This window comes from Neurospora tetraspora (assembly GCF_033439725.1).
Source record: "Neurospora tetraspora strain CBS 560.94 chromosome Unknown B0H65scaffold_2, whole genome shotgun sequence".
In the NCBI taxonomy this organism is placed as follows: domain Eukaryota; kingdom Fungi; phylum Ascomycota; class Sordariomycetes; order Sordariales; family Sordariaceae; genus Neurospora; species Neurospora tetraspora.
The window spans coordinates 1,388,103-1,493,808 of record NW_026944384.1 but is presented as its reverse complement, the minus strand read 5'-3'; the positions used below and the strand labels follow the sequence as shown (position 1 = coordinate 1,493,808).

Sequence of the window (105,706 nt, the reverse complement as noted above, 5' to 3'; positions counted from 1 at the left end):
AAAACAAACCGAAAGTCCCCGCCCAGAACATCCAATCCCGACCGCAGCTCCCGTCCCGACCGATATTCGCGGACAGCGGGCAATTCATCAACCGCCGTGCCCGCCGTACATGAATTCTTCAATCTTTGCTCACATCCCTTCTCTCCTTACGTAGCTATGTATCACTTTGTAGATATATGCCTGTAATACCCCGATCCGATCCGACCCGCGTTTCCATCTCACACCGAGAGACATGGCATGGCATGGCATGGCATGGCATCAGGCATGGTCACCCCGACGACGGGACCTGCCATGCTAATGCCTGGAGGTTGCCTAGCGCTCAGCCTTATACAGCCAAGCTTACAGGATCCTGCGGGTTTCCATTGGTCAGAAACAGTTGAGGTGTCGGCAATGTCGGCATCTGTTGTCATCCTGGATGTTTTGTCTGAACGGTTCGGTGTTTTTGCATAACACCGATTCACGACCACAGGTCTTTCTTTGGTTTCTAGTATTTTTGATGATAAAAGATATCATCTGTTCCAAGCGAAGGCACGATGAGGTCACAAAGGCTTCGATGGATAGCCAAACCTGTTGGAACTTTCTCGGTTATCGCCAAGGCATGTCTTGAGTTGTAAACGAGCATTGGCACAGCAACAAAATGGAACGTTGAAAGTAGGAAACAATGTCCAATCATTCCAAGCATGCCTGATAACATTTTTTTTGTAATTCTCCATTACTGTTCCCTAAACGTATGAATAACTATATCGGCTTTTTGTAAGGTCCCATGATCCACGACCCAATCTGATGTAAATACGTAAAAGTCTATCCCTCAATGAACAAATGCGCTGCCTCTTCAAAGCCCCAGTGTCCACTGCGGTCCAACCCCTAAACACAGAGAGAAAACGAGATTGTTTTCCATTGCAACCGGAGACCCTATAACCAATCAAGCGAAAACCCATCAAAACCCCACTATGTCTGCTATTGCAGTACTATCTGCCTCCCGACTGCTGCTTCAACATCTCACTCTGGTACCGAAGCTTAAAGCCGTTACAGAGGGCCCTAACATCTGGGTACTGGCTCTTCATAAGCTCGAACGCATGAGGGATGACGCGCACCGGCCAGGCGTTGACTCGCGAGTTTCGGCTGGCCTTGAAGCAGAGGAAGAAGTAACCGGGGTGCTTGGTGTCGATGCAGAAGGCGTATGTTGACCGGTTGGGGTTGGCGTCCATGTAGGTGGTGAGCCATTTCTCTGTTGTTGTTGTTGGTTAGCATCTGGGTCATGAATAGGATCAATGGGTAGGTGAACTTACCAGTCTCATTACGGGAGCCCTTCTGGAACTTGTCGCACTGCATGATCTCATCCACCTTCTTGGCCATGGCCTTGACGTGGTCCACGATCAACTCGTCCAGATCCTGGTATGTGTACTTGCCCACGCGGAGAACACGGCCGACAGCGAACTCGTTCTCCTTCTGCAACTCGAACACGTCGACATGCTGGAACACACCATCCGCCACCTTCCAGGTAATGGCGAGGTGATCGTTACCTTTACTAGAAGGTCGGATTACAACCTCGCCAGACGGCTGACTGCCCAGATACTCCTCGGCCTGGGTGCTGTTGAAGGGCTTGAACAGAGGATGGTTGACCACTCTCTGCGCACGGCCCGTGGTCTTGTCCTTCTCGCGGAGCTCCTCCCTGTCCTCATCCTCCTTCCTGTAATCCCACTGGTCGCGACCGTGGTCAAAGTGCCTTCGGAATGGTCGCCTCATTTCCTCATCCCTCATCGATAGCTTGCTCACAAATTCCTTGCGGTTGAGATCAATGAGCTTGGCCTGAACGACCTGTCCGACATGAAGCACATCCTTAATCGAGTGGCGGTACGAAACATCGTGAGACTCAACGCGTCCCTCAATGCCGCAGTCCAGCTTGACAATAGCAAAGTCATCCTTCACTACCCGCACATTGGCCGCCACAATCATGCCCTCGCAGAGCGAGTCGCGGTTCTCACCCGTGAGCATGGTGAAGACCTGATCCACGCTAAGGCTCTCAAACTTCTTGCGCAGCTCCTCATATGGCACCTGCAACTCAGCCCGGATGGTCTCCAGCGTAGCACGCTTGCGCTGTTGGTACTCGCGTTCTAGCTGCTCGGCATATTCCTCCAAGATGAGCTCGTTGACCTTGTCCTGCTCATCGTCCTTGAAGAGCTTGCGAACAATCGCACCAGCGCCGTTCTCGTCAGTTTCGGCCTTGACGTCCTCCTCGTCCAAGCCCAGTGCATCGGCTGCCACCTTCCGGGCAAGGTCGTAGTCCTCAGGATGGATACGAGTGTTGTCCAGCGGGTCGGATTCAGGGTTCGTAGGCTCGTACTCGATGAAAAGGAAGCTGGCGCAGTTGTTCCACACGCGAGGACCAAGGACGGGGAGCTTGTGTCGTTCGGGGTCACCGACAAGCTCGTCACGCGAGGTGACGACGCCGCCGTTCTTGTTGATACCCTTGATGAGCAGTTGTGCTTTACGAGGACCAAGACCAGCGACGTAGGGAAGAAGATGCGCGGTATTGGCGTCCTGCATCGCCACGTTGATATCGACACCGACGAGGTTGACCATGTCGACCATGGCCGTCTCAAGGTGCTTGAGCAGCTTTGCTTGAGGAAGGTACTGCTGGTAGGGATGGATTTGAAGAGAGGTGACATCCTTGCCAAGGGCCGCATACTCCTTCATGGGGTTCTGCATATATCTAGCCAGAGCAATGCAGTACCGGGTCATCGGATTGAGGCTCGGGTGATCTGCAACCGCGCGAGGGCTGTCCTTGTACAACCGGGCGACCTCATCGTTGATGACAATCACCTCGAGCAGGTCAGAGCGATACTCGTTTGTCTCCGGGTCATCGTATTCGGGGCCGACCAGTCCCTTTTCACTGACGAGACCCTCGACATCCTTGATGAGACGGTGCGTATCGGCTGAGAAACCGGAGATGCCAATAACATCAGGTTGCCGACGCCTGACTAGCTCAGCCAAGGCCTCACGCTGACTCTCATCGCGAGCTAGGTTGGTAAAGGTACCGTGTTCGAGAATCCTTCCATCCTCGTCCATCGAGACCCAGGATACAGGTTCACGGTTGGGGTCGCCCATGCCATTTGATAGAGTGAGCACGCGGGGACTCGTGCCAATAATCATACCTTTAGGCTTGTAAGGGGCTTGATCCAGTCTCTTGAAGTAGAGCTCACGGCAGGTCTTCAGCAGCTCATCCTGGCACGCCGTACGCAAGGAGTCTTTCACACCCTTGACAATAACCTTTACAAGCTTGTCAAAGGCCAAATCGATCACCTTTTGGCGTTCCGCATTCCACTTGTCGGCAAGCTCGCTAAAGTTCTCCGAGGCAAAGTCACTAAAAAGTTGTTGCCTGAATTCGCGATCGTTCTCCAGCGAAACCTTGATTTCGATGAGCCCCTCTTCCTCTGCCTTCATCATCTTCAGGAAGAGCTCCGGCCGAACCGCAAGATCGGCGATGGACATGTTTTTGAGATACTTGACCTCGTAGTAAGGATTTGCTTCGTCGATCTTGCGTAGACCCTTATCAGTACGACGACAGCTCACAATGCCCATGCCGTAGAAGTTTTTCCTGAAGTGTTTGCGCATCCGAGGACTGGCAAACATCTCTTCAGCAAGCATTTGGCGAGCGGCATTGATAACCTGCTCGCCCGTCGGGAAATCGGCGTCTACCAATGTGTCGGCGAGATCATCTGGTAGCCTTGAATCGTCATCTGAGGTCACCTTCTTGCTTTCGCGCAGAATGTTCTTGGCAAGACGATCAGGCGTTATTCCGAGTGCCTGAACAAACTTGTAGGCATTGGATCGCCGGATGCGTTCAAACTGAGCTGTCCTGCCACCGGCCCTCTTGATCTCACGCTGTGCGCTATTATCGTTAGCAGCAAGGTCCTTGAGCTCCGCCGAGTACTGAAAGTTTAGGTAATCTTGGAGATCCTGGAGCTCCTCAATGGACTGGGCTTGGCGTATCATCTCTTCAAGGATATCGTCCCGGGTCTTCTCCTTGAGCTTGTCGTAGGTTTGTTCTAACGCGTTACGCTTCTCCAGGAAAGACCGGAACCTGATGTCGAGATCCAGGACCTTCCACAGGTCATCTTGGGTGAGGAGTTTCTCGGCGTCAACAGTATACTCGGGAGCGTCGGGATCATCGCGGCGGTTCGGGTTGCGCATCTTCTTGGCGTGGATGAGGTAGTCTCTTCGGTGCTGGAAAACATAGGGAACTTCGACGCCGTCGATAACGAAGAATTCGAGGACCTTGCCCACGGCCTTGTTGAACGGGCCGTGAAGCTCACTGGAAAGATTCTTGCTTGGCAGCATCAGGTTGCTGATCCACCGAGCCTCCTCCTTGAACTGGTCAGACGTCATCTGGAGATTCTTGAAAGCCTTGCGATCGAGCTGGAAGCGCTCAGGCTCGTCGTTGAACCGAATCCTGTTATCCTCGTCGGTAAGAAGCTTCTCCTTGAGCTGCGAAGGTTCGAAGACATCTTGCAACTCGATATCTTCCTTTGTTCGCTCCGCGTGCTCCTGCTCTTCCTCCAGCTGCAACGCCCATTCGTAGTCTTCACCATTACCGAAAATGGCATCCATGTCATCAAGAGCATCCTTGTCGAGCCCGGTTGTATCGATGTTAAGGCCCCTATCCTTGGGACGAGCGACCTCCTCATCTTCTTCGCGGTGTCGGCGTTCTTCGTCATCCTCGGGGTAATCATCTTCGATGAAGTCGTCAAACTCGTCCGCTTGAGCGCGGCCGCTGGGACGGCCGTAGCCTCGATCATCGTGCTCTTCGTCCTCGTCGGAGAAGATCTCGGCAAGACCGCGACGTTCAGTGGGGCGGTGGTCATCCCTATGACCCCGTTTCAGGCGCTTGAACTTGGTTTGCTTGGAAAAAGTGAGCCGACTGGATGATGTCACCGGTACGGTAGAACACATACCTGGGGTTGTGGCTTCCGCTCCCACTCAGGAATTGCTTCGCCAATAAGGTCGAGATCTTCTTCGTCGAGCTGCTCCTCTTCTTCGCGCTCACGGCGGCGCTTCTTTCTCCTACGGCGTTCGCGCGCGTCGGAATCCTCAGCCTCGTCCTCTTCATCTTCGTCTACGATGAAACCTTCGCGGATCTGTAAGTGATGGATGTGTCAGTCGATTGGAGGTATGTTGCAGCATTGGACCAGAGGCGGCGTACCTTTCTGGCCTCTTCCTCATCTTCGTCGTCTTCCTCCTCTTCGCTGGAATCATCAATGTTGGGTCTTCTTCTCGGGCGGTCGCCGGCCTCCTCATCGAAGGACTCATCATCCTCCTCGTCATCGAGCTCGGCCTCGCCGTCAATCAAGTCGCGCATGCTGTTGCTCATGGTTGCGGTTGGCTGGGGTGGCGCAAACTGGTGTGTAAATAAGTGTGTTTTCGGACAACTCTCGACCGCCTAAGAGGGTCGGAATTGGAAATGAAGCGCGTTTCGATGGAAGCAACAGTCTCTGCTAAGCTGCCGATGGAAAAGAAAAGAAGAATACAGGAGAAAGTTGGGTGCAGAGCGAGCTGGTTTGGTGGAAAAGAAAGTGATTTGCAGTTGAGAGGTGTTTGAGTTGACCGTGACTGCCCTGAACCTCTCTGGCCGAAAGGCTGCTGCCGTGCTGCGTGCTGCTCGCTCCTGGTCGCCTGCCGCCAGGTCACGTCGGTGGTGCACGCACGTCAATGGACCCGAATTTTTGGAGCAGGCCCGGCCACCCGCCCCTGTACGTGTACGCTCCAACTTTTTACGCCACGCGCCACACAGCGCGTTCAGCCTCGCCAAGACCCAGGCTTTTGTGAACTTCACTGCTGTTTGGAAACTCTCACGGCGACTCAACACATGGCATGGCCCGTGCACATCATTAACATCGAACATCGAGAAGCTTATCACCAACTTACCTACAGCCCTTTTAGCTTGATGAGCCGCTTAATTGTCTTACCGCATTATCATTGAGATGTCCTGATGTGAAATGGAGACGTTTGGAAGCTCATCGCCGAGTGAGCTGGGTCATGTCAGTCTTGGACCTTCATACCTAGATACAGCCAAGCAGTCCGGAGTTCACCTGTCAGGAGTGCAAAAAACAACATCGCAACCGGTCCTGAGATGGATATGGAAGAGGAAGTTTCATGGTTGAGAGTAACAACATGAATATCGGAGCATATGATGCCGTACGGACACAACATAATCCACGTCCACGAGGGGAGATACCAAGGGCGCTTTGGCTATGATGTTAGCCCACTGGGCATCTTCATGCGAAGCCATCACGCCAGCCTACGAACACCTCATCCGTCCTTGGACTCTGGGGTCCGCATGGCTCATATACCTGAGCCGAGTATCTTTGGTTTCAGATGTTCGGGGCCATGATCCCCAGCCATCCGCGCTTAGAACCACCATTTGGCAACCATATCTTGAGCGAATCCCTGGCTTCATCTGGACAACAGCCGACTGTTGGTTCTGGTCATGCCCAATCACAGCAGTGTTTTGCTTTATTTGGCATCTCATGGCGCGCTTCTTGAGAGCTCTGGGGTTGTACGAACTTGGCGTGCACTGTGCTTGCTGTGTTGCGGTTGGGCTTTAAGTTGAAATATGTCCCGTCATTGGCATGTTGTTGCTCTTTGTATCTCGCTGGTGAGTGACATATGCGATATCAAGGGAGCCTATCCATCCCGTGTAAGGGAATCACAAGAGCTACATAGGACCTACTGGAGATAGATTGTGCTCAGGATGGCAATACTCCTACTAGTATGGCTACATGGGAATAGCTTCGTCAGGTCTCTTTCAAAGTCCGCACTGTATCAGGGGGTGCTCTTTCGGCGACAGGTACCCCCCACTACGGTGTGCTCACAGACATGATGGCGCCATTGTTCGGACTACAGTTGAAAAAAAGGAAGAGAACACTCAGCGTTCTGAGAAAGCCATGTCTTGTTTATATTGAAATACGAGTGTCTAACCTCTGGGTCGCCCCTCCTTTGTCCCCTGAGACCTAGTTCTCCTCCAGTTGATCCCTGCACTGGACTGTTGTGGGTTGCAGTGACGGCGTTAGGTGAGCACCGCTACACACCACTGCGCCAGTGCTAAGCACTATCACCGGCCGTGCTCACTCTCCTCCTCTTTCCATCCTCTCATCACAACCCCACTTTGGGACTGTGACCAGAACAACCTAACGGCGAGACCTGACGGGACCCAGCGTTATTACCACCTCCCTCTACCGGCCTGTACACTTTCAACCTCTTTCCACCCTACATTCGACTTGTCTGTTTTTTTTCACCGCCTGGGCTAACACTTCCCCTCTCCGAATATATCCCCGCCAAAAGCGATTTGTCTTTGCGATCTAGCGTCTAGTCTTGTCCGTCCTTCCTTCTCCTTCAGCTGACGACGGCATCAGAGGGTTATCATCACCAACCAACCGCAGACCCTCGGCCCCCTTTTTACATCGCTTCTGGTTTTACGACAGTTTCGCTCGTCTGCTTCTTCTACCCCCAGCCCTTGGATTGACATCAACAATAACAGAAGCCCGATCCCCAACACTGACATTCCGGCCTGACGGTTGTCAACCTCGGAATCCACATCTCATCTCCGTACGAGTGGCGTATCGCATCGCATTGGGCTTCCATAACCACGATCAGTCCTCGACTTGTCTTGGCTATTCTCAAGACATCCAATACAGAAACGACTCTCTCCAGACAAAACCGCAACAGAAGAAGCGTGCCCGACTACGCTTAAACAGACATCATGGCCGACCCATTTGCCCCGCGCTCCATGAAGCGCAAGAACGTCAAAGGTCTTGCCTTGGCTCCTGCCGCTCCCAAGCCCCCGCCGACTGCCGAGACCTTTTATAAGGATAAAGACGACGACAACAATGCCCAGCTAGAGATTGGCATCGAGTTCAACCTGGATCTCAGGCCCGACGATCTGGAGCTCATCAAAGAGTTGGGAGCTGGAAACGGAGGCACAGTCAGCAAAGTCAGGCATATCCCGACAAATACAGTTATGGCTCGCAAGGTATGTTGGATAGGCCAAGGTTTCCCAGCTTTGCCGCTAACAATCATGGGCAGGTTATCCATGTTGAGGCCAAGAAGGAGATGCGCAAGCGTATCGTCCGCGAGCTTCAGATCATGCACGGCTGCCATTCCGAGTACATTGTCACCTTCTATGGCGCCTTCCTTAACGAGCATAACGATGTAATTATGTGCATGGAGTACATGGATGTTGGGTATGTTGCCTCTCTAGGACTCTTTGCGCATGGATACTGACCTTGGATATGTAGCTCGCTCGACCGTATCTCCCGTGTGTTCGGTCCAGTTCGCGTTGATGTCCTCGGAAAGATTGCCGAAGCTACACTCGGCGGCCTCACGTACCTCTACTCCAAGCACCACATCATGCACAGAGACATCAAGCCCTCCAACATCCTCGTCAACTCCAAGGGCCACATCAAGCTTTGCGATTTTGGTGTTTCCGGAGAGCTGGTTAACTCTGTCGCCGACACCTTTGTGGGTACATCCACCTACATGGCTCCCGAAAGAATTCAGGGCGACAAGTACACAGTCAAGTCTGATGTGTGGAGTTTCGGCTTGACTGTCATGGAATTGGCGATTGGCAAGTTCCCGTTCGCCAGTGATCAGCTTGGGGATGATGCTGAAAATGCCCCCGCCGGTATTCTCGACCTTCTCCAACAAATTGTTCACGAGCCAGCACCCAAGCTACCCAAGAGCGACGCTTTCCCACAAATTCTTGAGGACATGATCCAGAAGTGTCTTTACAAGGAACCTGAGAGGCGACCGACGCCTCAAGAGCTCTTTGTAAGTTGTTCTTTCCACTCTACTGCGGCGATAGAGTTACTAATACAAGCTTCAGGACCGCGATCCCTTTGTACAAGCGGCGAAGAGAACTCCAGTCGACCTGAGAGAGTGGGCTTGCAGCTTGATGGACCGGGACAACCGCAAGTCTCATCTCCAACCCCAACTCTCTCCGTCGACGCAAGAACATCTAAGGTCCAGCGATGAACCTACACCCACTTCAGGTGAGATTCCCATTCTGGGGACCATGGTGTCGCCTCGTGACCAACATAGCAGCGTACCAACCCGACCCCCGCCATGCAGCCGAACAGACAGCGCTGGCCGCACAGGTGGACCGTCTGTACATCCGGGACTAGGAGCGCGAGTAGCTACGACTGGCTCTCAGCCCAGGTACCCGCAGCAGGCTCCTCCTCCGCCTCCGTCCGAAAAGCGGCCATCCATGTCGACCAGCCATTCGTATACTAGTTCCTCGTCCTCAAGCCGATCGGGCTTCGCCCTACCCATCCGACCGGGGCCTCCGGGCCAGCCGATGCCGCCGCCGCTCCCGCGAAGACAGTTGACGGCGGAGGAATTGCAGAGGGAAAGTCGCCGGCAAGCCGCAATGCAGCCTCCAACCGGCCGATTTTGAGATGAGCGTTGCCTGTGGTGGATCAGTTGTCGTACTCGTATGAGAGGGTGTTTCTTTGCATACATAATACTCAAATCCCCTTTTCTTTTGCAGCTGTGCTTTGCCCCTTTACCGTCCTTTGTTTTGCCCATACGTTGACCATCCCAGAATGAGTTTGATGTCTTTGATACACGCGCCTCAAGACCACCGATCTGGTGGAGATAATCATTCAAAAAATCAGCGGGTCTACCTTGACTGTGCTGGCTCACCTCAATGGTACGACAATGGCATATTGTTGAGCAGAACGTGGGTCTTGGCCAAATGGGCAGCTATGGTTATGGCCATGAGTGGGAATTGGGTTGACTGAGTACAAGGAAAGGGGGAGATGGTGTATTGATGGTCCTTGATCTGAAGGGAAAGCGTATGTGTGAGAGATTCCCAGTTTGTATCTAAAATCGGATGTTTCTCAGGAAGATGTCTTTCTTGTCCGTTTTGCATTTGTTCAGGAGAATGGGTACTGTCTATGATGGGTATCTGGGTATATCATGGGCGCGAGAAGTCATCTATTGAGAGACATCCAAGCAAAACAATACCAACAAGTCTTGTTTCGTCTGGATATCATCCATCACCTCCTCCCAACCTTTGTTCTCGCTAGTGAAACTCAATTCTCCCCGTTCATCCCTACAACAAGCCCTCCTCCAAAACGTCAACCAACTGATCCAACCTCTCAATAACCAAATCCGTATGCTCATGATCCACCAGATGCCTATTCACATCATTAACCAACAAGACCGTCTTGGCCCCCGCCCTCCGTCCAGCCGTCATATCATCAATACTATCCCCCACCATAATCAGTCCACTCGCATCCGCCACCAACTCCCCTTCCTCCGTCTTTTTCAAGTCCCGGTCTTCTTTCCCTTCTTCCCCATTCCCATTCCCATAATTCGCATCCCCATGCTCCTCCTCCTCTTTTGTCTCAGTAGGAACACCCACCTCCCCCTTCCCCGCCCGTCTCACCAAGCCCCAAGCCTTGGCAATATGCAAAATCCCCGCCGGATCCGGTTTCGGCGGCCGGAACTCGCGCGTGACAATCGGGTGGAAGACCGACCCAGCCAAGAATTTTTGCAGGAGGTTGTTCACGGGCGCGTCGAAGTTGCGGGTGCAGATACCCTTGCGGATTTGGCGGGAGTCCAAGTAGGACATTAAGGAAGTAAGGCCCGGTTGGGCGACCTGGGAGGCCATGGCTTCCTGCTCGATGGCGCGAATACTTTCCATGGCGGCCGTCTGGGCGGAGGCGGTGGGGAGGGAGTAGATGTGTTCGAGGATGTCAGTGGTTTTGGGGATGGAGAGGGTGCGGCGCATGAGGGTGAACATGTAGGTTTGGGGTTCGCTTTGAGGAGAGGGGATGTTAGTTAGCTGGTTGTAATCTGTGTCGCGTGGTCAAGGGGGGAGGGAGGGGGGAGGGGGGAGGAAATTCGAGGGGACTGGCTGGGGCTGATGAGGTGAGAGGAGAGGAGGCAGGCAGTAAGAAGGTGGGTAGGTAGGTGAGGGATGAGAAGCATGACGGAAATATGTAGTGAGGTTATTATGAGATAAGGTGGGTGAGTAGTAGTAATATGTTCTTGAAAGGCTCGCTTCAAATCTGCCTTTGCATCTCGGGCCTCTCTCTGGATGAGCATCCTCTTGGTGATGGTGGATGAATGGATGAACAACATACCATAATGTCCCATCCATATCAAAGACCACGCCCTCCAGCTTGCGCAGCTGTGAGCCCGCGGTGAAGGGCTCTTTCAGCGGCGCAAAGCACCGTTTCGAAGTGTTGTTGGTAATGTTGCTGCTCATCATGAGAAGTGTCCGACGCATAAAGGTAGGTGGTTGAGATTGTTGGTGGTTTCAGTGATGGGGAAAATCCCAAAGCCAAGCGATCGGTCCAGTATCTGTTTCTCTGAGCTCTTCTCGTTGCTTTTGTGGTTGAGGCGCCAAGACTGGAGGTCGTGATATCGGGGGGCAGGCACCAGTGATGTTTCTCAACTCCGGGGGTGTTGACGATGACTTATCGCCGCTACGTTATCATTACAGCGTATTACCGCCTATAACAATTGTTAACAGCTCGATGTTTACCACCCCCACTTCACTACCAAGAACCCCGCTGTTTACTCGCGAAAGTACCTATCTCGGTTAGGTTCAAACTTTATTTACTTTCAGGGCTGTAACGTAGGACGTCATGAGAAGCTTCAATTTGAATGAGGGACAGAGACTAGACATATCACGATCTAAGAAATGATGGACAAACTCCGAGTCCGGACTCCAGATCATCAGGGTCCAAGACATGGAGCAAGTGCTGTCTTGCTTCACCCCTACATTATATAGTACACAGCATGGCAAGTGCGAGTGAGCAGCGGGACGACCCAACCGCTGGCGCCGGAACGGGTCATGAGCTTCTTCACTCTTCTTAACCAATCAACTTCATCACCTCATGGTCACCGAACCTGCTCGTCATTCGACATTCATCTTTTCATCTATAAATCACTTTTGCCTACAAACCATACCTATCCGCCCTATAGTCTAGACTCTATTGGGCCGTCGCGAATCGCACCCGAGTACCTCTAATTGTATCTGTTCCCCTCCTTCGGTGGGATCAACCGAACAAAGACAGCGCCGCTATGCGCCTCAAGAAGCTGAACCGGGAGCGCAAACCAACTTGAGAGTGCCATCATCACCATCATGAGCTCTCCTTCTCCGTCAAGCAACATAGCACCTTACCCTCAAGGTCCTCCGGCCGGTCGCAGGGCCTCTAAGAGAAGCGTTTGTCCCACCTTTTTTTCCCGCATGCTTCTCATGTTTTATCCCGTCTGCGGCTCTGACAGGTCTCGGAAACACAGAAACTGCGCGTTGGTACCTTTATCGAGCCCTCCACAGGCGAGCGATCTCGGCGCACTTTTACCCTTCGTCTGCCACTCCGGAGGAGAAGCGTCCAGGCCGCTCTCAACGGAAATGGCACTTCCGCGAACACGGCCATACTACCCGTCTTCTCGGATCAACAGTCCGTCTCAGAACGCTCCCATGCCGCGGCGCATAACCTGCGAGCCGGTGTGGTCCGAGGCTTCCAATGGCTGAACTCCCCCACCGGCCGCGGAGTGCTCAAGTGTACTCTGGCCTACACGATCGCAAGTCTAGCCACCTTCTTGGCCCCGATTTCCGACTTCCTCGGCAAACCGGACGGCAAGCATGTAGTCGCGACCATCACGGTCTATTTCCACCCGGCGAGGTCCGCTGGCTCCATGATAGAGGCTATTCTCATCGCTATCGTTGCCGTGGCTTACGCGCAGGTGGTGTCCATCCTCTCCATGTGCACCTCGGTTCTCTTTGGCAGTGTCTGGGGCAATCCCGCTCTGGCCCACACCCTGGTTCTGGTCGTCTTTATTGGTGGCGGGTTTGGCTTCATCGGTTGGCTTAAGCAGAGAATCAACAACCCGCTGGTCAATGTGGGCTCTACCTTGGCCTCGCTTGCCATCATTGGTGTTGTCACCAAGGAGACGGCTGTGCTTACCAGCGTCTTCTCCAACCAAAAGATTATACAACTCCTAAAGATGCTCGCCATGGGCATCACCATAACTACCGTGGTCAATCTGCTTGTGTGGCGCGTTTCTGCCCTTCACTTACTCCGACAGTCCATGACCAAGACCTCCACTGCCTTGGGAGATATGCTTGCTATGATCACTCATGGCTTCCTCAGCGGAGCCCAAGATGAGCTTCTTTCCAAAGAGTTCAATGCCGCATCAGCTGCGTACAAGTCGGCTTATCCGCAACTGACTAAGAATCTGCGTGAGGCTAAGTTTGAGCGGTACTTCCTAGGCCAGGAAAAGATATACCAGCTTGATAGAGCGGTAGTCAAGTCTATGGAGACCCTCGCCCAGTCCATTGGTGGACTCAGAAGTGCAGCTAATACACAGTTTGCCCTACTGAAGGAGTCTTTCGAACAGGCTGATCAGCCCCCGCTATCACCCAGAATGCAGCGGACGGCATCGACCATTCTCAAGAGTGGCAAAGACCGATCACTGGTTCTGCAAGCCATCCGGGAGGCATCTGACGAAGGTGATGATGATAATGTCCTACCTGGAAGCAACAGACGCCGCTCTGATGTGTCCATTGCACCCTCATTTCGCAACTCTGGCGATATTTTCGAGCTCTTTATTGCGCTCTTGGGACCTTCAATGAAGTCACTGGCTTACACGCTTTCTGAAGTGCTTCGTGACCCGCCTTTTGGGTCCGCCCCGAAGTACGAGATCTTGATTAATGACCAGTTCCGCCAGAGTCTGACTGATGCTTTGGGTCTGTTTAACGATGCGAGAGCTAAGGCCCTCCATGAGTTGTACAAGTACCTCGAGATGGATCGGACGAGATCGGAACAGATACAAGCTGACTTCGAGGAAGTTGCGGCGGCGTGCGGCCACTTCAGTTTTAGCCTGCAGTCCTTTGCGGAGGAGATGCAAAAGTATCTGGACGTGCTGGATGACCTGAAGCATGAAAGCCAACTCAAGAGGCGTAGCTGGCACTGGCTTGTCTGGTGGAGGAGCAAGGATCACCATAGTCGGTTCTTTCCTGCCCTGCCGTATAACCAGGTGCCGGAGGAGCAAGAGGGCTTGATCAAGCCGATCAAGAAGACAGCCATCCCCAAGGGCATTCCTGATTCCATGGTCCAACGAAGGGATACGTATAACTGGGAGGCAGCTAAAGACCAGTCGAGTAGGGTCGTGGCGACGCTGTCCCAAAACTTGCTTCGGTTGATGAGGAGGCTTGCGAGAGACGATGTTCGCTTCGGTCTCAAGGTCGGTATCGGCGCCATCTTATGGGCCATGCTCGCCTTCATTCCCCAGACGAGAGATGTCTACCAGCACTGGCGAGGAGAATGGGGCTTCCTCTCCTTCATGATCGTCTGTTCCATGACCGTGGGTGCAGCCAACACTACTGGTTGGGCTAGGTTCCTCGGGACTATGATTGGCGCAGGAGCAGCCTACGTGAACTGGAACGTCACCCAGGGCAACGCTCTGGAGCTGATTGTCCTCGGCTGGCTGATGGCCTTTTGGAGTTTCTGGATGATGATAGCACGTGGCCAGGCTCCCCTAGGACGCATCACCTTACTCGCCTACAACGTCGTAGCCCTCTACGCGTACTCCCTCTCCCAAAAGGTCGATGACGACGACGACGACGAAGGGGGTATGCACCCCATCATCGGCGAAATCGTCTGGCACCGGTTCATCGCCGTTACCGCCGGCATCCTCTGGGGCCTGATCGTCTGCCGTCTGATATGGCCCATCTCGGCCCGCAAGAAATTCCAGCAAGGTCTCAGCATGCTCTACCTCCAAATGGGTCTGATCTGGAAGCGCGGCCCGCTCGCCATCTTGCTCCGCAGCGACTGCAGCCGCTCCTACCTCAAATCCGGCGAGATGACCGCCCTCAAGAAATACGCCGCCCGCCTCGACGCCCTCCGCGCCAGCGCCGCCTCCGAGTTCGAGCTGCGCGGCCCCTTCCCCGCCGCCCAGGCCGGCAGGCTGATGCACTGCGCCAACCGCCTGCTCGACGCCTTCTACGCGATGTCCCTCGTTACGCAACGCAGGGGCCATCTGACCGAGGGCGAGCGAGCTTTGTTGTTGTACACGGCCGAAGAGAGGAAAGCCCTCTGCGACCGCATCTGCCACGTCTTCCAGGTCTTGGCCTCCTCTCTAATGCTAGAGTACCCCCTCACGGACGCCATCCCGTCTGTCTTGGGCCAGCGCGACAAACTCCTGGCCAAAATCTTTCGGTTCAGAAAGGAACATATGCCCTCCCGTACCCTACAAAACATCGACCGAGACCCGCAGTCGCTGGCGGCTGAACGAGCTAATAGCTATGTCACCGCCGCTACCAGTTTCGGTCCCAGTTTCGGTCAGACAGGGAATGGAAGCTGGAATAATAGCTTGAGGGGGAGCATTGATAGCTTGGAGAGCAACATCATCAACAACAACAATCCGTTGGCGCATGTGACGGTGGAGGAACGCGATTATGCCCTGCTTTATGCTTATGCGCTGGTGACGGGGCAGGTGGCGGAGGAGTTGAGCGAGGTGGCCAGGGAGATTGAGGGGCTGTTTGGAGTTTTGGATAAGGAGTCTATTCTCTTGCAGTGAGCTTGTTTAGGCCTGGGAGGGGTGGTGTAAGTGTGTAGATAGTTTTGTCTATACATAAACATTGCGCGGAATGACGGTGGAGTGTGGAAGGGTCGGAAAGCAATAAAAGACCGAACTGGCTGACGGGCAGCTAGTCTAGGTACTTGGCTGCGGTTCACCCAAGTCTGGCGTATACTGCTTGCTGTCTTTCTATGGTACCTAAAAGAAGCTACGTACGTAATTAATGATTTTTTTATCATCACATTTTGTCATATGTACAAAAACGTCCAGTCCGACTGCCCCTTTGCCATTTTTTCCATCCAGATTTCAGGTCCCCCCTTTTGTCTTAGGTACTTATACAAACAACCCTTTGCCCTTCCTTAGACTTGCCTTCACTCATGCTTCCTTCCTCTCTGGCCAACCAACCTCAACATCAAAACATTGTAAACACTAAGCATTAAACATGGAAAAAAGTATGGCACGGGCGACCATCCTTCCAGCGGCGTGACCTACTGTTTGGGACCATATAAGCACCAAACTAAGTGTGCACCTTCCACCACGGTCCAGTAGTGTAGCCTACGTGGTAAGGCGCTGTGCTGGGTCCAGAAATGCGTGTGGTATTTTCGTAGGTCTTCTTTCTGTCTGGTCGGTTGAGTCCGTCCTCCTTAGTTGCGAGTTCGATTCCCGATTAGCTAGCAATGGAGGAGGGCGAACAAGCAGGCAGGCAAGCAAGCAAAGCAACTTACCAAGCAAGCAAGCAGGTACAAGAACATAAGAGCCAGCCAGGTAGGGAGGGCACTGATAAAGTGCGCGATGCGATCGATCCATCTACCAAACAAAAAAGACGTGAAGAAAACGCATTTCGAACACTGATGAACAAGAAATAACTCAAACTCCAGCAAAGAGACCAAAAAAAAACAAAAAGCTCAGCGGCCAGAGCAGGGTTGAACCCGTCCACTCAAGACAACGCCTACGAAAACTGTACCACCGTTACCACGCAACGAGCAATGTTTATCTGGCTCCGCCACATACCGCTTGACCACGAGGGAACCTTTATTAGCGAGGGAACTTGAAGTTACTGAGGGGTGCTGAAGCGGGACCTTATAAGGCCCAAGTGGAAGGTGCTTGGGCACTTGGGCAGGCACTTGCACTTGAAGAGAGTGTACACTCACTCAACCTTACATATCAAGCGAAGAGGATGCGGATCGCGCACTTTATCAGTGCCCTCCCTACCTAGGTGGCTTCTTATGTTCTTGCACCTGCTTTGCTTGCTTGCTTGCTTGCTTGCTTGCCTGCTTGTTCGCGCTCCTCCATTGATAGCTAGCTGCCTGCCATCCTGTACGTACGAACGATGGATGGGTTTGTGGGTAGTGACTGTCTGTCTGTCTATGTCTAGAGGCAAGCAACCTTGGCTATAGTATAGTATAGGTATTCAAGATATTTATCTACCCACTTACCTATCTACGTACCTCTAGATAGAAAATGGCGTTCTCCTGCGCAAGGGATTGATCAATTACTTGGGGGGTAATGCATCCTCGAAGGCGTTGACAGTAAGTAAACTTGACTGAAGGTCGTAAATCTCTTTGAATGCACCCACCGACTGGGCCGGCAGGTCAGAAAGCGCGCCGCGGTTGAACCGGCGTCCGTCCGGGCCAAAAAAAAAAAAAAAAAAAAAAAAAAAAAAAAAAAACTCAGTCCGATCAGATCGGGATGAATCGAACTCGCAAGGAAGGAGGACTCAACCGACCAGACAGAAGACCTACGAAAAATACCAACGCATTTTCTGGACCCAGCCAGCGCCTTACCGCGTAGGCTTGTACGGGACCGTGGTGGAAGGTCTACACTTTGGTGCTTATATAGGTTCATGATTCTCATTCGCCTACGTACTTCACACAAGTCCAAGTCCCATAGCGTATAGTGTCTTGGACCCGACTCTGACGATTTCGCCTTCATGACGAACGAGTTCAAGGTAGGACAACTAACTGGCTTTGAGGAAGCTGTAGGTAAGGTGTTGTGTAACGAACGGGTTATCGTAACATCCGTTCTTAGATCACGAAAAACATATCAGTCTCAAAAAGACCAGAAAAGTATGTCACAGCAGCAGCAGCCCATCACGACAGTGAATCACGGCGAATATGTATACGAACGCACAAGTCGGTGGATAAGGTAGGTAGCTTCCTATATCGTTCTTTCTTTTGTTTCCCATCAAAATTACCATTCTATCATTACATCCCATCCCACGGGTATATACTAGTGTTTGTAGTTGTGTGTGTGTGCGCGCTCATATCACGTCCCCGTATATTGTATGTACATTCCTTGTTGTGTTTCCTCCTCTAATGAAGCTCAACTCACTTGACGACCAATGCCCGGCTGGCTAGAACCGGGCTCGCAGCAACGTCAAAACCCGTTCCCTTCCTTCTTCCGTGCTTGATATCCATCCATCCCGCCGAAAAGGAAAGAGGAAGGAAGAAAGCTTCAAACTTTTGTTATCCTCTCGTTCGTGAAGACCACACAGCAGGCAAGCAAAGGAGAAACCGATGGCTAAAAGAGTATGAAGGAAAGCCGCACTAAAAATTGCAGCAAGAAAATGGTAGGGTATTATAACCAGGTAATGAAACAACAGCCTCAAGAAGCTTGAGTGAAATAGCAAAAGAAACATAACGCCAAAACTCGCCGAACCATGTTTATCGTTCGAGAAACCCAAAAGACCCCAAACGCCTCGCCATGCTGATACTTTCGCTCGTTTATACATACCCGTTCGCTCGCTTTCCGTGTTTTAATACCCCGTCCAAAGCGTAATTCCCGAAATTTGACACAACGCAGAGAACCCCGAAAGGAATTATTCGGGGTTGAAACAAAGACTCTCTAGAAAGAGCCGCAGCGTAAAGTCGACACAGATCTCTGCCGGTGCCGATTACCTCCCACCCTTGAGATAATCCCCATTACTCTTCGGCGTACTCTTCGGCGATGGTTCATCAGAGTACATGTCCATCGGCTTCGGTCTCGTCGGCGCCCCATTCATCATCGTAGTCCCACTCGTCGTCGTCGAGCCATTCGCCGTCGCAGCAACAGTAGTACTGCTAGCCGTCTTTGGCGTCGTCGTTCCATTGACCAGCGTTCCATCGCCCTTTCCATCCTTCAACCCCTTCCACTCCCTCCCTTCTTTTTTATCTTTCTTATCACCCTTCCCCTCCCCTTTCTTTTCTTTCTCAGCATCCCCCTTCAAACTCCCCGTCGTAACCGACGGGACCGTCTCCGTCTCGCCCTGCTCCTCATAAATCGTCGCAAACTTTTTCAGCACCTGTTTCAGCGCCGGCCTTCTAATCGGTTTACTCAAAAACTCGTCCATGCCGCTCTCCATGCACTCCTTGACATTTGATTCCTCCGAAAAGGCCGTCAACGCCACGATCGGGGCGCTGTACCCCATTTTTCTGATAAGTCTCGTCGATTGCAACCCATCCAGGTTCGGCATCTGTATGTCCATGAAAATCACGTCAAACTGCAGGTTGTGCTCCATGTTGGCTTTGACGAGATCGTAGGCTTCTTGGCCGTCTTTGGCGATGGTCACGTCGTAGACGTCTTCTAACTTCAAAAGGCGGGAGACGACTTCCACGTTGGTGCTGTTGTCGTCGGCTACGAGGACGCGGAGCTTGCCGGGGCCGGAGGAGGAGGAGGAACGGGATTGCTGGAGTTGCTTGGCGGCCATGGCGCGGTCGAGGGCGGCCATTTTGTCGTCGACGTCGCCCGAGGCGGTGGTGGTCGTTGTGGGGGGTGGGCATTTGGGGGTCGTGGCGAAAAAGGGTTGGGAGAGCCCGACGAGACGGGGTTGTGTGTCGAGGACGGAGGTGGCGGCTGGTGGGGCGGTTGGGTGTTGGTTGTGACCGTGTGAGTGGCTGTGGCTGTGGGAGTGGGAGTGAGAGTGACCGTGGTGGATGTCGACGGTGGATTGTTTGGGGAGAGGGTTGCGGATGGTTTCGCCGTCGAGGGAGCTGACGGAGTGCGGGCGGGAGGCTAGGGAGCTGGAGGCGGTACTCGAAGCCCTTGGTTCTTCGTTAGCATACGGTTACCAGTCAGATATAAAGGACGACTTACCGATCCCGAACATATTTCAACGGTATCCTCATCGTAAACGTCGTTCCCACACCAACAGTACTCTTGAGCCCAATCGTCCCTCCCATTATGGTGGCCAACTGGGAGCAGATACTGAGACCCAAACCGGTACCACCAAACTTCTTGCTCAGACCCAGATCGCCCTGAACAAAAGGCTCGAAGATCTTTTGCTGCATATGCTCAGCAATACCCGGACCAGTATCCTCAACCTCAAACTCGAACATGAACGACTTGGCATTCGGCGGCGGAGGTGTTGGTGACCGTTCTCTGATCTGCACATGGGGCGTAGACTTGGGATCCATGGGGTTGATAGACAGCGCGGTACCACTACTCTGGTTCTGATTTGGCGAGTGCGGCGCGCCCCTTGAGCTCTGCGAGTCCCTTGATCCCGATCCTACCCTATGACGAGACCGACCTGGACGGTGCGAGTTCTTGGAGAAGGACGATGTCCTACTTTCGTCTTGTGGTTGCTCAATCTCGCCGACGCAGCGTATCCTCAACTCGACCCTGCCTCCCGCTGGAGTGAACTTCAGACTGTTACTGACCAGGTTGATGATGACTTGGAGGATACGGTGCTGGTCACCCCAGAGACACATGTCCTTGAGACGGCCGACACCGGGGGGTCCGAGTGCGGGAAGTCTCTTCTCGATGCTGGTGCGTCGCTCGGGGCTGCTGCCGTCGAGGAGGTCGGTGCCGACAAAGCTGACGGTAAAGGTGATCTTGTTCTCGCGGACCTGCTTGTCAAAGATGGCCAGCATTTGGGATCTTATCTCACCAAGTCTGAACTCTCTTTCTTCCAGGCTAACTTGTTGGCCGATTTGGTTCTTGGAGAAACTGAGGAGATCCTCGAGCAAATGCAACAGAAGGTCACCTATTGTGGTTAGCATAAGAAAGCCAGGAATAAAAGGGGGGAAATGCTTACCTGACTTGTAAATCGTCTTGAGCGACTGCTTGATGCGAAGAACATCGTCTTCCTCCATCAATACCGTACACATGCCCATGATGCCGTTCAGGGGTGTCTTCAACTCGTGAGAAATGTTGGCGATAAACAGCGTCTTGCTCTCGTTAGCAGCTTCGGCGGCCTTCTTGCTGATTTCGAGTTCTCTCGTTCGCTCGGCCACCTTCTCGTCCAACGAAGTGTACTGCTTCAACAACTCATCCGTCATCTCGTTGAACGTTTGCGTAAGCTCAGTCAACTCGTCGGTAATGAAATGCTTTCTATCCTCAACCTTGGCGGGAATCTTAAAGGCATGGCGATGCGCATCCTGTGCAGCGGCAGCTCTCATTCTCGCCCTCTTTGACTTGCGCATCCTTCGCTTCAACGTCTTGAACCAACTCTTCTCGGACCTTCCCGATGTGGTGCCGCCCGAACTAGGGTTCTCCTCATCAAAGTCGGAATCGAACAGTTCTTCGTAACCCGGTGGTGCAATCGAGTTCTCGGTGGCCTCCTTCAACCGGCGAATCGGCATGACGCTCAGATGGGCACAGGGGATGGTGAGCAGTAGGACAAGCCCCGCGGTACCAAACACGCACCCCAAGAGTATGTTCCTCAGCGTACGGATCGGTTCCGTCGCCTCTCGATAGTCCTGTTCCACAAGCACCGCCCAGGAGACCAGGGAGGTCTGTGGCCGGGCGGCACCAATCGCCACCCTTTTGCCCTGCTCGTTGTGGGTCGAGATCTTGCTCATGGCGTTATTGGTCTGGTTGCTCCTCTCCACAAAAAGATCCAGCACCGCCTCGTACGTTTCCAGATCGAAGGGAGCATCATAAGCACCCGACTCGAAGCTGTGGTTGCTGTGGCGGTCTTCTTGGCCGGGTTGGGGGGCGGGCGGGAACAGGAAGTGAACCTGGTTCGTCCTCGCAAACTTATCACGGGGCGGGTTCCAGGTTTGGTTGCTGGCAGGCATATTGGAGTTGAAGTGGTTCCAGGGGTTGACTGGGCCGATGAACAGAGCAATGCCAGTCTCGCCCAGGCCCTCGCTGGACTTTTGGACCTCGACGAGCTGTCTCGCGCTGGCGACCACAGTCATGTAACCAAGAATGAATTTGCTAGATTGATTCTCTCGAACAGGGACCGTGATGGAGACAAGCGCGTACGACTCGTTGACCACAAGCGGTCCCAGGAGAATGCCGTTGCCCTCGCTGCCATTGCCCAACGAGACGCCAGGGAATATGTTGGCAGAGAATTGGCTGGTGTTGTTTCTGTAAGGGCTCGGCAGGTTCTTGTTCTCGTATGTGACATTTGGGTAAAGCATGGAGGGGAAGCCATAGTCGGGATCGCCGAGTTTGATGTCGGCACCAGTTGGGGATTTGTAAGGAAGATAGACAGGCTCGTCCAGGGCAGCTGGGCCGGTAATGTTGAGAAGGCCACTTGAATCACCGGTAGAATTGCGAGAATACAATCTGGCTTGCAACAGACCCGACACGTTGCTGGTGGAAAGCGCGCTTGCCAGATCCTCGAGAGCCTGCTTCCAGACGTCCGAAGTTTGGTTGCGGTAATATTCATTGGTGTAGAAGTTCTCGAAGGCCTGCTGAAGCAGGAGTCGTGTAGAGATGGTGAGGCATGCTGTCTGGATCAGATCGATTTCGGAAGAGATGCGAGAGGCCTTGAGAGAGGCGGACAAGGCCAGGCCATCCGTCTTGACGCCAATGACAAAGTTGTTAACAAAGATCCATACGGGGATTGAGACGATGGCGAGGGAGAGGAGCACGGCAAAGATGACGAGGGCCGCGAGCTGCTCTCTAATTGCGATCCTCATTTTGAAGTCGCGTGGGGGGGAAGAGGACGAGGGACTACCGAGGGGAAATCGGACGGAGCCGAGGCGATGCCTGCATTATTCTCGATCTAGTCTGGGGAAAGGGTCTGAATGCGCTCGTGCTGGTTGTGTCGTAACAAGTTGTTGTGGGATCAAGATTCTAGAAAGACCGAGTAGACAATGGCAGGCTGGCTTTGTTTGACGCGAGGTACTCTAACTGGAGAAGGAAATGACCAGCTGGCTGATGGATCCGGGTCTCAGATATGGGTCGGGGACGGGGACGGACGAGACAAGCAGCTGTTGTAGGATCCAGATGGCGCCGAGAATTCGTCGTGATACCCAGATGGATGGATAGTCGTCGAAGTTGTCGTCGTCTTGGTAGAGAGAGGTGAATGGGTAGTGGTAATGGTAGTGGTAGGTAGTCGGGCCTAGACTCCCAAGGGACGCTGCACCGCCGTTGTTGATGGTGGCAAGTGGAGGCTGGTAAACTTCAAGTGAAGTCGGTGTGTGGCTCACCTCGTCCAATCCAACAACAAATTACTAAACTGGGAGAGAGGAGGGAAAGGGAAAATCAGGAAAAGAGGATGGAAGGATTCGGGAGAGTCGGCGTGGTCGGGACGGGTGTGTGAGATTGTGAGATGAGATGGAAGGAATGGATGATGTGAACCGGAAACCGAAATGCCACGGAGGTTGGCTTTGGGCCAACGAATGGTAAGCAGCCCGGGAGTTATGAGTGGCTGTAGCAGCAAATCTGATCGAGATTTCCAAGCCGGGAGCCCAGAGAAGCTCAGCTTTGTTTGTGTAACCTCGAGTTGTGGTGACAGTGGCTGCTTTGGGACAGGTACTCTCTACAGCTACTTCTTTTGTCTATGTATTCAGGTATTGTACATCTCGTCTTCTCTGTATAAGTGAAAGTTACCGAGTCCACGGTTGCCGTGTGTTCTATTGCTTGGTAAGATGCCGTGGAGTGTGGAAGAGTGGATAACTTGTCCGTACAAAAGAACACCCGAAAAGACGAAACGAAACCATCGGAAACCACTCGACACCGACCGAGAAAACAGAAAGTTGAGATGACTGGTGCAGTGCTCGTCTGATCGATGGCCTTGGCAGATACCTTGGCAGATACACTCATGGCACTGTGACAATATTGACCCCGTTCTCGACTGTTATGGATTAGCGGGGTCCACTCCCAACTGTTAGTGCAATGCTAGTGTCGAATAGCCTGGTACTACAGCACCTGGACCGGACCTGGAGCTTCCCGACAGCAAAGCAGATTTGACACGATGGCACATCATCAACCATGGTCGCGGTCTGGATTCACTGCATTCATGTCGTAATGGGAAAGGAGCTGTTGTCATGATGTGTGTTTCTTGGTTTCTCGATTCATGACGTTATCCCCGAAAATCCGTGGTGCAGTTCCATTCGAGCTGGAGACCTAGGAGTATTCATATAGCGGATGTTAACACTCACTATGGAGCACATAACAAACCGGGCAGTCAACTCTTTCCTTCCCCAGACCCCAGCTCCCCCAGACAAATCGAAAAAGAGCGACCTCATTCTTGCCCAAAACGGGAGCGTTAACCGATGCATCCACTCGGTCTAGGCCCTAGCCTTTTCACGGTTAGGTCGCAGTCTCGTGCACCATATCCCGCCCGGCCCCCACTCACACCTTTAGTTGTTTCTTGGCGACTCTTCTGTTTCTATGCCGTCGGTCAGTGATTACCAACCTAATGCGTCGATGCAATGTCTCCGACCTGCGTTTACCCTAACCCTGAACCACAGGTCGATCCGGAACATGACGACTTCAAAGATCGGCAATCTCCATCAATGTTTCGCCTTCACCTCACTTCACATGTTGTTGTCACTGCCAGCGAAAAACACCACAACACATCGTGACTTCCTTGTCTCTGTAATATGAGCTAGCAGAGATTACCATCTATCAACCCATATCATCATGACATTCGTTGAAGCCCGTCTCCGAAAGAAGAAAAAGATTTTCTAAAGAGATATCAGTCCTCTTGATTTTCCAGAGTTAGAGGATGAACTCGATATCCTGAATATCAAAAGCCACCGAGTTGTCATGTTGCCATGCGCTCTGTCGATGGCTTAGAGGGTCGCGTCCTCGGTGAGGTAGCTATCAGTCAACCTTTTCTATTTATCGTGTGTGTCATGTCATGTTTTTGGAATTTTCTCTCCCTCTGAGTTACTGTAGGTTTCAGTCTCTCATCTGAGCAGGTCCAAAATCGTGTATGGGCCAAAAACAAATTCACATATCAGTCAGGAACGTAGTGAGGTACGAAAACTTGAAATTCACAACTACTCGTGTGGGATCGAAACGCCTGTCACAGTCTGAAGGGCGATTCTAGCCCAGACGAGTACTACTTAACCATCTTTTTCTTCCCTCATTCTTGGTTTACCACCACTTTCCCCCCTTTCCCGATACAATTTTGAGTACTCCTTTTGCCCACCCACCTCCCAGTTACATTACACTGCGGTAGATATCTACCACAGGTACATAACCACCTTTTTCTTCCCCTCATTAATGTCGACGCTGTTTTTGTTTTCTTGGTTTACCATCACTTTCCCCTTTCAAATTCCCGAAATGTCAATTTTCAGTTACTCCTTTTGCCCATCCACCTCCCAGTTACACTGCGGTACTAACGTATCTACCACAGGTACATTCCCACAACACCCATCACCACTCCCATACCCATGGTCTTCCACAACCTACCCCCATTCACGCTGGCACCGCCAGTCACAATCGGAGCATCCGCCACCGGCACATTCGCCGTATTCGGCGTCTGAGCCGTCGCCTGCTGGTTAGAGCTCGCCTGCTGGTTAGAGCTCGCCTGCGGGTTAGGCCCCGCCTGCTGGTTAGGCCTCGCCTGCTGGTTAGAGCTCGCCTGCTGGTTAGAGGTCTTGTCGTTGTTGGCGCCCATCACCCCAGTCAGAGCATCATGACCCGACGCATACTTCGCCAAATTCGCCTTCCACTCCTCCCAAGACGCCTTCGGGATGCCCCACTTCTCGGCCATGGCCTCCAAGTCGGGCATCTTGTTGGTCGCCTTGCCGTTGGCATCGGCGGCCACGAAGGGCATGTTGGTGGGACCGAAGGAGGCGGATGGGTTGAAGTCCGTGTTGAGAACCGCGAGGCCCTTGACCTTCTCGGCCATAGCCTTCAAGTCGGGCATCTTGTTGGTCGGCTGGCCGTTGGCATCGGCGGCTACCATGGGCATGTTGTTGAGACTGGCCGGGGCGGATGGGTTGAAGCTCGGGTTGAAAACCGCGAGGGGCACGACCGACTGTCCGTTGGCGGTTTGGGCTTTGGCAGCATCTTGGGCACCCTGGGCTTTGGCAGCATCTTGAGCACCCTGGGCTTTGGCGGCATCCTGGCCACCCTGGGCTTTGGCATCTTGGGCAGCCTGGGCTTTCAAGGCATCTTGGCCAACCTGGGCTTTGGCAGCATCTTGGCCAACCTGGGCTTTGGCAGCATCTAGGCCAACCTGGGCTTTGGCAGCATCTAGGCTACCATGGACTTTGGCGGCATCTTGGGCACCCTGGGCTTTGGCGGCATCTTGGCCAGCCTGGGCTTTGGCATCCTGGCCACCCTGGGCTTTGGCATCTTGGGCAGCCTGGGCTTTCAAGGCATCTTGGGCGTCCTTCCACTTGTTCCACAGGGCGTCCTTCCACTTGTTCCAGTCATTGTTCGCCCAGGAGTCCTTGTTCTCCCAGGAGGCCGTGTTCTGCTGGGCGGCGTCCTTGTTCGCCTGGGCGTCCTTGTTCTGCTGGGCGGCGTCCTTGCTCGCCTGAGCGGCGTCCTTGTTCGCGGCGGCGTCCTTGTTCTGCTGGGCGGCGTCCTTGTTCTGCTGGGCGGCGTCCTTGCTCGCCTGGGCGTCCTTGTTCTGCTGGGCGGCGTCCTTGTTCTGCTGGGCGGCGTCCTTGCTCGCCTGGGCGTCCTTGCTCGCCTGAGCGGCGTCCTTGTTCTGCTGGGCGGCGTCCTTGCCCGCCTGAGCGGCGTCCTTGTTCGCGGCGGCGTCCTTGTTCGCCTGGGCGCCGTTGTTCACCTGGGCGGCGTCCTTGTTCTGCTGGGCGGCGTCCTTGTTCTGCTGGGCGGCGTCCTTGCTCGCCTGGGCGTCCTTGCTCGCCTGAGCGGCGTCCTTGTTCTGCTGAGCGGCGTCCTTGTTCTGCTGGGCGGCGTCCTTGTTCGCGGCGGCGTCCTTGTTCTGCTGGGCGGCGTCCTTGCCCGCCTGAGCGGCGTCCTTGTTCGCGGCGGCGTCCTTGTTCGCCTGGGCGCCGTTGTTCACCTGGGCGGCGTCCTTGTTCTGCTGGGCGGCGTCCTTGTTCTGCTGGGCGGCGTCCTTGCTCGCCTGGGCGTCCTTGCTCGCCTGAGCGGCGTCCTTGTTCTGCTGGGCGGCGTCCTTGTTCGCGGCGGCGTCCTTGTTCGCCTGGGCGCCGTTGTTCTGGCCGCCAAAGCCAAAGCCAGCACCGCCAGCGTTGTTGTTGGCTGCCAAGTCGTCAGTCTTTCTCGCGTTCTTCTGGCTCTTGAGAGAAGGGTTTAGAGGTACTCACCTTGAGCGTTTCCACCAAACCGGCCATCCACAGAGGCATCAACGCCGCCAAAAAGCTGCTGCTGGCCACCCTGACCAGCTTGACCAGCCTGCTGACCAGCCTGACGACCAGCCTGACCCGCCTGCTGACCAGCCTGACTAGCCTGACCAGCCTGACCGCCACCAAACGCCTCACCAGGAGTAGCATACTCATTCCCAAGCCCATCACCACCATCCCTACGCCGCATCTTGCTCGGAGCGTCCTCCACGACGGTGATGTTACCCAAGTTGTCGCCGTTGAACTCCTTCACGACGGTGATGCTATCCAACTTCCCGTCGTTCTGGGCCTGGATGAGCCTTTTCTGGAATTCCAAGTACGCCTGATACAACATATCAATGACGTTCTGGGGCACGCCACGGTCCTTGAGCGCATAGTCGAAGGCGTCCTTGACCTTAGCCTGATCCTCGTCGGACAGCTTCATATTGTAGGACATGCCATTCGTTTGTTTCTGCTGACGAAACTCGACGAACGTCTTGTAGGCCTGCGCCGCTTCTCCCGGGGTAAAAACGGCACCGACGACTTTGATAAAGGCCGTCTGTTCGTCGCCAGAGGGAGTAGCAGCGGGAGTGGCAGAGGGAGCAGCAGAGGAGGAAGTAGTAGCAGCAGGAGTGGCAGTAAAGGTAGAGAGAGTAGTAGAGGGAGCACCCGCAGCAGGAGTAGTAGTAGAGGAACTAGTGGCGGGAGCAGCAGCAGGAACAGTAGAGGTAGTAACAGAGGTAGTAGTATGGGTAGTAGTAGAGGTAGTAGTAGAGGTGGTAGTAGAGGGAGCAGCAGCGGGAGTAGTAGTAGAGGGAGCAGCTTCGGGAGTAGTAGTGGGAGAAGCTGGAGCAACAGAGGAAGCACTAGAGGAAGCAGCAGAGGAAGCAGCAGCATTGCTATTGCTCTGGGTAGTGGTAGTGGTAGTGGTAGTGGTAGTAGAGGTAGTCGAGCCAGCAGAGGGAGCAGCTGGGGAAGTAGCAGGGGAAGCAGTAGTGGTAGTGGTAGAGGGAGCAGCATTGCTCACGGTAGCGGTAGTGGTAGTGGTAGCGTTGGAGGACGACACCTGCTTCTTCTCTAAATGGTAACGAGGAACGGCAGTCCAGGAGTTCTTCACGGCGGCGGCATCTTTGGTATTGACAACAGGAAGGCCGACGGCGGTGGTTTCGGGGACGGGAACGACCTCATCGGGAGAGAGGATGACGAAGGGGTCGACGGCCGCAGCGGGGAGAGTAGTCTCCGCGAGGTGAGCGAGGTGAGAAACAGTACTAGCAGTACCGGCGGCGACGCGACCGACGAGGCGGTTGTGGGCAGAGCCGTCGTTGTTGGGTCCGCGGTTGCTGTTGTTGTTGGTTGGGGCAGCTCGGGAGAGCTGGGAGACAGCCGTAACTGCTCCGATGATGAAGGTGGTTGAGTACTTCATGGCTGTTTGTTGGACGAGGTAGGTTAGCAATGAGAAGAAACAGATAGACAGAAAGGTAGGCGGTATGAACCCTTCAAGGGAGTCTACCAAGATAGACTTGGATACGTACTTTGAAGTGTGCTTTGCAGTGTGTGGGTACCTAGCACTGTCAAGAGAAGCCTGGATGTCTGGTTTGCTCTTTGCTGTGGAGGTGAGGAAAGAAAAGAAAACATACAATCAGTTGAGAGGAATGGGGGTTTATATCTAGGTGGCCGGACTGGAGAGGGGCCTTGGACTAAGAGCACATGTTTCTTTCCTCATGCCGGACGGGCCTATAGTTGGGGTAGTGTTCATCATCGATCGATGGCGAATCTTGGGTACAGCATGGTTGAGGCGGTTCATACTTCTCTGACGTGCGGTAGAAACTGGAATGTGGAACTTAGAATCGCAATGCAGAGGTGAAGACGTCTGGGCAGACATGCTTTTGCCTACTGACGACTGCAAAGCGACCAACATAACTCCGGGCAAAGTCTTTAACCATGCAGAGCCATCCTGAGTTTTACAAGTTGATACAGTAGAATCCAGGCTGGGCGTGAGTATAGACTTGTGGACTGAATGCAAGCTGTACTCGAGCATAAACCTGTCAAGAAAGGGGCGAGTGTCTGTTCGGAAACCCTAGTACATTGATGTGCCTGATAATGCAACTAATCCGGGCAAGCCATCCAGTTAACTTGCAATAAGTGGGAACTTTGTACGTATTAATAGCCTCATACCATACAAATCTGGGAAGTCTCGCTCCCAGAAGGCTTGCAATATAGTGGGCATTTGCATTAAGAGGGCCTCGCAGTATCAGGGCACCTCACTGTACCCGAGCATAGAACTGGCCAGAACGGGGGCGGCCATTCTTTTCGGACTTGAAACCTAGGTAGTTGCATGTGTTATGTATACTCCACGACGAGAGCGAACAGATTCCCCGCGCCGGCAAGAACGTGTAAAGACTTGCATGTGGCCTCCTCACTGACTCCCAAGCCTAGTGGTTCCCAGGAGGATGATTACAAGCGAACAAGATGACGAGATGCATGCACTCTGAGAGCTGCTCCTCGAAAGTGATGAATCCTCACTTAGCTGCCCTGGAGTCTTCTGTTTACGGCTGGCACAGGTTTCTACACTGACAGGACCGAGAAAAGCCAGCATCTCCCGTAACTGCGGAGTGTCCTTGCAAGATTTCGAGTGGCTTCTAGGAGCACAGCACATGCTCGTCTAACACTGTAAAGCGAGGAGTGCTTCCAATGACGATAAAACATCCACAGGTTGATGACGCTGTTATTTCCTGATCATCAACCCTCGCGTCAGGTCAAAGTGAGGTGTCGTCAAGAGGTGAGGTGTCGTCAAACTGTGAGCACCTCCAAGGAAAAAAGAAAAAACATCTAAGAATACGTCGTTACATGAAGCCTAGGCGCGTCTTGCAGGACCTGTCTGTAGGCTTCAAGGCAGAACTCGTGAAACATAACAAGGCAAAAATTTTCAATTTTTTTTTCAACTGCACACAACAAGATTTTGAACAACCCCCTCGGACCTAATCGATGCACCAGAGCTGTCAAACTTGCATCGGAGCCTGTTATATGTCGGGTATAGGCATGCATAACGTACCACAGCAATGGGATAACCGGAGGTTCTTCCGGGAGACGTCAGCTAAAATCCGGATTCCGCGAGGGCGTTTATCCAGTATCATGAAGTTCTAAAGCTAGAAAAAGAACACCATCGCCACCTCACGCCCTTCTGCCCTCGCCTTGATTGTTGACTGCACGAGCAACGCCGACCTACCTCGCATCCAAGCACCAAGCACCAGGGAACGGACATACAATGCCGTCTTTGATCTGTATCTCTAATGCATTCCATGACTTCCGCCACCAGCTGCGGGCGGCTACCTGTTTTCATGGTGGGAGCTTCCCACGGCCACGAGTACAAGATCCCCTTGTTGCCCCATCCCTCACCCACAGCACTCGCTCGCAAACCAGGAGTGCTTTACAAAAGTCAAGTCGGACGCAAGCAGGCCAAATCTCACCAAGTGGGAAAGTTGGCCAAGTCAACAAGTCAAGTTTCAACTCAGACGTGACTTGCCAACTTTGTTTCGTCGGTCCATGTAAAATTTGCCCGCCTGCAAAACAGGAAGGATCCGTCTCATCCGGGAAACCGTTTTGCTGTGGTGGTTCCCGTCCTGACCAGATTATCTGCGCTCCGAACAAGTCAAGTAAACAGACCAATCAATTCAGATCTGTGTAGAAACAAGTCGAAATCTGACTGGGTCGTTACAGAAGTAAACCAACGAAAAGGTCGTAAAAAAACAACCGAACACATAGCAACAGTGACAAAGTAGGTGGTGGGCTTTGCTTCAATTTTTGTCCCATCATATCAACAACTATAATGTAGGATTCTGGGTTCATAAGAACCCTGATTGTCTTCTCTTTTCTTCCATGCAGGTTTGGTGATTTGAGCTTGTGTATTGCTGTTATTACGGCTTAAGGTCTGAGCTGGATCCTGTATCGTCAATTTTTATGTCCGGTTGATATTTACGACCCCCTTCGGCCAAGTAAAATTTCGGACTTGATTTGGCGGCTTGACTCGACTTGACTGTTGACTTGTGTGAAGTACTTCAAGCCACAGCAAGAGAAAAGCAGCAAGCAACACGCAGAGAAAGACAGTGTAAAACCATGCTTTTAAGTGACGCTGATGATCCTATACATTTAACCCTAGACTTGAAAACGGAAAAAAGCACAAACACTTCACATGTTTTTCCTTCGTTCCTCGACCATGCTCTTGACCATGCTTGACCATGCTCGAACCTTCCTCCGACGAGATTGAACCAACCCTCTTTCTCTACCCTACCCTACCCTAGCATGACCTAACCTGACCCATGTGTGTTGTGTGTTATATCTCCTAAACCCGACCCAAGGGGTCCCTATCCTGTCCCGACCGGAGGTGGTTCTCAACATATGCCTTGAAGCCTGTGCTGGTGAAGTACTTCCCTCTGCTAACCCACACACGTGCCGTGCCACCTCCTTAGGTAGAGCTTTGCCGCCAATCAATGATGACGACGGAGAAAGCAAACGCTATGGGGCAGCTTGACTGGAGTGGATCCTCCTCCTCTATGACCCTAAGGGGCGCCCTATTTTTTTTAATCCTCCGATGTCCGCAACGCCTAAACCACAGCCCGGTTCTTTTTTGTGTTTGTTTTGCCAAATGGAGGCCCTAGGGTTGTGGTTCCAGAAGGCGAGATAGTATGTTTTTGACTACTTCCCGGTACGATTTCCCAATCTTTATCTTCGTATTCGTCGGGGTGATTCTATTCCTCTGGGATGTCAGAGAAGAGGCCGACACGCATACGATGGCTCTGTAGAAGTGGAACATAGTAGTTAGCAACATGTTCTAGCTGCACAAACAAGCCCGGTAGAAGAGGCAACTCACGTAAGGCAACTTGGGAATGATGACCGCCATGACCGCCAAAAAGTTGATGATGAAGTACGTCAAGTCGTAGTGCGTGTAATGCGTGCTCAGCAGGAACAAGACAATGGGCACGCTCAGCAAAAACTTCTTGGCGGGCGTGTACTGGGCTCCGTCGTCGATCTGCTCCCACATGTTCAGGTTGTCGTAGGCGCCGCCGTTGAACTCAAAGGGCACGCCCCGGACGTGGTGGAACATGATGTACGAGCCGATCATGTACGTGATGTTGGTCAGCGTCCATGACGTTTCTTGTGAGACACCGGGGACAATGTCGTATATGATCTTGAGGGCGAGGATCAGGACGAAGTGGATTGTCCATGCGCCTGTTTGGGGAGAGGAGAGGTTAGCATAAGCTTTACACTTTGGAAGCTATGTAGAAGCTTGGTTGCACCCCGCGGCGGATAGGGCAGGGATTACGGCAAGCTTGGAGGGGAGGGATGGGGACGGGAGGATCATTACCCTTTGCGTTTACCCAGTTGGCATTCAAGTTGGGGAGGGCAGCCTGATCGCTCAGCTGCTCAACGGGCTCAAGAGGCTCATGGTAGACCTGGAGAATGCTACTAGATCTCCTCCTGCGGCCACCCTTGTCTTCCATTGTGTTCTGATATGTCAAGGAGTCCCGACGCGGGGCTAAGTTTGTGTTGGCGGGCATGTCGTAAGAGACGGTGCGTGGGAGGACGATTGGGGAAGCCAATTTGGCGGTATTGAGACCGACGGAGGTGGTCGTCGGTGTGGTTAACGTCTATGTAGAGATTTCGGAGGGTGTGTTTGCGCGGAGAGGCGAAGATCACGGACTAGTTGGTCTGTCGTGTTCGTCGCTGCCCGTCGTCGTTCGGAGGTGTGGGTAAAATACGAAACTGAATCTCGTGGGGATTCAGGAGCGCAAATCGACTTTGGTTCCGGGCCGGTCGATGTTAATACTCGTCTCTTGACTTGATCTCAGGACAGTGAGTGATGCGAGGATGGTGCAACTTGTCGGTCGAGGTGGGATGATGTCACTTGGCTTTTTGGCTTTCCCCAAAAACAGCCAGTCACCAAAATAGAAGTTGAAAAGGGGGGAACAAAGTTGGAAATGTTCGCTAATCTGGTATTGGCGGCGTAATCGATGCTGGCGCCGTTGGTAGATTTCGGTTGTCGAGATGAACGAATGCTGCCTGTCGGTATGAATCTAGAATGTCGGGGTGCAAGAGGTTGAGAGGGGACGTGCTAAGGTATAAGGTAGGCCTGTACGCCAAGGGCCGAGTGGGTTGGAGTTCCCCGTTTGTCCCAAAAGGCGGATGTTGTTAACTTTGGAGAAGGAATCCACAGACCGGCGAATCAGCAGCGGGGAATGGCATTCAGGAGTGGAGAAGTCTCTCTTGTCCACCTGTACCTGTGGACTCCCGTCTTTTTTCTCTTTAAGCTTTCAACTTCAACGGATCACCAGCTAAACTCCGAAACGAAGTGTTTACGGTATAGATAGCATCCGGTATGTCTAGCTACCATGAATAATCAGTGAAATACGAACCCCAACAACAGGAAATCAATGGCAAGGAATAGTTCATGAAGAGGCCACGCATACCCAAAGAGAGACGGGGGTACCTCAATGATGGACCACGCCGTCCCGCATCCCGCGGACACCCTTCTGGTGCGGACCCAAGGGACCTCGAAACCCGCATCCTGGAATCCTGACCTTGCAGCTTGGGGGGGTGGTGCCTTGTCGTGGCAGGCATCATTCCACTTGTGACAGATGAAAGGGGTCTCTCCCCACGTGAGGCTTGAGGCTGCGGCAGGCATTGGTGGAGGCTGAGCATTTCGCAAGTGGATCGCGTATCATTGGTATCATATTCCCCAAAATTACCAGACGGGGCTCTAGACCGCCCCGGCCACAAGGGTCCCCTTGGTGCTCTTTGTTAGCGTCACACACTGCGAACAAGACAGCGCGGTACCAGATCTCGTCTCCGGCGTGTAAGGTTGCGAAATTGTAAAATTTCGGCTTGCACTGCGCATAGTGAGATTTCGCTCTCCGTAGTAAACCTGCTCCTAACGGCTGAGGTCCAAAACAGCATAGGACCTTCACGCCTAACCCTGACACCATTGTTAATGTCCCCAGCGCCAAGGTCCGTTGCACGCCACAGCATACTCCTTGCCATATAATACTAACCCCTATGCTGTAATGAAGTGTTTTGCGGCCAAATTTACCAAGTACCTAGCTACTCTGGCTGGCCTCCTCTACTCTACCTCCTGAGGGTAGCGGCGTATTTGTTTTCTTGTGTGGTAGCATTCCCTTCTTCCTTGCCATATTCCTTATTATCTTTCTTAAATAGACCTCATTGACTGTTTTATTATTCAAGAAGCAGCTCTGGTATTATACATTCTAAACTATTTATTATTTTGGCGTATATAGACGTTAATATGTCTTATTATTGCGGCGAGTTTAACTACCGCCCTCCTAAACCGCCTGAATTACAATTCAAAGTTAATTGCCAACCCCAATCCAGGTAAGTACCTAATTAATATGTAAGAGAAGTAGTTTTTTTGAGTTAACCCTAAGTTTAGGCATAATTTCGAGTAAGATGAGAAATTCGATGAGCTTATTTAAATGGCTTGTAATAGGAATAAAATAATTATATATATATTTTATTATTTTTAAAAAGTAATGAATAAAGTAAGTAGTAGCTAAAATGAAATTTATAGATTAGAAAGTGAAATCGATAATTTACTTTCTACGATCGAAGAAATCTATAAATTTTTAATAAGTAATAAAGTAAAAGTAAGTATATAATTTATAAATAAGAAGGGAAGTAGTTTTTATTATTGGTAGAAGATTAATCCGAATTGTAGAATATAGAAAGATTTCGAATTCGAAATAATTTGAAGGGGAGGAAGGAAAAATATAAGTTATTTATAGAGAAGAAGAAGTAGGAAGAATTAAAATTGCAAGCTAAAATCGGATATTAATAGTAGATATTATAGACGGCTACGATTGACCTTTAGTTTTTTATTGAAGTTATTGAAAAGTAGGAGGTAAAAGAGAATATTTTAAAGGAAAAGGAAACGAAAAAGAGGGAGGAAAATTAGAAGTTATATATATTAAAAAGTAAGAAATAGATTTAATAGTTTTTTATTATAAATAGTTTACTAATAAAGAATAGCCGTAAGAAGTATAAAGTTAATGAAGAGTAATATAGATATTGTATTTGAAGGTATTTCTCCTAACTTTATAAGAAAATTTTTAATTTAGGGTTTTCGGGTTCGTCGATTTACTTAACCTTATTTATTTATTTAATTTTCTATCTTCTTTCTAATTATTTAATAAATATATATTACGATTAGAATATCCTATAATTAGGTTTATTTATTATTTATATTAGTTTTAGGCCGGTGATTTAGGTATTTATGAAAGAAAAATATAAATAGGGAATTCCCTCTTTGAACGAGCCTTTAATTATTTTTCCCGCTGTTTTAATATATATATATTGCTTTAATTTCTCTTCTTTCTTATGTATCTTTGCTAATTCTTTATTTTAGTTTTGAAAGTACTTCTCTTTATAAAGGTTTTTGTAATTTACTAGTTGGGTTGCGATTAAAGGTATATATATTTGAAGCTTTCGTACGTATACTATACTTAATTTTATACCTTTTTTTTATTCCTACTATATTTTTAATTTATTTTTAATTAAAAAATAGAGAAGATAATAGTTAATACTAGGTATAAAATTATACGTTACCTCTATCTAAATCGGATAAAGAATAATAATATTATTATTTCTATTGCAAAAAACGGGTAAAACGTCTATTTAAATAAATAAAATACGCTAAATTATAATCTAATTAAATTATTAGGCGTAAATTAGAGAGAATGTTTTTTTTCATATAATTTATAAATACCCTCTTTTAATAATATATGCAATACAATACAATCTTTTAGAAGCTGCTATAAGAAATTAATTAATCCCTAACAAAATCGTACTATATAAAAATTGTTTACTATTTTTCTATATGAATAAAGTATTTTAATTATTTTAGTTTAGTAATTAGAATATATAATAACTTAATTACAAATAAATAAAATGCTCGTAATTAAATTTAAATAATCTGAATAAGGAGGCCGGGAGCTTATTAATTTATCCTAATATTGAAATAAATTAAGTAAGATTAAAGAGTTATAGTAATATAATATTTCCTATAAAACCTCTTCTCTTTTTTCTATATCCGCTTTTTTCTTTAATTATTAAAATTTATAGGTTACTACCCCTTCATAATAGTTGAAGAACCTAATTGATTAATTTTTATTTATTTTTTATTTAAAGTACGGTAATCTCTCGTTTTTTGGTAATTTTATATGTCTAAACCCTTTGTTCGAAAATTATTTAATTAAATAAATTTATTTATTATAATGGTCCGTATTCTATTAAATAACGTAAGAATTAATCTTCTTCGAATTATTATTCTACTTATTCCTATTATGGTTATATTTTTGACGGATAATAGGTTTAATATTTATTATATTTAATATTAGAATTCTTATTATAATTAATTAAAAGTCTTTATTAATAATAAATATAGAATCGTAGTCTTAAAAGAAGAAGAAGATTCTTATTACTATAGGTTATTTCTAATTAATAATTTTATTAATTTCATTTTTCAATTAAAGTTAATAATTATTAATACGAGCGTTACCGTAGATGTAAAATTAAATATAATAGTAATTTGGGTTAAGGCTAACCCTATACGAACTATAAAAATATAAAGGTAGAGTTATATTTCTTCCTCCAGGTGAATATAAATTATTATTACTTCTTCCGATCTATTTATATTATTATTATTAACCCTTAAGTTATATTATAGGTTTCGTCTTATAATATCCTCTTTAAACTTAATATTATTTCTACTATTAATTATTCTATTAATAATACCCGATATGCTAACGGAATTATTATTTCCTATAGTTAATACCCTATGGCTATTAATATTAGCGGCCTCCCCGGTTCTATAGAAAATTCTCTCCTAGCCTAATACTATCGTAATTATATTTATAATTACTATTAAGCTCCGCTACTGACTAATTATAAATAGTACTTTCCTATTATAATTATTTACGCGTCGGCTCCTAACCCCTACGGCGATTCTACTATTATTAATATAAATAATTAAATTATTAATTATGCAGTAGCGGGGTACCCGCCGGTATATATTATAGTTTATAAAATTATAGGTATAATTCTTAGTTAGAATTTTAGAAAAACTATTCCTTATAGTAGTATATATATATAGATTTAGCTCTAGAATTTTACGGGGGATATAGCAATTCGAGCCTCGTCTATTGCCCGGCACCTTATAGTAGTGCCTATTATAGCTACGGAACTCCTACTACAACCGAATCCCAGTCCCCTAGCTTTTCCTTCTCCGGTACTACGTCCCTACCTACTACTAGTACTGGCGCCGATCGCTTATTGCCAAACCCCACAGCCGGAACCGGTACCTCCCGCTCCTCCCTCCCTTATGCCGGCGGCACAGCCATGAAGACCTCTTCCCAACCAGGAGTATCGAGCCCCCCGCCAATGTCGCTGCTTCTGCAACTGCCTACGGCGGCTTTGATGGTCTTCCCGCGTTTTACGGATCAGTTAGCACCGTCAGTGCCGGACATACCTTATTGGTCCGCCCCCACTCTACTTCTATGAATACCTACTATTCGTCTGTTTCGGAAACAAGCACAGGCGCCGGGGAACCTTAAAGCACCTTTGGCAAAGAGGGAGGTCACTGACCATTATTTGCATTCGTATCTGATAAGTGCAGACGATGCGCATTCGCGAGGAGGGAGGATGGGGGTGGTAGGAGGTAGGATGGCCGGAAGGGGACAGTTCGGGCGGGTAATTGGCCCAACTCGTGACCTTAATTCGAGTGCCCTCAATAAGTTTTGGCGGCATCAATGGTCGGTCTCCAGTTACAAACCTTTTTATTAGCCCGTTGCTTGACTATCTTTGGCGTTTCTTGTCCCGCCTCTCGGTCATCTTGGTGAGAAATTTTGTGTTGAGAGGAAGGTCGAAATAAGAGTCGGATAACAGCATGACAGGAAGGCGCCCGTCTCTTGATAATCTCGGCGTCAGCGCAGGAAGGCGCTGTCATCTATATGTCTCTAGGATTGTGGAAGGAACAATGGTCAGGAACAAACTGTTTAAATGATATCGAACAATCCTATTCTTTCCGCTGAACCAAAGCCAAGTGTCCTTGTTCACCCTTCCTGGTCCATCGTATATATCATGTTGAGCCGTCGGTTTTTGCAAGCCCTGTTTCGCAAGACGAGAGTCCGCCGGACCAGCCAAAAACTTGGCTGGTAAGAGGGTTGGTTAGTCAGACTGGCATTCCTGCAATGTTGCTGAAGAGACCCTGAAGGAGTTCACCATTGGCTTTACTCAAGGAAAGGCAACCTTTGACTTTATCGATGTTGGCCACGGAAAGGAGCGCGCGGATAACAAGATTAAAGGTAGGTCGGCCGGTCCCAATGTCTCACTCGGTGGATACTGACCCGGAGCAGAAACGGCGAAATGGAATTTGCGCAACTATAACTGCAAGCAGCTTCTTCTCGGCATCTCGCATGACGCCGGCTATGCCCCATTCCTTGACGAGCTCTTCCAGGACGAGACCAAGAAGCGCCGCGTTACCGTTGTCGAAGGTGTTCCGACTGTTCGCGAACTCGTTTCCACTGGCGTCAACATTTTGGACTTCAATGACGCGCACTGCGCACCAACACTTCTCCCTTGACTGCCACGGCACCTGTCACCACTCCTACTGTCAGCAACGGCAATATCCCGACTCCGCCGAACCAGGCAATAAGAAGAGGCCGACTGGGGGAACGCAAGCGGATTCATTAGAAAGAAGCTGAGTAGAGATGGAGAGCGCATTGCAGGAATAAAAGCGAGAAAGTTAGAGGCGTGATATTGACGAGACTAGCTATCGTAGGGCAGTATCCCCATTCCCACCACTATTAATTTCTAATTGAACCCAAATCATTCGCCTTTCCCAACCACGGCTCATAGAAAAGGCAAATACGAGCCCGGGCCAGCCAGAGACTTGCCTAGGTATAATACTCTCCTAATCATTACCAAAACCCAAGTCGCTTATCTTCGATACAGGAATCGAACCCGCTCCTCAGAGGCTTCACCCCTGCGCGCTACCATAGCGCCTATCGAAACGCAAACTCAGGTCAAATCTCACCAGTGGAATCAGCAGCCTCCGCCATAGACGTATCAGTAGCCTCCGCCTGAGCCTCGGAAAGCGCCTCTACTTTGCCCTGCAGGACACGGAGGGCAGCGGCCATCTCAGACATCTCCTTCTTAACATCTAAGGTCAAGTCCCGAATAAACGCAACCACGTTCGTGAAGAACGCTGCCTGATCCTGGGAAAAGGAGGTGATGGTAGTATTCATCTCGCCAATCTGATTCTCGATACCAGCAAGGCGAGCAGCGAGGAGGTTACGGAAAATGAGGGTATTAATGTCGGCAACGCCCGAAACCGGGGCGGGGGCATCAGGGGCGTCGGGAGTACCGGGAGCATCGTCAGCAGCGGGGCCGAATGAGGGCATCAAGGCCGCCTTGTCCAAGCGGGCAAGGTGCGCAAGGACGCGCCAACCCTCAGTGGTAAGCTTGCCGGTAGTCCAAATCAGGACAGCCTTGGGCGTAGGATTGTCCGAAAGATCATTGTGCTCAATGTGGTATTCGGAATACGCCTCCCAAAGGTCGGCAGCGGCAGTAATGAGAGCCTGCTTCCGGGCGGCCGTCTCCTCTGCGTCGCAGTCATCAAACTCGGCTAACTCCCAGGACGCAAAGCTGTCCTACAGCCTAGTTCCGAAGGGTGCCAGGTCAGGGGGGAGATCGCAGATACGAGCCTTGCGGGTTTACTCGCAGGAGGCGGTAGCACGGAAAGCATCGCCTAGGAAACGGATGTTAGTAAGTGAAAGAACACTGAATTAGGGTATACTCACGCTTCACGAAGCAGGAAAAGACGCTAGCAATCTTCCGGAGGACCCCAGGAGACGAGGACCATCTCTACGAGCCTATCATAGCAGCTTACGATGAGGTCATCGGCAAGCCGTAGAGATTAGAAAGGTGATAGAAAGGGTGGTTGATTTTGTTATTCTAGTTGTAGAAGGGAAGAAGGAAACAAAGTTTAGGGCAGGCTAGAAATATGTAGCAGTTAATGCACAGGCTACAACTTTGATACATTAGTTCCATACCTAGAAATTCACATTTAGATAAAGCCTGTTACGAGCTACGAAGTCACGAGAGACAAGCTTAACATGTTGATTCCAGGTCTATACTAAAATCACAAGATAAAAACCTCTCGAGAACTGGGTCTGGACTGGGCCACTGTAAGGGTGCTCATACGGCGTGCCTCCCCTTCTTTTGATGAACGTCGAAGTGGTATCCTCCTAATATGTAATATTACCATTTATGTTGGGATAAATTATTCTGGGGCTAAACATACTAAATCCTTAGCTACTCTAACCCCATCCCCTTCTTTGGCTGCTAGCTTTTCTCACTTGCAGGCCCTATCAATGTTTAAGATATAGAAGTATAGTTATCAAGCCCGGCATGCTTGTTTTGTGGGGTAACATCCTTTGGGTTAGGGTTCTGACCGCTATATCTAGAAATATAGCTCCCCACAATTACTATCGGCTACATTTCCGCACCTCTCGAAGGATTGATTGATTAAAGAGATGCGAGAAAAGAACGAGCAAACGCTATTTCTCAGCCCGGAACGGGAACCTGTCCCAACTTTTCTCTTGTGTCTACGTATGAAACGAGTTAGAAGGGGAATATTCAATACCTTATGGAGCACCCGACACTTTAATAAACGGACTATCAGCTTCCGAAGCGAAAAGAGTGAAGCAAAGAATTTAGCAACAAGGGTGCCAAGCCTTTTTGTCGGTCCGGACTGATAAAAAGGCTAGCTGCATATGGGGAAGCTGGTTAGAGCTGCGAAACAGGGAGATGCCTACAGAGTGGGCGGCGTTCGACGAGCTAACTACAACTCTAAGGATCCGAAGCCGGCAGCCTGCAACTCCACTTAGAGTATGCACGTGCCCAACTTTTCACTTGTCTGCCTTAATTTACTTCCTATATCTTCCTGCCGTAATCTGCCTGTATTAGCCTGCTTCCTAGAAGGTCGGCTGAGCCTATTCCAAGTTTAAAAAACGGGCCTAAAAGTTTAGCGCTTAGAATAGAGTTTTATTGTAGCCGGGATTCTTTCGCGCAATTACGTAATCCGCCATACCCTTTATCTAGGTATAGGTCTTTATTTACTTATTTTGTAATTGTTTATAACAATTTGTATTTATTTACTATCTTCTTTACCTATTTATTTTCTATATAATTAGTAATTCTTAATACGCCCTCTCTTAAAATAATTCTTTTAGAAGAATAGAAAAAAGTTATTATAGAATATTTATTCGGTAATATATTTGATTACGTTTGAAATAAATTGCGCGATTCTAATAAAGTTGATAATATATACCGGGAATCTATTATATCCTTTTTACTAGCGCTTATTAGATTTCTTGTAATATGTATTATTTGTTTTCTTAATAGAAATGGTAATATAGTAATTAGATTATTCGGCTTATAATAGGATATTCTAGGCGGGAAGATAGTAAACTTCGATTTATTTCGCCCTTTTGTCCGTTATATTGTTAATAATTCTAATAATAATATTATTTAGGCTACCATTTTTAGCCTTTTTAATACTTTAATTCCCTATATTCCCGGTATTTCCCCTCTTCGTCCTACCGTCCTACTTACGTTTAGAAGAATGTTTATTAAAATTAATTTAATTTAGTTTGTTAATAGTATAAAGTATTAGATTGTAGAAAGGGAATTATTTTTGGAGATTAGAGATTGTATTTTTTGTAAGGTGGAGGGTTTTTTAGATAAATTCTTTAATTCTGAGAGTTAGCCTAATAAATATAAAGCGATATTGGATGAGATTCTAATAGCGTATAATAGAAATAAATGAACAGATTTTTTTTTTTAAATATTTTTATTAAAATATTAATTTTAAATTAGCTTCGCTCTTTAGGAAAACGTTTTTTAATTAATACCCCGAATAAATTCTATATTATTATATTTATTTATTAATTTAAAGAAGGGAAAGTTTAAATTCATTTTTTTTCAACCGTTAATTACGGAAGTGAGCGATATTTATAAATTTAAGGATATTCTCGTTATTGAGGAGCTAAAGAAGTTATACGATCGATGTAGGTTTAAAGCGGATTTTTTGTAATTTACCCGCTATCTACGGAGTGTTTTTAATAATTAGCCGACCTGTCAATTCGTTTATACCTTCTTTTTTTATACTTTTTAAATAGAGTTTTAAATTTTCGATTGGGTTAAGGCGTATAGTTTAAAGCCTTTCGATATTTATAATAAGCCAGAGGAGTTTGCGTGCGCTTTAGTCGGCTATTTTATAATAGATTTTAGTACGATAGGGTTGAATACTTTTATTGAGCGAAGTGTCGAGGGAGGAGATTAATGTTACGTTACGTTAAATAATATAAACAGTAAAGAAAAAAAATTCAAATTATATACAGTAATAATTAAATAGAATATTATTATATATTGCGGAATTATTTATTTTATAATCTATAATAATGAAATTATTAAATTCGTTTAGGTATTAGGTAAACGGATATTAGAAGTAGAACACTTAATGTAAATAAAGAAAAAGGACGTTAAAGGGGTAGTTATAATAGTAGTATATTATTGAATTATTATTATTGTAGAAATATAGAAGGGATTGTAATTTTTAGCGGCTTATAAGTTTTGGAACGAAATTAATCGCTTTAACGGCCTTTTATCGATTATAATAATTATTAATATATCAGGATATAAGCGTAAGTCGCTATCTGACGCTATTATTAATATTATATCTGGATTTAATAAAAAATAGCGATCCGATTTCTAAAGTATCTTTAAAAAGCTGAGCATCCCGCCGCCGTCGTCGATAAGCAAGACCAAACCGAGTATATAATTGTCGTCGTTAATAAATAAGATTAAGGCGACTTTACCTACGCTTAGCGAGAACCTGTAGGAAGATAGAATCTATTTTTGCCTCGTTATTTTATTAGTTGGGTATACTATTAGTAAATTTATAGCGATTAAGTAACTATTAGAATCGATACGAAATATAATTAAAACGTACCGATCTCTCTATATTATTAATAATATTTTCTACTATAATATTTTTTTAAATAATAATATTATTATAGACTCCGAAAATGAAATAGTAAATAATTTTAAAAGTATATTAATCGATTTTAATATAGTTAAAGAACGAGATAGCGAACCGAACGGAGTATAATAAATAATTAGTATAATTTAGTTTATAGCGATTGAAATATTATGTAATATTGGTTATATATATTATTATAATTTCGAATCGTTTTTCTACGTCCTACTTTGGCTATATGCACGCTAATTATAGTATAATAAACTTTCCGGCTGGGGCGAGGAAGTACTTAGGGTAAGCTTTTTAAAATGATGGGAGGAAGGTAGTTTTAGTTAAATTGTTTAGAATAAGTAAAATAATATATCCGGCGGGTTTAAAGAGATTTTAAAAGAGTTTGTAAAATTATTAAATATTATTACACTATTTTATTAGAGGATTAAGAAAATTCTTTTTCTTTTCGGCGAAGATGAAAATATAAATATTAGAACCTTGGTAAGAGATTTAGATTAATTCTATATATTTATTATAGTAATTTATAATAAAGTTATTAGTAAATTATAAAAATTATATAGTAGGGGAAGAAAAGCGATAGAATAGGTAGTTAATTTTATTATTCTAATTATAGAAGGGAGAAGAAAATAGAAAGAAAGGTACTTTAAAAAATAATTGTAGTATAGAAATAAATAAGTTTCAATTAAATAGAAAAAAAATTTACAATTAATCGGCGCGCTATTATTATAATTAGGGGTTTATAGGGCAATTTAACGTTAAATATAGGTAAAGAATTATATAATTGTATAAAGAGGGAGGAAAGGAAGTGTACGCTAGCTAGGTTTAATATAAGGGTTTGGAACGTATAGAGCGCGTAGCTACGTAACTACTACTTATTAAAATTTAGCGGTCGGGATTAATAGTATCCTAATTAGTTATACCTAAAAAGGTATTATTTGTAATTATTAATTATAGGTTAATTTTGTAATATAATTATTATATTTATTTAATTCTCCGAGTTCGTCCTTTCGACTTTCTTAAAGGGCTTTAATACCCTTATTTATATTTTTGATCTTGCTAAATAATATAAATTTTCCTAAAGCCTCTCCGTAGACGCCGAATACCCTAACGCCCGCTTTATCGGTAATATAAAACCCTTTGTATTTTAAATTTAAAATATTATAAACGAATATTAAATATATACTTGCCTGTTTCTAGGAGTAAGAGTTTTAATTATAGGAGAATAAGGGAAATAACGATTGCGAAATTGAGGGAGAGAATTACAAAGGCGTAAAAACTTTTGGAGGAGGCGGATATTAAAGTTATTAATAGTATTGTTAAGTAGCTTGTTAATTTATAAGTACCTTAGTCCGTTGCGATTGCTATCTTATTGCGGTTGTATATTGGATTTTAGTTATACGTTATTAGTAAATAAATCTAATTTAAAGGTTGTAAAAGTATTACTTCCTACCTTTTCTATACGTTTACGCTTTTAGCCTAGTTATATTAATTTTAGTATTAGGTATAGTCTATATTAATTATAAGAGACGAAGATTGGCTGTAAATAAGATTGCGCTTTTGTGTTTCCTTGAGATAAGAAAGTCGAATTTGGATAGGAAGTAATAGTCGTAAGGAATGTTTTGATGCTAATTTGTTGAAGCCTTATTATTTTCTTTAATGAGAATTTATTACTCCGTTTAAAGGGTAGAAAATAAAAAAGTTTATTGTATCCTTCTATAATCTTTATAATATTCTTAGTATGGTGTATTTTTTCTTTTAGTTTCTTTTATATTTTGGTTGTGACTATAGGTCTTTCAATCTATTGTAACGGCCTGTCTTGCTAGTAGTGTAGACCTTATGTATTCCTACTAAGCCGTCTAAGGTCTCGGTAGTGAAGAAATGACCGTAGCCTAAAACTATAATGGGGGTTTCATTAAGATCGATCTCTTCGCAAGTCTTGAATTCCAGTAGGTCGACCCGGTCGTCTTTGCGGGAGCAGCACACCTGGCAATAATCCTGCGGACACTCTTCCCCACACAGACTTGGACACTGGTGGCCACATGTAAGACGACGGGTACAACGTTCATCACACGGCAGCCGATCGCAAGGCGCTGCACAAGGCATTGTGCATGACCCTTGATGTTGGCATGAGTGAAAATGGCATCATTTTCATCGTTTTCCTTTACCATTCAATATCCTCTCTCCGCTTCATATCCCCATGCCTCCGGCTCTCCAAATTCCCATTCTCTTAATTCTTCCTCAATCCAACCTGGTTAAACCCAGCCTCCACCGCCGACCTCCCCTCGCTTCCCAACCTCTACCGCATCACTGGCAACGCTCACTACCAGAGGGGAGTCTCTGTATATCGGGCGTGCTGGGAATTGCTGATTGTGTGGAAAATAGATGGGCAAAGAAGACGGTAAACAACAAATGCTGGTTATTGAAAGAAGAGTTAGAGAGAGTAAACAAAGACCCACTATTTATGGACCCAGACATTGGCGCGATAGACCACGTGATCACGCGGAAGACTACTGTTCTAAGCGCCAAGCTTTTCAGCCCTTTTTTTGAAACCGGAGTGGGCTCGAAACCGAACAGGCCTTAAGCACTATCTGCCGCCCTATCTTCAGTCATTAATGGATTCGACTACCTTGCAATGAGCGTTTGGGCTAGAACGTTCATTGGCGGGCATTAGATTTTACCGAGCGACGAATAGTCATTTCAACTTCAGCTCATCATCTACGAGCGCTCAGCTTTTGAATGACAAGGTGAGCCACCCAAGACTTTGAGGCGTCTTGTCTCAGACCCTCTGCGCCATTCAACAAACACCATCGCGCATTCCGTCCTTCACTTTGATCCTTGAATATCGATTGTATATCGAGCTTTGGCCTTGATCTCATCACTGGGAACCAAGCTAACAACCATGGAAACCAGGGGTCGAATCCGGCCATTCTTGGTCTAGGAATTTGCTTTTGTGGCGCTGTTGCCCCACTAAAATTTCAACACTGGCATTTGCAGTGTTCGGCCACTTCACTTTGACTTACCCAGACACTCACTCTGTCTCTAGTTTCAAACATCATATATCGATCCCCCAACCCAGAATGAGCGCTCCGGGTTCGCCGTCCAGCCGCAAAAGGCCTGCCGATGATGAATCGGATGCCTCGGGTGTCAAAAAGGCCCGGGTGGAAAATCCCGAGGCTGCCTCCAACACGCCGGCTGATGAGTTCGAGGAGGGTGAGATAGGAGATTCTCCTTCTGGATCTGAAGCGGCGTCGACCAAGGACAACGAGGCTGAGAGTACGCCAGCGCATGGTGGTTGGAACCGCGGCGTTAGCAACGGCCTGCGGACATCCTTCATATCACTGAGTACATCAAGCCTGCGCAAAAAGTCGCAAAAGAAGGAAGCCGACCCAGAGCCCACACCAGAGACGGCGTCGGCATCGCCTGTCAAGAAGACCAAAGGCGGAAAGCGTTCAAAGAGTTCATCGCCGACGGACCAAAAGGTCCTGGATGGCTGGCTCGCCCTTCCTCCCCATCAGCCCTTCGATTTCAGGTCACGACCGAGATACCCAGAGTCGTGGCAGATGCGTTTTGTGGATTTCTGTGAGACTCTTATCAGGCACAATATCCGGTGGCCCGAGACAAAGATGGACGAGGCTCAGGTCAACAAGATGAACAATCCCGATCTCTTGTACAGGGCTTGGGTGCAGTGGCTGCAGGACCACGCGGACCAGAAAGGCTGCTCTATAGATCAGGTGGCTGCGGGATCCAAGCTGGCTTCAGCGCAAAAGCTGTCCAGAGAAAGCCTCGGACAGATAATCTCTGAAGCACTCAACGGCGAGCCTGAGGGACCAAAGACACGGGCTAAAAATAAAGAGCCAAAGAAGACAAACTGGACCCAATTCACTCTCCAACGTACCAGATTCGAGAATCTGACAATGCCACCGTTGGTCCCCAAGTCGGACTTGGATGAGTTGAAGAGGGACAAAGACCTTTGGAAGACCAGATTCCTTCAGTGGTCTCAGGATTTCATCAACCTGAATCGAGACCTTCTGACCGCCGATACCCCGGAGCTCCTGGGCGTTATCTGGACGTCCTGGTGTACCTGGTTCAAACAGATTGTGACAAAGAACAAAACTCCCGTTGGGAAGGACGTTGCTCGGAATTTCTTCCTCGAGAACAACGAGGATGTTGAAGCCGTTTACCGTGGTATCATGGCAGCCAGTCCAAGGCCAGCTTTAGATGAGGCAGAGGAGCCACCAAAATACGAAGAGACAGAAGCTGCCGATGAACCGAGCGAGCGCCCACAAGTGGCAGCCAGAAACGAGGAGCAACAACTATCACAACCCACAACGCCCAGAAACGAAGACGTCGACCTCCACATCCGCCACAAATACTTCTGCGGTCTTGAACACAACCAGCTCTTCTGCATCGAATGCGCCTCCTACTCGCACGACTCCTCGCAATGCCCCCTCCTCACCTGCCGTTGGTGCAACGCCGTCGCCGAGCACCCATCCTACGCCTGCCCGACCCGTCGCCGCTGCACCAAATGCCGCCAGCTCGGGCACGAAGCCGAGTCCTGCACCGAGAAGCTCGCCCTCCCGCGCGACCAGATGGAGTGCGCCATCTGCGGCTCTCGCGACGGACACCTCGAAGAGACCTGCGTCGAGCTCTGGCGCACCTTCAAGCCCGACCCTCTCACTTCCTCCAAGGTCAAAGCGCTACCCATCTACTGCTACTGCTGCGGCAACGCGGGCCACTACGGCGCCGACTGCGGCATGAACATGGCGCGCCCGGAAACGATTACGGTGTGGGAGACGTGGAGCAAGAGCAACGTCGAGCAGCTTTACGTCGATCCGGAATCCGAAAAGATTGCCATTGCGCTGAAACCGATGCCCAAGGGCTCGGTTTTGGCGGCGTACAACGAGGAGGATCCTTATGCGGACTGGGATGCAAACAGCAACGGCGGCAGACCAGATTTCGGACATGGTATTGCGCCGCAGAGACATGTCTTCTTTGAGGACGATGACGAGGATGAGGAAGATGAGGGGTTTATTAGGCCGCCGGTGCAGAAGAATCAGGGTGGACCAGCGCAAGGGAAGATTAACTTTGGTGGCGCTGGTGGTGGTAACCGTGGCGGACGAGGCAAGAATGGAGGAGGTGGTGGTGGTTCCTTCAACCCGCCGCTTCCGCCTGGTCCGCCGCCTGGAAGACTGAGGGAGTTCCAGAGCTACAACCATGGCAGGGGAGGCGATTCTTTTAAGAATGGCGGCGGCGGCGGGGGCGGACGTGGTGGTGGTGGTGGTCGCGGTGGATATGGCGGCGGCCGGAGGGGTAGAGGTGGGAAGCAGTGGGCAAGGGGACATCACTGAACAGGCACGTGGTGTTTCTTGGATGCGGTGATCTTGTCTCATCCTACGAGGCCCAGAATCATCCAGATTTTCATGATGGTTTGGTCAGAGTCGAGCACCGTGGAGTAGCTTGGACGCGGTGATCTTGTTTCACCTCCTAGGTTACGAGGAGTCGGGTTTTCTCGTGGCTTCGGCAGGCCATACGTAAACCCGATAACTTCACTTCCTTGCTCGTACAGCACAGCCATCAGTGTACAATCTTGTCATCAGCGTTTGGAGATACTGTTACAAGCGCATTGGTATCCAGCAAAAATAGATCGGAATAACTCATGTACACGGCAGCTCATGAAGCGAGAGGTTCTATCAAGAGTTTCTCCAAGTCATTATCGTGTGTGAGTCACTGGAAGAAATATCGAAAGAATGTTCGTACCTTCCCGATACGGCGATATCAGTGTCGCGAGCACGGGAGGTGAGACCGAGGTGTGTGTGGAAACGCGGCTGAGTTCCGTGCTCCCGAATTCCTCATCCTCCTAGCAGCCTGGCTTTGATGAACTGTATATATAAAGACACTCCGCCCGCCCACCTTGTCTGCCGGCGCAGCCGTCGGTGAACTTGCACTCTCCCCATAGATGAAACCACCAAAGTCCAACGCACTGAAAGAGCTGTCTAGATTTTCAAGCTTTCCATCACCGCTTTGGTTTGACACTTCCAGCTGTCAGTTAGTTAGCTAACACATGTCTTGGCCGTTTGACATTTCTCTCCCAGGTCCCCTGGGTCCATAGTAGGGGTGACAACTCAGCAAGCCAGCTGGAGAGTGCTAGAGTGCTAGAGTCTCATCATGGAGAGATGTCCGAGGCGGTCCGAGTCCCGATCCGAGCAACCGGCCTCACTTTTGCCTTGTAACGTCTCTTCCTCTGTGCTCTTTCCATTTTCGAATGCCTACAGCTAAAAGCAAGGCGTGCCATACCCTTCTTTATACCTGCCACCACCCACAGCCCTACACAACAATCATGAAAATCTGACATGTGCCTAATCGTGAACGTTTTGGGCGCCAACGTGTACCTGACAACCCTTGCCCTACGACCAGGGACAACCGCGGAGGGAGCGGGGCCGCAAGAAGGGTCCAGTCCCGGACCATCCCGTTTCACGAAACACGCGCCGGAGCGGAACGAAGTCATGAGTCCATTCGACCCCTGGCGCGATGTGATCCTGTCGATCCACGTCAGTTGTCTGGCCCGGACGGAAAATGACCCGCAATCGACGGCTTGGATGTGGAAGGAGGGGAGAGACGGTGGTCTGGATTTGGAAATGTGGAGCTGTCATTGGTTGATGAGGGGTGCTTATCGATAACAGTTTGCACCTTCTTCCAAACAAGAGATGATGGCTGACTATCGCGTAGCTAACAAGAGAAGGTTCGACCACAATAGTGATGTATATTGATTGCTCTTTTCTCGAATAAACGCGAGCACCATAGAGGTAGCCTCTGCAACGTTTCATCCTCATTGATAATAATCACAAATTTCTTTCCTCCACACCATCTTCATGATCGACCGTGATACTTTGAACCCGTTAAGCATCTGCTAAGCATCCAGCTCCTCTTGGCCACGGCAGTCACCGCATCGGCATCCTCCATCGACGTTCGTTTCATTGTTTCAACTTTCCTCTCTTTTCCCCACCACCGACTGCCACCACACCTTTCGCATCTTTTTCGGGCCCCTTTGGATCGAATCGGTTGCCCCTGGTTGCAGCACCATCCCGTTTCTTGGTGAGGTCGACTGGCTGAGAAGTCTCGAGAGGTCAGACAGGCTGCATTGGTGTCATGCGGGGGGCGCGACCTTTATTTAAAAATCCGGTCTGACCACTCACAGTCTTCGGCGCGGCTCGAGAGAAAGACAACGACCAACCAGCAACGACACACCTCACCATCAACCAACGACCATCGTCGAGATCCAGTCCGGTCCAAAGGTCGCGCTCGCAATGGAGTCTACGGAGTCTACGGAGCAAAAGACTGCAAAGCCACAGTCGTCTCAAGTCTTTCTCGAAGCCTCTCACATTCCGTCCCCATCCGTTTTTTTCCCACCCACTTGTTCCTGTCCCGACCGACATTGCATGGTGCAGCCGTCCGAGATGCCGCCCCAGAATTCTTGCAACCATCATCTGTAACCATCTGCAAATGCACGAGAGACGGCACTTTGATTGCAACTGAAAATGAGTCACTGACAGCCATACGATATCCAAGTCGAGACACCAGTCTGCCTTCCTTTGATGCTTGGCATATGCTCAGTATGCGTTTCTGAAGGTATACACAACCTATGGTCTGCCATGTTCTGGATGCAGTAGTTCAAAGGGGGAGACATACCGAGTGGTAGGTCCATGTATGTCGGTCGGTGATGAGGTGTCACCAGTGGGGTATATCTGCTTGTTCGAGTCCTCCTCCACTCTTCTTGGGGGAACAGAAAGTCCTTCTTGTTTCTTCTCTCGCTTTTCGTTGGCTTCATATCCCTTTCTGCTGTACAAGGTTTAGAACCGAAAACGACGTTCACCTCTTCTGACGACATTGGATTCTGAGAGAACCATCGTCGCCAAAGACGAAAACGGATAGAGAGGACTTACACCGGTGGACCACCACCAGCATCTGAGATACCCAAAGCCTCTCTTCCCCTACCCACCTTATCCTTCTTCTTCTTACTTGTCGTTCATCAAATCATATTCTTTTCTTTTCACTTCAAGTTGTATACCATGGGAAAGGTGTGATACCAGAAGACTTAACTCTCAACCATCACATCATATACCCCAAAACATCATCACATCGTCCAAGACATGCAAAAGCAATCATGGCACCTAATACCAACCCACAAGCAGACTTCTACTGCCTGTGGAAAGACGAGACCATCCGCGAGAGACTCTTCGACCTGCTCGACAAGCGCGACCTCTGCGTCGTCCGCGCCACCAACTCCACGCTTTCCTCCCTCCTCACTAGGCGGCTCTTCCTACGAACCCACCTAACCTTCACAGCCAACACCTTTACCAAGCAGACGCGCATCTGCGCCCTCAGTCGAATCGGCCACCACATCGAGCACCTAACCTTCTCCTTCCCCCATTCGGACGCGACCTTCCTCCCACCTTTAATCCACCCAACAACAGGCCGCGAGATCTCCTTCCTCTACCACCCAATCACCTCCATGGCCGCGGCGCTGGTCCGACCGAAATTCACAAACTCCGAACTGGGCCAGATCCTCATGGAGCAGTACCCGCCCTTATTCCACGCGGCTTCCAACGTTCCCTCGTTCATCCACGCCATGCGCCATTTGCCCAACATGCGGCACCTCTCCATCAAAACCCCCGGCCAGGACCCCAACGAGCGGTACCGCAGGGACTGCGTCGACTACGCACTAATCAGCTTGCGCATCTCTCTGGAACGGGCACCGCTCACCAAGCTTTCCAAGCTTTCGCTGTCGGGCGTCCACCCCACGGCCTTCAACTACCTCCGCCACACGCCTGGCTCCGGCTACGGCTCCTCCCCCTCGTCCGAGCGTCGCTGGCGACAGATCCGCAAGCTGTACATCAGCGTTGAAAGCTGGGATTTCTACCACCCTACCTCCCCCGGGCTGGACCACCTGAAGATCATGGATGAATTCATTCGCTGGTTTGCTCCACGATTGGAAAAGCTTAGTTTCACTTGGGATGGACACCGGAAAGGACCGTGCCCTATTGCGCTGGGTGAAGATCCCCTTTTCGCGCCAGCTGGAGGGAAGAAGCAGCAAAAGAAACTGTTCAACGAGTTAACAGACTCCATGAGCCCGCTACCTGAAAGGCCGAGACGAAGAGAGATGAATATGCCTCGTCTTAAGTATTTGTCGGTGCGAAATGCGACGATGAACGCTAGCCAGGTTAACGGGCTCGTGAAGAGGCACATGAGGACGGTGAGGGAGTTCCAGTTTGAGGAGGTCTTGCTTGTCGGAGAAGGGACGTGGGACGAGGCGCTCAAGCCACTGTTTGATGAGGCGGAGCGGAGGGCCAAGGGCGGAAAGAAGGGGGATGTTTGGTGTAGGCGGTCGATTAGTGGGAGTGTTGAGAGCGGAAGTGTGATGAGGCAGGGTCAGCGAAGGCAGGTGAGCGGGTTGTCGAGCACGACGGATGGGTGTGAGACGCTGTTGACGGAGTCGTTGGCTGCTACGGCGATGACGAGGGAGTTGTTGAATGTGGATTTGGAGACGGTGTTGTTTAATGGAGGTGGCTTGGAAGATGGGGTGGATGCGCTGGAGGTGGGAGTGCAAGAGTGGGCGAGGGGGGTGACGGCTGCTGCTGTTGCGAGTGGTATGACTACTAATACCGTCATCCACGATGGTGGAGGAGCCAACAAACGTGGAAGCGGTACGATTACGACGATTCACGAAGAGGGTGAGGAGGAAGTCGATGTTGCTGATCTGCAAATGGGCACCAACATGTCTGTCAGCACGAGAATCAAGAAGCAGCGTCTCCGTAAGAAGAGCTCTGGGAAGCACCATCGCGGAGATGACAGCATCACTGAGGGAGAGGATGCCGATGAGTCGCGTCGCCGGGACCGCGAGCGCCGTGAACGTGCCAGCGACGATGAGCGCAGGCACCGCAGCAGTGAGAAGGAGAAGGATAAGGGACGCCACAGCCGAAGCAAGACCAAGCACTCCCGTCGTGACGAGTCTAGCGATCGTCACCGTTCTCGTTCACCTTCGCGCTCCCGCCATAGTTCTCGTTCTCCTTCGCGCTCTCGCCAAGGCAAGCACCATCGTCATCACCGCCGGGAGTACCCGGAGGACGACAAGGTCACGACTCTTCCGACCTTACCAGAACTCAAGACCATGTCTGAAGTCAACGGCGCCGATGATGAAGACCTACCTCAGCCTCCTCAACCCAAGAACGCTCCCTACACGCCACCACAACTTATTACCCAGCGACTCCCACCGTCACCTCCCCAATCTGCCGGTGGTGCGTCCAACAAAGACAAAGCATTGCCCCCACCACCACCAGGCTATTCCTCGCCCACCCCTCCCCGCTCTCCTCCCCGGATGACCAAGCAAGATCACCGCCCCTCTCCTCGTCCATCTTTGGACACTCCTCAGGCTGCCCGGCTCAACATCACCGCCCCCATACTCAATGCCAACCCCTTCCCCGCCGTCCTCTCGCCAACCGTCTACGACCCCTCCTCCAAAACCGGCCCCCTTCTCGGCATCAGCGGACCACAAAACGCCCGTGGCGGCGCCGTCGGTACCCTCCTATTCCGCGACTCCACTTCCTCCAACCCCGATGGTCCCTCCCTCTTCGCCGATCTCGACGCTCACGTGGAATCCGAGCAAGATCGGGCCGCCGCCCTCAAAAAGGCCAGGGAACAGGTCCTCGAGAAACTCAGCAAGGAATTCGCCCACGGGCCCTACGGCACTCCCTCCACCATTGAATCCATCGACCATCCTCAACCTCAACCTCAACCTCAACCGGCGCGTCCCCAACCGCCCAAGCGCTCCAACTCTCACTCGATCAAATCACAAATCCCGAACCCGTTCCCCCTGAAGCGCGCCAACTCGCATAACCACCACCACACCGGCACTTCCAGTGGTCACAGACGCCAACACTCCGGCCACCACGGGCACGACTCACTAGCAGTCATGGCCGCCCTCAACTCCTCCCGCTCGAGACCAGGCGCTGCTGAGTCGGCCCCCACCTCCGCTGTAACTGGTGATCGTGACCACGAGGACATGCTAGCTTTTAGCATCCCTTACCACGACCACCACGCTGATTGCGGGGTTACTTGCGCTCCGCCTACCTTGCCTCCTCCTCATCACCATAACAGCGCCACTTCCTCTTCCCTTGGCTTCGGAGCAAGACTTAAAGAAGGGCTGTTTGGTATCGTTAGGGCGGGGACGCCAGGTTTTTCGAGGAATGGTACTCCTGGGCCCTCTAGAACCGGGACCCCTGGGATTTCTTCTATGGCCGGGACCGAGACGGTGTTGCATCGTGGGAGGAGGAGTGAAGATGATGCAGGAAGAAGACAAAGGGAGAGGGAGGTGAGAGAAAGGAGGGAAGAGCGGAGGGATGATCAAAGGGACCACTGCTACAAGTATGGACACGGAAGTATCGAGAGCAGTGCTAGTGGTCATAGTCGAGGGACTACTGGCACCGGGAGTGCCTATGTCCCGTTGATGACCAGTCAGAGTGTTTTGGGGTATAAGGGAAGCTGAAGTGTTGAGCGCTTCAGAGAGATGGAAAAAGGGAAGCATAGAAAGGTCCTACAACCGACTGGTCGGTCACACAAGAGCATGAAATAGTATAGAGCATTGTTGGAAACGGGCAACGGATAGATGGATGGGGGCAACGGCTGCATACAAGTACACGGATGGTTATGGGCTTGGTTGGGACGGTGATGACGATGATGATTTCATGATGATGTTATGAAAAATGATGTTTATGAAACGAAGTAACGAGTTTTCTTTTTCCTTGGTTTTAGCTTGTACAGTTTATATAGCTCGAGCTCGATGCTTGATGTAATGGAGGAGGTGCTTGTTTTCTTAACTGATGCTTGCTTGCTTGGTTACTTCTTGTGCATGTGCTTGACCATTTCGAGCGTTGCCTCATTTTCTGCCTGGGAAATAGATGACATATTGACTGCTTGCATTACCGCCCGAGAAGTCAGAAGACAACAATCAACTGCACAATGGGGAAGGCACGAACGGATGAAGTGGTACAAGGTGGTGTAACTCGCTCTCCGAATCGTCATGAGAATTCTGCAGGTGGGACCCGAAGTGCCATTTGCCCCTGCCTTTTCCCTCGCGAACGACAAGGCCGTCAGTCGTACCGATCTATCAAGGTTCTCACATCATCTAGTCTTGACAAGGCTTCGTCGCCTCATATGCCGGGACAGTATTTCCATGTTCCTCACATCAAAATGACGCTCAAGTCCAAGTTCGACAGTGAGAACACCATCAACAGATTGCGTCGACATTTCCAGATCTGTCCTTCGTCACATCTTTACAGCCAGACTTGCGCACACAGCTTTTCGAAACTAATCGTCAAGTCCACATGTCTTCCTACCAATTCCCCGTTCGTTTGCTCTCCGTCACACGGCGAACTGAATATCTCTGCACTTTGGCCAGTACCGCAGCAATATTGGACACAACTTGCCATCGCGGATTAGGCAACCTCTTTAAGCGAGCGCGCACGAACATGGAGGCGACTTTGCCAAGTTGCCTCCAGCCCACTACTAGCTAGGCAAGAGTCACGTTATTGTCATACCAACCAAGCTAACCAAGGCAACCTCGCCGTCAACATAGTTACCTACTTTGGAAATCTCGGCCTGATCCCCGGATGGCTGACCGAAAGCACGTGGATTAGGAATTGCTGACTGACTACCTATGTGACCGCGGGATGGCCCGAATACCTGTCTAAGCTGCCTGGATCGTCACCGGGATCTTACCACACCATCATCCCCTTCCGTGAACCGCGGAGGCACTGCAAGACAAGACGCGTCACGTCGGCGGCGACGTCCCTTAGAAGACAAGACACAGGCCGTAACTACGCAAGTGCGCCACTGCCCATGCCTTTCACGACTAATCACACCCCGTTACGACTTTCATACCGAGATCAAGTTCACGTCGGTACATCTCATTCATCCTCGCGGCCGCCCAGTCTCACTAATATCACTCCGTGATTTCAGTGACTCACCCCGGTGTGAGCTTCAGTACGGCGCAGTGTCTATACGGCCAAGCTGGGCAACGCGGCTTACCATTAGTAGAACACTGTCACTTGGTCAGTCTCGCACCAGTTACCATCTCCAGGCATGTGATGCCTCGAGTTGTTGGTTGGGTCAATTTCTTCCCCCCTCCTTGGCGACGGCCGGATGTGACGTCCATTCGGTAGCCGACTAACCCTTTCCCTCTACATCCAAGGGTACGAGTAACAGCAGAGCCACACTCATCTGTAACATGTTTGGCATCTGATGACGACTGGCGTTGAGGGACGTGTGTCTTCGTACGTACGTCCAAGGAGGCTCCGAGCAAGTGCTCACTACGTCCCAGCCCTCGACAAATCCCGTGCGATCAACCAGGTTCCTAGGCTGGTATTGACAAGCGGGTTGTTGACGATCAGGCACCAGCAGACATTTTCCAATCCACTAACGTCTGATTGTCTGGACGAGAAGCAACTCCAACCGCTCCGCACTTCGGTGTCTAAACAGGAGGCCGGTCAAGACACACTCGGCCTTGGGCATACAATGGAATATCTCGCCTTATACCGACATTAGCTTGGTCTGGTTTTCAGGTCGCCGTCCTCACATTGCAGATCACTTGTTTGGGATACATTGGCAGTCACCTATCCGACTGGACCAGAGAGACGATTCATTGCTGAAAATGAGGCTGATGTCGCAGGACAGCGTCGTGGCCATCGTGGAAGCCACGGTCTACGTTTGGGCCATGCATTGCGAAGGCGAACTGGGCAGCGACCTAATGGAAAACTCGGGACATATTGGGATTGGATATTGCAGCCTTGCGCCATGGGCTGTCAACCTGGCATGGCCATTGAGATGTCGCGTCGTTAATCTCAGCCATGGACGATGGTGCGTGATACCCTGGTGAGTCACTTCCGTGATGAGGCGCGCGACGTGGAAGCGAAAGGTTCACGGCTGCCTCCAAAAGTCTTGTCTGGATTGTTACCTGGGCAGCATTCGGGTATCGACTCACTTCCGTGGCCTCCTCATCAAAGACTGAAAGAGATATATCTAGAAGGTTGCGCTGTCATCATGGTGAGCATCATGAAGTCATGTTCGTTGTTGTTCAGAGCAAGCTGGAAAGTACTAGCTGCACTAACAATTAACAGACACTGAGTCACGTGGGAGGCCTCTTTTAGCATTCAGCCCCAAATCTCTCAGCTGTCCAACAGCTGTCGGATACCACGTTTCCACGTGTCGTGCGTCAGCGGGCCGGAACCGAGCCACAACACCCGACCCCTCCGAAATTGTGACAGCGCCCACTCGGACGTCGAAATTCACAACCTGAAGCAAATTCTACCTGCCTGAGGTATCAACCTCGGTCGCCTGTCCAACCAGCGCCAATATTGACATTGATACAGTATCAACAGATAGGGGTGTAAGAGAAGGTGCACCGCCGACCGCGGGAGGCAAGGTCAATATCCGGATTCGATTATACACTGGCCCGTTAAAGTCTGTGAGAGTTCACAAATATCGACAAGTTTCGACATCTTTGCCATCAGCATCTCACCACCCTGACTTACAAGGAAGAAGCCGATACCGTCTGGGCGCAGGCAACCGCATAACTCCAACGCCTTACCCCGGCCGTGTTCAAGTTCACCGTCGCGCACGGTGAAACTTTCAGTCAACGACATGAGTATCGTTTACGGCGAAGAACGGGAATTATTCCAGGACGAGAATTACCCGGATATTGACGACCACATCACTCACGATTCTCATGAACAACACCATTCAGAAACACCACATGATACTCAGCAACAACAACTGGAGCATCCCCTCCATGACTCTCACCCACAAGCTCATAACGCCCACCAAACCCACGAATCTCATGAACCCCACCACTCTCACGACTCCAATAACCATCAAGAACTCACTGAGCAGCACCATGGCTCACCCGACACTGATCGCTTCACAAACGCGAATGATGTCGTTGTGAGCGATCTCTCAAGCGACTTGGTGGAAGTTGCCCGAGCCACATGCAACGCGCATGCAGCAGCCGCCGCCGCAGGGGCCGCATTCGGCGCCGTTCAGAGTACGGATCCGCGACTCAATAACTACCTCACTGCCTCGGCCCCGGAACCTGAACCTCAGCCGGCACCGGTATCGGTAGACGTACCAGTTTCGATCTCACTGACCGTTCAAGCTTCCCTGCCTATTCAGCTGGCGCAACCATTGGAACAGCAGCAGCCTCTTAGAGTACACCCACAGCTGGCCCCAGAACTGCGGCAGCAGCTACAACCCTTGACACCAGCCGCTCCGTCGCCGCCTTCACATCCTCAGGAGCAGTCGCCGACTACGCCAGCACCATCGGGGAGAATCAAACCTATCCCTAAACCAGTTCGTCAGGCTACGAAGAATGCCGAGGGAAAGTTTGTCTGTATGTGGCCTGGGTGCGCGGAGGATGTCAAGGAGTTTGGCCGCAAATGCGAGTGGAAGTAAGTCCCCTTCCTTTATCCCCTTCCCCTTCCTGAAGAAACATAATTAACAAACAACCCCTTCAAACAGTAAACACATGGACAAGCACGACCGTCCATACAAGTGCGGCGCCGTAGGCTGCGAGAAGCTACCAGGCTTCACCTACTCGGGCGGCCTCCTGCGTCACGAGCGCGAAGTACACGGCAAGCACGGCGGCCCAAAAAACCCTTTGCATTGTCCACACGAAAGCTGCAAGCGCGCCACCGGCAAGGGGTTCTCCCGCCTAGAGAACCTAAACGAGCATCTCCGGCGGGTCCACACCCACAACGCGGATGGTACTACAAACGGGATAGTAGGGATGATGATATCAAACGGCGGCGGCCTCAATGTCGGCGACGAGTCCGACGAGGCCACCAGTGACGACACGTCGCTCGGCGGCGGACAAGCACAAGCACAAGCAGCAGGGCCAGGTCCAGGTCCATCCCAGCTTTTATTAAAGCGAAAGCGGCGTCGTGATGAGGACGGCGTTGGCGGCGGTGAGACGTCGGAGTTACGAGAGGAGATTAAGCGGCTAAGACAGGAGAACGAGGAGTTAAGAGAGCAGGTGCAGAAGAATACACAGCAGACGACTCTGCTGGTGCAAAAGCTACAGGCACTCACGGAAGCAATGTCGCCGAGGAATAATATGGCGCCGACGACGGCTCAGATGGCGGCGGCGGCGGCGTCGTCGTATTAGGAAGGCGATCAGTCGAATGCCGCCGATCGAGGAGATGGGCTTGGTGCCAGGGGGGATGTCGTACAAGGGGAGCCTGGATCCCATCTTGACGCAGGATTCCCCGGGGTTGCAAATCCAGAGGATATAGAACAGGAGAGGATGACACTTAAGACTCGTCTCCAGATCCTTCTTTTGCAGGCCATCGGCGCGGGGGAGTCATTTGACTCTGGTTCGAACCTCCCTGAGAGTTAAGATGCCGTGCCCGTGCCCGCACCCGCAGCCAGAGCAATCTCCTTACCCCCCTTCCTTCCTTTCTTTTTATTTTTTTTATTTGCTTTCTACACCCATCCATCAATCTTCGCATTCTTCTTCTTCCCTTCGTGCTCTCAGCAATCTGTATTTCTTTGTCTTTTTTCTTTTTTTCTGCATTTCAGGTGTTGAGGGCTGTGGCATTTTCAACGATTCGCGTTAGTAGAGCATTCATACACAACACACACATTGGCTTTGGCGTTTCATCATGTATCGTGGAAGAGCCTAGAGTTTTTTTTTTTTTTTTTTTTTTTTTTTTTTTCCTTCTGTTACACTGGATGGAGGCTTATTTTGCGTCGTTTACCTACAAAGCATGATTCACATTACGCATGATACCCATGAAAGATAGACCCTGTAGAGTGGGTTTGTTTGTTTGTTGTACGATTTGGTTTGGTTTGTGCGATAAAGAGGCGCTGTGCTTTCACCGTTTGAGAATATGAGATGAAAGGGAGGAACGCCTCTAGTGTATACATATGGGGCGAGGAGGTCTGAAGTAGGTTAAGGGGCTCGGGACTCGGGAAAGGGCCTCGTAGAGATTGTATATTTAGAGTAGTGTCAATCATCAGAATAATCCACATCTTATACTAAACAGTTTGCTTGCTCTTAGGTTTGACGTGAACCCTGTCAGTAACCCGAACCGGTATTGAGGCTACCCATTGGAAGGTACCTACCTAACCTCAATGTCATCCATCCGGTTCCGCTCGACGACTCTTTCGACAACACAACTCTTTTTCTTCTCACTTCAAGGGAACCTCTACCCTCCTCTGTCCTCCAGCTACCCTGCGCCTGCATTGGCGTAGGCGCAATGGATGGGTGGATGGATGGGGCTTTGTCTTTGGGCGTGCAGTGAGTGTGGTTATGTCATTGAGACTTGACAGCGGTCGGTCGTAAATAAGGTTCTCAAGTTTGAAAGAAAAAGAAAAAAAAAGTCACACCTTGTTGTTAACCATGTTGTTCGTCAGCTGCATTCACAATTTCACAGACATACAGAGCCCTATGGGCACTCACTCGTTATCCACCATCACCATCACCACCAGTATTATCTTTTTCAAAACCGCATCATACCAAGGTATAAACCGACAATTTGAAATCTCCCCCTGATCAAGTAAGTCTCTTTGATCAATCAACAAATCAAATAGCAAGTAAGGGGGACATGTCTACTATGTATGTTGACCGAAGATCATCAACGCAGCAGCGACCTCGAAGGTTGCCGGCCAGACAGATAGCCCAGGGTTAGGGTTCGTTCGCTTACAATTCAACCGTAACCGCCCTTTATAAGACCGAAATTTGTCACTTCTCAAACGGTTACAGCCCGGGACGCAACCAACGGTTTATACCTTTCTCTTATCCCCTTTGTGTCTGTCGTGCGCCCTGCGGCCTAACGTCCGTTACGCGGTGTCTTCTGCTCAAAGAGGTGAGATGGTATAAGCCGCGAGTACGCCTCCGGACTGTAACTTTTGAATTTCTTTTTTTTGTTCTTTTTTGTCTATGTGATGCTAAAAGAGTGAGTGAGGAGTGAACGATGGATGCGTGGCATTGAGGCCTACAGTTTTGATGGCACGTTGGCGGAGGTGGTTGCATGTGCGCAGCGTGTGCAACATGAATGGGTGATTTGACGAATCAGAACTGGGAGAAGAGAAGGGGAGAGTAACCGGATGAGGAATAGCGGGGTGCGCTAGATGATGGGTTCGAGTCTTGTTCTTGTCGTTGAACTGTCTCTTTTTTTGCATGCGAAGTTATCGATATCTTTTCGCTGAATCCATCCCGATATTAACCACCAGCACCTACCCTACGTGATATCTGATGTCTTGGAACTTCACATACGCCAATCTTTCAGCAGTCCACCCCGGCTGCAAATACTTCCCATCAAATCTGCTCTCAAAAGACGATTCCACCGCGTACCTCGTCACCAACTCAACATCGACCTTTGCCCCCTCCTCCGTCTGCGCCCAAACCGCGAGACCGATAACATTCTCCCCTCCATGATTGAGTACGCCCGCCGGCACGGGAAATACGTTTTCGGAAGCAATAGAAGGGTAATACCTCCCGTACTGATACCCGTTGACATACAAGAACGCGCGATAGTTCAAGTTGGAAGTGTCAACGGGCGTGAACTTGAATGCGAATGATGCGTCTAGCCCTTTGGGGGCGTCGAGAGGCAGGGAAGTACGGTAGAAGCGGACAGTTGGGCCGGTGAAGCCTTGCGCTGGGGAGGTTGATGTGTTGGACCAGTTGGAGTCGTCGAAGCCTGGGAGGTGCCAGCCGAGACGCTCGGCGGTGAGGCCGCCTTCGTTGTAGTGAGTGCGGATGGGGTCGAGTGTGCTGCGGTTGGTATCGGAGCCGCCTGCTGTTCCGGCTAACTTCCAGAGTGTGAACTTGGGGGGAGGGCTGGAGCTGGAGCTCAGAAGGGTGACGTTGAGGATGCCGCGCGGGTTGAGGGCTGCGGAGAGCTGGTCGTGGCCTGTGTCATCGTTCATCACGAAGAGGACATTGGTTTGGTTGGTGAAAATGGTTGCGTTGGCAAATGACAGGGTTGCGTTGCTGGCGGTCACTGTTGGGTCACCTGTATAAGAGCCCAGGAATTGGCCGTTGAGGAAGGCGGACCAGCTGTGAGCGGTTCCTCCTTGGATATTGAGGTAGACGCCTGTAGCTGCCGCCTCGCCAGAGAAATGGCCGCGCCAAAGCTTGATGCCTGTGTGGAAGCCGTACTCGTCTGAGAAGAGGTAAGGCACGGTACCCTTGGTGGCACTGGGTGTTGTGGTGTGGTTGGCGATGACCCAGGCCGGACCATTGTCAGAGTAACCCACGGCTTTCTCAGGAAGACTATCTTGAGATTTCCATGATCCAAACTTCGGGACCGAGAACTTCACCGGAGCCTGAAGGGATGCCTTGAGTGTACCGTACTTGGTCTTTGTAGTTTGGAGTTGCTTGCCGTTCCACTTTATGGTTGAGACGCGGTTTGATGTAAACACCTCAATATCGGTTGCGTTGTTAGAGTCTCCAGTGACGGAGATGGTGTTCCCTTGCACGCTTGCTGACCGAACAAGGTGTGGCCCAACGACAATGGCTATGCTCTGTTAGAAAACTGACATTTGCTGAAGAAAAAAAATGTGAACTCACCAGTCTTATCCACAGGCACCTTTGGATCCTTGGTCAAAGCAGGAACCCAAGTCTGGTAGGCAGTCTCACGATCGACAAGCATAACCCTAACATCGTTATCGAAATCCAACACAGTCGCACCCTCATGCTGGGTAAAACCAACCACCACACCCTTATCCCGTTTGTCAAAGACGGCTGTCTGACCTCTGCTGCTGGAGGCTAGCGTACCCTTCTTGGCACCCTTGAGATAGAACTCCCCGGAGATACCAACGGGAGTCCACAAAACCAGTGTTGTCTTTCCATCAATGACACTGTAGGTCAAGACCTCCGTCGTTGCGTAGTAAAGGCTGTGCTTGCCAAAGTGAAAGTCGGCAACAAAGATTTTGCCTTCATGGCCAACGAGCTTGGGACACGGCGCGACTCTTGGGACGTAGAAACTTCCCACGCTGGTGGTCACGTTGATAGCAAAGGTCTCCTCAGAGGAAGAAGATGTCGTGGCATGACGAAGAACATAGAACCGAGCATCAGTTTTGGGGTTTCTGAGCTCGGTGGTAAAGATGTTTGTGTTGTTGGTGTAGTTGGTGCCGGTACCGAGACGGTCCGTGTAGGCAAGCTCATCAGCAGCACGAATGAACAGACCCAGGTTCTTAATCTCGTAGTATTTACTGCCAATGTTACGATCCTCGGAGATAGCAGCACCGTAATCGTAGCTGCTACCCAGGAAGGGAGCCGCCAGCCACCCCCAGTTCGTGCCACCGTAAATCATGTAGAGGTTTAGGATTGTAATGCGCTGGGCAATGTTGTCGCGGTAATAGAAGTTGACAAATTCGGTGCCGGTTCGTTCTGCGCATCCGCCCGCTGGGCTAAGCCAGGGGCTCATGGCTCCTCCCTGGAACTCGGGCATGAAGGACGGCTGGTTCGGGGATACGAGTTGGAAATGGTCGTGGTAGTTGGAGACGGCGAACGGCAAGATGTTGTTTCCGCATTCTTCTGTAACGCAGGACCAGCATTGCGGCTGGAATAGTTAGCGAGTCATAGGAGAGGATTGACGAAATTGATTACTTACATAGCTGTCTAGGCCGTAGATATCCACATCTCCTCCAGCGCCAACAGTGTCATAGTCCTTCGACCACGGACGTCCATTCGCATTAGGAGCATTGTGTACACTAGGCACCACAATACCATTCTCGATAGCGTTCTCCTTCAACTTCTCCATGTAAGACACGGCCTTCGGATTGGGTATCTTGACCTCCACATTCTTCCACTGCTCGCCGTATTCATTCTCGAGCTGGTACATGATGACTGTACCACCCTCGGTGAGTTGGAATGGCTTGACAAGCTTTGCCATGCCCGTCTGGTACGGAGTCCAAGCTTCGGTAAAGGCCGACCCATTAGAGCGCAACTCTCCATAGGCACCTGTGGTAGACCAAAGCGCCATTCCTCCAGCGTTCAACTCGCCATTGATATATGGCCCGGGTCGTACAAGAACGTAGAGGCCGACTTCCTTGGCCATCTCGAAGAAGCGGGTCAGGTTGTGCGCGCCGGTGTCGAAATCAACTTGGTCCGGAGTAGGGGCATGGAAGCCCCAGTGGGTGTAGATGGAGATCATGCGCATGCCCATGGCCTTGACTTTCTGTAGGACGTCTTCCCATAGTTCAGGAACGGGCAGTCGGAACGGATGCATCTCGCCACCAAAGAGGAACAGGCGTTCGCCATTGATGATGATGCTGTAGTGGTCCCATTGGATCTGGTTTTGGAGGTCGTTGCCCTGAATAGGCCAAGCTGAGGATGTGTCAGAAGCTCCTAGCACGTACTGAAGACCTGACGATAGTAGCAAGAGGGCGCAGGCGGGGGACCCGAGGGCCCTGTTGACGAAGCGCATTGTAACTACCTTCTTGGCTGTCGTGTTTCCAAGCTGTTGAAGAGTTGCGGTCTTCCCCGGAAATTGGGGCCCCGAGCTATATTTGAGGACTCGGAAAGTTCCATCTGATGATGATCACTAGCCCCGGAGGGTCTCTTTCGAGGTGATCCCATCATGGTTCTTGGCTTTCGGATTGGTTTCCGTCGATTCGGAGTGTTTCCTGTGGATAGAGTGGCCGCGAGGTCGGGAGCGTCGCATTGAGGTGATTCGCGATGGCCATTGTCGAATGGTATTGTTGCGCTTGTAGCAGAGTCGCGGTTGAAGAGGAGACACCCAAGTTTGGTTCTGCAATATGCAAACGGAGAGAAATTGATTTGGGGAATTAATTATTATTCCACTGCTCATGACGTTGGTCCTTCTCGAAATGGGATCGTGGGGTAGCATCGCTTCCCCGAACGGTGATCGGCGTTGGTCAGTGAACTTTGCCGAGGATATTTCCACCCGCTTTTTGTTTTTCTTTTAACTTTTCCTTTCCTTTTCTTCTGTGTTTCGATGATAAAGTCATTCCATGAGCACAATTATTGAAGCGTAGCATCCGGGAATTCCTTCTTTCCTCTTAACAAATGTGGTCCACATCGACCTCCAAATTTCCCCTCCTTTCCCTCACCGTCCCAAGTTCTCCCTCGGTCAGCTTTCGCCCGAACACCGAGCTCCCTTTTGTTTACTTTTGTTGTCTTCTTCGTCAAGAGTTTTTTTCTTTCTTTCCTGGTTAGCCTTTTGACTGGACCGGCGTCTTTTCAGATATAGCACACACCAAAGACGCGTAGATTTACCAGCCAACTTTTCATTCTGCGTTGTCCAACTACCTACTCAACACCCAAATAGGTGTAAAAAGAAATCTTGACAAATCCAGCGGCTCCCAAACAAGAACCGAGGAGGGTATCTAGCACTAAATGCCGTATGAACTACCGTGTATGTGATCCGTAAATGCTCGCGCAAGACATGCTAGATGGGAAGAAAGGAAAAAGAAGCAGAAACAGAAAACATTTTCATGACACATGAGACCTCCCGTTCTTCAAACGCTCCATCACCACGTTGTGGTCGTTCCTCCAAAAACTTTTGTGCTCTTGCACGTCGTAACGTCGTAATCCAACTCGTCTTCGCCGTTTTTGTTTTGCCCACTTGAGCCTTCATCGCAGCAACAGAGAGCACGGCTCTTTTCTGGCCTTGTCCCGACATCAATGCCACCGTCTTAAGCTGTGAAAGGACCTTCACCACCCCTTTCTCTCAGCAACTCAGATCAGAGCAGGCGTAAGAGCCCGGTCACGGCTCTCGATCCTTTCGAGCCTCTCGCTCCTTGCATCATTGTCCTGTTCCCGCTGCTGTTGCTCGGACTGCTGCTGCTGACCCTCTTCCTCTTGATGGGCTTCCGGCTGCACTTCCAACAAGTCTTCCGTCTGCCCCTTCTGCTGCTCTTGCTCCTCCCCACCCTGACCCTCTGGGAGCTGCTCTTGCTCTGGTTCCTGACGGTCATTGTCCTCACCCTCAGGCTCATCCCTATAACTCCTCGTCTCCACATTTTCCACCTCCGCGTCCTCATCAGCATCAGGTTCATCCCTATACCTCTCCACCGCCACCACGCCCTCTCCAAGATGGCTCACACTCTCCAAGTCATCATTCCTCACGAAGAGTCTCGCCGTCGCATCATCATCCACATCACCCGCTCCAACCACATCCACCACCGTTCGGCGTTGCTGACGGTTGGACCACCACTTGGGCGCCTTAAAGGTCGGCCGAAGGCTGAGGTTCCTAGGCCGCGAGACGAAATCGTACCAAGGGATCTTCGGTCGAGAGGCTGGGCGCAGGCGGCTGTTGCAGTTGGGGCAGTCGGGCGGAAGGGTGTGCCAGGCGGCGTATTGGATTAGCGGGTAGAGGGCTAAACCGATGGCGAAGCCGCGGAGGGCGAGGTAGGTGTGGATTAGACTTCTCAGAGGGGAGAGGGGGGATGTTAGTTTTGTGTGTTCAGGAGTATGACAGGGAGCTCAGAATAAGGGTGGAACAACTTACAAGCTTGCCAACAAAGGAATTGTAGCGTAAGCAGCCAACATAGCCAGCTTGCCGCCCAAGACGGGGTTGGTGATCCCCGTCCGGCCCTTTTGCGTGTTGATCCAGGTAAAGACTAGAACAACCATGATCCCCGCAGCGAGGATACTGTCGACGAAGAAGATGAAGATGGTGTGAGCGTAGAGAGGGGTCTTCTTCTCCTCCGCCTCTTCCTCCCATGCGGGTGTCTGCTCCGCTTGGGATCTTTCCGATGCCGGATATTCTGGCTCTTCCGCTCCTCCTTCGATGAGTGGTTCCCTCGAGCTGATTCCAGCCTCGTCTCCATTCCTGACGGACTCGAGATCATTGTCTTCCTCAGCATGTCCGATACTCCGACGGTTGTTTTGCTTGCGCTTGCTGCGGCGGCGATAGGTCAAGAGCAACACCGAGTAGCCAGCGGAGAGGGTCATGGGAGCGAGGCCAACGGCCGGTATGGGGTTGTGTGAGAGAACGCCATGAGTGATACACAGTGGGAGGGAGGGGATGAAGGTTATTGCAGTAAGGATGCGCAACAGAGGTTGCGTGTCGCTGTCGCTCATGGTGATGGCGGCGCTCCAACACCAAGTGACAAGATCACGGGAAGAAACAAAAAGTGCAATGAGGTAAGCACCTGCGCCGGGGGAACTTGCGAGTTCCTGAATAATCAAGCTTCTATTCAGAGAAGGGAAACAGCTATGAATGAGTGAGAGAGTAAGGAAAAAAAAAAAAAACGCAGAAGCTGAAAACGAGCAGAGACGACGAGAAGAGGGGTTGAGCATGTGGTGTTCGTTGGCACCTGTCGAGCTAGTGTTAGTTGGTGTTAGTGTCGTCGGTGGTTGCCTTATCAGCCCTCGACCCTGGACGTTGCAGTGGAGCTATCGCTGGCCGCTAGGGTGCTCATAGCGCTCCACAGTGGGGACCATTGTCACGTCATTGGACCCGTACTGCGAAGGCGGGGGTCTAGCGAATAGCAAATTGACTGTCAATTGACTATTGGGGGGTCGTAAACGTTGGTAATTTTTTCAAGTGTGTAGTGGCTGTTCGAAATTTTTCAAACATTTACTGAAATAAACATTAGAATGTATCCAAACGTTAGAATGGGTAAACGTTTAAGCTGTTAAGCGTTGGAACCTTACTAAATATTGGGATTATTAAACGTTTATAGTATATTAACTATTTATTGAATATTTAATAAATATTTAGTTACGGTTACGGTTAACGATCCTGGTTATAATTACGGTTATAGTTATAGTTACGGTTACAGTTACGTTTACAGTTATATTAATGTATTTAGTTTCTTGGTGACGGGAAAGATATTAATTGGCTACCTGAATTCTTTGCTTAGAGAGAGAGAGAGAGAGAGAGAGGGGGGGGGGGGAGAGAGAACTAGGCAACTAACTACTAAAGTATTGAATTTGCAATGCCACTTGGCTGCAACTCCTACTTGGAAGATACAATGCTTTAGTAGTTAGTTGCTTAGTTCCTTAGCTCCCTGGTACCTTGAGTAAATGAATGACTTGGAGGTTTTTGGTTGGAAAGAGGAAAAGGAAGAAGTGCAAAGTTTTTTTCTCCGAGGTTGGCTTTATAATGGTGGAAGGTGGTAGCCGTCGTTCTTTCCCTTTTACTGTTTTTCAACTTTGCGACTAGGTTGAGGCTGCAATATTCCAGTCGGTTGCTTTATATATACTAGCAACGCTGACCCACACCCAAACGTTTATTTCTATCAACCATTTAGAAATGTATTTGGCTGCATCAACCGTTGATCAACGCGCTTCGTAAACGTTTACCCCGAAATCAACTGTAAATTCACTGTTCGAAAATTTCAGACTATTTTTCTACTGTTCGCTAAACCCCCCCCTTCGCAGTACGGACCTCGTCTGATATCGCGACTCGCGAGCACCTGGGCACGTGGATGGAACCAAACTTGACTTCATCTTCTCACAATTTTTTTTTCAATCTGGAAGCTCACATCACGTCTACCCTCCTGCCTATCTTGGAGCTTATGATAAGACCTCGATTCTCACTCATCAACGCAGTCGCAATTCTCGTTCCTTGAGCACGACTTCAATTTGTCGCCACCGCAACAAATCCGCTGGCAGCCGTTCATCGACATCCCGAAAGACCGAATCTGATGTTACGCGCTCATATACCCATCTTCCAGCGCTGTATTCGATCGGTTGAACTAAGAGGAACTTCATGGAAAGGAATCCTTCCATATTGTTCCAGTCTCGTGTAAGAAGCAGCGCGACGAGCTTATGTACTTTCCCTTCGCCCTCCTCTAAGGTGTTCGGTGGGATATTTCTCTTTCGAATCCCCAATCGACTTGCACTGAAGGCCAGCGGCTCGGTATAAACCCAACCGCTTTCCAAGGGATCACCGTCCCAAGGTCCAGTCTTACGCCAAGCAAGGCTCACGTCGAAACATGTCCCCTTGATGTCCAAAAACTTTGGGTTCAGGCCAAGGGCTGAGTTCTCAAGGATTTTTTCCGCATCTTTCTTCCAGTCCATGTCCATCTGACGGTCCTCATATACTGCCGAAATGACACAATTCGCAGCATGATCAACGCAGCTCATCTTCCTCTGCACTTTCAGCGCATACTGAGATGTGTTTTTCCACCCAACCCAGGTCCAGCTTGGGAACTCGCTCCTCCGTGGCCGTTCCAGTCTTGTCGAAGACAACTCCGCCCTCGGCAAACCGATGGCCCTATCATCCCAATGGTCGGCCCATAGCAGACCTTCGATGAGGACGCTTATTTCGCAGAAGCTTTTGTGCCCCTGTTTTAGGTTCCTACCGAGTTTCGCTGTTGTATCACCAGGCTGGTGCACGGAAGATCGAGAAAACAGAGGCATGCCACACAAAAAGGCGACACCACTGTGTTGGCTACTCTCTGACCGATACATATCCAGGATGCGCATCACGTTCGAACGAGAGGGTGCGTTTCAAAAACTCGTTGATTCTCTCCCAGACCGTGCTAGTGTATTTGAAGTCATCAGGAGATGGGAAAACGAACTTATTAGTTTTTACAGTTTGTCGGGATACTGGTCCTGATGACGTCTGGCTTTCTTCGCAAATCATATGCTGGCATTGGAAAAACACCTGGTTGTCGGTGAAGACAAGGCGCCGCTTGGATAACAGAGCTTCTTGGTATGTCCAACCTCGAGTGCTCCACAATGATGATCCGATATCATCCTCGGGCTGGTGATGCACCATGAGTGATCGTGGGAGCCCATACACGCTCTCAAAATCGATCCGCAGTTGGGGATTGCGTGCTCTGGAGCCGACGCCCGGCAAGCCATACTCCGCGTCCTCTCCAGCTGCCGCAATTATGGTTATCGCCGAGCGGGCGTAAATCGTGCCCATGAGCTGAATTTGAGTGTGTTTTGCCCGCTTATCGGCTTGCGGAATACAATATCTGTCCACCCACAGGTATCTGAATCCTAGCTCTTTTACCACCCTGATGGAATCCTCGACGACCCTGGGCAAGCGAATGGGGAGCGTTGAGACTGAACCGTTCTCTTCGACATTACCGGATGTACTGCCTGAAGGTGCACCCCAGACGTAGCTTAGGGTCAGGTACACTTTATCAACAGCCTCAGATGCCGGTATAATGCGTCGGGCAATACAGTCGATGAACTGAAGCCCCGGGACAAGACGAAGATCCGACGGGTTGTTGAAGCATTGATCTCCGTGGCACTTCACACAGTCATCAAGCCACTTTGCAATGAATCCATAATCGACCAAAGGTGGGCGCCATAAATCGCAGGCATCCTGGAGAATAACACGTCTACCACCAATGCAGTGCGATCTGTCCCTGGAGGGAACCATATCAAAGCTCCAATCTTTTCCCCAGAAGCAGTCGTCGCAGTATCGTACAGTCATAGCGGCGGCGAATTTCTTGTCAGATGCTGCCGAAGGATCATCTTCGACTGGAGCAAGCGCACCACTGGCATCAACTTCAGGCCGTTTGGATTGCTGGCTATCAAGTGGCTTCGAGACATCGTCCATCGTGCGTCGTTCGCGATAATCAGGTTGAGCAACGAGTCCGGGAAGGTCGACTAGTCGGCGAATCGAAACGGGTAGGAATCGCAAACGGAAATACTTGGGCGGCCAGCATTGATTTTGTCAGGTTGAAGTCACAACTTCAGGCTGGAGACAGAATCAACTAAGTCAATTTTGGGGGCATGAGCTATTGAGCTGGCCTCGACGTGGTCGGTCAGGCAGCCGCACGAGAAACAGGCCGGGCGGAGGTCATTCAGCCCACTTGCTTGACGACGTAGGGTACCCCAGCGCTAACTTTTGAAGTGGGAATGCCCCGCCAAACTTGTTACTGTCGAAGTACTCACTGCATTGTCTTGGCATTGGATATTCGAGTTTGGCAGGGCTTTCTTGCCCTCTCCGATAGGCCATCGAAACCCTCAAACAAATGTCAACATCATCAACGGACTACCATATGAAACGCCTAACAACATGATTGGCCAATGAATTGAAATCGAGGCACGGCGATGCCCGATCAGCCATGATATCGTGGCGCAAGCCATTGGGAACTGGTTCAATTACACGTGGTTGGCCAAGACAAGTCCACGGTCGATTTCACCCCAGCCCTACAGTACCAAACAAAATCTCGAACAATTTCAACCCGTGCCAAGTCCGCCCACAGCGACGAACAGAAAACTTCTTTTGATTCTTTGAGGCTTCCAAAACAAACACCAGATTTTAGCCGAGTTCCCTAATTCTGCGCCTCAAACGATGGTTCCACCCAGATTGGCTAGTTTGATCGATGTTCATTGGCACCGGCGACCCAAAAAGCAAAATCACGCAGTTCATGCTTCATGCATGTAGACCATGCTGTGTTGGCAGCCTCTCATCCACATGGCTAGGCCGGGCGACCGGTACCTGGCATTGGGTACTCCGCAATCTCAAGTTCCCAACCTCGTCTTTTGATGTTTTATTCGGAAACCACAACAATGGGCAAATGGGCGGTGTCCGCATTAACGTCATCTTCCAACATCATGCCCAACCTTAATCAGGTAGCCCAAGTCCGAATTGTGGCCCACCGCTCTGTCAAAATGTTCTTTTCAACATTTACAACTTCATACCACCACGGCAACAGCTGGATCTGTATGCCTTCACCCATTGCACGCCAGAGAAAAGGTCTTTGAGAACGCTCGAAGCAAAATGGCGATCTCCCGACCGAAACGATCACTGGCTCGCCGGGCCGTCGCCTTTGTGAAAAAACTCATTCACAAGCATCCAATTCCTGATCCGTCTCTGCCCGTCCCCACAGCAACACAGGCAGCGTCCCAACCAGACAAGAAAACCATCCTGAAGCACCCAGCAAAGAAGGACTTCCTGAAACAGATTGTGCCCGAGACGATTGGGGACTGCCCGTTGCCATCCTTTGATCCCGGCATCTTTCACAGTGAACTGCTAGATCTCAAGCTGTACCCTAAGGTCGATCCCAATGACCCCAAGAACATCAAAGAGCCAGAAGGGAATGTCCGTGAAGGAACATATCTGGGTACGCATCTCGCCTTGACTCAGGCGTATGAGCGTGTTGAACAAACGTGGGTTGATGTTGCTGGTGCCATGAGGCGGTGGACATCGCCTGCCAAGAGAAAATTACATGTCAAGCTGACTTTCACTTCTAGGTTCAACTCCCTCTTTGACGTTCTTGGTATTGAACCCACCTTTCCTAGATACGTCTCACTTGAGCAGCAAAGGAAAATCTACCAGTTCACGCCATATCCCAACAACGCCGATGGAACTCCTGCCGAGTTCCCACCTCATCTCCAGCATATCCCTGTGGATCAGAACCACACGGTCTTTGGCGTCTTCAACAATGCCGGTCTGCTCGAAACAGCAGTCATCTTGCAGAAACTTATCCCGGATGAAGATGGATTTCTTGGACGGACGAAGCAGTGGTTGCTGGAAAAGGCTCGCGCTGCTGCGTATGGAGGCGAACCGGAGAAGGGCATCACCATCCAGGACGTCGAGGACTATAACAGATTTCATCGCAAGATAGGCACCGATATTGCCAACGGCGGCAACATTGGCCTTTTGGACGACTGGTACAGCGACCGCCGCTTCGCCGAACAGCAGTTCACCGGTACCAACCCCACGACCATCACGCAAGCGGGGAAGCAATGGATCGGCGAGTTCTTGACAGCGGCGAGAATCGGTGGCTACAACGAATGGATCTCAGCCCTGGAGGCCGCTGACCCGGCATCTTTCTTCGTCCAAGACGGGAGTTACTTCCGCAACGCTGTTGGCGTCTCCGACTCGTCCGCCGTCCTCCACCACAAGCAGCCCGGCAGCGACGACAACTGGTGCGTCGGTGCCGTCAGCCTCTTCCAGCTGCACGACGACGGCAAGCTTCACCCGGTCGCCATCTGCATCGACTACCGCGGAACCATGGAGCAATCCGTGACCCTCTTCAACAAGCGCCTGACCCCTCGCGACTCGACCCGGACCGAGAAGACCGACTGGCCCTGGCGCTACGCCAAGACCTGCGCCCAAGTGACCGACTGGATGCGGCACGAGCTGACCGTCCACCTCACACTCGCCCACCTGGTCGAGGAAGCCATCATCGTCGGCACCAACCGGTCCTTACCCATGGAACACCCCGTCTACCGCCTCCTCTCGCCACACTGGTACAAGACGCTTTCCGTCAACGCCGCGGCCCGCGCCACGCTCGTCCCGCAAGTTATCGTCGACATCGTCGGCATCTCGCCCGAGCAATGCCACTCATTCATCCGCCACGCTTACGACACTTACGACTTCGTAGCGCATTACGTCCCCAACGACCTGGCACGCCGCGGTTTCCCGAACACAGCCGAGGGTTTGTCCTCCTCCACCAGATACAGGAACTACGCCTACGCGAAGGACGTCCTAGCCCTCTGGACCGTGTTACGGTCCTACGTCTCGGAAATGCTCGCCCTCTCTTATCCCTCTGACGAGTCCGTGGCGCAGGATCGATACATCCAGTCCTGGTGCACCGAAATGCGCCAAGGAGGCGCGCACATGTCCTCTTTCCCCGAGATCAAAAACCTCAACTCCCTAACAGACGCAATAACAATGTGCATCCACACCGCCACCTCCTTTCACTCGGCCGTCAACTACCTCCAAAACTTCTACCAAGCTTTTGTAATTGCCAAACCACCTATGCTCTGCACCGCTCCGCCCACCTCCCTTTCGGTCCTACAACAGTTCAAAGAACACGACCTCGTTGCTTCCTTACCTATCAACCGCCAGCGCCAATGGCTTTTATCAGCGCAGGTACCGTGGTTGCTAAGCTTCAGAGCGCCGCAGGATCGAAGCCTGTTGAATTACGCGGCGAGTATGTGGCGGGTTTATAAGACGAAGAAGGGCAGGAGGGAGAAGATGGTTGCTGAGGCTAGTGAGAGATTGTATGCGAGGTTGAGGGAGACGCAGACGACGGTGTGGGAGAATTCGAGGGCGATGGAGAAGGGGAGTTTGCCGTATATGGTGCTGGATCCGGGGAATACGGCGGTCTCGATTTTGATTTGATTGGGGTGGAGGTTGTTTGCTTTTTGTTGTCTTTTTTTTTCGTTGGGTTTTCTTCTTTTTCTTGTCTTTGAAGTTGCTTACGATGCTTTCTAATCTTGATGAGATACGACGATGACGAACATAGAGAGGAAGATCTTGGGATCACAATGGGAGGATTTTTTTTTGGTTGAGCAGTTGGAGAGGTTGTCTGTTTTCCGTTTTTTTGTATACCGCTTTGAGTTTTCGCGAGACAGAAAAGGTGTTGGTCACCACTCCATATAGTTGTCATATCGTCATAATCTAATCATTAGTTGTTACTTGTGCAAGAAGCAGCCAGACATGAAGCCATCACGACACCTCATGATTGTTTACTTCAACTCAGGGGAACTTTAGCACCAAATCCCAGCTGTCTTTCAGCGCTCTTCAGCACTCGCAGTGAAGCCCCACTTATAAGTCCCCTAGAGCGCCAAGCCATGCATCAACGTCACACTGGCCCAGCGATCCCCACAAAATTTTTGTTTCTGTCTCCACCACAGTCCAGATCTGCCATCTGAATCTTATCTTCAACCTCCCCGTTCCATCTGCCTCCCAGTCCCATCGCCTTCTTCTGTCCACCACCACCACCACCACCACCACCACCACCACCACCAACCTCAACCGTTCTCCCCAGCTTCAACCATCCATTCCCTTCTCAACAACCCACCCGACTCAAAACCGCCAAGATGCCCTCCGTCAAGAACCCCAACGGCCCCTCGCGCAACCGCCTCATCGCGCGCGCCGCCTCCCTGCGCAAGCAGCGCCAGCGCCAGTCGGCCCAAGGCAAGCTGGAGAAGATCCACAAGATCACCAAGGACGACCTCGCGCGCGGCGCCCGCCCTGGTCTGCTTCCCAACAGCGGGCCCCGCAAGGCGCTGGGCAAGAAGGCGCAGCGCAAGCTGGAGAAGAAGCTCGGGTATGGCATCAGGCGCAAGATGGAGAGGGAGGGCTTGAGCAAGATGGAGGTGGAGAAGGTGGAGGAGATGATGGGTATTGGTGAGTACTTTCTTTCTTCCGTTTCATTTGCTGAGTGAGGGAGGGCCAAGGATTGAAAGGGGAAAGGGAAGGAAGAAGAAGAAGAGGATAAAGAATAAAGAGAAGGAGGAGTAAAGAAACGCAGAGAAAAGAGTTGTTTGCTGCGAGGACTCGAGCTAACAGGTTTGCGGCAACACAGGCAAGACCAGCAAGAAGAGCGCGGAGACCAAGACCGAGGAGACTCCCGCCACCAAGGAGGTCGAGATGGATTTTTCCTAAATCATCACATCCCAAACCACGAACTACCACACCACACCGACATAACCATGCATTTACAACAACTGGCGTTGGGGGATAATACGGGATCATCAAGAAGGCACGACATGCGAGATAGAGAAGGGGAAAACATGCAATCAGCAAGAAGAAGGGAAAGCACTGGCACTGGACGACTACAACAACTACCTGAAGAGGGAGAGGAAAAGGAAAAGCGTTTATCAACAAGATACCCTTGGCAGCAGTGGAAAGAGTGGAAAGAAGAAGAAGAAAGTCTGGGTTGGTATCTTTGGTACAGATACGGATGATGAAAACGACCAAAGCCGTTTCATGACCCCTTGAGTCGATCGATCCTGGAGGTTAAGGGCGAAAATGAAAGAGGTCTCAACCGAATCCTAGTTCTAGGCGCCCGTGTCCCCTCCCCGCCCCCAGCAACATCCAGCAATATCTACAGAACAGACCGCGAGAGACGACCGGGTTCTTCAATAGCTCTTCGTTACGACCGCCCACCACCACACCCACGCTCGTATGCCACGAATCAGTTACTTCTTGGGAACAGGTCCATTTGACAGTCTGGCCCAGCCAGCCATCTATTTGGTTACCCTCTCGGCACGACAAGTAGTACTTAAGTAGTCTGGCTGTGGATGGATTACTTTGGAACTTTGGTGCTAAAAAGGAGAACCGTGGCACAACAGGTCATGACACATGGAGCGCAGGAATGGCGACTTTGCTGGTGGTAGGCTTTATAGAAGGCTGCTTTCGGGCCTGGCTGGAAAGGAGAAAAAGGCGAAGGCTAGTACCACAGCCAGTTAATGGGATTGCATGCGTTCAACGAAAAAAGTGTTGCCCCGTGCATTTGTTCATTTATTAGAGTACAGATGTGATTCTTCTGACATTGTTAACATTAAGTTCTAAACATACAATCATTTCACTGCAAGGCCTTTCCCAAGTCCCGTTTAACCCTGCTCAGACATACCCTTTTCACATACACTAGAGGCGCTTCTCCCTTCCATCTTACCGATGAAAGTGCCTCTTGCATGGACCATAGACGAAATGTGGTGGGGGGGGAGGGTGAACCCTAACCCTTGAGCTGACAAAATCAACTTTCGCGGTTATGAGTGTTTCTGGAATGAACAAGTGTTTTGGTCAATGCAGACATGATTGTTACTGGAATATCAGTTTTCGGATCTTCCGATATGTTGAATTATCACCTGCCGCAGTGTATGCGAAAAACGGCCAAGGTGAGCGGTGTTGAAGGTTGAGTGTCCACTCCGGCTCTGTTAGGGGTGTGAAATTTGATCAGGGCATTGGGCTGGGGAGAGGTAAACGGGGACGACTACATATGAACAGGATATGATGGTTGTTTAAACTGCGTTATTAATTATGGTTTAGTTATGTACATTACTTTACAAGTTACTCCAACAAAACTCAACGCCAAGTCCTCTCATAACATTGTGAAGATACAACATCTTCTATCAGGTTTGTTTCCATAGCAACTGACAAGATCCATATGTACGTTATTTCTCTCATCTTGACCAACCAATACATCCATCCCAAACACCTACCCATAACTTGCCGACCATGGCATTAAAACATTTGTGAAAGCAAGACGAAAGCAAGTATACAGTAGACATGATAAGGGAAAGACACTGGTCTCAAAGTTCCCTGAACAACAAACAATGAACTCGTGAAAAAATCTCAATGTTCTCAGGTAACTGTCGTACAACCCTGCAAGCTGGACCTCTTCATTCGAGTTGCGGCCTCGAGTATAGTCCAACTTCAACCTCAGCAACCGACGCTGAAGGCCCCCATAACCTCGGTGTCGCCGAGCTTGACAGCCTCAATATGACTGAACTCAAAGAAGGTTCCAAGCCTGGAACACTCCTCAACACACTCGGGATCATCCCACCAGTTATCGTCACCAGTAACCATCTTTCCCCAAACCTCCTGCCAAAGCATTCTGCCCACGACGCTTCGGAGCTCCTCCTGAATGCGCTCCTGGTCCTCAGTGAACACATCAGTGGGATCCGGGGGTATGGCCAAGAACTTTGTCTTGGTACATGTTTCCTCACGGACGCGGAGCTGCGCTTCCTCCAGGAATCCGGGGAAGACCGCACTTGGTCTGACACAGCGAGACTGTGACTGCAAGTTTGAGAGGATGTGCTTCTCAAACCACTTTCTTGTCCGAGGGCCGAGTCTCCTTGCCACTGGGAAGGGGTCAAGCAGCACTAGCTGCAGAATGCCGTTGGGAGCGAGGCAGCGGTGGATTTGCTTAAGAACTTCGAGGATCTCGTGGGCAGGTACCAGTGATGGCAGGGAGAGGCAGTAGACCGTGTTGAAGGAGTCTGCTGCGAAGGAGATGGACGCCTTGTTGGGTGGTGCAAACAGAGGCTGCACGTTTGGGAATAGGTCGTGTGGTAGCGGAGAGAGCGAGAGGTGGGTGATCGCGGCGTCTGAGTAAGTCGCAGCTAGGTAGGACGCAGTTCCTGAAAAGATTAGCAGGGAACGGCAAATGCTCAGTATCAACGGAGGCTTACCTTCAGACTCGAATAGGGCGAGGATTTTCTGCCCTGGAGCGTGAACAGCGCCTTGGTCCGGTTGACTCGCCATGTCCGCCGGAGTTGTAGTAGGTCGGCACATGTCGTAGAGCACCGAAAGCATCAAGCGCTTTCTAGCTTGCTCCTCTTGCATATGTGACGAGGTGTCGGACGGCTCGCCCCATCCTTGCGCCAGGCGAGATAAAACCTTCTCTGGGCCGGAAATGATCATAGCCTCGACGTCCTTCTGTATTCTTGCTAGATTCTTGTTCTTTTTTTCGTACTTGGGAACTTCGAGGTTGTCCTGCTTCTCATTGGCCTTTGGCAACATCTCCGTGGTCGATTGACATCCCCAGTCGTCGGGTGGTTTCCAGGCATCCGGGTTATTCACTCTGAGCTTGTTTGATTTTTGGGGAAGACCCGGGATCTCGGGAACAGGAAGGAAGCCCTGGGTTGAGGTCGGATCATGAGCTTCGGCCGTACTGAGGAAGGGGCTTGAGCCGGATGTGTTGTTATTTTTCGCGCTTGGAAGACTCGGCGAGACGGCTTTACTGGGGCCCTGAAGTGCGGTAAACCAGTTGTCGACAAGAGATGAGAATGATGGAACCGCGTCACCCGCAGCTGGCGCCGGAGGACGTACAATGGGGTGCGAAGGTCGTAGTTTTGAGCCCTTGGCCGTGGAAAAGGGCGAGGGATCGGCTGAAATGGTGGTTTCGATTACCTGATCATTTACGTCAGCGTCCCCTCGAGACTCGTATGTGACGGTGGTTGTCCTCGTTATATACGAGTCTTCGTCCAGCCACTGGATAAGTGTTGTAGCTGGCGGATCATCAGTAGAAGTATGGTTGTCAGCATCCTCCGGTGTTGAAGGAGTTGTGAGGATGACGAAAGTTGGCGGCTTGGATGGGGGCGTCTTCAAGCCCTCGAGTTCTTCCAGTGCGGTGTTTTCTTGGCCTTCCTTTGGCAGTGCGGGCTTTGCCGGTTGGTCTTCAACGGTATCCTCTTTTGATAGCTCATCACTTTGGTCTTCCACGACGTTCTTCTTTGATAGCTCATCACGCTCGTCAGTGCGGTTGACATCAGTACTAACCAGTTGGTCTGAGTTGCCGGAAGTGGTGTAGTTGTTATCGGCAAAGATGGAGGACAGCCTCGAGGAGGGGGCGTAGTAAGAGCTTGGCCGCAGCTTGTCGTCAGATTTGTCGGACAGACGTGTGCCTAGGAAGGCCCTCTTAAGCCTCGATACAGCGCTACCCTTTGAGTTACTCGTGGCACCAGACTTGTCCGCTGTAGAGGAGGAACGTCGTGTGATGGCCGATCCAATCACACTCCTGCCATCTTGGCTTCCAAGTCCAAGTTCCTTCTTTTTCCGTTGTTCCTCAGCAAGGCGCTGCTGTGCTTGCTCATCCCAGGCGATTCCGAACATCTTGAAACGCAAGGTGAGACGAAGGTGAATGTGCGGCTTCTAAGGTGAGAATGATCTCTGATGTGTTGCAGAACCTGTAAATGGTATCCGCCATCGACCTGGTAATGTGAGAGCTTTGGTTTTGTGGCCCTGTGCTCTGGCGCTGTCGTTCTTCGGGTCCTTGATTGAGACGGTGAGAGAAGTACTCGCCGATGAAGCTCAGCTGGATCTCAGGATCCGCCTTTGAGGGCTTGCGGTCGGAGGTTCGCGATTGGGAGGATGTAAGAGCGGGGTAGATGACTGCAAGGGAATTGCACAACAAAATCAGATGAGGTCTTTTGCGCAAACGCTCCCGAAAAGGTATCGGGTCCGAATACTGCGGAAGGATGAAGAAGAGATAATGTTCTCATGCGCTACCAAGTTCATATATGGGGAAGACAGTAAGGACTTCAAATGGTCTGTAGCATAATTCGAAACGGTATGTGTTATGTTTATTCAGTCAGAGTCATTATATCAATCGGTGGCATGGAGTGGATGGGTGTCGGGAAGAGGATTTGAATGTCACGATCTCTGAGAAATCAATGGATGCTGAACTGGTGTAAGGAATTAGGGCAAAGTGATAAGATAACGGCCAAAGTGTTCTAGATGCCGTGCCTTCCTATTTTGCACTTGGCTCGGTCCCGTCGGATAGGAAGCCTGTCTTCTGATCAATGTTTCCGGGAGAAGATGGAAGGAGCGACTCATCTCATCTTCTTGGCCAGAAAGAAATCCGGCGGAAGTGAGAGTCAGGTGAACTTGGATCCTACACCTCCTGATCACCTGTACTTGAGCAAATTCTTCTCCCAACTGCCATCTTTCAATCAGTTCCCCATCAACATCATCTCAATCTCATCCGAAGATCGACGAACTGTCGACCTTCCACGAAGTCAAAGATCTGATTCTTGCCAAACATCATCAACAGTAGGATATCTCCTTTCTTCAAGTCCCTTATCTTCATGCGCGCAAGAAGCCTTGGGCTCCAGAGATATCGGACACTCACCAGCATTGCTTTTCCGAAGCCGGAAAGGCAGAAGGAAGTACCCACACGGTACTTCGCAGATGCTCTTTCCTCAGAACGTTACAAAACGCGTCTCCCAACCCACCCGCAGTTCCCTTTTCAGAGCGCGTCGGGTTGCCGAGTCCACTCCTTCTCCTCCCGCCTCACTTTCCCTCAAAAGCAACCTTCCTTCCGCTGTCCACATCGTTTCTTTGGTGGCACAGCTCAATCTGCCTCAAGTGTCACGGCCCTTCTCCTTCATCATCGATCTCCATCTCCATACTTCCTTCCTTTACCGGCGCGACGCCGTGAAGTATTGCAAATCGATACTTCTTCGGAATCCCTTCAGACAACCGCGACTAACCCTGCCTGTCCAGTGGACCGCAGAGTCCAAGACGCCCTCAGAGAAATGGCGGGCACCACCGGCGTCCGCCTCTCGGACAACCCTGACGAGATCCATGAGACCCCTCGCCGCTCTATTTTTCGCCGTGGCGTTGCCTACGCAACCGAAGCGATCAATGGCGGGGTTGATTTCGTCAACCGCAAGGTTAGCGGCACCTACATCGGTCGCTTCTTTCGCCTGCGTGGATCAGGCCATGTTAGTATTCCTCGACGTCTGTACTCCAGCTTCGTGAACATAAACTGACCGATCATTCGATGGTTTTCAGTCTGAGGAGATTAGAGATGCGAACTTCTGCACCGAGATCCGCGCCGGACTGATCACCTTTTCCACGATGCTATACGTCTTGGCTGCCAATGTACGTCCCCTCTCGCCTTTGACTAGAAAACTGGGTCTAATGAACAACTCGAACATAGCCGGCTGTAATTGCCATGTCGGGTTATGAGTGCAGCTGCCAGGGAGAGGATGTAGGCAATCCCAGCTGTGCCCAGGATTACCAAACCTGCATCGAAGGTCAGTAGGAAGCCGGATTTACTCTTCTCTCGGACTTGTAGTATTGACAGATACTCAGAACTTCGTCGCGATATGGTCACAGTGACCGCCGCCGTTTCGGCCATGTCTTGCATCCTTTTTGGCTTGATGACCAATATGCCCGTGGCTCTGGCGTAAGTTGTGAGCAACGTCATATGGCATGGTCCAAGATCGCTAACAAGAGAACAGTCCTGGCATGGGTCTCAACTCCTACTTCGCGTATCAGGTCATCGGTGTCAGAGGAACCGGCTTACTACCCTGGCGTTCTGCTCTCACGGCCGTGTTTCTCGAGGGCTGGATCTTTATCATCCTTGCCTTGACCGGCCTTCGTCACTGGCTCGTCAGAATCATTCCGAGCACTATGAAGGTCGCGGGCGTCTGTGGTATTGGTTTGTTCCTTGCCTTGACTGGTCTGACTTTCAATACTGGACTTGGTATCATTACCAGTGGAAACGTTGTGCCCATCTCGCTTGCTGCTTGTTCCAATCCCGACGAGCACGGCCAGTGTTCTGGTGTGAGCGCCATTGCGAGCCCCAAGGTAATGTAATCCGTCTTCTTGAGTTTCTTCAATCTTCTGACAAGCGATAGTTATGGCTCGGCATCCTTGGAGGGGGTATCTTGCCAACTGTCCTGATGGGCTTCAATAACAAATACTCCATTGGCATAGGTGTACTCTTCGTCACTCTTATGTCCATCCCGTAAGTGCTTCCACCTCCACCAAACAAGATCAGGGACTGACCATCGCACAATTCAGGCGCTCGACATCCGTGACCTTTTTCCCTTACGATTCTGCTGGTCAGAACAAATGGGATTACTTCTCCAGCATGGTCGGAGTGCGAAAGCCGAGATTCGACTTAGGTCAGCTGCGATTTGACTTCCGTCAGCATCAAGGCAACTTCATCGTTGCTCTCCTAACCATGCTCTATGTTGACATGATTGACTGCACCGCAACGCTTCAGGGATTGGCGAGATACAGCTACAGACTCCAGGGGGCTGACCCCGACTTCCCCGGCTCCACCATCGCATATTGCACCAACGCTTTCTGTATCTCTATGGGTGCCCTTCTGGGATCATCTCCTGTCACGGCTTTTGTCGAAAGTGGCGCCGGAGCCCAATCGGGTGGGCGTACTGGAATAGCGGCAATTGTGACTGGATTATGCTTCCTGGCCTCGGTGTTCATGGCGCCCTTCTTTTCCGGTATCCCACCATATGCGACTGGACCGGCCTTGATCCTGGTAAGAACAAACATTCTGTCCCCTGATATGTTATCCTGCTGACGGGCGTGGGGTAGATCGGTTGTCTGATGTTGCGGCAAGTTCACAGCATCAACTGGAATTATGCTGGCGATGCCATTCCCTCCTTTGTCACGATCATGTTTATCCCTTTCAGCTACAGTGTCGCATATGGCCTCATTGCGTAAGTCTCCCATTCCCCATAGACGCCCGTTGACAAAGCTGACACGCTCTCGAAAGGGGTCTTTTCACGTACATCGCCGTGAACACCGTGATCTGGGTTATCTCGAAACTCACCGGGGTCGAGCCCCATGACTACCATCTCAAGCAATACTGGACAATCAATCCCGCCGGTCGGAAGCCATGGGTTTATAGAGCCTACAAGAAAATCATGGCCAAGCTACAGAAGAACCGTGGCCAGGCAACCGAAGAAGTTGCTGTTCAGGAATTCGAGCTGATGGAGCGCCACACTTCCCGCCCCAGATCTGCGGTGGCTTCTGCGTCAACAATGGATGATAAGCACTCACGCAGGGCTCAGTCGCCGGATCACCTTCGCTCTGACTGAAGAAAAAGCGAGCATCCGAGTAACGGTTTGCGCTGAGCAGCAAGGACTTATGTCTTCTTACACCTGGTCATCACCCGGAGGTCGGAAAAGAGGCGAACTTTTGAGTTTTCAGGGATGGTTTGGGAATACCACTTGGCTTGAAGGCGTATGGAGGATTGGCATATGAACGCATGAAATGGAGTTGGGGGATTATCTTGCTTTTTTTGCTCTCATATGACTGGGGGTTCTTTTGTGATCGAAGAAAGATGTCAACACGGCAACTACCGCTCGACATAAGTGGAAGATCATGTAAACCACCAAATTTTGTACTGTACCTCAAGCAACATGGGCGCCCTGCAGTCGGATGGAAATCACCAGCTGCGAAACGTGGGAAGTTTCTTTTTCTTTTTCACGGGAGTGGCGTCTGGGGATGGCGTGCGCCGTGGCGTCCATGTTTTATCATTCGGCTGTCGTCTCGGCTATCGTCGGGCGGCTTTTGATGCCGATCAAAGAGCGCTCCTTGGCCTGAGCAGCTCCAAGTAGACCAAATACATAGGTCCAATGAATCGTATATTCGAATTGCCAAGCGCTCGAGTGTTGATGTCGTGATCATGACGGAATGATGGCAAATGTTGAGACTAAAGCCCTCCCTATTCAACCGCCCACCACCAAGTCGCCAACAGTTGGTCATCAGGGGTTTCCAGGGAAAGAGGTTTGCCGCATAGGGTATGAGCTTGTCGCTTTCGGATACCGTAGGTTGACGGGATAATTTCGCCAAGAGAGATTCGAGGAACTTGAAATGATGCACGAGACCTGGACATAACTGAACGAGACAAGGGGGAATGATGAAGTTGATAAATGCCGAAAGACGTCTCCGACAGCTCGGACACATACGTAAAACCTCTGGATCCCTCTGGAATCTGGATCCCTCTGGAGCCCTCTGGAGACCCGACTTGTCCTGAGCTTGAGCTTGAGCTCCTTCACGGGAAGTTCGAAGTGGATGAAAAGGTCCGGGAGAACCTACTGTGACACAAGATGGACCCCAAGATGGGCTGATGGGGGAGCACGGGGAGAGCGGGAGGTGGATGAGAGCGCCCAGCCGCAGCGGAGCGAGGTGGCTGGGTGGGTAGGTAGGGAGGGGGAATGGACCCGCTTAAGAGTAAAAGTGGAAACCGGGGTAGGATCCACTTTCTGCATGGACCGGGTTTACGATGAAATTGTGGAGCGAGCTGAGGGACAGGCGAGACAGGGTCAGGAGGGGAAGGAAACGGAGCAAAACGGCCGAAACGGGGGGGTGATCATGGCTTCAATCGAAGTGCATCGTGATGACCAGGACAGCTCGGTCATTAGCGAAGCTGCCTCCAACCAACACCACTCGACTGGAACTATCGTGAGATGAAGGGTGCATGAAATCATCGGAGGGAGAGAGACAACTTGTCCTGAACGTGCGGACATGGAAGAAGCTTCAAGCGGCCACCTACTGGCAGCTTGGCACAGATCATGTTCACGGCCGATCGGGAATTGAGATGGATGAGGGTGAACCACTCCCGCAGCGCGAACGAGCTCTCACGAACGAACGAACGAACGAACGAACGCGAACTATCGATGACCTTCCCGTCCCCCCATGCGCGGACCCTTTTCTGTGTCACGTGAGGAGGTAGGTAGGTAGGTAATTGTCACGATATCTTCTGGGAAAGCTGTCGGCTCAAATGATCTGCCTTGTCTTGGAACCACGATCTTCCCGGGGGGAGGGGATCCCAAGTCCAACGACCGTTAGCCCGGCGCTCGGAATCATTTCCTAGGTATGCGGGCACTATACCATGATGCATTCATTTCATATGACGCAGAAGCTTCCGGCGCTTGGAAAGATCATGATGGTCGCCCTTTACACACAGACGGTTAACGGCAACTAGACGTCGACATTGTTGGCGATCTTGGGGCTCCCGGAACCGCATCGGGGGCACCGGGCGAGGGTCTATGTGCTTCTAAGCCAAAACCGGCGCCGACTTGCGGACTTGGCAGGGCGACTTCTGCTAAGACCGAAAATCCTAACCGGACGGTAACTAGAAGATGTCAGTCTGTCGTCAGCTCATATGTGCTAGTCGCCGACTCGAACCGTTGTCGTAAGCTGGTTTCGAACTTCCCCGTCCCTGGTGAAATGATGAACGACATCAATGGTATCATTTTTTTAAGATTCTTACCCCGGGCTCTTGGCTTGATACGAGCAATTGCTGCTCTAGAACTAAGGCTACTACTCTACAACTAAGGCTACTACTCTGCTAACTCTAGGGCTTATTGTTGACAGCGGAATTGTACACTACGACGGCGGAATACCTAGTACACTACAGTGACTGGGATTTGGGATCACCAGCGTTGCATTCTCTGAGGGTCTCTTAAGATGGGAAATGTGCAGCTATCCCCAAGTAGGAGATTCCCGGTGGTCTCGCAAGAACCTTGTAACCGACGATCCGTTTTTGAAACAGATTTGGGGATGACTTGAGACCCCGGCCCTGCAACAGCCGGTTCGTTAAACGTTTGGGTCTCGGGTCGATACCCCGCGTCTACCAACATCGCCCACACTTCATTTCTCACCTCTCTCTTACCTTACTTACTCTTCGCTGACAAAACTGACACGCGGAGGAGGCGGAGTTCCTTTACTCAAAGATCCTTGAAAAAGATCGGGGTCCGAGCGGGCTCACTGACAATGGGATTTTGTTCGTTGCCACATGGAAGATTCTAAGTACCCTCTTGGCCTGTCATCTGGATACAAGATTCAACATCAGAAGAACAAGCCCTCTGTTGCCGCCCAAGGAAGGAAGGTACATGATGATGGGATCGGGATCTTCTTTGCCAAGACCCATATGAACTTATACCTCTTTCCCAACACTCACCAATTTCAACAAGGGAAGGAGCAGCCGTTGATGCTGTGCGCATGAAGCACAAGGGCGGTTTATCACTTTACCGGCGTACCTTGCTCCTTCCTTGTCTACTACCTTGACTACCTTGACTAGCTTGTTCGACCTTGCGAGGCAAGTCGTCAACATCCTTGCCCGAAATTTCGGAGTCTTACCCAGATCCCTTCCCTTCCAGGCCTTCAAGTTCTCAGGGGACCAAAGCTACCCTTGTTGATCTCGATCCTCCACAAGGCGCTTCCCTCTCTCTCTCTCTCTCTCTCGACCACCATATATATACACATCTACGACCAACACCACCTTGAAATACCAACGGTTTTGGGACCCTTCGAAAGATACCACCTCTGGAATACGGATTTGAGTTACGAGTGAAGGGCAACTGAACGAGAGCTACACACGGGCGCACAATCCCAACCTCGGGGCTGGCGGGGAGAACCCTCCCCCTCCTTCTCGTCTGATAATTTTTTGACCTTCTTTTTATGCCCCTCCTTTCCCGCCTCATCTTGGACCAAATATAATCTTCGCTCCCTGAATCCGTCGTTGATTACCGGTATTCGGATCACAACCCGCGACCGCTATTCCTGTAACGCCGATATAATCGACAACTTCTTGACGACTCGCTCGGAATCTTCAGAAATCCCTTGCGCCGTCGCGCACCACCCGCCACCATGTCGAGCGACGACAACACCGACTGGGCCGGAGCCTACCCTGGCTTTCACGACACCTTTAACATGATTGAACGTATCTGCTCGGTTTTCTCCCTGCTCGGCTGTATCTTCATCATCTCGACCTTCTGCCTCTCCGAGAGGTTTCAGAAACCTATCAACCGCTTGTGCTTCTTCGCTACCTTCGGTAACCTTGCGACCAACGTTGCAACGCTGATGGGACGAGATTTTGTCGAGAGCCCGCATGGAGCGGGCTGTCAGTTCCAGGCGTTCCTGATCCAGATGTAAGTTGGCCGTGCCATCCAAATAGTTGACAGCTTGCTGATAGATTTTCCCATCACAGGTTCATGCCGGCGGACGCGTTCTGGGTATTGGCGATGGCTGTCAACGTCTACTTGATCTTTGAGCGCCAGTACGACGCCCAGAAGCTGAGGGCAATGGAGAAGTTTTACTTCCTAGGCTGCTACGGCCTGACATTCATCGTCGCTTTGGCGTACATCTTCATCCAGACACCTACTAAGGGCAAGATGTACGGGGATGCGACACTGTGGTGCTGGATTAGTCCAAAGTGGGATATCTTCCGTATTGCAACCTTCTATGGACCTGTCTGGTAAGTCAGCGCACACTCTCTGAATGACGACACGCACTCTAACCTTCGGCCATGCAGGGTTTCCATTGGTTTCACCTTCTTCATCTACATCCGAGCCGGACGAGACATCTACAAGAATCACCGACAGATCAAGAAGTTCAACATCAGCAGCTCTCTCGGCGGTCCTGTTGACGATACTCTGGTCTCTCGCAAGGTCACCGAGGTCTGTGTCACTCACGAGATGGCCAACGAAATTGGACTCGTGGACCTGGAAAGGAACAACCGCGCTCAAGGACGCTCCAATGACTCGGCACCTCCTAGGGCACCTCCTAACGCCTACTCCGTTACTATTTCGGCAGATAAGCAGAGACTCCCAGAGACTGACGACGGCGAAAATTTGGCACGCGCTACCACTTTGACTGGGACTGGGGGGCTGTCTGGATCACACAATACAGCTTCGCGGGCACAGTCTCGGCAGAACAGCGCAATGTGGCAATATTCCAAATGCGCACTGTTCTTCTTCACGGCATTGTTGGTCACATGGATACCCTCGAGTTGCAACCGTGTCTACTCAGCGGTTCACCATAACCAAACAGTGAAGGTCCTGGAGTACATGAGTGCTGGTGTCTTGCCGTTGCAGGGGTTCTGGAATGCCGTTATTTATGCAGTCACTTCTTGGAAGGCATGTCAGAGATTCTTTGGCGATGATGTGAAGGAGTGGTTCTCAAGGGACACGGATTCCGGAAACAGGCTGCGTCGAGAAGGTGGTCATCACCGAAGCACCTCAAGGGCGATAATTGGGCAAGCTGCCAGTGTTAAGCCTAACCCGTTCCATAAGATAGGCGGTCGAACGGACCATCCGAGTTCAGAAACGGAGAGCATGGAGGAGTTGGCGAACTCGTACGGGGTGGGGAACGACAGCATTTCCAAAGATGCGAGATAATCTGGGTGGTCGTTGGGAATCATGTTTTTTTTCTTCTGGGTATTTGTTCACCCCAAGCAAGCGATCATGTGCTTTATGGTTTACGGTCCATCATGACAGACATAATGGCAGTATTAGTTTTCTTTGTAAATATTCACGATTTATTTTGTCAGGCATTTTCTTCGTCAGCGTCTCTGGTGTTTTTTTTGTCTTGATACCCAATTTCACACAAAAGCTCATGTTTCTCAGGTTACCTATGGGCGTGTCTGGTTACTTAGATCTAGGTATATGATATGCTACGCTACGTATATACCTACATTCCATATCAGGGAGACTGGTTCGACGCACTGCAACTGGGGAACACAAAAGGGAACTCCCGTGTTTATGTATATGCCTTGCTTCGCCCGCTTTACCGTTGCAGTTGCATCTCTGTCCAACGTTACCGTGCTACGTTCTATGTACCGGTGCGACAAGGGGTCTGGTTGTTCTGTGTACTCGGAAGGAGATTGAGTGGTTACAGAGCGAGTATGTAGAGTGCGCTGTTCTTTACATAAGGTACAGAAAAGTCGGCTGTCGTGGCAGACGGGTCACGGGTGGTGGGGAGTTCGTTGTGGTAGAATCCAACCATTCCATCCATCGCTTTACTGACCTCGATCGAACGTAGAGGTACCTATGTTGAGATAGGAAAACGAATACATAATCGTTCAATGACAATCAATTTACATACGTTTTGTTTGGCCAAATGGGTAAGGTAGTGTAGGTGCCCCCTCCCCTGTATGTAAGGTTTTTCTGTCCCGTCTAATGCTGCCGAAGCGCCTCGCCTCCTTAATACTTTGATACTCTTCCTGCCTGTCCGTCTAGTGTCGAGGTGCTGTCTGTTTGTGTAAGTTGTCTTACAGTCTCGTGTGTGCGTTTCCGGAATACTTAACACCCGTTTCCCGTATTTCCGTGGGGTGTTAGGTTGACGTGACGGATGGGATGGGATGGGGACGGGATATTTGGGCTGTCTGACAGTGACAGGTAGAGGTTGACAGGCGGTTAGGTTAGGTAGGCACGCTCATGACAGAAAAGCTGGCACCTTTTCGGGTACTACATGGGCGATCAGCGTAACTGAAGGTGCCAGCTTTTTTGTGATTGGCGTAGTTAGGTAGGTTACAGGTTGGAAACTGAACTGAGGACAGGTAGGTAAGCACGGTAAGGTAGGTGTCAGGGTGTTACACGATCACGATGTCGTGCGGATCGCCAGTGACATGGTGACTACATACACTACACTAGAGTCTAGAAGGAGAGAGTGGATAGAATCTTTGACTGCCTTCCTTCCCTTTATGGGTGAGATTTTCTTCTAGACTTCTACTAAGTTCATCACTGGTGGGCCTCCTGGCCTCCTGAGGGTCCTGAGAGGATATGGCCGAGACTCGGAGTGCAACTCTGGATTGCACTATGACAGGCGAGGAGAGAAGTGCATTTCCGAGGTAGTATCGGGTACCGCTACGCTACCGAGACTAAAACTCTGCCCATTCAGGTCTGGTCTGGTCTGGTCTGGCTCACCGGGAGATGTATCCATCCAGCTGCTTGGGTCAGGGGAAGCTACAGTAGAGATATCTTGCCCGTCGGAGTGAACTTGTTGACGCCGTTACTGTGTATTATGTAACTGTGTGAGACATGGATGTGCCGATATATCCACGGGCCGAACTAAACGCTAAGCGAGGAGAATTCCCCCTGGACTAAAAGTAGCTGGTAGGTAGGTAGCTAATGGGATTTAGAGACCTGGACCTGGTGGCGGATGGGATATTGCCGGGAGAATGTCATGCAGTTGGTTCTCCAGAAGACGACGGGTAAGTGTTTTAGCGAGAAGAAGGGTTAAGATTGACGCGGATGCCCCTGAGAATGGAAGGTTGTGTAACGGTTATGGGGCTCGGGACTAGTTCATGCCGGCGTTTATCTCATCTTTCCTTCTTGCTGCTTAGTTGTCTTCATCTTTGCCCCGACGGTGACTTCGAGAAACTCCGTGGATGTATCGGCATCATACCTTAACCATGCAGAAGTAGGCAAGTTCGTTTCGGTTATCTTGTTTAATCTTCACTTGAAGGAGGAGCTGAAGCACGAATAGGAATCAATACGATAGCGAAACCGGTAATCATCTAGTGCAAGAACAGTCCTCATCTAGTGCACACACAGTTAGTAGGCTGAAGTCGCATTGACATGGGGCAATTTTTTGTCCACGACTCCGAATGTCCTCCAATGGCATGGGGCCAGAATGCCCAGAAAACACAACCTGGGCTCGATGACATTTACTCAACTATCTCGCACCCCACCACCAGAGCTGCGCGCACTTTGTTTTGAGGAATGAAGACAATAGAGGAATCGATAGAGATGCTTTTCAAAAAAAAGACGGCACCTTCAACTTTCAATTTTGGGCAAGTTGTCAGTCACTGGTTCGACTTGGAGGGTTGTGGGCTTGGTTGTACTAGATGAGGACCATTTTTTGCACTAGATGGTTACCGATTGTATTAAAGAGTTTGATGAATCGGTCGATGAGTCCCCTTAAATTCAGGGGAACGAACTCGAGCTTACGCAGATCCGGCAGTTCTTGCGTTGCACAGAAAAGGAAGAGAGCTAAGCTTCGAAACCCGGTCCTTGATCAGTGCTACTATCTTTACCAGATCTTTTGCCAGCTTAGGTAAAATGGCACGAGACCCAGACTGCCGGACTTCCACAGGCTTCCAAGGGGAATAGTGTAATTGGCTCACTTTTTTCTTCTTATTTCCGAGAGTTTTCGAGTTCGTTTTTGACAGCTCGAGAGTTCAAGGGGGTGAGTTAGTGTCGACCGTCGATCGGAAACTTAAAACTCCGCTCATAAACGTCTTTGTCAATCACCGGACCTCTCCACTATCACACGATATCATCCCTTTCCCACACACGAGTCATTCAAGCAATACCAAGATTCCCCATCACTTGCGGATCGCATGATATGTATCCGTTCAGTTCTGGGGAATAAGGACGGGAGCTCTGGGGAAAGTGGAAAACTCGCAGATCCGGGGGGAGCTCGTAACGGAACTGCCCTGGAAATGGAGTCATGAAATCTTGACCCCAATCCCACAATCCCCAATTCCTATTCCCGAAGGTTTCATCCCTTTTAACGGTGCAAATTTGACACATTTTAGCGCGCCCCGTAAGATACCTGGAGGACTTGGTGACGTGGCTTGTCTCTGCTAAGCACTCCGCGTACACTGGCTAGTAAATGCTACCAAGACCAATGGGGTTTCCGAGGTGTTTGCAACCTCAAGAGGTATCCTGCAGAAAAATGGGAACCACTGATTGGCTCAAAATGTCAAATTTGCACCGTTAAAGGAATAGAACGTTGCTGGGAGTAACCTTGATGATCTTTGGTCACGCTTTGCTGCTTTCGGTGGTAGTGTTTGGAGGTTGAAAATGACGGGTGGTGGTGGGGTGGCAGGGGGCCGGAGAGCCGGGCAGCCGGGTTAAGCGAAACGGAGGATGGCCGTTTTCTTGGCTGGGGTTCCGTTTGGATAGGAGTACTATGGTTCGGTTGTTGTTGGAGTCTTGAGCTGGGAATTGGGGAGGGGATTAGATAGACGTGATTGTTTGTGGGTGAGGGTTTTGTCCGTAGCCACATCTGGAATGTTTGGAGTGATTTCCTCTGTTTGAAGGCATCGTCAATAAAGTGAATATTCAGTTAATCTTTGTTCTCACCACTAAATGAACTACAAGAGTGGATTTGCTTCGAGAAGATTCAGAACACGCAGTAGAAGAAAAGAAAGAGAGACACCACAGTGATGTCTCAGACTGGACAAGAAGGATATTGCGGGTGAAAGTGGGGTGGGTCACCTCCAACCAAACTTCCCTTGATTCACTTTGGAACTTTGAATAACTCCGGTTGTTCTTGGTTCCAGCAAGAACGACACTGCTTCCTTCCACCCTTGTTTCCGTGGTTGCAGCACCCGTGCGCGCGCCCGTGAAAGAAGCGAAAAACTTGCCCAGCTTCTGTCGCTTTCTTCTCCGATAGGCCGTCTTTTCGTGCGTCTCGGAATCATGCCATTGTGCTATAAGTTGCTACGCTTTGCTGTATCGCGCTTGTTTCCCCGACTGGTCTACGGACAGACAGGGGAATTCGAATGTTGACCAACCGTTGTTGTTACCAGCTGGAGGGAAACGGATGACGAGGATTGTCTTGAAACACGCTTGAAAAGTTGACATGTAGTCTTTCAAATCCCCCCATACAGGTTCTTTGAGGACTTGGCGAGAGAACGCGACAGAAGCATGTCTGTTTGTTCGCCTTTGTCGTATTGATCCGACCTCGCAGACTTATCACCAAGTTATGCCCATCTAGGAGAGTTTGATCAAAGGCAGATTTGCTAAGTCTGGGCACGATGTTTTGAAAGTTAACGTCACCATAGCCGCCATACCGAGACTTCCATGGCGCTCGGCGCATTGCTGGAACTGTGTAAGCTCTTCGAGATCAAGTCATGTGGTTCGAGGACTTCTTGTTCGCCCGAAAGGAGACAGATCCTTTTTTTCCAGTCAAGGCACGGCAGACGTTATTGTGGCTTGATGGAACAAGAAGTTTCCATCATTAGCTGAGAACGATACGGAGTTGCTCTCAAAGAGGACCCAGCTCTCTACTACAGCAGAGCATAAATATGCATAGCATCGCTTTTACTACCAAATTCGTGCCCCCATGCTGAATTATCAGTCAAGGTCCTAAAGTAAGACATCTGTTATCACCAAGTCGTCAGTAAGTATCTCTTATCATGGGAGGCAGGAAGAATCACAGTTGGCGACCGGGCAAGAGCCACCAAGATATCGGCGCCCCAAGACGCAGAACACCTCCCGACTCTGACACCGACATGTTCGGGAGTCCATCAATATGGTGTAGGAAGAAGAAATCCCATCATCATAGTGAAGCGAAGGGCCGCCGATCAGGGAAAGGCGTGGGCGTAGATGAGCAGCCGCGGCAAAAGCACCGCATCCTTTACTCTCCCTTCCAGCGTCTCTTCGGAACGAATTCCAAACATCGTCATCGCAAAAACACCACCCCGAGCCGCGAACACAGAGCCGCGCCAAGGTTCGGACTTGGGCACAGCACTTCTCCTCCTCCTCCGCCCCCTCCACCACTAAAGCAATCATCACCATATACTCCTAACAAGTATCTCCACGGCCAATCGGGCTGGCAAGCGACGCCACCACGATCATTCCGTAGAACACTATACCGGACACCAACATCTCCCACCCGGACCTCTCCTGGCTTCAGCGCTTCCAGCACCCCCAGCACTACTTTTTCAACTCCCCGCCCACCATCCAACCCCCTAAACCCAACCTGCGAATCCTGTTTCAAAATGCACCATCTCAACGCCACCCTCCGCCAATCCCTCCTTGCCCACACGCGAGACATGTACACGATGTTACAAAACTGGGCTGACGACGTCGGTTGTGGAGATGGCACAGGGTTTGTGCATGCGGATCCGATGGAGTGGCAGCCCGAAAAGGCGGCGGTCGTGATAGAGAAGGAGCGCAGGCCGAGCGAGATGTGTAGGGTGTTGATGAAGATGGGGAGCGTGGAGGATTGGGTTGGGTTTATGAGGGGGTTGGAGGAGAAGGAAGGAGGAGGAGGAGGGCAGAAGATGGAGGGGGTGAAGGCGGGAGGGGACGGAGAAGACATGAGGGATGGAGAAGGAGATAGTGGGCTAGGGGGGGATTATTGTCTGAGATATCGCAGGATGGCTGTGGATCGGGGAGGCGGACAGGGTTGACGGGTAGAGGTACTTGTAGGAGATGGTGCTGGGTTGGGACTGGGAGAGTTGGGAGGGGGCCGATGCCAATGTTGGGGATTGAAATGGCAGCACTTGCTATGGAGACCATCATGGAAGAGTCTCTACTTGTACGGGCCGCGCCGAGAGATGGGGCCGTGACCGGGAAAGCGGGGACCTCTTTGATAAGCAGCCGGGCCGGAGCGACGGCGGTCGGGGTAAGTTGGAGGGAGGTTCCGGCTATGCGATCGGGATCGGAGTCGGAGAGATAAAAGGTGTCGCCAAAGATGTATTGCGATAGGACGAACGGGAACACGGTTCAAGGGAATGTTGGAAATTCGAGAAGAAATGGAAGCGCATGATCAGCAATGCATTGCATTGACAGTTGTTGAGCTGACGCATGCAGTGCTTACTGGTGATTAAAAGGTTGACAGGTCGAGATAATGAAGGCGCGGTACTTTACCGTCACGTGAGGTGAATCGTGCTGTCATGATGAGATTGCGAAAGTGAGTGTTTGATGGTGTTGTTGTACGGCGTCGTCGGTCCATTCCCAAACCTCTCACCGAAAACTGTCACGGTGGCTGGAAATGTTCCCCTTCTCCCCTCTTTTTGCCAAACATCCCGACATGTGATTGGTCCATTCAAAAAAGGCAACATCGGCGGGCAGCCGAGAGAAGTGGTTGCCTTGTCTTGTGTGTCCCTTTTGTAGTGGTCACCCCCGCTGCCGACGTCCATGTCATCAGCGGATACGTCCCCGGGAGTGTTTGGGCCTCACAGGGCCTCTTCTCACCCCGAAACACTAACATGGGCCTCTGGAATTGAGGCTCTGCGGCCACAGTCCAGTTGGGAGTCCTCAATTTCCTACTTTCACCACTTTTCAACATCCGACGACGACGAGCACGACGTCCATCACCAGATCTAGCGCCTGCACCTGGCAACGGCAGCGTGCTTTCAATCAATCATTTCTCATTATTTTCGTCGTGACCGACGTCCAAATCTGGTATACCGTGACCCCGCTTGCTGTCAATCTGCGACCGCCATCTTCCACAGTCCAGTACACCGAATGGGCTGACGGCGACACGGCTATCGTGGGATTCCGTTTTCCCATCCTTTCACTTTGATACGATCCCTCCTTGTTTGCTCTCGAAAAGAGGAAAAGGCAGGCCTGGGCAAAGGGGCATCCCCCTCCTCATCATATACTCCGACCCCCAACCCAAGGAAGGGCAACCAACCGGCCACACTCCCTTCATCAATCCATCCCACCACCACAACAGTCCGAATATGCTTTGTTAGGCAACAGCAAGGCGTCGAACCTAGTGAAGCGCGATCCATCTGTTCTGTTCAATCAACAGGCATCCTCCCAATCGTTAGTACAGCGCCGTGTTTTAGTGTCTGTCTCGTGCTCATCTTCCTTTCACTCGTTTGTCTTTTTTTCAGCTTGGACATGGCGATATCAACACGGCCTTCTTTTCTAATGCTGTCATGTCCACTTGTCGTCATGTGAAAATGTTCCATCCGTGGTTGTGTAGCAGAGCATCATGGAGATGGCTAACCCATTCTCAGTCGGTTGCCCGTCATGACACAATATCCGTATGGCCAGCAGGGCCAGTATGAGGTATGGCGACCCATAAACTTCCTTTACTATCACTAACCACATGCTAGCCCTACACCTACAACGGCCAGTCCGGTCAGGGTACCCACTCTCCCGGATTACTCGACTCTCCATCCATCAACATGCCCGGAACTGCGACTACCATGGCGCCTAGCGGCCACGGCTATGGAGGTACCCTTCCGACTGTCGGCCAAGCCTCCCATGCGGGCTTTGCCGTAGACCAACAATTCCAGAAAGCCCATGATGCGCAAACCCAAGGGAACGAACGCTACGCTATCCTGGATCATTTCTTGCGCGATCCCAACGTTGCCTGGAACCCCGTCAAAGTTGCTGGTCCATTAGGTGGCAGCCAGAATGCCAACCTCTCAATGAACTCTGGATACTCCGACTATCCCAGATATCGTGATAACCATGCGCCATCTGAGTGTGATACTGCCGCTGACCGCGCTGGAGTTTTCTCCGACTCTGGATATGGCAGTATAGCCAGGCAGAGCGTGGGGAATCCTTCCGTGTACGGGGACGTGGACCGTGGCGGTGATACCCAAATCATGCTCCAGATGTCCCAGTTCCAGCTTCAGCAGGATTCAAACCCCCAAGCTACAGTTATTCCCAAGGACACTCTTATGCACGATGACTGGAGCCATCGAAACCCTGCCGCTCGTCCCGAGGGCAAAAGTTGGTTCTGCGAGCACTGTAGCGAATATGTCAAGACCAAGTCGGAGCTCAAGTAAGTATCCATTCTGCTCTTCCTTGAATCCTAGCTAATTTTATGGCAGTAAGCATAAACAGAAACATACGAAGCCACATCACTGCCCAGAACCTGGTTGCACACGTGATAGAGGCTTCAGCACCAAGAACGACCTGCAGAGGCATTTAGCATCCGTTCACAAAAAGTATACCGTCGTATATCACTGCTGTCATGACAATTGCCCGACCAAGACCAAGAAGGAGAAGGATTGGCCCCGGGCAGATAACTTCAGGCAACACTTGAAAAGGGTTCATCAAATTTTTCTTAAGGCTGAGGACGACCTGAAGAGATATGAAGTTCAGTGAGTAACTAACTCTGACCCTGCCTCGTTAGCCAATGCTTATTCGTCTGCAGCCTTTCTCCAGAGCAGATCCTTGCCGGTCCGAGTTCCGCCGCCGTTTTCGCGTCGCAGATGCAGATGATGTCTGAGCAAAACGGCGCTTCCTGGACTGACCAGGCGCAAATGCAATATCTGAGTCACATGGCACCTTTCACTGAAATCAGCCTTCCAGCTCCAACGGACTCCTCGATCACCCTTCAAAGTCGAACGGTCTCGATGAGCGAGAATGCGGATTTTCCAGCGTTGGAAAATGGCGATGGGTACACATGGCCTGATGCAGGCGCCGCAGAGGTCAGCTCCCACGTCCTTCACTTGGTTTCCAGCCGCCGCGGCTCGCTGGGCGCACTTGAGAGGACAAGATCCATTTCGATCGATGAACCCTCCTCGGGTGGCCAGCAGCCTGGTTTTGAATCGGAAGTCTTGGCAGACGGACGTGTGGAGATGCCTGCGACGGCCGCTAACAGTGATACCAGCCCCTCGATTACCACGGGTGGTATGAATCCGGGTATCCGTCCTATGTCGACTGATAGCAGCCACCTGCGGTCTCATGATGATCAACGAGACGTCAATATCGACCAGCATCGGGAGACTACCGAGGCTAATGTTGCTTCGAATACTCACAATGATGGTGAGCCAGTTGAAGACGAGGATATGGATGATGCGGTGCCTGACTTGGGTCAAGATACATCCGCGGACGACTCTGATGATACGTCTGGGCAGCCTGGGATCACTGTGCTCAAGACATCGTTGGAGTTTCGGATCGAGAACGAGTCAGCTGTTTCTCTTACCCTCATCGAAGATGACGAGAGTGTTCGCACCATCCTTCGGGTCTTAAAGGCAAAGGGTAACCTCGACCAACTGATGTCGGAGTTTGGGTACCAAAAGAAGGAGGAGAAGTCTGAGCCCCCACAACCAACCGAGAAGAAGTCCGAACCTACACCCACCTCTGCAGTTGCTCCCAAAACCGGAAACAGCAAAAATCCCTGCTCCATCTGCGACAAGAGCTTCAACCGCAAGTGCGAACTCAAGAAGCACCAAAAGCGCCACGACAAGCCCTACGCATGCACCTTCCACAACTGCTCCAAAAACTTCGGCAGCAAAAACGACTGGAAGCGGCACGAAAATAGCCAGCATCTCCAACTTGAGATCTGGCGCTGCGACGAGAAGCACCACCACCACCAGGGCGCCACTGCCGCCGTCGGCCTCGTTGCCGACGACCGCGCGGTCTGCGGCTGGGTCGCCCACCGCCGCGAGTCCTTCCGCACCCACCTGTCCAAGGAACACAACATGGACGACCCGGCCATCGAGAAAAAAGTGACCGAGTGCCACATCGGCCGCAACTGCGAGTCGCGCTTCTGGTGCGGGTTTTGCCGGAAGACGATCGAGTTCCAGAAGGATAAGAAGCTGGCGTGGTCGGCGAGGTTTGACCATATCGAGGACCATTTCATTGGGAGGAATGGGGTCAGGCAGCAGAATATTAGGGATTGGGAGTTTATTGAGCCGACTGTGACTGTTGGTGCTGGTGGTGGGAAGAATGGGACTGGGACTGGGACTGGGACTGGGACTGGGAGGGGGGCAGCGGAGATGGCGGAGAGAGAGGTAGTTGATTTGACTGATGAGCAGGAGCAGGTAGAGGATGATTTGGAAACTTCTAGTTCGTCCTCGTATGTCTCGGCTCAGGCGGGTCAGGGTCAGGGGCGAGTGCAACCCGGACATCTCAAGCGTCGCTCGGATGCAGAGGACCAAGTTGTTGCTGCTGTTGCACCGAGAGCAAAGAAGCAGAAGTCGGGTAGGCAGAGGGAGTGTCTCTGGTCTTGTGTAAGCATCCTCCTCCCCTTAACCTCGTCTGATGTTCGTGCCATACTAACCACATAAGTGATGACAGTGCCAATGTACCGGGGCAATGTTCAATGTCGAGACGACGCCCGGGTGTCTGGATTGCAACCATGCTAGGTGCGAGCACTGCGATGTTGAGTTCCACAGGGGCCCTCAGGAGGGACATTAGGGGGCTGTTGTCATGTTTGGGCAATAAATCTTCTCGCTCGCTTTTTGTTTCTCGTTTCCTATCTCCGGATGGCAGCTTGTTCCGTATTTTAGCGACTTAGAGCGACTTTTGGATAGATGAAAGATAGGAAGGTCTGTGTTGGTTTGCTACTTTATGAAGGGTGTATGTGTGGGTGGGTAAAGGAATGAGTGGTAGGGCTGAGTGCTGACTGCACAATGCATGCAGGCCGGGTCTGTATGTGGCAAAATACGACACGACCATTATAGAACATGGGTTGATCCCAAATACAACAACCGCGTTCCTTCTTTGCCAAATCTTGTCCTACACGTATCTAGTGAAGAGTCTGGGTGTCTGTGAGACCTGAGCTCTCCTTCCATTCCATCATCCTGCACCTCAGTGATAGGGCAGTGACGGTCCTTTGTGCAACGTTGCTTAAGAGTTCTGCCAGACTTGTTGAGCATATAATCTAGACACGCAGCCGCGATTCGATGAAGAATATGTCCCGATGCGGCAAAGGGGCCGAGCCGGTCGCCGAGCGGAGGACACAGAAAGGAAGGACACTGCCGCGGAAAAAGGGCTGCAGATTGATGCAAGGGTCATGATGGTAAAGGGAGTTCGTTGTTGGGTTATTGGATGTTGTGATGGCTTGGCGAGTTACTTGTGGAAGGTGCTTTTTTGTGAGGTAAATGATGGGAAAAGTAGTATGGGACGAGTTGGGAGGGAGTGAGAGGTGAGAGAGAGTAGGAGTGGCAGTGGGAGTGGCAGTGGCGGAGTGGTGACGATGAGTAAGGTACCTGTACTCGAGCTTCTCGGGGAAGATAGACCAAGACTTGGTGGCTCTTGAGGAGGGAAGGAAGGAAGGAAGGAAGGAAGGGAGAAGGACCGATACTTAGCCGTTAAAAGGTTCGTCAACGACGGGAAATGGGAAAAGTTACCTAAAAGAGGAACACGAAAAAAAAAAAAAAAAAAAAAAAAAGAATCAACAAGCGATATCTAACCAGTGAGTCTTGCCAGATTTAGACTCCACGGGCTACACGCGACCGTGACAGGATATTCCAAACTCGAAAGTCAAGTCTGGCTGCATACTTCGATAAATGGCACTGGGCAGTCAGTCTCAAGGCGGGAATTGAACCCACGTCCTCACGTGGAGGAAAGGTAGTGCGCAAAGGGAAGCGCTACCAAAAACCACTCGGCTATGGTCCCCAAAGTTTGCTTCGGGGTATACCGCCTGTTGAAAGATTGTACCGCTGACCTCTCTTTATACTTACCAGTGGAGACGGGAGACTGCGGATTGATGACTGCCTGAAACCGAGCTGCTGGGGCGGCAGTATCGTAGCTCCCGTCAGCCAAGAAGAGATCCTTCTCTTTCCACCCATTTGGTTCATACCCATCCTCCAGACGGGAAATGGGAAAAGTACCTAAAAGAGAACACGAAAAAGGGGGAAGGCGCAAAGGAAGAATCCGATGCCTTCGAAGATTAAAAGGTCAGGATGGAAGGGAGGGAGGATGGGGGATGGATAACTAACTTAGTTTGAGAAAAGGATGCGATTTTGCAAGGACCAAATGAAAAACACAAAAGAGTATTTAATTATTCATTTGTCTCTTGCAAGGAACACACACCACAGTTTCTTTCCAATCAAGATGCAGAGAGGGAGAGACAGAGAGAGAGAGAGTAATGGAGATAAAGTGCGAAAAAGTGCAAAAAAAAAAAAAAAGAAACGTGGTGTGATCCGTATTGGATTCGAACCAATATCTTCCTCAAGGACCTCAATCAGAAGTGGAATCATTCCACCTCAGGGATGTTATCCATTTACACCAACGAACCAACAACGGAAAGGCAGCCGGTCAAGAGAACTTATGTACCCGACCCCAAGGGCAGTGGCACCTTCCCACTAACAATCGCCGCATGTCGACAACGAGTACGTCATCCCCCTTTCATCCTAACCTTGTAATGTTCAAAGGTCTTGGGTTTGGAATTGACATGAATGCCTCTATCCACATCCCAGCATCCGTCAAGTTTAGTGATTTGGTTGACGATGAATGAATAAGCCCCCCGGAACAAAATCGTGATCATCTCCAAAAGAGAAAATCCGGTCGACCTTGCGTGCGCTTCAATTCCGCATCCCGATTTTCCGGGTTTCGAAAATGTCGTAAGCGTCAGATGCTACGACGGTATCCCGGTATGCGGGCAACTTTTTTTTTTTTTTTTCGTACAACGATGAGGTATTCAAATTCGAGGATAGGAACGGAAGGGGTGGGGGCCAACAATATGTGAGGAAGAGAGAGATCATATCCCGTTGTGGCTGGCAGGCAGTCCAGGTATTCATTTTGATTCTCTATGTATGTGTGTACACTACCAGCCCGTGGTACGAAAGGAGAGGAGAGATCCTTTTGTACGGTAGTCTCGAGATAGGCAGGTGGGTAGAGGTAGCTAGCTGCTAGTCGGCGGTAGTTACCTGAGGAAAGACCGCCCAACTGTGGTTTGCTGATATGTATGAACATATACTGGTAGCCAGGATTTCTACAAGCTGTGCCTCCAGAGCCTCGGAGAGAAATGGAACAGTAAGTAACGTGACATCGATCCAAGATATCACGGACTATATCATCACTGCAGCTCCTTCGTCACCTAACGCTACACAGACAAAATAGATAGACAGACGGGTAGAAACCGGATCGCCCTGTAGGTATTCCATAGCATGCTAAAGTATTCCGCTGCTGTGATCAGTCAAAGGATCCAAAATTTGATATTATTAGTACCTGATAAATGGGGAATCGTATCTGCACGATGTGGTGCGCTATGCCAAATCGATAGCTCGGTAGAGGTATAGGTGGCTGTTGATTCTGCCTTACGGTACCTTTGCTGTGCAACCTGACACTGACTGCTCGACTGCTCTGTGTAACCTCGCGCCCGGCACAAAGGATGGGGAAGGAACTGGAGAAGTTGGGGGGGGGTTGCTCGCTTAGACTTTGACTTGTGCTACGTCGGAACCGTGACTCGAGTATTTGAAGGACTTAAGGTTGATCTCCGCGGAGCATGTGTTGGGTTCAGCAGGACACGGTTAGTTGCTCGGCGAATTTACATGTCCGAAGTGTTGAAAAGCTGTGAATTTGATGGTCATCTTACTCTCTCTGACACTCAACGCGGTGGCTGTCACAGCTTGGCATGACCGGTGGAAGTGGTGGAAGTGATAGATCGCGCTGGTCTTCAGTTCACCCCGGACAAGAGAATGAGACTCCTTCGTCAGAGGCTTGAAGGATGAGTTCCTTGCATACCTTGAGCTACCGACCAACGGTCTGAAGGACCCCAAAACGCCAAGTGAATTCCCAGATTTTGCTGTCCCAGCAATATGGAAGAGTCCCGTATTCAATATGGACTTCCGTACCTTTTTTATCCTGTCAAAGTTCCTGGAGGGTTGGGGAGCCGGAGCAGGACACTAACTCGTTAGTATCACCGAAAGCCTGGGGTCCTTCCGGGGAACACCCGCCGGGTAGGGCGTTCTATGGGTACCTATCAAGGCATCTCCGTGTCCATAGATTCCATAGATTCCATAGATTGCTGTGCTTATTCTTTCATCAGTGAGTGGCTGGGTTGTTCGATATCCTTTCCTGCTACCATGCCAGGTTAAGTTGTCATGAACCGTTGTATGCTCCCCATATCTATCATATATGTCAATGGTCACGAGTTAAGGAATCCCTACAACATGTCCACTGTAATGGGAAGCACGGGCAAGTAAACCTGGAAGCCCGGTGCAGCGGTCATCTCCGAGACGCGGGAGGATGGAGACGGGTTGTTCGATGAGAAAGTGAGAAAGAGATCCAAGACCTTGCAAGGTACGGCACCTCGTCCGGATAGAGTTATGACCAATGATGTCTGAGAATCCGGTAAAGCTGAAGAAGAGGTCGGGGCAGAAGGTAGCAGCCGATTTCCAAAGCAGTTATGGGACGTCACTCGGGAGGTGGGGGCAAGTTGTCGGCGGTAGATGAGTTTGGGGAGAGATTGTGTGAATCCGCAGCTGCGATGGAGTCCAGACGGAATAGCGCTCGCGGGGCAGATCGACGGAAGGTGGCAGGTGAAAATTGTATGCAGGAGTTGTGAAAAGGAGTCGATGTGAGATCCAAAAATGGCATTCGGCCTCTTTGAGTTTGGCTTTATGAAACGATTGGAGGAAAAGAAGAAAGACAGAAAGTCGTCGTCCAGAGCGGAGCTCTTCAAGCCAGGGCCTCCCCGGACTTAGCGGAGAATCAGTGGGGCCCCTTATCGTTGGAGAAGAGAAGTGGGGTAATGACGAGTAAATTACAGCGTAATGAACGGTCATAGAATTTACCAACGATTCACATTTCCTGGAAATGGAAACGCAAACGAGGCAACCATTTCTCGGAGTATTCACATAACCCGACCCCATTACCAAAGCTTCCTAACCCAAGTGGATACGCTAAGACCGACCCTACATTGTAAAAAATCTCTTATCCGACCCTTGCCCCCTTAATATTTTCTTCCCCCATAAAGAAATAATCAATTGCTCGCTCGAAATTCCCTATAAAGAAATACTATTATTCGCATTTTTAAATATTCCTCTTAAATACTAACGATCGTATATCCAAATATGATTGTAAACCGACCGCGACCAATATCTCCTCGTTATATACGAATAATTCGTAAATTATCTCTAATATATCCCTAAATTATTTCTAATATATCCTTAAATTATTTTCGTAAAATAGTTAATAATAATATTACTAACGCCGATACTTTAATTATTATTATTAGGCTTAATTTATTTAAATAGAATGATATAACCTTTATTAAATTATTAATAATATTTGATTTAAAATAAATAGATAATATAGCAGCCGAATTTAATAAATTATAGGAATTAAAGGATATAACCCCTTTTAATATATTAATACTAACCGACCTCTTAACAAATAAATAAATATAATATTACCCGATTATAATTGTATTTCTTATAAAATAATAATATAATATACTAATTACCTAAAAGTCGAATTTACGGGCCCGATACTTATTTTATCTAATAGTATTAATTAATATTCTAACTTTATTTAAATAATATATTATATTATAATTATTTTTAAATACTCCGAATCTTCCGTTAATAATATAGTTTATATCGTATATATTGAAAATTTAAATAAGGCTTAAATTAAAGCCCCATAATAGGAAAAATATAAAGAGGTTATTCCTAAATAAATACTTCTATAAACAATTCTAATAATTAACCTATAATATTATAGATTTAATATTATACTAAATGGAAATAAAAAATTTAATTTTCCCCTTTATATTTACTTATTAAAACCTTATATTATCCGTTATCATATTTTATATTAAATACGTTTAATCAATTCGCGAAAATTATTTATTTATTCCTATTCGATTATTTAAATAGTAATTTATTATAAATCCTTTTACGTTCGCCGTTTTAGAAGTTTCGACCCTTAAGGTTTGGGCGGCCGTTCTTACTATTCTATTCCCTAATTAGAAAGACTTTACTAGAAATACTTACTGGTTGGATTATTTATAATTACATTTTAAACTGAGCGTTTTTGACTTATTGTCGCCCGATTATTAATAATACGAGAGAAGATCCAGCCTCTTAATATTATATTTCTAATTATAGTTTAAGGAATATTAAATAAATCAAATTGCCGGATACGTATTTATTACTTTCATTGACTGATTGACGGCTATTCGGGCATTATATTTAAATTTACGCTAGCTTTACCGCATTATATAATTCGAAATCGATATTAATTATAATTTCGGATAGCGTAAAAATATAAAAGAATGCGATAACTTATTAAAATTATATTCGTCGCAACTATATCGTCGTTTAACCATTCTAAAAACCTTTTTCTTATATAATTACTATTAATTAGGGAATTGGTTATCACGTAAGAATCTATTGGACTTAATAAAGAAGCTTTTAATTAACGTTGAGAAAAGCGGTTTAAAGAAATTGGAATTATAATAGGAATTGGATAATAAAGATAATAATAATAAAAGGTTTCATTTTAAATAGGATTGCTTAATAGAATTATATAGGGGGCAATTTCCGTAGTTTAACAGTATATATTAATTTCGATATACGATTACCCTTTATCCGTCGGACGTATATTAATTATAATTATAGTAAATCTAGACGGTTAACTTATAAGTAGTAATTTAACCTAATTTAATAACCTAATATCGGAATTTAAATTAGTTAATTACGATATTTACTATATTATTATATAATTCGTAATATAAATAGCTACTAATTATACCAATACGTTAACGCGAATATAGGTTCTTGAAAACCTCTTTACTAATATATTTTAATAAGTACGAAAAATAGTAAATAAAGCCGTCTAGGATAGAATTACTATAGAAAAACGGTAGGACGATAGAATTATAAATACGGTTAAAAGTTTAAAAATAATTATTCGAAAGGGTTTTTATAAATTTAATAAGAAGTTAGCAAGTATCCGAAGGACGATTAAAAATAAATATAGTAAATTATTAAATATTATAAAGAAAGTAGTGGACGTAATAGGTAAAAATATGTAAGACCTTCTATAACTAGAAGTCGAGTTAGAAATTTATTTAATAAAGGATGAATAATTTAGTAATAGGGTTCGAATAATTATTGGTATTTAATTATAATATTAAATAAATACTTTTCTAATTAAATTATATTTGACTTTGCCTATAGAATTCCGTATTATATAATTATTCGTCTCTATTTAGCCCTAAAATTGAAATTAGGACGCAAAAGAGGAATTTATTAATAATTCGTCCTACTTTTATAAATGATAATTAAATCCCATCTTCGTTATATTACAATTTAGCCGATTTATTAATAAATTCGTTCGATATTCGAATTTAATATTAAACTTTATTTATATTTATTCGTATACTATAAAATAACGATCGGGTCTTATATTCCTACTCGTCAGTTAATTTTTATACGTTAATAATAAGTACTT

General features: G+C 49.8%; 23 protein-coding genes, 1 non-coding gene and 1 pseudogene across 25 annotated transcripts; 13 read left to right on the top strand and 12 right to left on the bottom strand.

Annotated features, from left to right (window-relative positions):
- Positions 1 to 668: 668 nt before the first annotated feature.
- On the bottom strand, positions 669 to 5,699 carry B0H65DRAFT_586081 (SH2 domain-containing protein). Its single transcript, XM_062830943.1, has 4 exons — positions 5,204 to 5,699; positions 4,956 to 5,138; positions 1,290 to 4,902; positions 669 to 1,228 (listed from the first exon to the last, which is right to left on the bottom strand). The coding sequence occupies exons 1-4, from the start codon at positions 5,369 to 5,371 to the stop codon at positions 969 to 971; spliced, it is 4,224 nt and encodes a 1,407-aa protein (XP_062683999.1). The 5' UTR covers positions 5,372 to 5,699; the 3' UTR covers positions 669 to 968.
- A 2,060-nt stretch (positions 5,700 to 7,759) lies between these two features.
- On the top strand, positions 7,760 to 9,846 carry B0H65DRAFT_567466 (kinase-like domain-containing protein; the record flags this gene model as incomplete). Its single annotated transcript, XM_062830368.1, has 4 exons — positions 7,760 to 8,029; positions 8,083 to 8,240; positions 8,295 to 8,826; positions 8,882 to 9,846. The coding sequence occupies 4 exons, from the start codon at positions 7,760 to 7,762 to the stop codon at positions 9,449 to 9,451; spliced, it is 1,530 nt and encodes a 509-aa protein (XP_062683998.1). The 3' UTR covers positions 9,452 to 9,846.
- Positions 9,847 to 10,111: 265 nt separating this feature from the next.
- Positions 10,112 to 11,272, bottom strand: B0H65DRAFT_545804 (HAD-like domain-containing protein; the record flags this gene model as incomplete). The annotated part of the gene is made up of 2 exons (XM_062829407.1): positions 10,112 to 10,820; positions 11,148 to 11,272. The coding sequence occupies 2 exons, from the start codon at positions 11,270 to 11,272 to the stop codon at positions 10,112 to 10,114; spliced, it is 834 nt and encodes a 277-aa protein (XP_062683997.1).
- Positions 11,273 to 11,894: 622 nt separating this feature from the next.
- B0H65DRAFT_455629 (Fusaric acid resistance protein-like-domain-containing protein) lies at positions 11,895 to 15,870 on the top strand. The gene is made up of 2 exons (XM_062826246.1): positions 11,895 to 12,235; positions 12,313 to 15,870. The coding sequence occupies exons 1-2, from the start codon at positions 12,155 to 12,157 to the stop codon at positions 15,592 to 15,594; spliced, it is 3,363 nt and encodes a 1,120-aa protein (XP_062683996.1). The 5' UTR covers positions 11,895 to 12,154; the 3' UTR covers positions 15,595 to 15,870.
- Positions 15,871 to 16,820: 950 nt separating this feature from the next.
- On the top strand, positions 16,821 to 17,696 carry B0H65DRAFT_439699 (uncharacterized protein; the record flags this gene model as incomplete). Its single annotated transcript, XM_062825435.1, has 4 exons — positions 16,821 to 16,940; positions 17,049 to 17,123; positions 17,492 to 17,576; positions 17,623 to 17,696. 4 exons carry the CDS (start codon positions 16,821 to 16,823, stop codon positions 17,694 to 17,696), a joined length of 354 nt encoding a protein of 117 aa, XP_062683995.1.
- Positions 17,697 to 17,727: 31 nt separating this feature from the next.
- Positions 17,728 to 18,740, bottom strand: B0H65DRAFT_455627 (uncharacterized protein). Its single transcript, XM_062826245.1, has one exon. It carries the CDS (start codon positions 18,323 to 18,325, stop codon positions 17,948 to 17,950), a length of 378 nt encoding a protein of 125 aa, XP_062683994.1. The 5' UTR covers positions 18,326 to 18,740; the 3' UTR covers positions 17,728 to 17,947.
- B0H65DRAFT_96413 (uncharacterized protein) lies at positions 18,407 to 22,696 on the bottom strand. The gene is made up of 3 exons (XM_062831619.1): positions 20,606 to 22,696; positions 19,666 to 20,554; positions 18,407 to 19,613 (listed from the first exon to the last, which is right to left on the bottom strand). The coding sequence occupies exons 1-3, from the start codon at positions 22,440 to 22,442 to the stop codon at positions 18,488 to 18,490; spliced, it is 3,852 nt and encodes a 1,283-aa protein (XP_062683993.1). The 5' UTR covers positions 22,443 to 22,696; the 3' UTR covers positions 18,407 to 18,487.
- Positions 22,697 to 25,447: 2,751 nt separating this feature from the next.
- On the top strand, positions 25,448 to 26,269 carry B0H65DRAFT_455621 (uncharacterized protein). Its single transcript, XM_062826244.1, has one exon. The coding sequence runs from the start codon at positions 25,455 to 25,457 to the stop codon at positions 25,803 to 25,805; it is 351 nt and encodes a 116-aa protein (XP_062683992.1). The 5' UTR covers positions 25,448 to 25,454; the 3' UTR covers positions 25,806 to 26,269.
- Positions 26,270 to 31,768: 5,499 nt separating this feature from the next.
- On the bottom strand, positions 31,769 to 32,521 carry B0H65DRAFT_420405 (ORMDL family-domain-containing protein; the record flags this gene model as incomplete). Its single annotated transcript, XM_062824277.1, has 3 exons — positions 31,769 to 31,816; positions 31,891 to 32,249; positions 32,386 to 32,521. 3 exons carry the CDS (start codon positions 32,519 to 32,521, stop codon positions 31,769 to 31,771), a joined length of 543 nt encoding a protein of 180 aa, XP_062683991.1.
- A 6,508-nt stretch (positions 32,522 to 39,029) lies between these two features.
- On the bottom strand, positions 39,030 to 39,100 carry B0H65DRAFT_t85. The gene has a single exon. It is a non-coding gene; the product is annotated as a tRNA-Phe (tRNA).
- Positions 39,101 to 46,220: 7,120 nt separating this feature from the next.
- Positions 46,221 to 48,786, top strand: B0H65DRAFT_420470 (uncharacterized protein; the record flags this gene model as incomplete). Its single annotated transcript, XM_062824279.1, has 2 exons — positions 46,221 to 48,459; positions 48,722 to 48,786. The coding sequence occupies 2 exons, from the start codon at positions 46,221 to 46,223 to the stop codon at positions 48,784 to 48,786; spliced, it is 2,304 nt and encodes a 767-aa protein (XP_062683990.1).
- A 2,377-nt stretch (positions 48,787 to 51,163) lies between these two features.
- On the top strand, positions 51,164 to 54,983 carry B0H65DRAFT_96306 (uncharacterized protein). Its single transcript, XM_062831618.1, has one exon. It carries the CDS (start codon positions 51,305 to 51,307, stop codon positions 54,680 to 54,682), a length of 3,378 nt encoding a protein of 1,125 aa, XP_062683989.1. The 5' UTR covers positions 51,164 to 51,304; the 3' UTR covers positions 54,683 to 54,983.
- Positions 54,984 to 57,576: 2,593 nt separating this feature from the next.
- B0H65DRAFT_96251 (uncharacterized protein) lies at positions 57,577 to 59,469 on the top strand. Its single transcript, XM_062831617.1, has 2 exons — positions 57,577 to 58,637; positions 58,708 to 59,469. The coding sequence occupies exons 1-2, from the start codon at positions 57,835 to 57,837 to the stop codon at positions 59,351 to 59,353; spliced, it is 1,449 nt and encodes a 482-aa protein (XP_062683988.1). The 5' UTR covers positions 57,577 to 57,834; the 3' UTR covers positions 59,354 to 59,469.
- Positions 59,470 to 61,180: 1,711 nt separating this feature from the next.
- On the bottom strand, positions 61,181 to 64,975 carry B0H65DRAFT_455602 (glycoside hydrolase superfamily). The gene is made up of 3 exons (XM_062826243.1): positions 63,807 to 64,975; positions 62,762 to 63,755; positions 61,181 to 62,708 (listed from the first exon to the last, which is right to left on the bottom strand). Exons 1-3 carry the CDS (start codon positions 64,620 to 64,622, stop codon positions 61,426 to 61,428), a joined length of 3,093 nt encoding a protein of 1,030 aa, XP_062683987.1. The 5' UTR covers positions 64,623 to 64,975; the 3' UTR covers positions 61,181 to 61,425.
- Positions 64,976 to 65,896: 921 nt separating this feature from the next.
- On the bottom strand, positions 65,897 to 67,243 carry B0H65DRAFT_545793 (uncharacterized protein; the record flags this gene model as incomplete). The annotated part of the gene is made up of 2 exons (XM_062829405.1): positions 65,897 to 66,587; positions 66,669 to 67,243. 2 exons carry the CDS (start codon positions 67,241 to 67,243, stop codon positions 65,897 to 65,899), a joined length of 1,266 nt encoding a protein of 421 aa, XP_062683986.1.
- A 1,467-nt stretch (positions 67,244 to 68,710) lies between these two features.
- On the bottom strand, positions 68,711 to 70,688 carry B0H65DRAFT_506243 (heterokaryon incompatibility protein-domain-containing protein; the record flags this gene model as incomplete). Its single annotated transcript, XM_062828052.1, is given in 3 exon segments — positions 68,711 to 69,568; positions 69,582 to 70,451; positions 70,557 to 70,688. The coding sequence occupies 3 exon segments, from the start codon at positions 70,686 to 70,688 to the stop codon at positions 68,711 to 68,713; spliced, it is 1,860 nt and encodes a 619-aa protein (XP_062683985.1).
- A 923-nt stretch (positions 70,689 to 71,611) lies between these two features.
- B0H65DRAFT_96188 (lipoxygenase) lies at positions 71,612 to 74,524 on the top strand. Its single transcript, XM_062831616.1, has 2 exons — positions 71,612 to 72,247; positions 72,332 to 74,524. The coding sequence occupies exons 1-2, from the start codon at positions 71,859 to 71,861 to the stop codon at positions 74,208 to 74,210; spliced, it is 2,268 nt and encodes a 755-aa protein (XP_062683984.1). The 5' UTR covers positions 71,612 to 71,858; the 3' UTR covers positions 74,211 to 74,524.
- A 387-nt stretch (positions 74,525 to 74,911) lies between these two features.
- Positions 74,912 to 75,479, top strand: B0H65DRAFT_421207 (uncharacterized protein; the record flags this gene model as incomplete). Its single annotated transcript, XM_062824326.1, has 2 exons — positions 74,912 to 75,221; positions 75,400 to 75,479. 2 exons carry the CDS (start codon positions 74,912 to 74,914, stop codon positions 75,477 to 75,479), a joined length of 390 nt encoding a protein of 129 aa, XP_062683983.1.
- A 1,653-nt stretch (positions 75,480 to 77,132) lies between these two features.
- Positions 77,133 to 79,591, bottom strand: B0H65DRAFT_586066 (uncharacterized protein). Its single transcript, XM_062830942.1, has 2 exons — positions 78,011 to 79,591; positions 77,133 to 77,959 (listed from the first exon to the last, which is right to left on the bottom strand). The coding sequence occupies exons 1-2, from the start codon at positions 79,431 to 79,433 to the stop codon at positions 77,259 to 77,261; spliced, it is 2,124 nt and encodes a 707-aa protein (XP_062683982.1). The 5' UTR covers positions 79,434 to 79,591; the 3' UTR covers positions 77,133 to 77,258.
- Positions 79,592 to 80,857: 1,266 nt separating this feature from the next.
- B0H65DRAFT_567420 (permease family-domain-containing protein) lies at positions 80,858 to 83,453 on the top strand (the record flags this gene model as incomplete). Its single annotated transcript, XM_062830367.1, has 9 exons — positions 80,858 to 81,046; positions 81,117 to 81,206; positions 81,265 to 81,361; positions 81,420 to 81,513; positions 81,569 to 81,917; positions 81,968 to 82,077; positions 82,134 to 82,614; positions 82,671 to 82,795; positions 82,852 to 83,453. The coding sequence occupies 9 exons, from the start codon at positions 80,858 to 80,860 to the stop codon at positions 83,174 to 83,176; spliced, it is 1,860 nt and encodes a 619-aa protein (XP_062683981.1). The 3' UTR covers positions 83,177 to 83,453.
- On the bottom strand, positions 83,371 to 84,261 carry B0H65DRAFT_96157 (uncharacterized protein). Its single transcript, XM_062831614.1, has one exon. The coding sequence runs from the start codon at positions 84,045 to 84,047 to the stop codon at positions 83,565 to 83,567; it is 483 nt and encodes a 160-aa protein (XP_062683980.1). The 5' UTR covers positions 84,048 to 84,261; the 3' UTR covers positions 83,371 to 83,564.
- Positions 84,262 to 86,444: 2,183 nt separating this feature from the next.
- On the top strand, positions 86,445 to 88,546 carry B0H65DRAFT_96101 (uncharacterized protein). The gene is made up of 3 exons (XM_062831613.1): positions 86,445 to 87,016; positions 87,076 to 87,342; positions 87,400 to 88,546. Exons 1-3 carry the CDS (start codon positions 86,736 to 86,738, stop codon positions 88,262 to 88,264), a joined length of 1,413 nt encoding a protein of 470 aa, XP_062683979.1. The 5' UTR covers positions 86,445 to 86,735; the 3' UTR covers positions 88,265 to 88,546.
- A 4,309-nt stretch (positions 88,547 to 92,855) lies between these two features.
- Positions 92,856 to 94,245, top strand: B0H65DRAFT_95996 (uncharacterized protein). The gene has a single exon (XM_062831612.1). It carries the CDS (start codon positions 93,016 to 93,018, stop codon positions 94,012 to 94,014), a length of 999 nt encoding a protein of 332 aa, XP_062683978.1. The 5' UTR covers positions 92,856 to 93,015; the 3' UTR covers positions 94,015 to 94,245.
- A 1,342-nt stretch (positions 94,246 to 95,587) lies between these two features.
- Positions 95,588 to 98,716, top strand: B0H65DRAFT_420288 (uncharacterized protein; the record flags this gene model as incomplete). Its single annotated transcript, XM_062824268.1, has 5 exons — positions 95,588 to 95,626; positions 95,674 to 96,350; positions 96,400 to 96,672; positions 96,726 to 98,529; positions 98,597 to 98,716. The coding sequence occupies 5 exons, from the start codon at positions 95,588 to 95,590 to the stop codon at positions 98,714 to 98,716; spliced, it is 2,913 nt and encodes a 970-aa protein (XP_062683977.1).
- Positions 98,717 to 100,442: 1,726 nt separating this feature from the next.
- On the bottom strand, positions 100,443 to 100,541 carry B0H65DRAFT_t84 (annotated as a pseudogene). Its single transcript has one exon. The product of its transcript is annotated as a tRNA-OTHER (tRNA).
- Positions 100,542 to 105,706: the final 5,165 nt, after the last annotated feature.

Coding starts and splice junctions, on each gene's coding strand:
- B0H65DRAFT_96306 (XM_062831618.1), top strand. CDS start 51,305: ATGGCACCTAATACCAACCCACAAGCAGACTTCTACTGCCTGTGGAAA.
- B0H65DRAFT_455621 (XM_062826244.1), top strand. CDS start 25,455: ATGCCCCACTTCTCGGCCATGGCCTCCAAGTCGGGCATCTTGTTGGTC.
- B0H65DRAFT_96413 (XM_062831619.1), bottom strand. CDS start 22,442: ATGAGGATCGCAATTAGAGAGCAGCTCGCGGCCCTCGTCATCTTTGCC. Junction 20,555..20,605: donor CAAGACGATTTACAAGTCAG/GTAAGCATTTCC, acceptor TAACCACAATAG/GTGACCTTCTGTTGCATTTG. Junction 19,614..19,665: donor TTGAAATATGTTCGGGATCG/GTAAGTCGTCCT, acceptor CGAAGAACCAAG/GGCTTCGAGTACCGCCTCCA.
- B0H65DRAFT_586081 (XM_062830943.1), bottom strand. CDS start 5,371: ATGAGCAACAGCATGCGCGACTTGATTGACGGCGAGGCCGAGCTCGAT. Junction 4,903..4,955: donor AGCGGAAGCCACAACCCCAG/GTATGTGTTCTA, acceptor ACTTTTTCCAAG/CAAACCAAGTTCAAGCGCCT. Junction 1,229..1,289: donor GGGCTCCCGTAATGAGACTG/GTAAGTTCACCT, acceptor CAACAACAACAG/AGAAATGGCTCACCACCTAC.
- B0H65DRAFT_586066 (XM_062830942.1), bottom strand. CDS start 79,433: ATGTTCGGAATCGCCTGGGATGAGCAAGCACAGCAGCGCCTTGCTGAG. Junction 77,960..78,010: donor CGCCCTATTCGAGTCTGAAG/GTAAGCCTCCGT, acceptor TAATCTTTTCAG/GAACTGCGTCCTACCTAGCT.
- B0H65DRAFT_455602 (XM_062826243.1), bottom strand. CDS start 64,622: ATGCGCTTCGTCAACAGGGCCCTCGGGTCCCCCGCCTGCGCCCTCTTG. Junction 63,756..63,806: donor TCTACGGCCTAGACAGCTAT/GTAAGTAATCAA, acceptor TAACTATTCCAG/CCGCAATGCTGGTCCTGCGT. Junction 62,709..62,761: donor GGTGCCTGTGGATAAGACTG/GTGAGTTCACAT, acceptor AACAGAGCATAG/CCATTGTCGTTGGGCCACAC.
- B0H65DRAFT_95996 (XM_062831612.1), top strand. CDS start 93,016: ATGGGAGGCAGGAAGAATCACAGTTGGCGACCGGGCAAGAGCCACCAA.
- B0H65DRAFT_455627 (XM_062826245.1), bottom strand. CDS start 18,325: ATGTATAAACGAGCGAAAGTATCAGCATGGCGAGGCGTTTGGGGTCTT.
- B0H65DRAFT_96101 (XM_062831613.1), top strand. CDS start 86,736: ATGTCGAGCGACGACAACACCGACTGGGCCGGAGCCTACCCTGGCTTT. Junction 87,017..87,075: donor CAGGCGTTCCTGATCCAGAT/GTAAGTTGGCCG, acceptor TTCCCATCACAG/GTTCATGCCGGCGGACGCGT. Junction 87,343..87,399: donor ACCTTCTATGGACCTGTCTG/GTAAGTCAGCGC, acceptor TCGGCCATGCAG/GGTTTCCATTGGTTTCACCT.
- B0H65DRAFT_455629 (XM_062826246.1), top strand. CDS start 12,155: ATGAGCTCTCCTTCTCCGTCAAGCAACATAGCACCTTACCCTCAAGGT. Junction 12,236..12,312: donor GCAGGGCCTCTAAGAGAAGC/GTTTGTCCCACC, acceptor TCGGAAACACAG/AAACTGCGCGTTGGTACCTT.
- B0H65DRAFT_96251 (XM_062831617.1), top strand. CDS start 57,835: ATGAGTATCGTTTACGGCGAAGAACGGGAATTATTCCAGGACGAGAAT. Junction 58,638..58,707: donor GGCCGCAAATGCGAGTGGAA/GTAAGTCCCCTT, acceptor CCCTTCAAACAG/TAAACACATGGACAAGCACG.
- B0H65DRAFT_96157 (XM_062831614.1), bottom strand. CDS start 84,047: ATGTGTCCGAGCTGTCGGAGACGTCTTTCGGCATTTATCAACTTCATC.
- B0H65DRAFT_96188 (XM_062831616.1), top strand. CDS start 71,859: ATGGCGATCTCCCGACCGAAACGATCACTGGCTCGCCGGGCCGTCGCC. Junction 72,248..72,331: donor TATGAGCGTGTTGAACAAAC/GTGGGTTGATGT, acceptor TTTCACTTCTAG/GTTCAACTCCCTCTTTGACG.